The sequence below is a fragment of the Simochromis diagramma genome, unplaced genomic scaffold, assembly GCF_900408965.1.
Source record: "Simochromis diagramma unplaced genomic scaffold, fSimDia1.1 OVJJ01000822.1, whole genome shotgun sequence".
NCBI lineage: Eukaryota > Metazoa > Chordata > Actinopteri > Cichliformes > Cichlidae > Simochromis > Simochromis diagramma.
The window spans coordinates 8,993,724-9,137,902 of NW_024387520.1; the positions used below are offsets into that span (position 1 = coordinate 8,993,724).

Below are 144,179 nucleotides of genomic sequence, written 5' to 3' on the forward strand. Positions count from 1 at the left end.
ACACAAAAAAATATGGCAAGAAGTTTCTCAAGATGTTAGCTTGTTCTCCAAAGTTACAAAATCAACAACAATGCCTGAAGATAAATATGCAGACACATACACACACAAAAAATCCCCCCTTTCTAATAGCTGTGCTCTTTGTCATTAATATCAGACTATAGACTATCATCTGCACCACAATTAATAGTCTGGCTGTGTCTTGCTTCAAATAAAGCAGGTTCCGGTAAGAATACGAGCTCTTATTTATTATCTGGCTCTATAAACATTGTTGCAATGAAGTTCAATATCCACTGTGGTGGTGTGATAAAGTACTGTACACTCGCATTTGCATGGGTCGGTCCTCATCAAGAGTTTTAATGAGCGTTTTAATGATTCACGGCACAAAATGAGCTGAGAGGATGTGATAAGGTTATCGACTTATAGAGATGTCCTGTTGAATGTCACAGTGTTTATCCCACTGAAAAATCTTTGATCCTTCAACTTTTGCTAATATAGACTTGATAAATGATGCTCAAATTTTAATCTGAGCAAGAAGTTACATACTTTAGGACCCCAGGTACCTTTCAGCTTATAAGTATATGGAGTATTTTTTTTTTTACATTTTTAATTTCGGCTCCATACTACCACAGTGGAATTTAAATCAAACAATCAGGATGCGATTGACGTGCTGACTTTCAGCTTTAATTCAAGGAGTTTAGCATTCATTTTGCAACAACTGTTTAGGAATTAAAGACGTTTTTATACATCGTCCCCCAGTTTCAGAGGCTCGAAAGTAATCAGAAAAACTAACATTATTTTAAATGTAAGAATTGCTTTTAATACTCCGATGTAAATCCTTTACAGTCAGTGACTACCTGAAGTCGAGAATACATGGACATCACCAAATGCTGTGTTTCCTCCCTTGAGATCCTCTTCTAGGCCTTTACTCCAGCCATCATTTGCTGCTTGTCTGTGGATCTTTCTGCCTCCACTTTTGTATTTACTAAATGAAAAGCACGCTCTACTGGGCTGAGTTCAGGTGACTGACTTGGCCATTGAAGAATATCCTATTTTTTTTGCCTTAAGTAACTCTTGGGCTCTTTTGGCTCATTATCCATTTGGATGGTGAAGCACTGTCTGATTTTTCAGCATGTAGCTGAATCTGAGCAGAGAGTACGGCCACGTACACTTCACAGTTCATCCTCTTACATCAGTCCTCTGTCACATTAGCAGTCAATTGTCCAATTACTTTTGAGGCTCTGAAAATGGGAAATTACGTACAAAAATACCTGTATAATTCCTGTATAATGGTTCATTTTTGTGAAACCCCACTTAACTTATTTAAAGCCCACTTTAACTAGGCTTTAAATAACTGTATAACTGTAACAAGTGCCACTTATTAAATCTTCTTCCTAATCAACCACGCTATCTTATTTCATGTATCTGTATTACTGGAGCCACGCTCTTTCATAGAGGGTTAAACAGTCATGTGATATTCTATATTTTTCATCTGTCAATGCATCTGTTATAAAGACCAAAAATTAATCATTCAGGATGTTTTGAACCGGTGCCAGCTGTGTTTTTTTCTTTAACGATATCAGTGAGTCACACTGTTGCACTGGTTGGCATGTTCCTTCAGTGAAACATGGGTGCTGTGGTTTATTTTGAGTCAGTCATACATACACAATCTTCCTGGCACAGAGCTCTGAATCTGTAGCAAAAAATAGTTTCCAATAAGAAGTAACATTTAATAGAAAATTGACAGTGCCAAGCAGATTAAGGTAATTATTTGGCCTTTTTAGCTATGCTACAGGCATGGGTGTCTCTTGGTCAATTTGTCAGACAGCAAGTGAATAAATTACAGGAAATAGGGGATCAATGTTAACGAGTTTTGTGATTTTTCTTCTTGTACCTGGTTATTTCTGCTTTTGGGTAAAATGTCTTAACATGATTTGCCATAAAATTGAGTACAGATCTTTTCATCTGGTCCATCATCAGATGCAGATTGAATTTTGTCAGATATTTTGTTTACCTTCATGAAAAAAAAGAGTCAACTCTGCTAACCTCAGCTTTGCACACAACAAAAATGTAAAAAAAACCAAACAAAAAAAACCAACAAAAAATGTAAATATCACCAGCCAAAAAAACATCTATTAAACATCTTCTAATTATTAATAAGACACTTCTGTAAACATGCAGATTAGTTTGCTTGCAGTGGATTACTACATGAGCGTGTTTTAGGTGGTAGCATGTTGGTTTTGAAATTCAAATGCACACTGCACACGTCATATAGATGTTTCCACAATTCCACAAAACTCACAGACACCATAGCCTTCTTTTGGTGCCACTGACATGTGAAACACACATTTCCAGCTACAATCTCTAAGTGAGCTCAGTCTACTTCTCTTCCGGCATGCATGCATGCATTTTTCCAAGCACTGATTAAAATAAATAAATAAATAAAGTCTGTTTAAAATGTTAAAAATTTCCTCCTGGTCAACCAGGCAAAGCTATTTGCTATGACAACACCCGTTGTACATGGCTACATAAATTATCATAACATCACAGAGCTGACTGCACTGAGAATAGGGTGCATGAATATTACAGTCATGTATTTTATTAAAGATATTTACATATTTCATAAGATATTAAAATGGAAATCATGATAATTGCACCCTACCAAAAAAATAATAATTCTTTAACACTGAAGAAATATATTATTTCAAGAACAATCATGGCTCTGAGGCCAACAAAAATATATTCTCATCAGCTAGCCGCTAATGAATTGAAGCTGCAGTAATCACTACACGTGGCGATCTGCAGAGGTTCGCTTCTGTGACACAGGAATGTCACTCACAAGCTGTAGACTAGACTGCAGAAACGCAGAAGCATTACTTCCGATCATTATTGCTACCAGACTGGATGCAAATAAACTACTGAAGTGAAAAGAAGTCATTGTACTCTACGGATGACATACGGTGACATCTCTTTTTGTGCGTGTGACATTTTGAAACAGACCAGAACAAAATCTGTGTTGTCAACTGATGACTGGAGCTCTTTACATGTACCCGAACCAAAAAAGATCAATATTTGAAGCATGTTCTGCCCTTACCGAGAGAATCTAAAAACAGCAGCAGGTAATTTAAATCAGCTCCAAGAGGGTGGGTCTTTGACAACAATGCCTGTGATGCATGATGACTGGGAGTGTTTGATTGGACTGTCACGCCAACGGTTTCAATCGAGACTGCATTCGGAGGATGTATTAACATAGACTTGTGGGTAATGTGCTATGTAGATTCAGGTTGTGGACAAATGGTGAAAAAACAAACCAAAACAAAAAAACCCCATCATCTCATGTCTTCTGTGAAATGCTTTTCTCTGACCTTAATAGAAAACATCAGATCCCTGAGATAAGAGAAAAGATGCTAGGGAGAATTCAATGACCCGTGCTCTTTTACCATGTGGCTGGAATGTAAAATAAAATGGTTGCATTCATATTCATTCTTATTTTCTGCTCCTGCTGAGTTTAACTCTTGCTTTGATTACTGTTTGGCCTGAAGTAAAGTTAATTAGTGATGATCCTAAAGGGTTATAATATGTGAGAACATAACCAGTACAAACTGACTTAAGCTACAGTCCTGTTGACTTTGATCGTTTCAGGGTCACTTGTAGCTTTATAACTTGCACATTATGCAGCAGGATTTCCCAGTGTGATTGATTCATTGTTGAAAGTCCACAATGTATCAGCATATTAGCAAGTTATAGCGTAAGATGAGAAATGCAATCATTCATATCACATCCATGGCATCAATTTCAAAATCCTGTGTCACCTCGTTCTCACGTTATCACATTCACAAGATTATCAGAGAACTTGACCTCTTGACGTCAAGATCACCGGGATTTGAACTCATCTGAGATCTTTTGTAGATCCACCTTTGGTGTGAATTTGCCTCGTTCTCAACTTATTGCATTCACAAACCTTGGTGTCCCCGCCAACCGCGCACCTGCCCGGTGGGTTGACAACAATACCCCATCAGCCTTTTACAGCTGAGGAGTAAAAAAGTAAGAAATGACAAACTCAGGAACCTTTCCTTAGTGTTTAGAGGGGCCAGCCTGTTCTTATCATGGCTGCCACTTTGATGCGGGTCATTTCACATTCTCAGCTGTAGTGGCGTGGGGGTTTCATGCAGGAACAGCAGCACTAATGTGAACCGGGCTAAAGTAAAGACGACATTTTGAAGTTCAGGAAAAACTAATTGTAAAATCAGTGAGAAAGAGTTCACATCTCATCCTACAACGACAAATATGAAGGGGCCTATGTGGGAATATGTTGGCAAGTTCAGGTGTTTCTTAGCGGGCAGCATGGATTTAATTAGCCTCATTCTAAGTTAATGGTTAAGTTACAAGTTTCAGGCTATAAAAGATAAAAAAAATGGCAATCCATTTGTTTCTGGCATTTTGAAGCTTCAACTTTGGTGTTTTGGAAACTGCCATGCTGCTTTTCTTGGAGCCAGGAGTTACCATATTTGGGTCAGAGTGTTATTGTCATGGTCCTGCGGCCATGACTGAGTGACTTTGTGTTTGTGTCCCTTATTGTTATTATTCTCTTTATTATTCATGGGCTGTTTTGGGATGGTTTGTGTTTTGGGATTTTAGATACTGGGTTCTGGGTTTGTGCTCCCTCTGTTGGTCCCTGGTGTTAGTGTTCCCCTGTCTCGTCAGGTTAATCAGGTCCAGCTGTTTCCCCCACCTGTGTGTGATTTCCCAGTGTCTCTTTGTGTACTTATAGTGTGTGATTTCCTCTGCTCCTCGTCGCGTCGTCTGTGTTCATACCCGGTGAATCCCCTGCGTGCTCCTCACTTCGATGTTCAGGTTTGCTACTCCTTGGCTTAGTTTCTCCCAGTTTAGTTCATCCTTAGTTCTGTTTGCCATCTCCACTTTATGTTTGGTATTGTTAATAAATCACCCTCACGTCTGAATAAGTGCTGCATTTGAGTCCTCCTTTCCACCCTTCACACGGCCGCTGCCCCGGACCGTGACAGTTATCTAACAATGCTAGCAAGCTTGGTTAGCAGGATCCATCCACAGAATAAATCGGTGCAATTACCTGACACACATAGTTTGTCAGTAGATTGTCAGTTCTAAGTAAGTTTAAAAAAAAGAACTAGAATTTTACTCCAAGCTACAGCTGCCCAATCGCAACGTACTCCTAACTTTAAGCCATAACCCCAAAAAGTTGATTCTGTTCATCTGGACGAAGTGTTTTCAGTGGGAGAAATGTTTCATCACTGATCCAAGTGACTTCTTCAGTCTCAGCTGATTGAAGGTTTCCCCAACCTTATAGTACATTTGCACAATAACTGAAACCAGCCCACTGAATGAACAATGGGCTGTGAGGTCAGTTCCTTGATCTTTAATATGCAAATTCTCATGACCATTGATCAACAACCACTGATCAAAGCCCACTGATCAATGGCCATGAAGACCATTCACATAGAGTTGGGGAATGGCTGCAGTCACAGCATCGTAAGATGGCAAAAGATGTACTCTCCTTGATTCAGAGATGGTCTTTCCCTTTTCACATAAATGACCCCCTTGACTCAAACCAGCATTCCTCCCTGTCCAGGATGTGTACATCCTCATCATTGAAAGAGTGTCCACTGGCCTGTAAGTGTAAATAGACTGCAGAGTCCTGACGAGTTAGCTCTTCTGTGTTGTGCCATCCACTTTGCCAGAGGTTGTTTGGTTTCCCCGATGTAAAAATCATGGCAATCCTCCTGGCACTTAACAGCTTGCCTCCACCAGTGTGTGAATGTGAGAGTGAATGAATAGTGGAATTGTAAAGTGCTTTGAGGGCCTTGAAAAGCGCTATATAAATGCAATCCATTATTATTATTATTATTATTATTATTATTATTACACTATATTACTCTGTTTGTGTCAGCGGACCTGATGCTTGGGGTGGACCAATTTTTGGCACAGCGTGTTTTGGGGTTTAAAAGCCACAGAGACGCGGTATTTAGAAAAAAATGAGTCTCAACTGTTCCGATACTCCTGACACATACGGGATCACTACGGGTTTTCGCTTAGGCAGCAGTTGTCCTTCTCTCCTGGATCGGCTGGAGCTTTCTTTAGGTGCCTTCCCAGCTTTGACAAATGTCCAGCTGGGATAACCATATTTATTCGTGTCTTTACTTGTTTGTTGTGAAACTGGAAATTAGCTTTAGAAATGAAAACTGCATTTTTTTTGCTACCAGGTAGTTTGATCATTAATTGTGGATAATACGACATGGGAGTCTTTAGGGACTTTCTAATTTTGGCGCCGGCCTCAAGGGACAATTAAAGAAACTGCCGTTTTTTGCCCCAGAGGTTGGCTCCTAATTTAATCTTAAATAAAAAAATAAAAGCTTGATTTAAACAGACATACTCGTGTGCTACCTGGCTTATTATGTAAAACAAATCTCTACATTAGCCAAAACATATGCTGTCTACAAGTAAAGAGTACAAAAATTCTTATTGTTGTGTTCAGTCACAGTCGATTTTCATTCTGTGGAAGGCTGAGATGTATTTTTGGCCAAAATCAGCAATACCTTAACAGATGGATAATTGGAAGATGCTGTTTACAACCCAGAGGTTTGATTCATAAGCCAAAAAAATGTCACATAAAATGCAGGATTATGATGGTACTTCTTTCTATTGTACATATTGTAATACACATCCACTTCTGCTGATGGATCTTTGCTCTAATTAGTCAACAAGCTCTGCTGCAAATGTGGCTTTATTTTTTATGCCACAATGTGAGCTGTGCCAGGCCAATGCTGATGTTGTCACAGCTCTATGGCTGCCAAGAGAGGTCGATAGTTGCCACAGATTACTTAATGACACTTTATAAACAAGTGAAGAAGAATCTGCTGCAGTGAAAACAAGGAGGGACCTCTGAGTAAAGAACTCCAGTTGATTTAAAGCTGGGGTAGGCAACATATTTTTGTCTCATTGGACAAAAATCTATAATTGTAGCATCCTCAGCTAGAAAGATGGCCAACTTTTAAACTGATGCTCCATAAAGAAGTGCTCTATTCATAAATGCACCATAAGAGCTGAGAAATCAATGAAAGGCTGTCATGATACTGCCCATTTCCACTTTGACACGCACACAAAAATTAACTTTATTTGTAGACAATAAACACAGGTAGATTTATACGATAAGCATGAAACTATCTAACAGTATATACTACGAAGTTAATATCGTGAACATTTTATATCTACTAGATACCTTAAACAGGAAGATATGTTATTTAAGTTAGCATTTAATAACTGTTTATTTAATATATAGCTACAAAAGCAAGCAGGCAGCCTGAGACAAGTAGCCAAAGAATGCTATAACATGCCAGCTAACATTAGCATTATTCTAGCTTCAGTAAGAAAGACCTGGGCTAGGCTAATAACACAGTTTTATATTCAAACAAAACTGCATACTGAAACAAAAATATACTTTTTATACCCACCAAAAACAATCCTTTATTTGCAGCAAACAAACATTTTGTTCACTTTCCAGCACTCACGAGGATTTTCACCACAAAACACTTGAATTGTTTGCCCTTGTTTGCCTAGCAAATTAGCTCACTTTGAGGTCTTCAAATAGAATACACAATAAATAAATAAAAATCATCTAAGAAAAAAAAGACCCACATAGACAGCAAATAGGAAATGTTCAAACCTCATAGAAGATACGGAAGACACCATCCAGAGTCTTAAGAGCTGCTGTGCACATATTTCAAGGTATATAGCTTGTCAGCTTTGATCAATGACACAGATATCAAATATGAAATGGTTAAACTAGATCAAAAGTAAATGCTGTAATTTGAAAGTCATTTTGGATGATTGTAGCTTATGTATGTATTTATGTATCTCCTTCATAAGAAGTGGACCAATCCCAGTGCAACTTTCCATGAACATCCTGACACATATAGCAATTATTAACATCTCTATATTTAAAAACATCAACAACAAAAAAAAAAAACCCATTTATTATACATCCCAGTTCTTTAGATTTTAGTATATTATATTACCGGTCTATAATTGCAAAGGAATTTTGTTCAACTCACTACTAAATATAGAATGAAGAATCAGAACTACAGTCCTTAAATATCAGAGACATTGTAGCTTAACAATTAATTCTGGTGAAGCTGAAAGCTTAAGACGCTTTTTATCGACTGTTAGGACGCCCAAAACTTTTATATAAAAACTTTAGAAAAATTTTTCCAAATTAAATTAGTTTTTGAGTGTTGTTCGTCATTTCTATATTATATGCAGTGTATACAGATATATAGATCGAGCAATTACTTGAATTTATAGATATATTACTATTAAAGCTGTAATTTAAGGTTAAATGATCAGCCTGTAGGTAAATTTAGGCAATGAAGATGAGAATCTAGTAGGATACAATCTGTATTACAATTAAGATCTTAAATTAATGACCTTAGAAATCAGCGCATGTACTATGTCCCATTAATGTTGCTCTTAAAATAACAAGTTAAAGACACATATAAGTGTATATATTTAAGAATTTATAAACAAGGATGGTTTTTTGTTCTGGCTACACACAGTGGCAAAAAAAATCTTAAGAATGACAAGATAAATTAACCTTATATGTCTGTGCTACACATGAGTGAAGTGCAAAAGTGCTGCTGTTTTATAATAATAACCTTTCATAACATTTTATTAAGAGTGACCTGACCAGAAGAACTAGTTATCTCTGGGTTTGGTTTTCAGGCTTTAGCTCCTTTAAAACCTAATTAGTTGAGTGTATAAAGTAGTAAGGAAAGCACAAAACTCCACATAGGTTAGTGGCGGTTCAGTGGTTTAATAAGGGGACTGTATAGAAGCCTCAGCAGGTCTGGTGGGAGGGGCCTAGTACAAAAGGGGGAGGTGGGGGGAGTTATTTCTGCCTACTGCAGCTTTAAAGTTCAAGTTGTTAAAGGCAGTCAAACTTCATAAGGACAATCCGCTGCCCATTCGTTTCTATGTAACTTGTTTCTTTCCTCCCTTTAACAGCCTTCACTGTGAAGCCTCTGTAGAGATAAAGATGGGCTCGGTAGCTACTTTTTTATCTTTATTAGGATGTTTTAAAGTGTCATGGCACTGTAGTATGCCTCTGCTGCACTAATGCTGCCATCATTCATGCAGTAGCAGAGAAGCCCACGGCACTGAGCTTGAGGGTAAGAGCTAAATACGAACCTTTCCGTCAAACACACAGACTAATTTAGTCGACAGGTATATAGGTGTAGGCCGAAGGTCAGGCCTCACTTTTCCGTATCCCTGCGTCTGTATTAAGCATTCTGTGCTCTAGATTATCCTCATGAGACAATGTTTCCCACACTAAATTGCACTGTACTACAGCGCTGGGGTACAGCTTACACCGTACATATGCAGGAGGCCATAAAGCTCAGCCTAGTTCTGTCTGTAACATGCACAAACATGACTCTGATTATGTTTTTCCCCTAAAAGAGAAGACTGACGATACTGAGGTTGTGCCAACGATAAGGCAGTACTGTACGACTCTATACTGTGAGGACTTTATCATCCATCCATCCATCCATCCATCCATCCATCTATTGTCTTGTACTTATCCAGTTCAGGGTCTTGCAGGGCCTGGAGCCTATCTCAGCTGCCATAGGGTGAGGAGCAGGGTACCCCCTGGACAGGACTTTATCATTTAAAAAAAATATAATAAATAACGAGTTAGGTGCTGGCCTTTTTACATAGACCTGTCAGCTTAACTAGTCACTGCATTTGCTGAAAATGTGCATTTGGTATTTGGAATTCTTCAGGGACTTTGGCTAAAATTACTTCCTGCACAGAAAATATTTTTTATTAGAAGCAAAATTTTACAGCTGCCAGGCATTGTTTGCAGCCCTGCTGTCATACTCAGTATGCTGGATTCAGTGAACTTGGAAATTTGAATATGACCTGTTTTCACACAGTTTAATACCTAACCTGCTTCCACATAACCAGTCAGACTGCATTTACTTTCAGCTCCTCTCCTTTCCAGTAACAGTAGCAATGACAGTGAAGGGAAGATGGACAGGATGTGTACGTATGTCACATATTTTATTTATGATTGTCATTTTTTGTTTTTGTTTGAGTTTTGTTAAGTCAGCTTGTCTGTCAGTCACACAAGCAGCTGCCGTATCACCACGGTCTTGAAAAGGAGGGTTTGAATCCTACGTACGGTGTGCGCGTGTGTGTGCGCGTGTGTGTGCGCGTGTGTGTGCGCGTGTGTGTGTGTGTGTGTGTGTGTGTGTGTGTGTGTGCTCCCATGCAAGGCTACCTGAAAGTGAAAATTTCTTTCACAATTCTAAATGACATTTTTTTTAGCCCCAAAATGAATCCTCTGTGGCCACTGCTTCTTTATTAGAGTTTCCATGGTGATGTTGGATTTCTCAGGAAACAATAATATGACTAGGCCTGGCGCTTATAAATCTTATACATTTAATTGTTGTTGGCTTTTGGTTGATTTCCCCCGGTGTGGGAGGAAGAACTGGTGGAGAATCAGGGGAAATAAATCAGTGAAACAATGAGGTGACACCTCAAAAGAATGCACTATATTACTGTTACATCATACAGTCTGTATGTACAGCATGTTAGATACAAAATAATTGAATCTGAGTTCAAAGTATGTGGCAACAAGATGTATAAATACTGCTTCAGACTCTAAATGAAGCAGACGTGTTGTCAAAGGGAAGTGGAAATGCAGCTATAAAGGTCAGGCTGTTAATTGGGTTTCTGCCTGAAATGATTTCCTAATGTTATGTAAACTAAAGCTGCTCTGGGATCACTTTCCATGGATAAGAAAGTAACTCGTAAAACGTAATATACTATACTCCGTGCCTGGAACAACATTTTCACATCAAGCGTCTCTAATATCAAAACTCACTGCTGGAAAGATTTTACTGTACTGACTAACTGTTTAGTATACATGGGAATGATTAGGAGCACAGATCAGTACTCATATACAAGTACACTTACCAGTCACTTTATTAGGTATCCTTTGCTAGTACTGGGTTAATTCTTTATACTCCGGTCAGATGTAATGTTTAAACAATGCCCAGTTGGGTCAAAGAGGCTTCCAGGAAAAAATCCACCAGCAGCCCGAGCTGTTGATACGAGGCAGGATGGAACTATTTTTTCAGGTCGTTTACACCAAATTGTTAGCTCACAATCTGAATGTAACGTCAGAAATCAAGTCACCACCATCGCATCAGGGAACATTTTTCCAGTCTTCTTTCATCTGATTTTGTTGAGCTGCTTGCAGCGTGGTCTTCTGCTACTGCTTCTTTAGACCTGGTTGTAACAAATAGCGGTCTGACTTACTGTCGCCTTCCTATCAGCTTAAAGCAGTCTGCCCATTCTTCTCTGAACTCTAACATCAACAAGGTATTTTCCTCCAGAGAACTGCCACTGACTGGATATTTGCTCTTTTTTTAGACCATGCTAGAGATAGTTGTGTGAGGAAATCCTGTTAGATCAGCAGTTTGTGAATTACTCAGACCAGCCCATCTACCAACAAGAACCATCCCACATTTAATGTCACTTAAATCACCTTCCTTCTCCATTCAGATGCTCGGTTTGAACTTCAGCAGGTTGTACTGACCATGTCTACATGCCTAAATGAGTTGAGTTGCTTCCACGTGACTGACTGATGAGATATTTATAATCTGTACTTAATAAAGAGGCCGTTAGTCTACACTGTTCAGAGAAGATCACACAATGAATATATCTGTGTCTATATCTGCGAAGAAAGTTTCTACATCCTACTGCTTCAGGACAAACGGCAGAGAAAATCAAAATTTTGTGATTTTTTTCATTAAATTTCCAGTATATGTTTAAGTTTACACTGAGTGATGAAGCGGAAAGATGAAAGTGAGGGAATAGATTACGGCAAAAAGTCATTTTCTCTGAAGTTATCTTAAAATTCTTTGCAGCAATTCGCTCAGTAATGTCGTCTTGTTTGAACGAAAAACAGCGTGCTTTTACTGAACGCTGAAAGGTCTCTCTGACTATCACTGGGACATGTGACAAAAGCTGTTAGGCATTAGTATTGAAATGAATTTTACAGGTGACATACAGTGCACAAAAGGTGAAGTAACAAAGAAATCTAGTTGTGGCACACTAGAGACAGGGCAATTCTGTCTCCCCAGAGTGTGACAACTGCCTTTGAAGCCTTTCATACTTCAGTGACTCTATTTTTGACTGATTGTAATCATTTGAATATATTAGCGTAAAAGTCTCGACTTAAAGGTCCTGAGCCTTGGTCCTAAATTGCATGTAGGAGTGGATGTGATGCTCGCTGTTTTAAAGGAGAAAGAAAGAAAGGAAATTCCCTGTCTGCTGAGCACGTTTGTCCAATAAAAGACTTGGATGACTCAATCATCCTTGAAGAAATCCTTTCCACTGGATGGAAGCCTGGCACAAATGCAATAGAAAACACAATATTGAATGAAAGACCCTTTTGCAATGGGACCCTACAGCTGTGGCACCCATTGACATGTTAATATTCTAAACTGCGCGCACTCAACAGTCATTACTGCATTATCATATGAGTAGCCAATAGTTTCACCGCACTCATCCTCTGGACTTGACCTTGATTTTGAAGTCAAATACACACATTTGAAGCCTCACAACTGCATTCAGCTGACAAAATATGTCTGCAGAAATCCTAAATGCATTTGCAGTTGTTCCCATTAGACAGTCACCACGACACACACAAATACACAAGGTGAAAGCAGAAACAGCCATGCTATTAAAGCTGGTAAATATGCTTAAGGAAAAGAGAAAGAATTTATCAGTCATTTGCATATATAAATAACTTGTAGTTGTTTTTTCATGTCTTTGATTTAATTGAGAAATTCACTTGGTTGCCGAGAGGTGGATTAAAAGATGTCACTTTTTTTCTGCCTGTACCCTCAATATCAAGATCATGCCTGTTTTTAAATACTGGAATTTCCCACCTGCATCCATTTTTATGGTAGTGCTACTGCAATACTGTGGGCCCAACGTAAAAACCTCCCACTGCTTTGTCAAAAGGAAAACAAAGTCGACAAACCAGCACATATTATTATCAGTACTTTCAGACACTCCTTTACTTCCTATAAGAGGTTGCCACAGCAGATGATTCCACACCTTTGGTTTAGCACAGATTTTCAATTTCAGTTCATTTCAGTTTATATAGCACAACATAATCATGACCACAGCCATCATATGGTGCTTTGTATTGTAAGGTAAAGACCCTGCAGTAATACAGAGACGACCCCCTATGAGCAAGCCCTTGGCAACAGTGGGAAGGAAAAAATCCCTTTAACAAGAACAAACCTCTGGCAGAACCTGGCTCAGGAGGGCTGCACTGTAATTTTACACTGGATTCCCTTCCTGACACAACAACACCATTTATCTAGGCTTTGGACCAGCACTGGGAGTACACTAGCTTGTGACTTCTCTGAGACCGGGTTGGTATTTCCTTCTGGTCTCTAACCAGGGAGTTTTTATATGTTCGGCAACCTCTACACCATGTAGCTAACGGTACACAGGTTGATAATGTAGCCACGACCAGTAAAAACACACACCATGTATCTTAGATATGTACAAAACAACAACAATTAAAAAGAATGAGCTAAAGCCTTAACTATACGAGGTGTCAGCTAACCACCTGATCCTTCAGGAAGTTACATCAGCGATGTAACCCACTACATATGACAGTCTTAATCCTTTGGCTTGTTTAAGGATTAAACAAATGGGATGTTAACTACCGAGCTTTAGCGATGACGTTGGGTGGCGATTGTTACCTTTGGACAAACCAAGGCTAGTTTCCTCATTTTCATTCTTCATGCAAAGTTGAGCTAACTGGCTGCTGGCTGTTGCCTTATATTTACCAGACAAACACAGGAGTGTTATCAATTTTCTCATCAAACTCTTGGCACGAATGCTAATATGCTATTGCCCAAATTTTGAGTGATTACTTTAAATTACCTCCCTCAAAAATAGAAATCAGGCAGCCAGATAAAAAGAAAATTATGTGTTTGAGGGGATAAAATACCATCACTGCTGCGTTAGGATTAGTGTGCTTACCTTTCAAATAACCAGCATACACCTTGTACAAAGAGTTACATGCATTACCTTGGAAAAATCCCCAGTGACTGCTGTAAATCAAAACTTCATGACCACCAGGGAGGGGCGAGCAAGTGAGCATTTCTGGCCTTGTTGAGCTGAACTTCACAGAGGTATTAGATATTTAGTATGTAAAGGTTTAGCTTTTTACAGAGTTCACCAGTGAAATGTGATTCTACTTGTGCAATGTTGCTTGAAGCTGAAGCAGCGCATTCCTAGCATCTTTCATCCGCACAGATATCCTCCAATAGCGATCTGAAGGATGCAGGCCGCAGCTCTCTAATCAGTATTCCTTTCTTAGCCGCACAACACCAAAACATTTCAAAACACAAGGAATTGCTTTTCATCAATCACTACACGACAAATCAAACACTAATTACAATAGCTGCGGAAATTAGATCAACAAATCGTTTGTCCTGTTCATATTATGTATTTTTTCTTTGTACGGCCTCACATTTTTCCCACAGGCCCACAAGAAGAAATATGCAAGCTAGAAACCAGATTTATGGATATAAATTCTGTTGGCAGCGTGCCTCGACGCCTGCCTGGAGGATAAGGAAAGTGGATTTTGAGCGATCATAAATCCACATCTAAACAACCTTTGACCTGTCAGAAAGTTTCCACGTATAGCACACGACACATGCGAACGGGCTAATAGCAGATAATAAGAGGGATTCAAGCGTGCATTTACTTCAAAACACAACAGGTGGAGAGAAAAAAAGCAGACAGCAAAAAAAATGTGACAGCTGCGAGGGAGAGACTGTAGGATGCCATTTTTCAGCGGAATCTCTCGCGTTGGGACGAATACCCCTTTTTATTGCTCATATATGCTAACACTAGTACTGCCTGTGTGTCTTGCTCAACGTGTGAACATTTGCATGTCTCCTGGCACAGGTTCATTTTTCTGTCAACACAGTAAACAAACCACACACACACACACACACACACACACACACACACACACAAAGAGAATACGTAAGGGAGGAGATGGGGAAAAAAAGCAGACCAGTGCAGCTGATAGCTTCATAATAGCATAACTGCCTTGACCTGTAACACCCACTGTCCCTCAGTGGCCTGCCTCTATTCTGTCCTTCCTTTCACTGCACCAGAGCTGTATTTTCAAACTGACAGTGAATACATGGTTATATAAAGCAGAGATTCTTAATCTCTTTCTGGTTTCAGGGACCAAAAATGTCTCTTTGTCTCAAAGAATGGCATCGCCTACTTGGGCTCCACTTAAACCAAACCTTTCCGCAGTAAAACAGAGTATAATACTCCTCTCCTCTTTTTTTATTTTATTTTATTTTATTTTATTTTTTAAACAAGATCAGCTATATCCCAGGGACTGACACGGTCCCCCTACCCTCTGTTTGAGGTGTTAACCCAGATACAATCAATACTGTAGTGCCGGGAGAGGGTGTAAGAGAAAACAGCAGGAAAACGAGAGACGTGGAAATATGTCAGCTCCCCCTCGCGTGCAGCTGCAAATCCAATGAGATGTGAAACATCCACATCACAATGCATGGATTTCAAGAGATTTTTTTTTCGCCATGCACCGCGTCAGATGTCAGCGTTCTCATCACACACACATTTTCTTCTCTCTTTTTTTTCATCAGTTGTCAGTGTTTCTTTTAATTATACAGTCACATAGAATTCCTAGTATCCACATTATTACGTCTTTACACAAACAGTCCATACAATGACAGCGGTAATCAATACAAAATATGTTGAAAGTCAACATTGTTACTTCTTAACACACACACACACACACACACACAAGGCCTTCTGTTGGACCTGACAGATTTGTACAGCTTGGAAAACGTCAGTCCTGAGATTCAGACTCATGGGTATTTAAATACTGTTCATCTGTGTGGCTTTTCTCACAGAAAATCAAATTGCACACATATTTTTTCTCTTTTTTTCTGTAGTCAGGACGGATCCTTTTACAGGAGAAAGAAGCATCTAAAGTAAAGAGAACGGCCTCATGCATATGATCTCAGGACAAGATTGTTCTCTGTGATTGCCCCCCACCCTCGTCCATTTTTATGGTAGTGCTACTGCTATACTGTGGGGCCCAATGCAAAAATAATTTAACTGGACAAAAACTATCTGTGAGAATAAGGTGCAGTCCTATTAGTTCATCCCCATAGCACACTCATATACACACATACACTCAAAGGTACTGACATTTATCCAAAATGCTTTACAAGCTATATAATAGTAATAAATAAAATTTAAAAAACAAAACAGTTGCAAGTAAAAAGTGGCTTTGTTGGCTCGTATGTTCTATGGCAATATACTCTGACTAAGAATAAGGTCAGTCTCTCTGTGGAGCTGACTTTCGCGTTAGCAAAGATCCAGTCTTTTTGTAAGGTCAGACACAGCTAACCCGACTGACCCTGCCACTGTTCTTGTGTCAGTCAGGGCGATAATTAGCTCTCCAAATATATTTCTCCATTCCAATCTTCTTTTCTCTGCATATAATTATATTGTACTATGCCCCCCAGTATTTTATTCACTGCTGCAGAATCTATCATCTCATATTAGAGATAAAAACCACTTAATCTTTTTTTTTGGAGGGGAAACAAAGCCTATCTACCTCTGCTTAGCAATTGCACTTTATATCTCGTGTTTTAGTGGGCAGCTCAGACCTCGCATTCTATTGATCCTGATATAGTGCACGTGCACGGCCTTGGCTCGTTCACCAAGGAGTCCATTGTCTCAGAGTTTGAGTGGTAGCTCAGATAGTACTCTTGCAACTGAGAGTTAAGGTCCTGTTCCTGCTTGCGGGCCTTTTTTCTGCGCTTATGGTTGACTGAGTGCTGCTGCAGCTGCCTCATGGTGTTGGGGTAGCGCCTCCACGAGACATAAATAACCAGCAGAATCAATGACACTGACAAGAACAGGGCTACGCTGCCCGCAATGATTTTATGGAAAGCCATATGTTCAAACTGTAGCTCAGGGATAAATGATGTAGGGGTTTCGGGGGAGTTGTGGGCTGTAGAGCTCATAGTTATGGACTCTGTTGTCTCTCTGTCTGTCCTGCCAGGCTGGTCAGGTGAAGCAGTGGACGTCTGTGCAGCCCGGTCTGTAACATCAGAGGGAGACGGGGGAGCTGTGATGTTCACAATTTCAGCTGAATTTCTAATGATGAAAGTGGTCGAGAACACATTTAACATGTCTATGCATACTGAGTGGTTTCTCACTACGTCCACCACTCTTTCGCCCTGCACAGACTTGGGACTGCTGCATATCATGCTGATGTCTTTGGAGTCTTTGAAGGTTCTCAGCCATGTCATGAGAGGGCAGATGCTGGGGCTGCAGTCCCAGGCGTTACCTGCCAGGCTGATGGTGGTCAGCGAAGTCCATGCTGCCACAGCCTCCACAGGCACGCTACTCAGCTTGTTTGATTCGAGGTTCAGTATCTGTAAGTTTGGCATGCACTGGAAAACAGCGGGATCCAAGATTTGGATTTCATTCCCCGAGAGGTCCAGTTTCTGAAGTTTCTGCCAAGTCCACGGCACACCTTGATTGATGAATCGTATGCGGTTCCATTGCAAATAAAGAGCCTGGAGGTTGCTGAGGCGTGGGAAAATAAAGAAATTAATCCTGGTAAATTGATTGTGCTCTAAATGAAGTTCCCTCAACTTGAACAGCCCCAAAAACGCGGTGCGGGTGAGGCTCCGCAAGCGGTTATAACCCAGGTCGAGGAACTCCAGGCTGCGGCATTCCAAAAAAGTACGAACGAGGATCTGTTTCAGTCCATTGGACCTGAAGTGGAGATTCTGTAGCTTGCGCAGCCCGTAGAAATGTCCGGGATGGAGAGACTGCAGCTGATTATAGGATAAGTCCAGATTCCTCAGGTTTGGTATGGCACTAAATGTGTTGTTGTGCAGATGGGATATTTTGTTTGAGCTCAGGATCAGTTCTTTCAGCCTGCGCACCCCGTGGAAAGCTAAAGCATCTATGGCATTGATTGAGTTGTGGTCCAAGTAAAGCCACACAAGCTGACCAAGATGAGCGAAGTGGTACGGCAGCAGAACCTGCAGGTTGTTGTAACGCAGAGACAGACCTTGGCATCCCATGGTGATGTTTTCTGGAACGTCGTGGAAGATGCCCGACTCACAATAAACGATCTTTCCCTCGCAGCGACAACTCACGGGGCACATCCTCTCCCCCTTGCTGAGCAGCAGCAAAACAGCTGCCTGCAGAAGAAGACATGATAACCGCCAGTCCAACATCACAGAACCTGTTGGGGGTAGAGTGGAGCACAAGCAATCAAAGAGATGACATGGTTTAAGAAAATGCCTGCTCAAGGACGCTCAAATAAGTAAAGGCAAAGAATTCATCCTTCAAACAGGAGATCATGGAGAGAGGAGCAGCTTGAGGTCTGATGTCTCAGACTCCAGACCTGCTTCATGAAGAATTGATAACAGTCTGACGTCAGTTATTTTTAAGGTATGCATATGTGATCATATTCACATAAAGAGAAAAGCAAATAACAGTAATTATTATTAGCTTTTCAAGGACCAGACACGTAAAATTCTGCTGAAAATCCTCCTTGCTTATCATTAGGTAATAAATAATTAATTAAATAAATAAATATATAAAAGCAAAATTCAGTTTAGGAACTAAACAGAAATAATAATAATTAATAATAATGATCTGCCATTAAAAACTGATCACTGCCGTCGTCTTGGCTACGAGGAGCCTCAGGAGGGAGAAACTGTGTCACTAAATTGTGAGGAACATAATGACTTACCCATGGTTACCGAGGGAAGGAGTAATCCTCTAGGGGGGGTTAAAAAAAAAAAAAAAAAGAACGATAAGAGACGCGTTAAACTGCTCTCAGTCGCAGTTTATGCGGCTTCAGAGTTGCACATTGAGCATGACTTGAGCAGCAGAAGCAAGTTTTCCGCAGCGGTCCAAACCCCCTGATCCCTGCATGCCGCTCAGAAATAGGACGCCTTCACACCTGGGTCGTACTTGGAGTCGCCACGATAGTCCAGTCGGCTGTGTGCGCAATTACCCATTTGAGCGCCAACAGACTGATGCACAATCCTCCACTCTGTGCTCTCTCTCTCTCCCCCCCTCTCTCTCCCCTCAGAGGCGTAGGCGTCTCCAAACACACATACAGTATATAAGCTCACCTCCAGCCTCGCATGCCTAAACCAGCTATTAATTAATCAATTAATTAAAGCAAAGTATTAGTATTTTTTTTTTTTATCTATTAATTGCTCGTATTTTTTTTTTTTTTTTTTTTTTTTAAACCTGGGTTGAATTAAAAGCTACCTAAAATTAATTCTAAAAATTAGCTTTGAAACCAAGCTTTGCATTTTTTATTTTAGGTATTTTATTTGTATTTATTTATAGTAAGATTTCACCTCGTTTACTTGCACCGGTGTCCTGATGAGTGCCGAACATGATGATGACAGAGACAACAAACGGGGGCGGAGGTGCGGGTAATCAAAACACCAAACTCTGGGCTGGTGGTGGAGGTGGGGGGCTGTGATCCACATCCACCATTCATTCAGCACTTGCAATCATTCATTCAGGAAAACAAAAACCAAAAAAAAAAAAAAAAAACCCCAAATAGTGACAGAAAACGTGTGATGAGTAGCTTGTCAAAAATGCTAATTATTCTAACAGCTTAAGTGTGATGTTGACACTTTAACGCAGATAAACAGTCAGCACCTCTTGCTGGCTAGATATGTTCCAGACAGCGGGATTATAAATGGCCTTTATGAAGTGTGCACTCAACAGACGGCAGAGGAACAAAAGGGGAAACAAAACATACTGGAAGTGGGAGGGGATGAGGGTACCTCTAATTTTGTGGTTGTTTCACGCTCATCTTTCATACTCTGCTAAATCTGCTTAGAGCACGCACTCACCTCATTGGACACAACAGCGTGGAAAATGCACAGCAGTCAGAGAGTCTTCAGTTGTAAGGTGTGGTAACAGCAACCCCTTGTGCACGCGGAGGGAAGCGTATGTGTTACGGCCGAGACCGTTTTAGACGAGGGACAGGACTCAAATGCAGGACGCCGAACAGCACGTAAGTAGATTTTAAGAATAATGTTTAATGACTTCACAAATATTCATAAACAAAAGGTGAGTTAGACAAGTACGACGTTCCACCACTGAATCTAAGTAACAATCTGGTCCGGGTCAGAGGGGACAGCTATTCCGAGAACTGGACTGGAAAGCGAGTCACATTAGATCCAGGAAAAGGTCGGGGTCACTGTAACAGAGTGCAGATGTTCAGATACGGATAAGGAGACATATGAATATGTTGTTGGTTCAGAATCCTCCTTCGTACTGCGTACTTGCCACAGGTGGTCGGAGATGACGTAGAGGGGTGAGTAGTCCGGGTGTGTAATCCAAAAACTCCTGGCGTGGAGGCAGAGAGGCAGGTAGGTGATTCGGGTAATAGCCTGTGGGACTGCCAGATGGTCCAATATCCAAGTAGGAGCTCTTCGGCAGGGATTGGCAGTTAGGTGTAGTGACGTTAGCAGAGAATCTGGCGAAGAGAGATTGAGTACGCTGGCCTTATGAGTCCCCGGCTAAATTACCCACAGGTGTAAGCGATCAGCAAAAACACTGAAGCCCCTCCCAGGGGTGGAAACGCCAGCTCGGAGGGAGACACAGTGGCACACACCCGGACCATGACAGTATGGCTTGCAGAGACCTGGAAATTCACCAGTTCAGCAAAGACTGGAGAGAGATAGGTAACCAACCAGATCACTTGTGGGTAACAAGAGCAAGCTGATGAATTCATATTCATATTTGTAATATTACTGGGAAAGCAATATTTCCTGCCATCCCTGTGGAGCGCATTAAAGAGAAATGTATTTCTGCTCTTTAAAGAGAGGGTTGATTATGTCTATAGTGGCACACTTTGTAATTAAATGTCATTTAAATGCATTTATTCAATTCATAGATTACTTTTCATTTAGGGGGCAAAGTGCTTGCTTGACAATTTGTAACATTAAGGTGGAAGAAGTGCCAGTTTCTACATAAATACTATAGAGAAAATGAAACCTGCTCTCAGCTAAGGGTGTGAGCTGTGCTGTTTGTCAGTGATGGTGTCAGCTTCCACAAACAGGTTATCAACCGGAACTCACTTTGTATATGGTAAATGACTCCGTATGCACGCCGACTCCATCTTCTGTATTGACAGTATAATTGTGGATGTCATCAGATGTGACAACCGCTATCTCTTAACTGCCAGTGACAGCAGACAAATCCTCCTCTGGGCCATTTTCAAACCCGTTCTCAGAGATCAAAAATGCGAGCCCGCCTTTTCAAAACGATGCTAATAAACAGGATGTTACAGCGTGGAAGATGAAGAAAAGTTGGGCTTTACAGGCATAAGTTTGTGTCTGAACTGACTTGTTAAGAGCCTGCACTGTGCCACATGTGGACTGCACAGTGAGTTGCATGCAGTCACATATTGTTGTCAATATAACGCACATCTGGTGCTCACAGGTGGATGGATTTAATCACCCACTCAGTCAACTTTCTCTGACATTTTACTCTTCTCACTAGGCCACAAATTATCAACCATGTTTATATTCTCAAAATTGCCTCTCATGGTAATTTTGTGCCCTTCTGCAGATTGGCGACCTGTCCAGGGTGCGCCCCTCATAACTCGTCCTATGACAGATGGGAGGAATTCCCCCCCCCCAAGACCTGGAACTGGATAAGCAGAAGTAGATGGGTAGATGTTTGAATGTAGTTGCCTTCTGTTACAGCATCACATGCATCACAGAGATAACTTGATGGCTAATTTGCCTTTACGTGACTGCTGCTGCACATATTGAAATCCACAGGAGGGAAACTCTGCAGAAAGAAACTGAGTTTCTGTTGCACTTTTCAGGCCTTCTTTTAGTATTTGACAGCTTTTTACTGCTATATCTCAAACTGCATTGAAATGAATTTGATGCCCAGGTATTCAGCGGTTGCGCGAAGAGGTTGGCCACAACGTCTCATTGCTCATGCAAACAAATGACTCTCAGTCACTCTAAAGCAGCAGGTTCATTAAAATTTTATTTGCACGTAAGGTTTAAACAACTATATAGCACTTTTATCGCAATTGGGAACAAAATGAAAAAGGTAAACAGTACACAGTGGAAAAACAAACATCTAAGTGACTGAGATCCTCAACTGCTCATTATTTACAGACATTTTCTCATTTTATCTTTTTTATTTGTTTAGAGAATACATACTCGAAATAGAATCTGGTCCTGCCATCCCTGACAAATACAGATATTGAGCATATTGTCATTTGAGACATGCCTGAAAGTAAAGCTCAGCCGCAATCCCGCCAAATCAGCTAACCTCGATGCTTGGCCACATCTGGTGATGGCTCAGCTGATGCCCTTCAGCACATCCAGCCAGAAAATTTAAACTGCTTTAGCCTGTCCACGTATGCAAGCTTCTTTGCAACCCGTCTCCACCATTCATACCAGTCATATTGCCAAATATAGACCACATATTGAAATACCAAGCTTCTTTTACTGAAATATCTTGTTTTAAAATGGTCACCCTGGTTTTACTCTATTATTAAGTATATGAGGAAGAATTGCTGTTGTAGGGAGATCAGCTGTTCGGCTGGCCTCTACAGGTCCCTGATAAGATGATAAACAGGAACAGAGTCACTGTTTCTCCTCACTGACTGGATTTGCTTTGTCGCATCACCTACAATAACACAAATCATTTGTGAGCTAGAGCACAGCCCTTTGTTTTCTTTTATATTTACATCAATACTTTATAAAACAGCGAAGCCTGTTGCCTACTCAAGTTGTCTTCTCAGTCCCCAGTTGGAAGTAGGACCGTTACATTGTCGGCTTTTTTTGTTGTGGTTGTTGATGATAGGGAATCCTTGTTGCCCAGCTGTCTCGTGTGTGCAGAGCTTTTCTATGTACGCTGCATTATGTATGAGGAAATACACAAATGAAAGCAACATAAACCATTTTTAAAAGCAGCACCTTGATATTTGCGGTGCAAGGAAAGGCTCATTTGGAACATTATGGTTGTTTGACTCAGGATTCGAATGCACAAGCCCATTACCATCATCTCTATAATGCATTACCAACCGATCCTCACAGGCCTCCTCGCAGAAGGAGAAGTTTATCTTATGCATGAGAGCTGAGTTTGAAGAGGTAGACTTAGAATATAGAGAGATGCTTTAATGATCTTTTACTGGAGAAACGAAGCCGAAGAGTTTTGTTTTAAGCATTTTAACGACTGTTTAACACCCCCCCCCCCCCCCCCCCCCCCCGTTAAATGCATCAGTGTTACAGCTGCTGAGAAAGATGAGAAAGATGTAAAAGTGAGTATAAGCCCAGGTGAGATGAATGACTTTGCAACTTCAAATCAGCACGTAACTTCAAAACTGTTGAAAAGTGGCTGCACGATGGTGCGACCAGTGAGCTGTGTTAGGATGAGGATCGGTTTTGGAGGAATCAGCTTTCATATACAGCAATCAGTTGGCACACGCTCTCTCTAGTGTATTAAATGGCAGAAACAAGCATGCTGTTTGAGTCACAGGAGCAGCAGGGGGTAGAGTGGCAGATGTTTTGGGACCAGGCTTCTTTTTCAGAAATATTTACTTGCTGCTAGGATGTTTTTTTAATGTTCAGGAGGTAATTAAAACTTCAAATTTAGAAGTCAGGGTCAGCGCAAATTAAATCTGTTTGAATCTGCTTTGTGCTAATTATTTTACTATACATTTCTAAATCCCGTTTCAGTGGGATTCATTATGCTGCAAAAAAGCAGTTCCGCCCATGCTCTATTATTCAGGGTTCAGTCAGTCACAGACAGTCATTAAAGTTTCATAGTAAGCAGTTTGGTGGCTGAGGTATTTGCAAAGTGAGGTGAGTGCATATACCTTTTTGTTGTTTATGCCCCTGCTCTCTGTGCTGTTTAAAGTCAAAAGAAAGCCATTCTTCTGGTCTCTTATGGTGTTAACTTGTTCCCGATGACTCCTGAGGTGCCATTATCCAGCAGCAGAGAAACCCACGTGATTGTCTCAGTTTGGCAAGCAGATGGATTTCAGCTTGAAAGCAAGAATAAGCACAAAGCAAACATGCAAGTGAGAAAGGCTTAAAGGAGTTGAGGTAGACACGTTCCTTTCAGTGTAAAAGTTGCCTATAAATGTACTGTGAAACTCAATTATTCCTTGCATATGCCAGTTCTCGCAGATTCCAGAAAAAGCTGAATGAAATGTGAAAGTGGGTCATGTTAGATTTGTTCAACAACATAAATAAGAAGTGATGCACAGACCACAGGGGATTTAAAGGAACCCGGCTTGGGATGATTATACAGCAAGGAGGTGCTGTGATTTAAAAAAAAAAAAAAAAAAAAATAGGGATAGGAATACAGGATATAACAGCTTTTTCCACCATAAACATCAAAATTTCTTCCTATTCCATACATCCATATGTGGAAAAAACTTTTGAGATGTTTGTGTATGAGGACAAAAGAGACCCCAAGGGGATCGACCTCACAGACCAACTAGAACGGTGCGGTACATTTCACCTCAGACACGTGCAGTTTTACTCTGGATTTAAATTACTTGACACAAAAGTGGGCCACCAACAATGGGGAGAGATCTTGTGATATGATATTGCCAATATTACTCTTCTCCATTTTATTTCCATCCACCATAAAATAGATATTAAAAATCAATGTGTCTTTTAATTTTGTCTTTATAATGTATAGAAGTGAATAAATGGATGACAGGGAATCACTCTTTTCATGTCCTTACTGCTTCTTTTAGCAGACTTTCATGGCCAATCTCAAGGGATAGACGTAGTTCCACATTCTTATTCATGCACTGCAGTCTGCTAACAAAACAATGTTCCTAATCTTAAAGTTACTGTACACTCATTGGCCACTTTGTTAGCTAACAACTGCTTGTTAATACAAATATCTAATAAACCAGTTGCATGGCAACAACTTGATGCATTTAGGCATGCAGACATGAGGAAGATGACCTGCTAACTGAAAACTGAATGGGATGATGATGGTTGTTGGTGCCTGGCTGTTGGCTGGTTGGAGTTTTCCAGAAAGTGCTGATATGTTGGGATTTTCCCTCACAACCATCCCTAGAGTTTACAGAGGATGGTCTGAGAAGAGAAGATATCCAGTGAGTGGCAGTTCTCTGGGAAAAAATGTCTCGTTGATGACTGAGGTCAGAGGAGAATGACTGCTTCGAGCTGATAGGAAGGCAACAGTAACTCAAATAAACACTTGTTACAACCAACAGATGCAGAAGGACACACACAAAATGTCTCAATTTCTGCTGTGACATTTGGATGGTAGGGTCAGAATTATTAGGCATAAACAACATAAAAACATGTATCCATCCTGCCTTATATCAACTGTTCTGGCTGCTAGTGGTGGTGTAATACTGTTTGGGATATTTTTCTGGCATACTTTGGTGCCAAATATGCATTGTTAAAACATACAGCCTGTCTGAGTATTGTTGCCCATGTCCATCCCTTTATAACCACAGTCATCTCCAGCAGAGCAACATGTCACAAAGCTCAGATCATCTCAAACTGGTATTTTGAACACTGTACTCAAATGGCCTCCATAGTCACCAGATCTCAATCCAATAGAGAACATTTAAGATGTGGTGCAACAGGAGATTCACATTATGTATGTGCAGCTGACAAATCTGCAGCAACTGTGTGATGCTGTCATGTCAATATGGACTAAAATCTCAGAAGCAGCATCTTACTGAATCTATGCTATGAAGACTTAAAGCAGTTCTGAAGGTAAAAGATTGCAACTGTAAAAAAGATATAACTAATACAGTGACCAGTTAGAGTACGTCTAAAACCTCCAAGAAGCAGACTTCATATAAGCTGAAAGGATATATTTGCTCTTAATATGCACAATATATATTCAAGATAAATACATTTAAGTAAATCCAAGAGAATAAAAAGTAGATAACAGAAAAAGTTGGTAATCCATAATAAAAAAAGCACCAAGTCTGAACATTACTGGTGTGTAAAAAATGCATACACACAAAAGTTTTTGATTTAAGTTTATTTCCATCCTTTTAAATTCAAATTACTGCAAAACTGGGTCAGTGCTGCTGCACTAATCAAATAAATAGAACCACTGCTGTCACAAATCATTCCCCAGATAACAAACCCCACGTATAACCCTGCTTTACACGTGTACACGTTCGAGAGCTGTCTGCTTATATTACTGTTTTGCACCACACGGTGTCACACGTCTGCTTAAGAATACATAAACATTTCAGAAATGAAAGTTTGGAAGCACCATCAGATGGTTCTAAACACACAGATGATTGTGAGGTGACTGCACAGCACACTGAAGGGTAAAAGCTGTGCTACCATCACTGCCACTCCTTCAGTTACATATGTGCCCATGCCAGAGAAAGTGATTGTGTATGTGTGTGTGTGTGTGTGTCTTTAGATTAATGCCCTGCCCTTCACCTCCAGTTAGCTTATCGATCTAACACTGGAAATTAAATCAGTGACTGATGGCGAAGTGCTACATGCATCCGTTTTATTTTAGTTTAAGCAATTTCTTTGTCACAAACTATTTGTGATTTGAGCTCAAATATTCATTAATGTCCATTACTGGTAATTGCGCTGCTCATTAAGTGAAGGGGCAGAGGGACCCATTAGAAATGATGACTTTGACCCGGACTCAAAGTCCCATTATGAAGCCTTGAGAGCATCCTTTGTTTACGCATGATGTATTTCGGTATCACTACCAATAAAGAGTTCCTAGTGAGCTCTTACTTAATTTTTACACTTTTTCTTGCTCATAAATGTATCATAAGACCAAAAGAGAGCATGTGGAATGCTAATGTAGCAAATGTCAACAAAACCTTCATTGCAAAATACATTAATTCAGAAAATAAATAACAAAAGTGATATGGAGATTGAGAAATGTTTAACAGATATGATCTAAAACCTGCATCCTACCTGTACAAGCCAGACTGCAGGCTGCATGTGTGATTTATTTTACCACCAACTCCTTAACAACTTCTTAACAAGCTGACCTTTTTGTTACAGGCCCACCTGCCGAAGTCCTAATTAAAAACCCACATTAACAGATTTTGCCAATAGACCCTTCGATGCAGGCTCAGATAGAGTAAAACTCACTGCATAATTCCACTTAATTACCGGTGAGGAAAACAATCTGTGCGTGGACTTCGCCAAAATAATGAAGTTTGCGTTTGAGGTCCTCGCATTTTCCTTGGATATTTATCCCAGAACCCCTCCTGCTCCTCCGTCATCTGTTTCTTAATCATCTACTTGAAAGAAACACACGTGGCGAACCTCAAAATATGTGCAGACTTACAAAGAAAACTAAGTAGTATAAAGGCGCAAATTAACTACCTCCAGCGGCCAAATGGTTCTTAAATAGCAATAATATTCAAGCAAAAGATAATGGAATATTAAACAGGACTGTGCTGTATAATGACTGCCTCTGCCTATGACTCTTAAGATTCATATGTGCCCGAAAAAAAAGAGAAAGAAAATCAGGGCATTAAAGTTACATAATATTTCTTCGCTCAATATAATCTTAAATTTGGTGGGGTTTAATTCTAATGAACGCACATCTTGCGGCACATCTTCACAAATATCCACACAAAAAGCTAACAGGCTTCCCAATCCCTCGCCTATAATTGATATGCAGGCTGCGTTTGTGATAACAATGAAGTCTACTTTAGGTTTTTCCGGTTGCGGAGTGCCACTCTGCGACCAGAAGAGGGCATCTCAAGTCCTGAAACCGAGCAACGGCGAGCTCCGTAATAATCTAACACCAACATCATTCCTGTTGCTGTACAATTGATTTATTTTTAATGCGACGGTTAACGGCTCTAATCCACAGCAGCCTGCTTCTTTTCCCCCCACTCTCTCTCCACTGTCCACGCCTGAAGCGGGATATAACCAACTTATCGGCTTTGGACCACAGTTTATCCCTCTCAGATTTCTTCACTTGGTCGTTTTCCAGTGTTTTTTCTCCCCGTCTCTCTCGCTCTGCCACTTAACCTAGATTCAACAATTGGCGACTCGGTGTTTATACTGTTTTTTTAATAGCCTCCCACGACAGGCGCTAAACTGTCACTCTCATGAGGATACGAGCTTGAGCGCATCCATCCGAGGGCTTTCGGGAGAAAAAAAATACGCGTTATCGAGCTGATGTTGTGCGGTAATGTAGGAAACTACAGACAGGGAGGCTGATGCACACCTTTTGGAGCTGCTCTCATCTCCGACAGGTGTGCGATTGCGAGCAAAGCGGATCCGGCTTCGGCGCAAAGTGTCCGTTTTATCCGCGCAGACGGGCGTCCTGGTTAAGTGTCCAACTATTTGGGCAAAACGCCGAGTGCGTCTAAACATGTGCACCGGAGACGCATGCAACAGAGATCCCTGAGCAAGAGGAAGAGTCGACACCGAGCAAATATGGGTATGTATAGCCAAAATCTGTTCCGCAGGGTGCTTAAAGGGTTCATTCCTGCGCAGTCTTTTTTTGTCTTTTGCCTAACTACAATTCACTTAGAGCTGGTGTCGCTGGCGTCTGTGCCCCCCCTGCGGTTTATGACTGATGACTGCAGGCAGGGGAATCCGAAAGGAGGCTTTTCTCTCAGCAACTGTTTGTCACATTGTGCATCATGCGTGTGGTTTATCAATCACCTTTCCAAGAGCATGACTTTGGCTGAACATAAGTGTGTGTGTGTGTGTGTGTGTGTGCGCGCGCGCGCGCGCGCGCCGTGAATGCTCCAGTGCAAATTAAGTAGGCAGGAAAATCCCCCCTTGCAAATGTCTCAGGACATAGTGATAATATTCAGTTGCTCGACTCAAAAATTTTGCACATTCTATTTTCATCTCTTTTATTCCCTTCTAGTCCGTGTAGTCTACATGGTTCTGTGTGATACATGTTCTGTACTCATAAACCTCTCACTTTCCTGTGTGTCTGCAGGACTTTTTGTGCTTTTCAGATGGCTTGTGTTCACTGTGGTGGTGCCCTCCTGGCTGCTTGCTGTTCCTAGCGGCATCCGTGAGCGTCCCTGCCCCCAGAGCTGTCGATGTGATGGGAAAATAATATACTGCGAGTCCAATGCCTTCCGTGACGTGCCAAACAATGTGTCTGTCGGCACACAGGGCCTGTCTTTGCGTTATAACAGCCTGGTGAGCCTTAGAGCCCACCAGTTTGCGGGCCTCAGTCAACTAGTTTGGCTCTATCTTGACCACAACTACATCAATGCCGTGGATGGCCAGGCTTTCCACGGGATAAGGAGGCTCAAAGAACTGATTCTCAGCTCCAATAAGATCACGCAGCTGAAAAACAACACTTTCCACGACGTCCCGAATTTGCGTAACCTAGACCTTTCCTACAACAAACTGCAGGTCCTCCAGCCTAATCAGTTCTGGGGTTTACGGAAGCTACTCAGTTTACACTTGAGATCAAACTCCCTAAAAACAGTCCCGATGCGCGTTTTCCTCGACTGCCGTAACCTGGAGTTCCTCGATATTGGCTACAACAGGTTGAGAAGCCTCACACGTAATGCCTTTGCGGGACTCCTGAAGCTCATCGAGCTCCATTTGGAGCACAACCAGTTTTCTAAGATAAATTTCGCTCATTTCCCTCGCCTGACTAACCTGCGGGCTCTCTATCTGCAGTGGAACCGCATCAAACTGCTAACGCAGGGCCTGCCATGGATGTGGACTTCCTTGCAGAAGTTGGACCTCTCAGGAAATGAGCTCCAAGTGTTGGATCCGAGCACATTTCAATGCCTGCCTAACCTTCAGACTCTCAACCTGGACTCCAACAAGCTCACTAATGTCTCTCAGCAGACAGTGGATGCTTGGATCTCCCTTACAACCATCAGTTTGGCTGGTAATTTGTGGTACTGTAACCCCAACATTTGCCCTCTGGTGTCCTGGCTCAAAGCCTTCAAGGGTAACAAGGAGTTTACAATGATATGTACCAGCCCTAAGGAGGCACAAGGAGAGAAAGTTACAGATGTGGTGGAGACCTACAACATCTGTACTGTAACTCCGACCCCTATCCCCTCAACGACATTGCCCCTCACAACGGTGTTTCAGCCTGAGCTGAAACCTCTCCCCACGCAGTCTGCAGTGGATAAAAAGCTAACCTGGAACAGGACAGCCTCTCCAACTCCTTCCGAGGCCTCCCCCACTATCCCATTACCAGACACCGAGTATGTGTCCTTCCACAAGATCATAGCCGGTAGCGTGGCCCTCTTCTTATCTGTGGCTATAATTCTGCTGGTTATCTATGTGTCGTGGAAGCGCTATCCCAGCAGCATTAAACAGCTTCAGCAGCGCTCGGCGGTTAAGAAGCGCCAGAAAAAGGCACGGGAGACCGAGCGCTCCTTTAATTCACCACTGCAAGAGTACTATGTGGACTACAAGCCTTCACACTCAGAGACTATGGATGTGCTGGTTAATGGGACAGGACCTTACACATACACCATCTCAGGCTCCAGGGAATGTGAGGTATGACCGTTGCCCTCCAAAAATCCATTTCCACTGCGAGGCATAAGAGGTAAATTTTCTAATGATCTGCAGGGTGAAAAAAAATTGTTTTCTCCTCTGCTTCTGTCTGTAATAGGATAAGGACGCAAAGGGCAGTGCATGGTGACTTGTTTTGCATTATGCTGGGTTTGTTCAGTTCCATTTGATTACCCAGCTGTTGTTTTGAGTCATGCAATATTATTGCTAAAATATGATACCCATTAGCTGCGAGTGCAGCGGCAGCTCCTCCTTATGGGTAACTTACAGTAAGATGCATTACACACAAAGTGGCTCCATCTTTCACTCCTGACACAAAACATCTCATTGATGAATCTGTGTATTCTCAGACTTTTTATTTTTCCAAAACGGCTTGCCGTCCTGAACGGACCGGTGTAAACCGATTGGATCAAGTCACTGTGCAGATGGTCCTCTCCTATCCTGTGTGCTTGCTGCCACAGCTGTAGCGGCAAACGTGCAAATCGTGTGAGTCTTGATGTTTGTTTGCGACTGTCTGAAGTGTGCCAATATTTACAATCACACCAGCTGATTGTAAATCTCATTTTCTTTGCTTTTTCCCCCCTAGCCTTTAGCAATTGTGTGCTTAGGTTTTTTTCCTCATTAGTTTAACTTACAAAGTTCAAACAGTCACCACAGGCTGGGGAACACTATGAAGGCCTGCAGCCAAATAAAAGATAAATTATGCATTTGGGCTTGCATTTTTCCCGGTTTTTGTGTAACGCTGCAGGAGGGGACTGCATTATGCTACTTTTGTTTAATCTCAGCACTATAAAGAAACTGTTTACTCCTGTGAAACTTTTACTCATGGAATTGGCTTTAAAATCCTTGCACTAAAACCAGACTTCCTCCACGTGACAGATTGTGAGCCCCCTGCGTGGCACTAAGGGATCGAGACAGAAAGGCTAATCAATTTGCTCGTGTTTAATTAGGCACTTTTTTGCCCATGTATTCTTTGTTTTCTCTCCGAATGCTCTGTATCTGTCTTCTTTTGTCCAGCAGCTTTTCTTTTTTCTTCTTTTTCATTTGGCAGTGTGGTTAAGTGTGATTAACAGAACATGTTGTGCTGGGAAAGATGTGGAGTCGCTGGAATCTTTGCGAGCACCTTTTTGTCAGAATAACCAGACATGCTGTTTAATACGGGAGACATCTTTCTTCTCCGTTGTCTGTGTCAGCGCAGCTCAGAGACAAAGTTTTATCTCGCTGCAGCACAGCTCATTTTCTATACTCTACATGCAATATGTAAAGCATTTTATAAGATGTTTCATGTCAGTGGATTGTGCTGTAGCACCAGTTAGGTTCTTGCTGTGCCCTTTACTCAAGTCACTGTAAAAAGGCCCGCACACATATGTTTCATTGTTTTCAGAAATGTCACTTGGTACAAGGTGCGCGGGTAGCTAAATCAGCTCTTTGTCAGATTATCTGTGGCAGAGCATTTCTCAAGCGCAAGGGAAGCTGGAGGTGAGATGGTCGGCTTATCAATCTTGTAGCTTTCATGTGCGAATGTGGCGTGGGAGCATTAAATGGCAGACCTAATGGGGCTTCTGCTAGCTGGAATAACTAATAGCCCATCAGAGGTAAGGAGCCGAGACTTCCCTCAGCTTTGTTATTCCTTGCCCTCTACAGCTCAAGGGAGCAGCATGAGTTGTTAAAAATGTAATGGGATTTTTTTTTCTTTTCCATTTTTTTGTTACCTCTGTGCGTGTTACATTTCATGCCAAACACTGCAATGCAATGTAAGCACACATGCTAGAGCCGGACACCTGTGAAACCACCTGCAGGTTTGTCGTGCTTGTTTAAGTTGCTGTAAAAATGTGCCCACTAGATCGTCGTGTGCGTTAGCTATGAACGTTGCTGCCATCGTGCTCATCAATAGTGTGTTGGGCTATTTGCATCACAATGCAGGCAAAGTCTCTTCTGACACACGAGAATTCATTTTTCAGTTTTTATTAAGAGCCACAGAGTGCAAAGTGGCAAGCGAGATGAAGGTGGGAGAGATGCTGTAAAAGGCTCAAACCTTCTTCTCAGGAGTGTATTGTAAACGCCAGAATCCGCTGCACTCCCCGCACATTATTTTAGCTATTCCAGATAGCAAGCACTTAAGCTATTAGCTGCATTTTCAATTAGGAGAAAGAGCTTTGTAATTGAAGCCTGTTATCTTCTGCACATGCCCAGACCAACAGACGTGGAGTTAATTTGTTTCTATAGATTTACTCCAGCACAGCTCAGCAGGTTGGCTTCGACACTGCGAACTGAACTCGCAGGCTGTGAATTTTGATGAACACTTTGAACCGTGCGATTCTGTGGTCTTCCTGTGGCACACTATTTAAAAATTAAAAAAATAAATAAAAACCCTCTCTCTTCCTTGTATGCTATCCACTTCTGAGCTCATAGAGCAGCTGCAGTGGTAGCTGTCCACCCACAGATAATCCCCTGCAAAGTTATTTCAGAAAATATTATGGTGAGAATCCCACCGTCTCAGCCAAAGGCAATTCTTGTACTGGGGTGGAATCTGCAAGCATTAATAAGGTGAGGAGATCCTGCTCAGAGATAATTAATGTGGCCTGTGAAAAAGGCGAGTGAAGTGAGGAGAAAGAACTTGCCGGTGCGACGGACTGACACCACTGTTGTCCAAAAGACAAGCCTAAATAATTACTTTTAAAAATCAACTAATTTTCCAGCTGGCAGGGTTGTCAACATTCTGATGCGTTCGAGGCCAGCACAAGCTTCATTCATGCATGAAGTTGTTCTTTTTTCCTTTCCTCGCATTTGCAGTTAGTGTCCCCCTCCTGGTTATATTAAAAACTAATGGCTCCTGTGGACCTAATCAGTGTTTTCCTGGGACGAACTCTGTATCTGGGGGCGCATTTTGTTCAGCAAACATTTGTTTAATTTGTGGGCACCATAATACGAGCCTGGCCTTCGAAATGTCAGAAATAAGTATCAAGCATGATGGATGATAAACATACACTGTCTCTACTTGCCAAGATGGCAGCTTGCACTTCATCTCTGCGTAAATGCACAGAAGGCTGGCTGCCGTCAAGTGAAGAGAGTTTTGACAGTCTTTGGTATTTGTTTCCAAATAAAGGCTACAGACATCAGTAAAATGGACCAGTAAAAAGAAAAAGTGTGTGTCATTTTTTTTAACACATCACTTAGCAAACTACAGGTGCAAGAAATCCTTTGGATTCCTGCATTGATTAGTCATGAAATAAGGTGTTCACTTCATCTAAGTCACAGTTACAGACAAATGAAATTTGACTACTTAACTAATATGACTGTAACGCTTTTCCTGTCTTTATTGAACACACAGAAAAATCCTCTACAGTGTTGGGTGAAAAAGTGAGTGTGCAGAGGTTCATTTAGCAATAACAAGTTCCATCAGACCTTTGTGATTGATGCTGATGAGAGTTGCTCCACAGTGAGGATGACGTTGGGTGATTCCACCTGTTTTAAAAACTGTTTCAGTTCATCTGATTACACGGCCCTATTCAAGTCATGCGTACTTGGGGACACAGTGTCTTAATTTTACTGAGTCTTCTTTAAAAATCCTTAATTTTGTTGATCCATACAATCACACATGCAGCCAAAAAAAGTTTCAACTTTTGTGTTATTTGTCCAGACAACAAAAAGTGTGTAACAAACTACAGCTTTGTAGATCAGTGGTTTCATTCTGTGGTGTGTTTCATTCTTATTCAGTGTTTTTCCTATAGTAGACACATGAATAAAGACCTTGCCACTTGTAAACAATTCTGCAGGTGCTTTGCTTTTAACCTTAGATCTCTTTTCACATCTTTCAGGATTGCATGTTGTGCTCTTGCTGTGATCTTTGCAGGACCCTTAGCGAGAGCCAAAAAAGTCCTGACTTTCCTCCATTATCTAGACAATTTGTCTGTCTGTGGATTGATGACCACCCAGGTCTTTAGAATTGGTTTTGTAACCTTTTAACGGCTTCGTGCATCTTTATAATGCTTCTTCTAAGATCCGCTGAAAGTTGTTGTGATCGAGGAACAGCTCACACCAACCAGTCTGTCTTCAGTGCAGACTTTGTCAGTAAGCAGTCTTAGAATGGCCATATTTTTAGAGATAGGAACCTCCACAACCCACACTTCAAATCCAATCTCCTTAATGGAAGTGGAGGAGTCATTAATAACGAGGTTACTTATTGTTTCCAGTGAATTATTCCCGAATGTGTTCCTTAAAGACTTTGATTTTGTGCGTTATTAGTTTAGTCAAATTGTGTTTGTTTATAATTGTGATTTAGATGAAGATCAGGCCATATTTAGTGAGTAATCAATGCATACATTATTATAATCCTAAGGGATAAAGAACTTTGAGGGTTTACATCAGTGAGTGCACACCCGACTGTGCACACTGATCTAAACCTCTCACACAATAGACAACACAATACAACACTATGAAAAATAAGGCACGTGCAGTATAGCAAATGAAATGTGTTTTGGGGGGGGGGGTCTTTTCCTTAAAAAAAAAAAGTCTCTTTATGCCATTAATTTTTATTTTGCTCAGTTGTCTTCTTGTTTGATAGAATTGAAAATTACTGTACCTGCAAGACTGGGTGGCAATGATCCACGGACACACAGAAGTACACTACTTCGCTTTTATCATACCTGATGATTTTGTGAAAAATGGACTCCAGTCAGCTCCATTAAAACTCAACTGCAGCAAAATGCAGGAAGAAACAGACTATTAAGTGAATTGGCTGTAATGGCTATTATACAACATCATTTTTCAGTGGCCTGTGGTGATATTAAAAAAAGAAAGAAAGACTTCTGTGTATGATCAAGAATATTAAGCAGATTTCAGGTGTTACATTTTAATACTGTATACATATACACATTGCATGTTTATCTCGTGTGCATATAAGGAATATAATTACATATAATTCTATAAAAATACATAGGGTTTTTAAATTTTTAAATATTTTTATTGCTAAGATAAGACAAATTAATTGCATTGAAACACAACAGAATACAAATATTTTCATGTTTAAAGGATGCTTAACATCAGGGAGCTTCATAATATGGATGGTACCGCTGCATACGCTTTCATTTTCATATTTCAGAATGATCTCCGAACATTGTTTCTGTCATAGTCTGAGTCACTTGTAGTTTGCTGTGCTTAAAGCAATAAGGTTAGCAAGCAGATGTAGACTTTCTCTATCATGCTTCTACCCTTTCAGGCTGCGTACAGGCAGCCCTACTTTATTATTGAAGGCTGTTAGGACTGTGCAGTGTGAGCTCAGGATGAAAAAGGGTACAGTGGCTTTTAATCTTTGTTACATTTAATAGTCTCCTAAAATCAAGCTGGAACTGAACACCAGTGTTTTTTCTTAAAAAGTAATGCTTTACCTTACTTAATTACTCCCCGGCGAAAAAAAATGTGTTACACTTCTCATTACTTTACTTTCATGTTACTCCATAAGATGGTCTGAAATACACTGTCACATAATCACTAGTTAACAATATAACCCTTAGGCTACAGTCCCACACACTGACACAAATCTCTTTCCTAATGAGGACATACATACGACCTTTCTTTCAATGTTTCAGCATTTGAACACAAAGCCGACAACACAAAGAAAAGTTGAAAACCAGCTCAAAGAGAGACTTTAAAGAAAGCTCCACTGACATTCTACTATAGGAACGCGCACAGGTAGAAACGGAGGCTTCAATCCTACAAGCTTGACTGCCCCTCACTGCCTTTGTTACCTGCTGAAGGTCAGGCTCTGGCTGCTATGCAATGCATGACATTACTGTGTTACGAAAAATATAATGTGATTACAGTAACAGTAATCAGTAAACAATAAAAGTTACAGTAATATAAAGTACTAGTCAGAGCTATTCCAGATCAACCAAACCTTCTCATTTAATGTTTTTTCTTTATTTTCGTGACTATTTACATTGTAGATTCTCACTGAAGGCATCACAACTATGAATGAGCACATATGGAATTATATTGGAAACAAAAAAGTGTGAACTAATTGAAAACACGTTTCGTATTTTTATTCTTTAAAATAGCCACCCTTTGCTTTGATTACGGTTTGCTCATACTTGCCATTCTCTCTCTGAGCTTCATGAGGTAGTCACTTGAAATGGTTTTCCAACAGTGTTGAAGGAGTTCTCAGAGATGCTGAGCACTTGTTGGCCCTTTTGCCTTCACTCTGCGGTCCATCTCATCCCAAACCATCTCGATTGGGTGTTTCTTGGCCCAAACAAATCTCTTCTGCTTGTTGCTTTTCCTTAGTTGTGGTTTCTTAGCAGCTATTTGATTTGCGCAGTCTCCTCTGAACAGTAAATTCAAATTCAAATTTTATTTTTATTTGTCACGTACACAGTCATACACAGTACGATATGCAGTGAAATGCTTAGACAACTGCTCGTGACCTAAAGAAAAAAAGAAAAGGCTATGAATAAGATAGGAAATAAATATAAAAATTAAAAAGGGTAAATTTAACTAGGAAGGAATAAAATGAAATATAAAAATTAAAGTTAAAAAATAAAATAACTGTACAACAAAATACACAATACACAGTATAGAACTATATATGAATGTATGAAGAAATATAAATATATATATACACAATAACAGCAGCTGTACAAGTATTAACTGGAAATGAAGAAATATAATGTCCAGTGTTGTGCAATCCACATTTGTAAGTGTCTTGTGCAGTGCAAATATGCTTAAAGTGATTAAGTGATGAAGTGAAAACAATGTCCAGAATGTCCAGTGTGTGTATAAGAACTATATGTGTGGGTCAGTACTGTGTGGTGGTGTGATTGAGAGACCGTATCGCCTGCGGGAAGAAGCTCCTCCTCAGTCTCTCTGTGTTGGTCTTCAGGGAGCGGAATCGCTTTCCTGACCTCAACAGAGAGAACAGTCCGTTGTTGGGATGGCTGAGGTCCTTCACGATCTTCCTGGCCTTGGTCCAGCACCGCCTGCTGTAGATTGAGTGCAGGTCAGGGAGCTCGGAGCGGATGGTGCGCTCAGCTGACCGCACAACCCTCTGTAGAGCTCGTCTGTCCTGCATGGTGCTGTTCCCGAACCAGGTTAAGATGTTTCCCGTCAGGATGCTCTCTATGGTGCACGATTAAAAGTTCCTGAGCACCTTGGAGGGCAGTTGGAAGTCTCTCAAGCGTCCGAGGTGGTAGAGACGCTGACAGGCCTTTTTCACCACGGTGTTGATGTGACAGGACCATGACAGGTCCTGCGTGATGTGAACTCCGAGGTACTTGAAGCTGTCCACTCTCTCCACTGGGCACTCGTTGATGACAGGGGTCTGGTAGTTCCTCTCCTGCTTAGTGCTGAAGTCCACTATCAGCTCCTTTGTCTTACTGACGTTTAGAAGGAGGTTGTTCCTCTGGCACCAGTTCTCCAGATTCCTAATCTCCTTCAGGTAGGCCGTCTCGTTGTTATCAGAGATCAGGCCCACCACGACGGTGTCGTCAGCAAACTTGATGATGGTGGTGGAGCTGGTAGTGGCCACACAGTCATATGTGTACAGAGAGTACAGCAGGGGGTTCAGAACACACCCCTGGGGGCTCCAGTGCTGAGAGTGGTGGAGGCTGAGATATGTCCGCCCATCCTTACTGCCTGTGGTCTGCCAGTTAGGAAGTTGGAGATCCACTGACACATAGATGAGCTGAGTCCCAGATGCTCCAGCTTGGTGGTGAGTGTGGAGGGAATTATGGTATTAAATGCAGAGCTGTAGTCTATGAAGAGCATTTTAACATAATTCCCCCTTCTAGTGTCCAAGTGAGTAAGTGATGTGTGGAGGAGATGAGAGATGGCATCGTCTGTGGAACGATTTGGACGGTAAGCGAACTGTAGTGGGTCCAGTGTGTCTGGTAGTGAAGAAATGATGAAGTCTCTGACCAGGCGTTCAAAACACTTCATCACTACTGAGGTGAGGGCTACAGGGCGATAGTCATTGAGAGAAGCAGGGTGGGGTTTCTTCGGGACAGGAACAATGATGGACTCACTCTTTAAAGCATGTGGGGATGACCGACTGAGATAAAGAGATGTTGAATATCTCAGTGAACACAGGAGCTAGCTGGTATGTGCAGTCTCTGAGGATACAACCTGGGATGCCATCGGGTCCTGCTGCGAGATGTGTCTGCTACTGGAATTCTGTGTGGCATTTATCTGGCCTCTAATCTGAGGTGCTGTTAACTTTCTGAGGCTGGTGACTCGGATGAATTTATCCTCGGCAGCAGAGGTGACTCTTGGTCTTCCTTTCCTGGGGCGGTTCTCATGTGAGACAGTTTCGTCGTAGTGCTTGATGGTTTTTGCAACTGCACTTGGGAACACATTCAAAGTTTTAGACTGACTGACCTTCAGTCCTTAAAGTAATGATGGACTATCGTTTCTCTTTACTTAGCTGATTGGTTCTTGCCATAATAGGAAATCTAACAGTTGTCAAATAGGGCTGTCAGCTGTGTACCAGCCTGACTTCTGCACAACTCAACTAATGGTCCCAACCATTAAGAAGGTAAGAAAATCCACAAATGAACCCTGACAAGGCACAGCTGTGAATCTACAATATAAAAATATTTAGAGTTATTTATCAATTTTTTCTTTGTGACATAATTCCATATATCTTGCTTCATATATTTGATGTTTTCTGTTTGTTTCTACAATGTAGATATAAAAAAAAACCCAAGAATTTATAATATAGATGAAAATATAGATGTTAATAATGGTAAATAATCTATGTATGGCAATGTTTGTGCAAACTTTTGTTCAGATTGGCCCACCTGTTAAGGAGAGAGTACATACAGACTTATATAGATACACTACAATCATTATAGCAAAGAAGGTAAGGTGTCAGATATCTATAAATGAAACAAAGTAAATACAGATCATTTTTAATTTTTCTTTTGCTAAAAAGACTATACCAGACTACATATTTACATATATATATATATATATTTCCAAACTCTGGATGCTTGACAAACGTAGAGTCCCAACAAATAATACTCAGTGTTTATGCTAAACCAAGCCATCATCAAAACAAATGTCTGCCTAAAACGTTAAAAGCATTTCTCAAACGAACCCGTTCTTACTTCACTGTTAGCTGCAGATGTACCTCATTCTGCATTTACTTAGAGACTTCATACCAGCCTCAAATATGCAGCGTATCCCACCTCGTTCCAGTCAAGGTTGTGATTTCAAGCCGAGTTACAATGTTGCAGTGGGATTCATTAGCAAAAATGCACATAATCAGACCTCAGACTTATCTTTAGAAAAGCACCTCTCAGGCTGCTGTGTGTGTGGGGTGAGATCTCCTCCAAATAAACATACTCTGCGATATGTATGATTCAGACTTTTGACAGATGTTCCTCTTGGAGGTGTGATGTCTGCTCGGGTGAGGAGGTGGAATACATTACAAAAAAAAAAAAAGAAGAATACTTAGCAGCAAGTCGAGGCAACGTGAGATCTGTGTAATAATAGCTTGCAGTATAACATGGACTGTTAAAATGAATTTGTGTTGTTTCATAATTAATCTTAGCATCTCTTCTTTCATCCGATTGATGTTTTCGTGATTTTATTACTCTCATTATGATGTGCTAATAGCACATGTCTCAGCCAGCTAATAGCTTAATCTGGCACAAGCGGAAAATATGATGTTCCTCCTCCACGCTCCAACACAGACAATATTGAATTTCACTCTGGGTTAGATGTACTTATTTACAGAACACATGCGACGAACTGCTGTTTGTGTCTCTGGCTAATCATTAAAGATCCCTGCAAAAGCTTTAAAGCCAGAGAAGTGGGAGTCTCCTCTGAGCCCGCATCGTTCTGCCGAGGAAAACTAAATGAAAGCCATCATTTTGTTGACCTTCACACCTTCATTTTTAATCGAGGCCAGCGCTGATTGACAACATCATTAATTGTGATATGCACTTGATATTACATGATAACCTAGTCCTTCATTTAACCCTAAGATCAAATGTCTTGTGTGAGCAAATCGGATGATTTGGTACTACTTTGGCATGACTGAGCCGTATGTTGTAATGAAACAAAGAATGGGAAGTTTTGAAATGGAATTAGAAGCCCCCCTTTTTTTGCACAAACTAATTTGGGAGTAAATGAAAAGACCACAGAGATAAGTCAGACTAATTCATCCCTCCCGATCACACAATCTCCAGTGGTCCTCCCCTCCTGGAGCCACACACAAACCATGATGAATATTTAATGTGATATTAAACTTCTTCTTTTTTTTTTTTTTTTGTTCAAGACCATTTTTTCCATTCAGTAGTGATTAATTAGAAGTATGTTTTGATCAGAGGAGTCTCTTTCCATGGAGGCAGAGGATCTTGCGCCGCCTCCTCTGCTTTTGAGATTCATGGGGGAGCCCAAAATATAAACGAGTAATTGTTTGGAAAAAGAATATTACTAAATCTTAACATCATTTCTAACATATTTCCCCTCTCTTCTCTGGAAAGAAAAAATCCATTATTGCAACTCTGATTAAAATTCTTCAACAGCAAAACCTGCAGGGCAGGAAAAAGGTGAAAGATCAGTCTGTGTGAAGAGTTGGTGGGTGGCGGAGGAGGAAAAACAGGCTCCTGTTGATGCTCCCTAAGGCCGCGCCTCTTATATCAATTTAATGTACTTTGTCTTTTTTTTAATGCTCACGCTGTTGTTGACCAAATGAATGTTTCAAATAAACAATTTCACATTCTTTTTTTAAATTATTCACGATTTTTGTGTTAAATTCATGCTGTTACATAGTGGATTCTGCTATACATGTTCTAATATACAGCCTACTGTGTGTTTTTGTGTGTGTTTCTCTAAGATACAGTATCTTGTACGCCACTGTGTTGCTACCTCACCCACCCAAAATAACAAATTCCTGTAATAAAATAACAGCAGAGTCAATTTCTTGTGAGCAAAGCTCTTTCTCAGCTAAAGTCTTACTGACAGAATAACATAATTTGTCATTTCTTTTTTTTGTTGTTGTTGCTTTCTTTGTACTTCACTTGTACCCCACGCATAAGCCCGAGCTGTGTCCTTCTGTCGTTGAGTGTTGTGTGTTGGGTTATTCTTTACGCTTCCTTGCTGGCTACAGCTGAGGCATTGCATTTGTGGCTCATCCGTCTGTGTCATTCTCTTGAACACCTTGAGGGTTTCTTTAAATTTGGAACAAACGTCCTGTTGGACTCGAGGGTGATCTGTTTAGAATTGGGTGGTGAAAGGTAACTGTGACCCAACAAAACAATGTTTTTGTCTACAAAATATGCTAATTGTGAACTCATTTTTCATCAAATATCTAACAGAATTTAAAAAAAAGGCATTTCCTGTCCACAAGATCAAAGGTCACCTTTGCCGTGATATTATGATGTTGAATAAAATGGCACAGCTCTGGATTAGACGACTTGCCTCACTGTACAGCCAACACCCATTCCAGACTTTCATCCTGGGGAGGCTGTGGCTCAGGAGGTAGAGCCGGTCACCTACTAATTGGGCAAGACACTAACCTCAAGTTGCTCTCTCCAATGGTGTGAATGTTACATAGAAAGCACTTACATAGAAAAAAAAGTGCTAGTATGAATGGGTGAATGAGGCAAGTTGTAGAAAAGCACTTTGAGTGCTCAGTTGGAGTAAAAAAAGCGCTTTATAACAACCAGTCCATTTACCAAGAAGGATTCACACTGTGCAGTTCTGTCATTGTAAGAGTGCTAACTGGCTGCTGTCTGTTGATTCATATTCAGTACAGGTGTGGCAGATAAATCCTCCTCAAAAACATCTCTGTGTCTGAAAAATTACTTAATCAGGCACTCTGTCCGAGTGTTTTTGTTCTGACACGGTCAATTTCATCTGAATGTGATCAACATAGTTCAGCTAGCTGGGTTTATTATGAGGTGTAGCATTAGCTGCTTTAGTTAAAATTGATTTCTTAGTCAATTTGAGTCTAACTGTGCGTGAAAGTGTTTACTATGCTCGTCATCTTAGCTTAGCTTGTTAGCTGTCAGCTTTTGCTAGCAAAACGAAGCTAAAGCATTTCTGTAATTTACCTAGTATTCGTTTCTTCCAGTGTTATCAGTCCCATCAACTAGCTGCTTACATGCTTCATGATCCAGCAAACCTCTTCGCACACCATTTACACATTTGCTCTCAGTGTAAACCAGTTGTAATCCTGTGTCTATTAACAGCACCGATCAGTAGCACAATGTTGTTTTGGTGCCTCGGCTGTAGTGTTTCATCAGAGGACAATCATTTTTCTTGCAAGGCCAGCCTAATAAACCGAAGGCTGTGTCTCTTTTCAGTCTTATCTGAGCAATTAATACAAACGCCTTGAAGGATTTACTTCCTAAAGTAGGTGTAATACTCTGGTATTGAGGAATGTACTTTTCTTTTCAGTTTTCAGGACTCATTTTGTTTGAACTCTTTCATGTGCTTCAACGTTTCCACATTGCTATAACTCCAGGGGGGTACATCTAGTTTTGGTGTCAGACACTGTGAAAGATTGGCCCACAATTTTACACAGGCATTCAACAATCCATCATAAAAGAGAAATTCATTTTAGAAGAAGCAGAGAAACCAATTTCTCCAGTTGACAGCCGCCTCAATAGACCACAATGCAATGCAGCGTCATGACAAGTCATGTCTTGTTTTTTATTATTTTATTTTTACTCTCCACCTACCTACTGCAGCTGAATCAAGCAACCTGACCCTCAACTCCCTGGCGCTCGTCAAAAGGCATACAGGGAAATGCAGGAAATCACTAGCTGATGTCAAAGCAGATGTGGCAATTTGAGGGAAGTTCAGTACCCGAAAGACAATTTACATCAGATCTGCGCTTCTGGCATCCACAAAACATTACAGATTGATGATACATATCAGTGTAAGTCTATCCAAGGGTGGATTTTTCCATCAAGTCTTCAGTCTGAGTCAGAGTTGAGGAACAAAAGAACTACTTGAATTCCCAAGGAGTCCAGATCAATGTCTCTTTTCAAAGAAAAAAAAAGTATTTGCACATATCAGTAAACTTCTAATAACTTCTCAAAAAATCTGAATCCCATATCGAGTGTCCTATTATCATGGCGTATCTATCAATCAGCAATCACACGCCCTGAATTCCCTCAGTTTAAGCTTCTCCTCACTCAGTCAGCGACACTTCTGCTTTAATAGGATTTGACAGCTTATCTAGCACTTTATGAAAAGTCGGGCACCGCAGAGAGAATGAATAATATAACATGAAAATATTAGACGTAACATTTTATGCCGTTTTATGGTCACAGCAGCCACGTTAATTTTTCATCGCAGCTTGAAGCAGTTACTGCGTGTTTAGCCCTTCATTTTATTATGATTCATTTAATTAGAGCTATTAAGACAGTTTGATGGAGACGCTGTAGTTCTGCCTTCTGTGTCACTTTGATTCCCTTGAAAAGAATTTGAAAGTGATATTTAAAAGAGAATGAAATGATGAAATGTTGACTAGGCACATTAGTGCTTGCCCTTGTAAGTTGTTGGACTGCAATTTGTATATCCACGCTTCCCTGTAGAGTGACACTACAGTTTCTTTCATCATTTCTGCTCAGAAGAATTTTGATGTAACGTTCACGTCTACCTCAAAAATAGTGTTTTCCCAGAAACTAAAACCTCTTCATCGTGTAGCTACAGCATACCAGTATGTTTTCACTCTGTCTGATGGGACACGGTGTGTCAGTCAGCACAAACTGAAAATGATGCCACACTTCTGCCATCTTCCTCACTTATAGTGAAATATAAATATCAGAACACTCACAGTGGCTGTGCTGATGTTCAGCAGGTAGGTTTGTCGTGTTTACCGCCTGAGTTACTGTTGCGTTTAATGCATATATGTACGCAGTTTTTAGCCAAAGCTAGTTAGTGAAAACAAAAAAAAGAACAAGATCCAAGAGTCATTAAAATTAATTAGCAGGGTTAAGGTATGAAGACACGCTCCCTAGCAAGCAAGTCAAACTTTATTCATACAACACATTTCAGTGTGCTGTGCAAAGCATGAGCTGCCACACACTACATACTAAGTAATATCTAAGTACAAATAAGTAAGATAGATTCTATTAGATAGAAATTGTTAAATAATTAGGACTACAATAAGATCATACAACCTGTAGGTCCAAAAGATAAACAAAGTAATTCAAATAAATTTATGCTGAAGCGCTAAATCACAACAGCAGTTGCCTCAAAGTGCTTTATATTGTAAATTAAAGAACCCAGTTTGAGCAAGCACTTGGTAACAGTGGGAAGGAAAAATGTCCTTTTAACAGGAAGAAACCTCTGGCAAAACCAGGCTCAGGGTGGAGTAGCTATCTGCTGCCACTGGCTGTGGATGAGGGAAGGACAGCAGGGTAAAAGACACACTGTGGAGGTGAACCAGAGATTAATAATATGTATTGATTAAATGCAGAGTGGTGTTCAAACATAAGAAAAGTTATGGTATCTGGACTTAATGCAAGCCATCATGAGGAGGGATATCTGCATTTTATTTACATTTTAATTGCAACCCAACATAAAAGTTTCACTAAAAAAACAGGAATGTCATTTGACCTATTACGGGCCCTTCTAAAGATGGAAATTAAGCACTTTTAACCATTGGTTGTTTTGGTTCTTTGAAATGTGACTTCCCAAGCAAGGGGTGGACCTACCCAAGGATAAAAAGACAGAGCAAGCTAACTTGTTAATCACAGGTTAGCCACAGACTAAAGAACAGTCTCATTTATTATCTATTTCTGTCCAAATGGAAGAAACAAAAGTAACATCACACTAGATTCAGTAAGACTTTAAAACCCATTGAAAAAGTGTTTACTGAGGTCATGAATGAAATGGAACGATTTTCTCATAGACTGCTACCTCCTGCTGGCCATGGGAAAGAATGCTAGTTTAAAGCACCTCTGCTTTGCTTCACTTTTCAGACCCACGCGTATATAAACACACACAGATACATCTCTTACATAAGGTGTATCAGCACACTGCTAGAGTGGGCGTAGCATGTCTGTATAGAGCAGGGGAGCAAGAACCAGCCTTATTAAACAAATCAAACTTTTGATCAAACTCATGTGAAATTTTGCCGAAGCGCACAGCTGTTGGAGCACATGGAACAAATTGACTCAAGGAATGAAATGTGTCAGATTTCATTTCGGTGTAATATTGATGTTAAATGCTATGGAGATGTTTAAATATTTGCTGCCGTATAATCTGCTTTGACATGTATTGTGAACAGGTGGAGGGAGCGGAGGGATTCATCTCTCCGTTTTCACTCTGGCTGCCAATGCTTCTTTTCAAATCAAACAAATGGGTCAGCCCTTTGTTCCGGCAGAATATTTTTACTTGCCTTATCTAAAAGGGATATAATACACTCTGATCAGCGGGCTGTTTCAGCACTCTAAATTTAAAACGCTTTCTGGATTTGTGTAGGCAGACAGCAGTCAAACATTAACCAAAAAATAAAAATTTACTCCATGCTGGGCAAAATTATAGTTAATTTTGGTCATTCACAGAAACGAAAAACAACGCTGTCTACACAATGCAGGATGTGGGGCAGATATTCCTGTTGGGATTACGTGTGCTCCGAATGAACAGAATTTAAACATACCTCAGCTGATTTCTGGATTTCTTTTCTTTCAATTCGACATTCCCCAGGTACCTTACTCCATGTTTTTGTACCGTGTTTTTTTTTTTTTTTACCAACATCCTTTCCCAGCTATGTTTCTCCATACAGTGAAAAGTAAACAAGCCAAACTTAAAGTAGGAAGACAAACTGACAGAAAGAACTTATACTTTTATAAAATTATATAGGGTGAAACTGCATGGCCATGTGCTGGAAAACAAAATAAAGGCAATAAACTGGGAAAAAGCGTAATTAGCCAGTTTCCTTGGAGATGAGCCAGTTTTTCCATGCCAATAAATTCAGCAATCAAATTAACTTGTGAACGACACATTGACATAAAAATTCAATTCTGTTGTAACGTAGGTAGATGGGAGAGATTATGAGAAGAATATTTAGAGCCAGTGGAACTTGGTTTCTAAAGTGAAGCCATCATTTATGCCAATCAGCCAACGAACTGAATGCAATTAATGGAACTAATTCAGTTTTGTCAAATGAGCCAATTTAAAGAAGGAGAGCTGAACAATGTTATCTCCTTGTCCACTTTCTGAAAATGTTGAGCTGATTTTGTACAGCCAGTTTGTGTCCATGCACAGAAAACCTATTTGCTAGTTCATTTAAACTCATCTACTTTGGTAGACGGCTAAAAATGTTGTATTATGACAAAAAAGGTTGAAAGATCGCCAGATGTCCATTGTTTGTGCCTTTGACGGAGTGTGTTTTAAGCCCAAACCACAATCCTTTCCTAAATACAAGTTTAAAGTGACAAGAATGGAAAATAGTTGAGGCCATCATGTAGCATTCCCTACATGTTGTCTGATGTAGGACTTTAGGTACTCAACAGTCCTGGATGCTGCTTGCTGTTTTTCTTATTTCATCATGTGCTAAATGTTTACAGTTGGTGAAATGTCTGGACTGCAGGTAGGTGAGTTCCTGGACTCTTCTCCTACAAAGCCATGCTGCTGTAATAGCTGCAGTATGAGCTTTAGCATTGTCTTGGTGAAATATGCAAGGTCTTCCCTGAAAAAAGACACCATCTGGTTTGTAAATCTGTTGCTCTAAAGCTCCATAGGGACTAGTGCACTTTCATACCTTTAGCAATGCAGGCATTTGTAGTGAGGGCTGATAAAAAGTCGGATGCTCCCTCTCCTCTTTAATGCAGGAGAAGTGGTGTTCATCTTATGCAAAAAAAAAAAAGAAAGAAAGAAAAAAGAGTCAAATTTCTATTTGTCTGACCACAGGACACGTTTCCACTTTACCTCAGTCCACTTTAAATGAGCTTTGGCCCAGAGAAGACATTTCTGGATCATGTTCACACACGACTTCTTTGCACGAAAGAGCTTTAACCTGCCGCCTTGTAGATGACACGGTGAACTATGTTCACAGACTGTGATCTCTGGAAGTGTTCCTGAGCCCATGCAGTGATTTCCATGCCAGGATCATGCTGTTTTTAATGCAGTGCCCCCGAGGGCTCGAAGATCACAGGCATCCAATATTGAATTTTAGCCTTGTCTCTTGCACAGAGTTTTCTCCAGATTCCCTGGATTTTTCATGATATTATGCACTGTAAATGATGAGATATTCAAAATCTTCACAATTTTGTAGACACAATTTTGGGGGAATTGATGAACATCTGCTCATCTTTATTTTTGACTCTAACTCTCTAAATTCTCTAATCACATTACTGACCTGTTGCCAATTATCCTAATTAGTTCAAAACGTCCCTCCAGCTGATTCTTTTTAGTACTACTTACTCTTTTTGCACTGGCCCATTTCTTTTTAGAGATCTGTTGCTTCCATCAAATTCAAACTAAGCTACTATTTTCCTTGAAACAGTACATGTTCCCATTTGATGTGTTTTCAATGCTTGATTGTGAATAAAGTCATTGCATGTAATTGGCTATACATTCTAGCAAAAGAATGAATAATAACAGAAGTAAACAGCAACATAAGACACAGCTATGTCTAAAATTGTGATCTAAATGTGTGAAAGTCCTGTCCTACTGAGGTTTGTTTCTGATCCGATATCACGCAGGACATCGACATGATTTTATGCGGCATTACCATAAATTCAATAGCTGCTGATTATAAACTGCTCAGGAAGTGTCCTTAACCTCTTTTATAAATGATACATATATTAATACAAATCATTCAGTGACCATGGTAACACATATGGCTGTCAGCATGTGAGCACGTGGATTCACTCAGATCAATCAAGACAGTCAAAGGTTGTTAAAACGGTCGTGAGCGTGCATCCTGCTCTGTTCACTTTGATAACTTCATCGGCTCCAGTCAGCAAAGCAGCCGCATGGAGATCCTCTGTGCATGGAAATCCTCTATGTGCTCACCTCATTTTCTTCTAATTATTTAGTTTTATCAGTTCAATTGTTGCTCACAATGAGTTACTCATGAGCTCCTAGTGTCACCATGGAACACAAATTAGAGCCTTCCAGTGCTGCATGATCCGCTTTCAAACCATTTTATTACCGGTCAGCATTACAGCAGCTGTTATAATGTTATGATGGTTATAATGTGATTTTGAAATGTTTCTGAATGCCTTGGAAATATTTTGCTGGCCTCTCTCCCCTGCTGGAACCAGCGTTCTTTGTTCTCTGGAAAATACCAGCACTGGAAAGCACTCCGATTTCTAGGCTATTGTACCAGAGTGAACCCCAAACATGTTTGTGGCTACACTTTGTTTGGATTCTCCATTCAGTAGCAGCTGCTGTCTCGTGTCCAGCATTGTACATGTCCTCCAGTTAGAATCAGAATCAGAATCAGAATGGGGTTTATTGCCAAATGTTGAGCAGGTTTACAACATTAGGAAATTGCTGCGGTGCTTCAGTGCAAACATGGTGTCATAAATAACACTTAAATAGACATGGAAAAAATAAAAGTAGGGATAAGAATTAAAAGTGCTACGTGGAAAGATATGTGCATGAGATATACATGAGATATATACATGAGAGTAAGAATTAAGAGTGCTACGTTGAAAGATATATACATGAGTGCAGGTGGTGATCAGTGCCAAACATGGAATGATACAGTGAACACAGCGTAGGGTCATGTGTTAGTGGTGGGGATAGTCATATGGTTATTGTTCATGTGTCCAACAGCAGAGGGGAAGAAACTGTTCTTATGGCGAGAGGTTCTGGTGCGAATGGACCGGAGCCTCCTGCCTGAGGGGAGCAGGTCAAACAGACTGTGACCAGGGTGAGAAGGGTCAGCTGAGATCCGAGCTGCAGAGAAAGATCGTTGTTTGGGTTCACCATAAGAAAACAGAAGCTTCTCCATCAAGGCTAAAATGAGGCCCACTGTAGTTAAAGGGCGATCGTGGCTCAAGAGTTGGGAGTTCGCCTTGTAATTGGAAGGTTGCCGGTTCGAGCCCCGGCTTGGACAGTCTCGGTCATTGTGTCCTTGGGCAAGACACTTCACCCGTTGCCTACTGGTGGTGGTCAGAGGGCCTGGTGGCGCCAGTGTCTGGCAGCCTCACCTCTGTCAGTGCACCCCAGGGTGGCTGTGGCTACAATGTAGCTTGCCATCACCAGTGTGTGAATGGGTGGATGACTGGATATGTAAAGCGCTTTGGGGTCCTTAGGGACTAGTAAGGCGCTATATAAATACAGGCCATTTACCATTTAAAAGTAGATTTTGGGCAGTCGTTGCTTCCGACAGATTTACTCCTCCTCATGTAGCAAATAGATTCAAACTCCAGAGTAAAGAACAAAGCGCAGGGCTATGTGTTCTGCAGAGCATCCTTAGTACAGGTAGATCTGTAGAGTTTAACCCTGGAGGAGGGGCGTTTTTATCAATTTGAGATCAGTACTTATTGATCCTGCATGCCCGTACATGCTTGACATTACTGAAGACTCCCTGTTTTTGGTGACTCTCGTATCTTCGTCAATCCCTATTTCCATAAAGCACAGAGGTGCGAGCTCACAGCTGTGGCAGAATGGAGAGGTCATGCGCTTCTCTTGCTCCTGAGGCTTTTCGTCCCCCCCCCCCTTTCTTTCCACCCACCTGTCAAACAGCTTTTCTCCTCTGTAATAGTCTGACTGTATTGCACAGACACTGCCTTCAGTTGCAGTGGATTTCCAGCATTTTTCATTTTTCCCTTTTTGCCCAAGCCTGATTTGACGGTGTACGGCCAAAATGTAATGAAACAAAAATGACCACATTTAAATGACAAGTGTAGCCCTCCATATTAAAGCGGCTTAATTCAATCTCAAATGTTTTGCTAAGGATATCGTGGAGTGATGGAAACTATTTTCCTGCATAGCATTTTTCTTAGTACAATTTAGTGGTAATGTTTTTTTTTCTTTTCTCCAGTTTGCCCATACAGCACTACGTTTTGTAAAATAGCTCTTTATGTTCTAACTTGACATTTCAGTGCCACAACATGCTTGAAAAAGTTGAGAAATAGACTCCATGAATTTAGATGTCTCGAGTGAGCCGAAAACAAGGCTGCTGATATGAATCGTTATGAGCGGCAGCATTTAGTCCAATCTGCTTCACGTCGACCCACATGTCAGAGAGATGCACAATTCGCATTCATGCTGCCTTCATCTCTCTCCAGAGCACAGTCACACACACACCCACTGACAATGTATAACTCATCAAGAGCTGCGGAGATGGCAGCAGTCACATCTGACTGCAAAGTCAAGAAACGTTTTTATTTTTTCATTTCAATGTGGAAATTCTGAACAAACCCTATATTATGTGCTGTCTGTCAGCAGTTTCCGAGTCAGGCGACTGGTGTGTTTTTTTTAAAGAACAAAAACATTTAGTGCAAACCCAAGGTCTGTGGAGCAGCCCCTAAAGCTTGTTTGTTGGCAGAAGGGCAAAATGACAACCCATCAAGTTAGGTTTGTTTGCTAAATGGAAAGATTTTTCCTGGCCCTTGAATTTCTCTCTTGTTTAAGAATGTATTTCATTTTTATAACTGGCTGCACTCAAGGAAAGGCTTCATCAACCAGTTATGAATTACCTGGTAACATTAAAATGCTGAGCAAAAGTCTTGAGCTACTCCTCATTTCTTCATATTTTGCTTCCAAGCACCCAGATTTTCTTCTTATTCTTTAAAATAGCCTTGAGCAACAGTTTTCCAGGCTTTTTGAAGGTCTTTCAAAGTTTTACTTTGGATATTTTCTCCTTTTTCAATCATTTTCAGTCAATTTCTTGCACCTGAACATTTTCACATGAATGTTTACTTTGTTTTCTACTGTTTGTTAATGCCACTCTCCTATTAGTTATTTAGGCATACTAAAGACACCAAACGCAAGCAGATAACTTTAAGAGCCAAGTTTAAATCAAATCTTTAAGCATTTTGTTACTTTCCAGTGAGTGTCTAAAGCCATCTGTAAAACACGGTGGAGGCTCTGTCATGGTTTGGGTCTGCATTTCAACTGGTGGTGTGGGAGATCTTGTCAAAGCTAATGGAATATTACCCAGAAAAGTACCATCAGATTTTGATCCACCATGCAATACCATTTGGAAAGCATCTAATTGGCAACAGCTTCATTTGTCAGCATGACAATTATTTCAAACACTGCCAATGCAGTAAAATCAAATCTGGATAGAAAGACATACAGTGGAATACTGTCAGTGATTGATCAGCCTCTTCAGATCCTGGATCTCAGCATTATTGAAGCAGTGTGGGATCATCTTGATGGAGAACGGAACAAAAAGAAGTCGACATCCAAAGAAGAGCTTTGTAATGTCCTGAAGATGTGTCATTTTTTAGGCACAAGCTGCCAAAGAGAATTCAGGCTGTGTTAAAGAATACACGCGGTCATACCAAATACTGACTTCCAAGCTCTTTAAAATTGTACAAACTCGGATTTTATATATTGCAGTGTGTGCAATATTTCATTAAATTGCTATATCTGCTTCCCATTTTTCTGGTAAAATGTAAAGAAGTGAGGGCTGGCTCAAGACTTTTGTATAGTACTGTACAGCTGCAGCAAGGGCCACTTTAAAACCCATACATACAAATTATCTTTCAGCCGTTCTGCTGTCTCAGGACTTGGCTTAGTGTACATTTTTTGGTGATGGTTCTAATATTACATTATTTAAAGTGGACTACTTAATAGCGTCCTGAATTTTTGAGCAATTGTACAGACAAGAACACTCTGACTGTAGTGGTTTGAGTGAGAAACTGCAGAAAAGAATATTCTGAAGTTGAACTTCCTGATATTTCAAAATTACTTCCATTAATCATAAGCCAACAACCATGGGCTCTATTTACAAGAATCAATGGTGCAGTTTATAAGGTCTTTAAAAAACCTCAGCTGGTCCATGCAACATGGTGGAGCAGGAGCAGAACACTGAGCTCTGCTCACATCATTGAACTTCTCACCCTATTATGCAAAGCAGGCTGAGCCGTTCTGCAAAGGAATGCCATTGGTAATGGCAAGGTTTAAGTCCCTGATAGCTGAGAGTGAGGCTTGAGCTTTATTTGTAGCTCTGCAATTTCTTTAAGTCAGCGGTGACTCAACAGTTTTTGACCACAGTCATTAACCTAACCAGCTGCTCTTAATGATGATAATATTACCAGACATTTAGAGGACTCGTTTCAAAGAGGAACTAAAATGTGGATTTATTTTATTTATTTTTTTGGCTTTTTATACTCTTGGTGAATGAGCTCCAGTTCTTCGTGGATCAATAAGTTATTAGCAATAAATAGAACATAAGATACAAAAAAAGACAAGACGCATTTTTCACTCTCATGCCTCGATCCTCCTCCAGAAACATTTCTGCTGGTGAGGTGAAGTGTGTTGTTTCTTTTGTAAAACAAAAAAAAAAAACAAGGCGCTCTTCGAGGTCAGCTGGGCTCACCATGCTGGTTTATGCAATTACACATCTTTAATTTGCTTAGCGTAGCAACTTGTTTGCATTTAATTTGCTGTTTCATATTACAGCACAGTTGTTGTGCCTAAACACATGCCTACTCACACATTTAGCAGAAATGAGGCTGCATGAGAATCCAATTAGGGCACCTTTTCCCCTCGTCCAGTTGTGCTTTTGCTTGAGTGTGTAGTGACAGAATTACTGAACCTTCTAGGCACATTGTTGGATAGATTTTTAATAGGGCTCTATGAAGGGGGTAGAAAACACTGTGTATCTTTGTGGTTTTGGTAAAACTAACCCAGTGTCACAATTTGGTGCTGGATGAGGAGCTGGATGAGGAATAAAAAGCAGGACTCTTAAACATGGAGAAGACGGATTCAAAAAGGCAGCATTATTGCGCTGTTGACACTTGAAACATAAACTCATGAACTAGAAACTAAGAACTTAAACACTAGGGAAACTAGAAAACTAGGCGCCAAGTAATTTGGAAACACACAGCACATGGAGTGGTACGACACAACAAAGGGCAAAGGAAAACACAGGGCTTAAATGCACAGGCAAGACAACGAGAGGATGGGGAACAGGTGGGAACACCGCTGGGACAAATCTGACATAACAAGACAAAGGAAGCAAAGCAGAATACACTGACATAAGTCAACGACTATCAAAATAAAACAGGAGGCATGACATCATGTAGATGCAGACTTGACACGGAAACACGACAGACTCTGGGACAGAGGAAATACAAAAGCAAACGAAAACATGGGAACAGACTAAACATAGGCTAAACTAAAGCACTTCTGGATGGATGCAAACTGCATTTCGTTGCCCTGTACCTGTGCATGTGCAATGACAATAAAGTTGAATTCTAATTCTAATTCTATTCTATTCTAAACACTAAGGGAGAGAGGACTAAGATTACAGAGAACTAAAGAAACCCAAACACATGAAAAAATATTCAAAGAATCTAATTCCAGAAGCTGAAACACAAATAGTGGGTCGCAGACCAAGTACCGTGACACCCATCTTCTACTTAATGCAATCTGTTTGGAATGTTATCATATGTGTCCATCAATGACCTCAGTGGACATACCCTATCAGAGCAGAGAATAAACTACTGCAAATGTTCACATTTTGTAAAGTTAATGTATGTTTATCCAGCTGTCAGCTCTCACAGGCCAAACCCTGGAGAGATCACCAGTCAATCGCAGGGCTAACACAGAGAGATAGACCTGTGTTAGCACTGGTTCACACCAGTGAACCAGTTAGATTTTTTTTAGATTCACCTGCTATCTTAACATTCATGTCTTTGGAGTGAATAAAGAAGCTCGAGTACCCTGCGATACTGCACGCAAGGCACAGGGAGAACATGCAGCCTTCACACGGAAAAGCCCCAGCGGGTTCCTACTGTGAGGTGATGGTGCTAATTACTTAACCACTGTGCCTGTATAGATGGATGGATAGATTCTAGTACATTTTGTCTATATAGTGATAAAATCAGAACACACTAGAGCTTTACACAGACTCTTATTCCTTTTATTCATTTACTTCACCAGGCAACTCTAACTATATAATTAGTCTGGAGAGACATGGAAGCACACTACAACTTGACCAGGTGGCTGACACATCGTCACAACTGTTAGGTGATAACTGTCATTTCCAATAACTGAATGAAGATTTTAATAGCTTGTAATGATGCTGTAATAGGTGTAATAAGATGGAACAAGAAGGTAGTAATATGCAAATAGCAATTTATTATCACCTGATTAGCAAAGTAATTTCTAAAAATAGATGATGACTGAGAACTTTCACAGACGAATGTCAAAATAATGATCTTCTGAGTAATATTACATTGAAATATATGTAATTACGTGATAACAGGGGATAATAATGCAGAAACAAATATATGTCTGTGAGGTAAAACAATTACTAATAGTATCAAAATATTATAGTAATAATATTAACCTCCTGACCATTAAATTGTAATATCTGTGCATTTGTATATACAAACTTGTGGTACTAACCTCATAATTATAAGTTAATGTTGTTTGCTTTAACCGTGGCTCCATAGTAGAGTGGTTTACGCTGTTGCCTTACACATGAAAGCTCCCCAGTTTGATGCTGGAAGGAGACTTAGATCCCATTGGGGGCTGCGTCAGGAAAGGCATCTGGTGTAAAACTCTGACAAATCACATATAATGAGCCATCTGCTGTGGTGACCCCATGTGAATAAGGGAGCAGCCAAAAGAAGCTTCATTGATTGATGCTTTGACATATTAGGATACTGTTATCATATTATAATACTGGAGTGATTCCTGCATTATGTCCTTAGCATTCGTCTTTGTTTGAAGGTAACTGGGTAAACATTATATGTAATGTGTGACTTATTTCCTGGAACCACCTGAACATGTGGTAGTTTCATACCAGGAATCAGGGCTGCAACATACAAAAATCCCTGTTTCTGTCTAATTTCATATCATTGACATATTAAAGCAAACTCAATTATAAGACGTGTAATTAAGAGATGATAACTTGCTATTTCCATACAGAAATAGTTGGAATATTCACAGAGTAACATGGAGCACTGTCTTTTGTCCCGTCTTCCTCCCCTAACCTTGAACTGGTCATGGCAGATGGCCGCCCCTCACTGAGCCTTGTTCTGCTTGAGGTTTCTTCCTGGTAAAAGGGAGTTTTTCATTCCCACTGTCACCAAGTGCTTGTCATATGCCGTGGGAGTGTCTGGTTGGGTGTGGTCCAGGTTCCTGTTGTCCATTCCCTGGGGTGGAGTTGGCCAGCTCATCACCTGCTTCCAATTTCCAGGCCTCCATCTAGAGGGTTTTTAAGCCAGGGCTGCCTGCCACTCCTCGCCAGTTTGTCCTGCTACCACCCGTGGTAAACTTGGCCTCCTCTGTGCTCGGACTCTGTGTGCCTGGATCGTGGGTTAATATGTTCTCCGTCTCCTGTGTTCTCCAGATTCATCACCCGTCGTGCTCATCAGCAGCGCTGGTTCTGTTTCCATCCCGTTCTCCAGTCTGCCTAGAACCCTAGGACTACACACTCACCTTCTCCTCAGCCTGCCCTCCAGCCCGTACTTCAACTCCCCTGACACCTTGGAACCTGGACCAGCTTTCCCACACTCTCAACCATCCCTGGGACACTCCCACGGCAACCCCTTTCCCGCCTAATAGCCGGTGTTTTCAAGTAAGCACAAGACTCTCCACTAGTACCACTCACCTCTGTCCTTTAATTGTTTCCCATTCAGTAAAACCTTTCCCCTGTGTTTGCAGAAGTTCCCGCCCGTGTTCTCTTTGTGTTCAACGTCCGTTTCGCCGCCCTCGGGCCTCTCTCAGTTCCTGCGAATACTTTCTGTTAGACCCAGTCTTGTTTAAGTTCCTTTTCCTTTCAATAAATTGTATATAGTTCGAGCAATTGAGTCTGCTCTTGAGTCCACTGCATCCTTGTTTGTGACAGTGCTTGCTCATAGGGGGTTGTCTGATTGTTGGGGTTTTTCTCTGTGTTACTGTAGGGTCTTTAGCTTACAATATAGTCCATTGAGGTGACTGCTGTTGTGATTTGGTGCCATATAAATAAGATTTAATTGAAATTATTGTCATCTCCTTGTTTCCATATTATTACTACATTATTCCTAGGCTGTAATAGTAAGTGCTGCCAACATTTTAAATATATTCATACCAATATGTATTTTGTTGAAATATATATTTTTATATTCGATTATTAATAACATAATTATAGCACAATGAAGGAACATTGGGAATTTAATGTCTTGCTAACCACTGTACGCATCATAATTGACATTAACAGGGTTTGTGTGGGTACAGTATTAATCATCTGCACCTACATTTGCCTCAGTGTCTGATCTTTAAGAGCATTGTATGGAATAAACAACACATCTACAGTACATTCACATTGCTAGCACTATTCTTTTTGCCTTTAACCTCTGACATCGTGCTGTTTAACAGCACAACATGTGGCATGCCCCATTATGTAAATTGTTTCCACGGTCACTAATAGTGTCTTTTCTTTGCAACAATAAACTTAGTGCACGTACACATACATGTAAATGCTTGGCTGAAATTATACGCTTCCTACGTTACACACATGAATGTCATTGCATACACATCTTTGTCACACATACACAGAACCCAGGTTAGACACATTGATGACTCTCACACTGTAGGTGTGAGCGAGCATGACTAAGTGTGTGTCTGCAGTGGGCTACTGTTTGTCCACACTTTTTTTCAGCCTTCCGCCCAAAGCACACTGGGACAGGCTCCAGCCACTGGACACGGATGAGACTTACAATGCAGCACAATGAAAACAGATGTTTACTGTCGCTGTGAAATGGTAGTGATGTCCAAGCTGTACAATGCAATGTTGAGGAGTAAAACATAGACAGGGGAGAGCAGTGTGGCACAGATATAAATTAATGTTGATAAATCACTGAGTATAACCTTGATTGATGCACAGTGGAATGCAGCTAAAAAGGTAACTGGGCAGATTCACTAAATGGTTGAAATACGTAAAAAGAGATTTTGGTGTGCACCACTGTGTGCTGCTCAGTGCTTTGTACATGAAATTGGCTTTATAAGGTTGGTGGTGATCGATCTGAAGATGAATAGAAACCGAAATGGTAGCCAAATGTCTGCTCTGTCTGAGAAAGCGAAGATGAAAACATTTGTGTACTGTGTCCATCATCTCCTGCCGTGCCCACGCTTCTTCACACAGCTCAGTCATGAAAGTGAAGCGCGGCCAGCAGAAAAAAAGAAACTGTACCTCTTTGTTAATGGGGCTTTTCTTTGAACTGAGCTAGCAGAATTTACTTATTGCAAGCAAGCGTGAGATCGTCGGAATGGTGTATCTGAGGATATAGCCTTAAGTTCCATTTGAATAATATATAAGCCACATAAAAGGTTGATGACAATGTCAGGTGTAAATGGGGTACTTCTGTCTGCACAGCTGAGGAGAAAGGAATCTGTTGCTGACACCAAAATATTCATCAGAGATTCAACTGATGGTGATAAAGCTTTAGGCTTGGCTTTTATACAACAGGACTCGAGAAAAGATGAGTCAGTCCACTTCTTTTGTATTTTTCACCTTTGCTAAACATACTGGAGCTCATGAAGAGCCAAGAGCGCTGGGCTAATTAGTCTTTTTGAAATGATTGATATGAAGGTTGTGGATACATGCCAAATGAGTAAAGCCTCGGATGACTCATGAGCTTGGATTTTGCCTTTAAGTTTTATGCATTGTTGCACAGTACAAAGATGTGAGATACTCAAACAAACTGTTTTTGACTTCACAGAGTCCTTGATGGCATGCAGGGCTTACTTTATTATGATGGCTCATGCAGAGATAAACAGAGTGTGGAATTTTATATATATGTGTATATAGTGATTCTCCCTTAAGACAGTCTGGGGGAGTTTGTTAAATAAAAATGTCTATGCATTTATCATATTAAGGCAAGTTAGCCCAGAAATAAAGCCAGTTGCGTTCTGTTATTTTTCCACATATAAATGAATAAATTCATTTTGCAGACCTGTGTGCCCTCTGCAAGATGGCACTAAATACAAAATCGACCTTGAAAAATTAAAATCTCAAACTTTGTAATGACATTTTTTACAGTACTGTGTGAAAAATTTCATACAAAAAAGGAAATAGGTGCAGTGATTTACTGAAATATGCAAACATACATGGAAAAACTGTATAAGGTTACTTGTAATTTCTTTAAGCAGTCTTCAGGAATAGTTCTGCTGGCTACTTGAAGGACATTCAAAGCTTTTCTTTAGATTTTTGACTGCCTTCTGTTTCATTCTCTGCCAACATTATCCCACACTGCCTCAATAATGTTGAGGACTGGGCTCCGGGGAGACCAATCCATGACCGCATTCAGAATTCCATCAGTTTTGACAATGCAGCCCCAAACCATGATACCTGTCCTGACCACCTCTGTACACACTGATGACAATTTCAACTACATCCGACCTGTTGATATTTAATTTTAGTCCAGTTCTTGTGTGATGCAGCGTACCTCAGCTTGACCATTTCTGGTCTCAAGTGAACTGTAGATCAGCCAGATGCATCTCTCAGATCCCGTATAAGGTTTCTTCTGGATTTTTTCCAATTTCTAAGGACTGGACTGTCAAATATTTTCATCTGCTCTAGATAGTTTTCAGCCCTGTCACTTTTACTTTTATCTACCAAGTGTCCAGTTTCCTCAACATTTTTTAAAGGGCACACTCCACACCATGCTGATATATTCCAAGCTTTTGATTAATTTTCAAATATAACTTTGAGAGACATTCAGAAAACCTGGAGAACTACTCCTCAGGACCACTTTAAAAAAATTATAAGTCTGACTCCTCGGAAGCCAAATATAAAGAAATGAAGGGGGGATGAACTTTTGCACAGTACTGTGGATTATATAACAGTTTTCTGTGCAGTCTGGTATTAAATATAACAAATGATTTTAAGATGAAATTTAGTTTAATAAGCCTTCATTGACCATTGAGTGTTATTGGTTTAATGAGCTGGTCAGTGGTAAAGTGACTGCTGTAGACATATGAACAGATATTGTGAAATTATCTTGGTTTAGATGAAGTCTAACATAGCAATTTACATAGCATGTAGTGACATACAGTAGCAAAAACATCCGGGACTCAGACCTTTTTGAGTTAAATTTGGCCACTGTCATCTTCGACCAGTAGCTGCTCTGCTACAAACACTCCTGCTACTAGGAATTTCTGTTGTAACCACCTGGACATGCACATTTGCACTTGATTACTGGAAGTCTCAAATGTGTCATGTCTCCACTAGGGGTGGGGGAAAAAATCGATACTGTGTAGTATCGTGATATTTTGTTTGCTAATAATGTATCGATACAGGGACAGCAGAAATCGATATTTTGTTACAAAAAAGTTTTTGTGCTCTGACTTCAGAGCATGTTGATCCTTTTTCTGAGCAAGAATCCTGACACTGTCCAAATGTGTTTAACTTTTTTTTTTGGCAGCAATAAACATGACAGTTTACTTATTTTCATTTAAGACATGTTTTATTTTAATTACGTTTAAAACTTTTTTATTTAATGTAAAATTATATTTTGTTTTAATTTACTTTCAAATTCTTCAGTTGCTGAAGGGGCTGCATAGTTTTCATAAATTGCATAGTTCAGAATAGCTATAATTGTACCAGATGGTTGCATTCAGTTAAGTTGGACTAGACTGTAATACAAACCGTTCAGTTTGTCAACAATAAAACTGACTGAAATGAGAGAAAGACTGAGTGCGAGACTTTGATATTAGATAAAATGAATATTGATAAAGTTTACCTTTATGTACAGAATCTGAATATCGCAAAATATTTTTAAAAATTGCAATAATATCGTATCGTGCGTTAAGTATTGTGATAATATCGTATCGTGGGATGTATGGTGATTCCCACCTCTAGTCTCCACCATAATTTGTGTTTCAGCAAAAAAGAAAAAAAACTGCTAGGAGACAAATTTGGCAAGTGGGGTGTGAAGTGATCGACAGTCATGCTCCTGCTGGTGCTGCTGACCTGGTCCTTCTCCTTCAGGCTTAGGCATGGTAAACTCTTAACTAAAGCCTGCTGTTTAGTCCGTGGTTTGTATCCAGAGATCCAGCTTTCATTAGCAGTGGCCGTGGCAACAAGAAAGTTGGGTTGGTCTGATACAGAAGTACATGTTTAATGTCTGGACTAGTTTGGGAGCCATTTGTGACATCTTAAATGCACATACAGATGATATTGTGGAGAAATTATTCAAAGATACATCTGGTGAGGTTTTTGTCTCTGAGGTCCGAGAATTTCTCCAGTGCAACTTGTGGTCTAAAGCAACATCTCCCTCTCCTCATATTCAACCGCTTGTGGCAGATGGCTGCCCTTCCCTGGTTCTGCCAGATGTTTCTTCCTATTAAAAGGGAGTTTTTCCTTGTCACTGTTGCCAAGTGCTAGCTCACAGGGGGTCATCTGATTGTTGGGTCTTTATCTTAAGATATAAAGCACCTTAGAGCAACTGCTGCTGTGATTTGATGCTAGATAAATAAAACGTGAAATTACACCTAACAATGTTTTAGGTTGTAACCTGGAGAAGCTGGGGTATGAACTTTTTTACACATATTGTATTTCCTTGTCAGTGAGGCAGTTTGACACTTAAAGTGAATAATTCCAATGCAAAAGCAAAGTTTGGCCAAGGTAGTTAGAGTGCTGTGCTGGGAATTCTCTAGAAGCTGTCTCCTTCAGTTGTCATTGTTCCGTTGCTATATTTATTCCAGCACTGAGTCTGAATGGAGCCAGTTATAGGGTTTGCCACCTCTGTGTGATTACTTAAACACAACATTCAGCTTAGTCCGCTCTCCATTCTGCAGTTTTCCTCAGTGCTGTAGAGCATTTTATCGTCTTTACGCTCTGTTCTTTTGGGGAATTTGAAGCTTGCAGCTAGCTTTAATTTTTTCGGTCCATGCTCTGCCTCTTGCATGAACCTGATTTGCTTCTCTGTACATATATAATACTCCAAAAGTTACAGCTGGAAATATTTTAAAAGGAAAGTATTTCCTTACATGTAGTAAAATACTCCCTTGCTTTAGATACTAGCTTTTCGTGTGCGACTTACTATAAGCACTTGTACTACTACTCGTGTAACATCTGGGCAGCTTGTTTCTCAAACCAGTAATCTCTTCTTAGTGCTTCTTGAGCATCTTTACATGTGCTCTGCTCCGTGTTAATCACTGTGCACATATCATTTGTTTACACCAACATACATACATACACGCAGACTGTATTGAGCTGGCTCGATGACCAAACAAGTGTACTGTATGGTCAATATAAGCTTCACAGTCGACACTGTGCAGAGGAGATGACAGGATAATTACAGGTATGTACGGTTTGCTGACAGCACAGTGGGAAAGGTCAAGGGGTCAGCAGATCAATAGATTTCTTTCTGTCAGCCATGTGAATATTCATAACAAGGTCAGAGGTGATCATTTGTTCACACAGTGAAAGCAGTAAATCAGTGGATCAAAGATTCATCTTTAATTCATTGTTTCGTTATCTGATTCACAATTCCCTTCATTTCCCTCGCGGATAATGCATCAGATAAACATGCAAATGATCACTAGTTTGCATGCACATATTTAGATAATTTTTTTGTCCAGTATCGGACATCCTAAAATCTTTTATTTCAATAAAACATTTAACCTTATCCCATTAGGCTGTACTCCTTCCTTTTCTTAGCTATTTACTGTATACTCTCCGATTCTCTGATTTTATTTGGTGTATCTGGTTAGCCTTTCTAAGGTACACAGGGAAAAGAAAACATTTCAGAGAGGCCTTTTTGCCCAGGGTAAGGACTAACAATCTCACTGCCCTATAAAATGAGATCTGTGCCCTTATTTGCACCAAGGCCCCACAGCACAATCTCACCACGAGGAGGGAAAACGCCACAAGGCTGGCAGATCGCATCCATGGGCAAGAGGTTCAATTACTTCAGTTGTCATGGAGCAATAAATGACAAATTAAGTGGCTGGCACTGAACACTGCTTGAAGGAGGCTGTGTCAGAATTCTAATGTCAGCTGTGTCTGACAGTGGGTAAAGAGATAGACAGCGAGAAAGAAAAAAACCTTAAAGTTTGGCAAAGGAGAAAAACAGACAACTGTTTTTCAGCAGGATAGATTCTCCTTGACCTTGATTCACGATATTAGGCGTGTTGGCTGCTTGAAAGATGGTTCATGGATGTTTTAATTGCTTTTTAAAAGACCTTCGTGTTATTTATAGGTCCAGTAAACAGCAGGGTGTATTGTTTGGCTGTGTTCATTTAGTCTAACATCTTTATCTGATTATATCCTTTTCAGATGCCCGTGATCTTTGCTACGACAGACTGGAACAGGCATTGTAATCCTGTAATTAATAGAGTCTGCATAGAGAATTTAGACACCGGCCTAATGCAAGTTCTCTGTAGTGCCAGTTTTCATCACGCTGCAAATCTCAATAACTCTAAAGCCACACTAGCAGCATTGTGAAGCTTTAATGAACGTACACACTGAGAAACAAAATCTGTGGATATTAAATGGAGACATTGTGCCACTCTCCGTGTGTTACTACTGTTAGGTGATACATGTAAAGATTGGCCTGATGGCTGTGTTGCATGAAGCAGACATGAAAGCAGCCCACATTACTTCATTAGATGTCAATGCAAAACAGAAGACGTTGTCTTCATAGTGTATTAATGGATGACAGAGAGTATATATATATATATGGAGATGTAGGTGACCCACACCTACCCCACATTTGCCTTATTGGTTCAAGAGAAGGAAAAGAAACACCCCCCTTTGTGATATTCTACTGCTAGCTATGAACTACAAGCCAAGTACGTGTTTATATGAGTTATTGCAAATTACCTTCAACTACGCTACACTTAGCGGCAAGCACCTGACCAAACAGCAAATGTGAGATCATGATTTACTTTCTTTGAAACTGCTGAACCCTCAACCTTTGGCAACCACTTTTGATCACAAGGCGACTGCACAGGTCAACATGGGTTGATTGGAATCGCTCTCAGATTAGCAAAGGCTTGCCATCCAATTTATAAATGCAGATAGACTGCCAACTCACTGCAATGAGTCTGTCATTTTGCTGCAATGGGGGAAACTTGTCTGTTTGCAGTACAGGAACTGACTCAACTCGTAGCCAACTGGTTGCATTCTGGTTATTTTCCTTTGTAAAAGCAAGGCTGCCTGCAAAGCGCTTGTGTCAACAGCTATGTGATGAGGTTGTATCTGAAGGTGAATTTCCATTTAATGTGATGTAGATGGCAATGGCTTTGCAATGGATTTTCAACAGATGGCAGCAGATTTGCAAGTTAACTGAACTGTATCATAAACAGATTACATGCAAACCAATGTGACCTAATTCAGTCAGAAACTGGTGGCAACCTGACTCTGTTTTATCGGGATTTAATTGGTGTTTTATCACACCAAAGTTGCGCAGACCTGGTGCCCATTTTTGAAGCAACCATTTCAAAGCCAACAAGCCGGCCGGTTCAGTGCACACAGCTGCAATAAATTTTGTTTGCACTGCAGCCTCCAATCACCTTTTCTCCAGTGTGTAGCATTAGCTGTTAAATGCTAAAGACTTAACATTTCTATTGCCTTCCATCAGGTAACATTGGGTTAAATTTGGTTAGTCAGTGTTCTACTTCAGTAGAACTTGATTGTTCTACTTGAAATGTCATTTGCATTTAGACAAACAGAAACGGCTAAAATCTGGTTTATAAATATTGGCTGAAGGATTTAACTGAAGTGGCCATCTAAACAGTTCATTCAATAATACAATGAAGTGAATGTAATAATTTAATAGATTAGTCTAAATATAGGCTTTAGTCAGACAGACTGGACAGATTATTTTAGGACAATATCTTCAGAGGTGTGAAAAAATGTTTGCCCCCTTTCAGAATTCCTATTTTTTTCTTTGTATGTTTGTCAATATTAGACAAAGATAACACAAGTAAACAAAATACAGTTTCTAAATGAAGGTGTTTATGATTAAGGGAAAAGAAATCCAAACCTATATGGCCCTGTCTAAAAAAAGTGATTGCCCCCTAAACCTAATAACTGGTCGGGCCACCCTTAGCAGCAAAAACTGCAAACAAGTGTTTGTGATAACTGGCAATGAGTCTTTTACTGTGCAGGAATTTTGGCCCACTCATCTTTGCAGAATTGTTTTAATTCAGCCACATTGGAGGGTTTTCAAGCATGAACCGCCTTTTTGTTTTGGTAGACAGCAGAATTCATGGTTCCATTTACCACACAGAATTTCTTTTTTCAGTTTACAGACTTACTTGAATCACCTTCAATATAAGACATTGTTCACAGCGGCTTTAATACTCGGCCGAACCGACAGGTCTGCCATCCACACTGCCGAGCCACTGGCTTGCCCGAATATAAGGTTTTTTATACTAAAGTACCATCGGAAGTTTTGAAATTAATTTGATTGCTAAACACAGCGGATTAATGGTCAACCTTTAATCTGCTTAGTTTTTATTCCCCATTTTGAGCAGAGGTAAATAATCAAATGACTGAGACCAAACTGAACCACTAGGTCTTGTAATCAATTACATTTTCTGTTTTCAACCAGCTGGGCTTAAAGGAGGGGGGTGGGGCAAAACGAAAAAGCATAAAATCATTTTATATCACTGCAGGATACAGACAGACCCCGCTGGCATCCTTTACACCCACCTTTCCTTCATCTTATCGCTGAATTTAAATGTATGTTGTTCGGAAAACATTGAGGTTGCTGACCTCTACTCCCTCGCTCCCTTCATTCTCTCCCCTCGCTCTTCTTATGTGATTTATTACTGGCCGTCCTGCTGGGTACATTGCATCCTGCTCAGCAGATAGACAGTGTAACTGAGTCATGCTGCAGCAGTTTTGTCAGGGTAACAAAACATTTGCACTGGGACTGTGAACTTACATCCCCAAGGTGACCTCCAGGGACATCCTGTTGGGCTACTCAAGGTGACAGCTGAGCACTTGAAGCACACTGAGCAGAAAGGGAATGCGCTGCAGTAAAATGAAGGAGGGCATCACGCGGATGAGATTCATTCATCTTAATAAAGAGGACCATCAAAGTGATGTGGCTGCAGAGCTCCTAGTTAGACAAGGGAAGAAAGGCAGGGAGACAGAGAGAGGAGGGAAGAGAAGCAGACAGGGCTATGGGTAAGGCTTTCCAGCTGTAAACACAATGTTCTTTCCCCGGCATCATTCCCCTGAATAGAACAGTACCTACCTGTTGGCAGCATACTGGCAGAAAAGCTCGTTTTTGCTGAAGTGCTGCAAAGCACATTTTAATTTGACACCCCAAATGCTTGGTAGCACAATTATTCTTTTAAGTGAAAATCTGTCACACTTTCATAAAAATAAACGTGTTTTGCTACTCCACATCAGTGGCTGACATACAGTAGCACAGCAGCGATTCAAAGAAGAGTCGAATCACAAAGGCTGTTACATTCCTGTTTTAAACACCCACGTCTGTGGGGTCTTTCCCATAAGATATCTTCTGGCATACAGGGAATGATGCATTTTATGCTGCCAGCAGTGTCTCTGTAATAAATACCGGGTATTTATCTCAAGCAGGGAACAAACTGGGAAAATTGCATCGCCTACAGATGCTACGGCTACACTCAAGTTCATCATAAAATAGAAAGGCAAAGACGTCACTTATTGATTGACAAGTAATCTCCTGTAAAAACAAAAGCAGAGTGACAGCTTGAGTGGTTTTCCTTACAAGAGTGATAGCATGCAGAGAAAAGTGTACCGCATCACCTCCTACCTCTTCATGCAACCAGCTGCTTCCCCCTCCTGCAATATTTAAGACTGATCTGCTGACAAAAAAGCTCCAAATATCTCTATATTTTCATGCAGACGGGCTCTTTTTTCGTAGGCTTGTTTGTGTTTTGACAGAAATCTGGTCGTTTAGCCCCGTAGAGGAATATGCCTAATATTCCAAAAGCTGTCTTGTGTGTCTACATGACCAATTTAAAACCAAATTAATTTCGGTTGATGGTCCTTTTTTAGGGGCTTTTATTTGATGGGGCAATGTAGAGTAGACGGGAAAGTGGGGAGAGGGGGTGATTTACATTTGAGCCCAGACTACTGCAGTAAGGACCACAGCGTTCAGTGCAGCAGAAAAGAGTGTGAAGTAGATTAAAAAATTTAATTTGACATCTTTCATTTTGAATGTGCTCTATTTACACTGTAATAATAGCATTTGGGTCTGGCTTGGAAATGGGTGATCTACAACATTCATATTGTGCATATTACTTTGTGCACGTGGGGTTGTGTTAAAATCATTGTGCATGCATGTCACGGTAAGTAGAGTTAGTACAGTTGGTCTTACGCTGGGATTTTTTACACAGGTTTTATTGCATTTTCTAATACACACTTAAAGGTCACTAATGAGGTTACACTGTCTTTACAAGAGAAGCCCACCGACTGTGACTAACATTTTCAGAACCACTTTACTGTACACAATAAAAACAAAAACTTGGTGGCAGCAGGATATTATCTTTTTTATTTCATGCAGCCTTCATGATAAAATCTGGTGCTTCTGCTGTCATGGTTAAAAACAAAGTACACAGGACTTAAGTATGCAGGCATTTATAAAAATTTAAAAAAAAGTACGTAAATCCTACAAGGTCCTAAAATGAATACAACTTCAGATGAACAACAATGCATGACACATTACAGTGTGTCATTATTTAATATCATTTATCAAATACACCCTATGCATCATCTGGCAGAACTACGTTTTGCAGCAATATCTTGATCATTTTCTGTATGACTTTATCAGTAGCTCACATTGGTGTGAAGAAATCCAGGTGCATTCTTCTTTACTGTATTAGTTCAGTTCATTGAGGTTTGCAGGGATTCACTTATACTATCTCTGTTTCATGGACATTGTTCCAGAAGCCTTGTGGTTTTGTTCAGTTTCAACTTTGCAAATCTAAGTACTCTCTCATGTTCTTTTTAGAGGGAAAGGCTTGTTCCAAGTAAGCCGTACTTTTTTAGTCTTTTTATAATTGTCTAACTGTCATTAGCTTTAATGTTTAACATGCTAACTGAGGCCTATAGAGTCTGAGATGTAGCTCTTGGGTTACACGTCTTGGGTTTTCTCTTTACATCTTTACAATACAAAGTGTCTTGTACAGCGTGACTTACATTGTGATTTGGTGATATATAAAAAACAAATGTAAATGAACAGGATGCTATTTGAACCTTAAGCCTCAGGCTGCATAGTCAGATGGCTGATTGCATGTTTCCTGCTGTTGATTGATCTCCCTTTATAGGACAAACCATTTATAATCATTCAATACAGTTTGTAGCTGGGGAAGTGAAAGAATGGATAGATATTTTTGGTAGACCCTAAATTTTACCATTTTTTCTGAGTCATGATTCATTTGCGTAAACATATGCATAAATTCTTTAGCTGGCACATGGGGAAAAATATCAAATGTTTATAGCTGTATAACAATAGTCGCTCCTGTTTCTGTTGTAATTTGGACAAAACAGGCACAAAGTTCTCTGAAGTGGATGAATCATGATACCAAAAAAGAAAATCATAATAAATCCAGATTTCAGAAGAGCTGTAGAGAAACCTTACTCAAATGACACCCACATTCCAGATGTGCCAGTTCGTGTTGTTTACTATCTTGCATGATACATGCAGTATGCCAACAAAAAGAAATATTGAAAAAGGAGAGAAAAGATGGTTCAGGGGGGTTGAAGTTATGTGAAGAAGCTTGCCTGATCATTTTATGAAACCTTTATTCTTATAAAAAGAGACAGCAAACAAACAGAAACCTGTTTAGAAACAAACTGTCTTGTTTATATGTGGAATAAAAGCAACTCTGTTACAGAGGACTGATCATTTTGAAATCCGAAACAGATAATAGTCAGCCCATCGGCCGGCTAAGATGAGATGCAGGTTTCAGAGGTCACACTTCTGTCTTGCTCTGCACTTACAGATTTATTTTTATTTATTTATTTTTTATTTTTCAAACTCTTCAGTCTTCACCATTAAGTGACAGCAGTGCTCCCTCTGGAGCCACAAAGGGCTTTCGAAAGTTTTTATTTCCACATAATGCAGTAGTGCTTTCAAAGACCTGTAACCAGACTTTGATGTGTAAAATCAGCGGCTATCTCCTCCAAGCTTACGGTACTTTCATCTGCCGTACAGAAATAGAAGAGTTAAATAAAACAAACTACAAACACCATGCGTCACTAGAGCCATAAAGACTGATGCTCATCACAGGGAGCGCTATATATTATGTTATTTTATCTCTACTGCAGTCAACAATCACATGTTTATCAGGTGAAGACAGTTTAATGAGAGTGCAGTTATCGCTGCTGTGTGCAGCTGCATGCATGGACAGCATTTGTAATATCCCGGGCTTTTAGGGGAGTGGCATGAGCAGCACCAGAGACACGGCATTAAAACAAAAACCAATCTTTGGGATCATTGCCGTGGAAAAGACAGTTTGAGACTTCTGAAAGTGGGGCAGAACAGTCCGTTTGTTTGACAGGAAGAAGAAAGACGCTGTAATGCGATTCCATGCAACAGCTATTCTATCACAGAGCTGGCCTCGTGCTTCTTTGCTTCACTTGTATCCTTTAGCAATTTTCACTTCTCATCGACGCAGATGAATCTCTGCTGGGCCTTCAACCCGATCGTCGTAGTGCAGATTGTTCCTCTGTGGAAATATCACAGGAGGCCAACAGCTGGCTGTAGTTCATTTTTTGTCACTTCACTTTTTCAGCCACATCATTATTGAACAAGTCTGTTCAAGTTCAGAGGAGATTTCAGACTGTAGCACTTAAACAGATGGCAGTCCTCTAGGCCTTTTCTGCAGAAACAAAAGACTGACAGAGATAAACCTAAATGTAATATCTTTTTCCTTCAGTTTTCTTTTTGCAATCAGTTGTTTCCCTGTGCACAAGTTGGTTCTCCAGCCAAGAATGAGGCGTATTTAGAGCAGTGGAAATCTGTGTGTTTTTGTGTGTCTCCTTCGGTGTATCCTTCCTTAAAGATTTGATATTAGTGTGAAACTTAAGCGGATATTCACACAATGACCCAGCACATAAACTATCACGTGTGGCATACAGAGACCCGCATGCAATGGCACATAATCTTCCACAGAGTTAGACATACAGCCTATCCTGTAGAGTTATCACCATGGAAACTGGACAGAAGTGAAAAGCCTATACTACGGTGGATGGAGCAATGGCATGACAACATCCTAGGCCCTACTCTGTGACATACACAATATGGAAAAGCTTTATCTGCCAGCCTCTCAGAAATGCAAATCACTGGCCATCTTTCCACTTTAGCATCCTTTATTTTACTTCAACCTCAGCACTACAGAGTCTATGCAGATCAACCTGAGCTCTCAGAAGGGGTCAGTCAGGTATTTAAAAAGGGTGAGAGCGGTAAGAGTAATAAAAATTCATAAAAGATTCTTCAGAAATCCTGTTAAGCTCTATATATCAAAAGCTAATGATTATTACCTTGTTCAGACTTTGAGCTCTCATGGTTGAATGCTTCAAGAAAGTCAGCTTTCAAAGTATATGCTTAAATCGCCGCAGCAACATTTTCTTGGTAACCACTGACTAACAAAAAAATCCATGTCTTATCAAACCAGCTGTCTATTTTGTGCTACTGCACTGGCTGCCCAAAATCTAGGAGCTTCTTTTCCTCTGCCTTTCTGTACTTTCGAAAAAAAATATATACTAAAGCCACTACAGGGATTTAGATTGGCAATGGATGAAATGACTGTGGAGGCCCATTGTTTTGGTTACAGCCCTCAACTTGACTTTGCCACCTTTGGTAGTGTATGTGTGCAGCAAACATTTTGTCAAACATCCAAATAACAGTTTAGGCTCTAAGTGAAGCTAAAGCATTTTGACAGCGTGCCACCAGTAATATAGTGGAATGTGCATAATTTAGAAACCTATGAGTAATAACGCTATGTTTACAAGAGCCTCCGTCACAGAGGCTTAGACACAGGTAGGAGACAGCCAGGCAAGCATCTGTTACTAGGGAAAAATGAGCATTCCCCACCTGGTTGCGACTAGTTACTGGAAGTTAGCTGTGCAATCAATTGCTAAAGCAGGCCTAAAGACTGGTCAGTGACATCTCTCCACCCATCCACCCCGCTAATACCAGTCGCTGGTGAAAAACGATTTCCACTTCTCGTTTGCGATGCACTTTTTCAAGTTTCAGTGTGGTTAGTTAGCAAGTTTTTGCAGAAAGGCCTTTGTCTTCCATGCAAAATTCAAGCATCCAGGGGAACTTGCTAGCGATCAAAGCAATCACAAGCAGGTGTTTGGTGCAGTACCCTTTTTGCTACTGATTGCACACACAGCCAGTAACCTCCGGGAGCCTGACTGATGTTCTTCCGAGCTCCTTAGACCATGACCTGGATGCCTAAGAACCTACACAGACTGTTTTGAGAATACATATTTTTCTCTAGAGACTGGAGGTAGCAGCCATTGTGATTGAGGCCTTTTAAAGTGTGCCACCTGTAATATAGTAAAATGTGGATTATTTAGAAGACTATCCTGTTGATGCTAGCTAACATAAATATACAATTTTATATAACATTTTAGCTAGCTAGAGGCATCTTGTTAAAATTTAGGACCTCGGTTTCATGTTGTGATAAGTTCGGCTGACAGTTTTTGCATGCAGTTAATGGGGTTTTCATAGCATTTCTTTCCTTTTTTGCTGTTTCCACTGACTCCTGGCCAGGAAATGTCATGTAATTGAATTTGGCAGCATGTTTCCTTGATTGACAGGTGTTCATGCCTCCTGCTTAGCCATGGTGGTTGCTAGCTGTATTCCTCACATATCCCACAATAATTTTCCAAATTCTGGCAATCTGAAAACCAGCCTGAAAAAGGATCCCTCTATCATATAGTGATTTCTGGCAAATATAAAATGTGCCTATGGTCATTTGTTTAAACAATCAGAATCTTCAAATGCTGAACTTCCAGCGTGCGGCTCATTTTCTAAATATAGTCCAGGAGAAAAATGTAACAGGAACAGTTTGCTCGAGACTAATTACTTGCCTTATGGTATTTGTCAGTATTTTCCATAATTAGCGGATAGCTTGTTAGCTCGTCTGCTTCATGCTGTTGTGTCTCCCTGACGATTCCAACATAAACTGGAAAGAACAGAGTACCATTGCAGAGGGAAAAAAGCCACCAGGAGGATTATAGAAGTGATGATTTTTTTGCTTTTAGTTAGTCTGATGTAGGCCCCAAACCAAGGCTGAGTTTAGGTCTATACGATCCCTCTTTTAATCCTTAACCCCAACCCCTATCTTCTCTGTATGCGTTTAACTCTAATCCCCAAATTAACCTCAAGCCCAAACCTTCACTTATCCTTTTTACAGAAGTTACGGCTGAGCTCTGTGGCTTGTTACTAAATGCAGTTGCTTAATTGGACTATCGGTATAAGATGTGAGCAAATTACCATATCTCTTATGTCCTGCAGTTCTTGCATATCAGCAGATTCCCATGGAGTTAAGATGTTTTAAATAAGTGGAAGGCAGGACTTAACTGTACACACTGTATCTGTGCAATCTTTCAATCAAACAAAATTTGGCCCAGCTTCTCTTCAGCAGCCATCCGCACAGTCAGTGAGCATTCAGTCTGAACCAAGGTGACTGTAATATTGCCATTGAATACACTAGTCTTTTATATCTTTCTTTAACTTACTAAATTATCTGTGCTTTGCAGCATTAACTCTGCTTTTCACCCGGCCAAGGCAAGGCTGATAAACTATAGATCCATCAGACAATGAAATAGCTCGGCCGTGCAGCACTGAATCCTCTTTCTTTAAGAATTACTGACTGTATGCATTTCCTGACAAACTTCTTTTTCTTTTGTTGATATGGAGCTTTTTCTAATTTTAGTTACCTCCCTTGCTTGTTTTGTTATTTCTCCAAGATATATCTTATATATGAAAATGGACTTTCTTTAGAAAACTGCCATCACGTTTTAAGCGGATATTTGCAAATGTTATTTTTTGATACAGAGTAACGCTAGCAGTGTCCACCATGCACTCTTGATTGCACTAACTGATGGAAAAGCAGCTCCTATAAATCAGGGGTTCTGTTTTCACCCAGTCTGGACATGACCACAGCGTCCTGATGCTTTACTTTGTTAACCAGCTATGCTGCTACAGTAGGTGCTAAATTCCTCTGTCTGCACTTTGATGTCGGGAAGAACTTATAGAGATTTATGACAAAAACATATGAAAGTAGACCAAATCAATCAAATTTCCACCATCAAGACCAACTTCCCCATGCATCCATTCTCCAGAAAAAAAAGAAAAAATAATTATTGAAAGTAATCATAGATGTTTTACGTTCATTTTAATTGATGAGAAAGCCTATTGCATTTGCTTTAATTATCACCAGACTGCATTAAAATTTTAGAGACCTGTCTTGCTGAATTAAGTCCAAAGCAATTAAAAGAAATTTGTATAAATACCCCAGCAAATCCAACGTGGTCTCTATTTTTTGAATTTAAATAATACCAGCTCTGACTTGTGGCAATTATACATACAAAAAAAAAAAAAAAAACAGCAGTTGGAGTTTCTTGTTGCAAATGATATCCATTAGAGGGTCTGGCATGCTAACAAGAAGGTTTACTTTAGGCCTTTGTTCAAATGGCGAGAAAGCCCTCTGCTGTGATTTTTCTTTCCCTCTCACAGCAGTGTATAGCCTTTAATACATGTTACAGGATAAAAGCAGAGTTTATCCTTACTGCATGTGTGATATCGGCTACATAAATTAAATACGAATCTTTAACAATATCTTATTACACTATATGATGCATCGCAGTTTCAAGTAAAGAAGTATGACCTTAGAAGTGAAATGATTATTTTTTTTATTATTATCATTTTAGAACTGGGTTTTTTTTAATGGCTGTTTTGACAAGCAGCATCAGTACATACTGAATCTGTGTGCTTGAAACAGTGTGTGTGTGTGTGTGTGTGTGTGTGTGTGTGTGTGTGTGTGTGTGTGTGTGTGTGTGTGTGTGTGTGTGTGTGTGTGCAAATGTGCACTTAGGAAAGTGTGTGGGAGTGTAAAGAGAGAGAAAAACAGTCAACGGGGGAGAATGAACCAAACAGTGTAGCACACATCCCTGTTTAGTGCATGCCTCTTGATGAATATGGATTCATCTATGCATCTACATTTTCTTGGCTTCCATATTCAGGTTACTTATATCTACATATATCAGAAAAGACTACGTAGTGACTCATAAATTGTCCCTCCAGTAAATAACAGTAAATCTCAGCAGGCATTGCCAACATTGATGAGCAGAAAATGGGATGAGCAGCATTAGGAGGAGATAAATCCCCACATCTGAAGGATTATGGTTATTTTGACAAATGCAAAATGCTTTTCAAATAGAAATGTAATTACATGGTCAATATTAAAGTCAGCAGAAGATGATCTTTCTGGAATTCTAGCACACGCAGTATCAAATTGTAAAACTATTAGTTGCCTTTCAGATGGAGGTCAACGTCTGGTCTCCTTATTGCTACTAAACCCCTATATGGAGGATGCTAACCGCCTGCTATCTTGTTCAATATATGTTGCATGATTTATGAAATGAAACGTTCTCCAAGGACAATTTAGCTTCTGTCTCTTGTATGCACATTTCTGACCTTCATAACAATGCATTTCCTCTGCTGTACCGTATGTCCCGCTTAATTAAGCTTACTGACTACTTGTTATCAGCTTCATGTCGGCAATGCTCATCCTGAAATTATTTTTCAGTTCATCCACGGTAAGCAACAATCAGGGAAGGGGGGTCTTATGGCCATTAGGATGCCATTCAGCAGCCTTGGGTGTGCAGTCTAATAGACAGCAATGATAATAGAGGCTTGTCTGTGCTCTCTCACCGCAGCGTTGACCACTGAGTGAATTATCCAGCTGACAGAGAGCAGCAGCACAGCTCGGGCGGCGGATGTTGTTAATATGCCAATGAGAGCTCATGCCTCCCGTGCCAGTCTGAGGCATGCTGGCATGGTGCAGCTGCCTATCACGCAAATGGGAATTATTTAGCTGCAGCTTGACCTACATTCAGAGCAGTGCAAAAGGGGGACCACCTATGCGAATGTTTTCATTAGCATCACAAAGCTAATCGCTCGGGAATTAGAATTAATTGCTGTGTACTGTTCAGATCACTGGCCTCTTTAGCATCTGCTGCAAAGTGTTTTCGAGTGGGTCAGCGGAGCGCTCTACTGGAGAACTGTGACATTTGTAATGCAGCACCAAAATCACGAGAAAGTCTGAAGTTACACTGAAAGTTTATGATGCTAGGAGGCTGCTTAGAGTCAGGACAATGCTTTGAGAAATTGAAGCTCCTGGCTACAGCTAGCTTAGATGAGCATGAAGACTTGTATAAGGGGGAAGTCTTTAAAGCCCACTGTTATAGCTTGTTTCATCCATACAAAAATCAAATGTTACACACTGTTTCCAGTCTTGGGATTAACTTTAATCAGAAATTTAGTAGACAAAATCCTCTGAATCTTCTTAAATAGTTTTTTTTTTGCATTTACTAGTTTGAATTTTTTTTACTAGCTATTATTATTCTTATTATCATTATTATTATTTTTACTATCTTGTGGCACTTGTTCGCTTCACCTGTATAAAGCTCAGACATGTATGTTAATTTTGTTTTGTTCATTTTTCCTGTTTTCACTTCCTCGAGGCATTGTAAAACCTACACAGGTTTTTGTGTTTTTATTTTCTCTTTTGAGCACATTGAGTTGACTTATAATGAAATGCGCTATACAGGGAGTGCAGAATTATTAGGCAAATGAGTATTTTGTCCACATCATCCTCTTCATGCATGTTGTCTTACTCCAAGCTATATAGGCTCGAAAGCCTACTACCAATTAAGCATATTAGGTGATGTGCATCTCTGTAATGAGAAGGGGTGTGGTCTAATGACATCAACACCCTATATCAGGTGTGCATAATTATTAGGCAACTTCCTTTCCTTTGGCAAAATGGGTCAAAAGAAGGACTTGACAGGCTCAGAAAAGTCGAAAATAGTGAGATATCTTGCAGAGGGATGCAGCAGTCTCAAAATTGCAAAGCTTCTGAAGCGTGATCATCGAACAATCAAGCGTTTCATTCAAAATAGTCAACAGGGTCGCAAGAAGCGTGTGGAAAAACCAAGGCGCAAAATAACTTCCCATGAACTGAGAAAAGTCAAGCGTGCAGCTGCCAAGATGCCACTTGCCACCAGTTTGGCCATATTTCAGAGCTGCAACATCACTGGAGTGCCCAAAAGCACAAGGTGTGCAATACTCAGAGACATGGCCAAGGTAAGAAAGGCTGAAAGACGACCACCACTGAACAAGATACACAAGCTGAAACGTCAAGACTGGGCCAAGAAATATCTCAAGACTGGTTTTTCTAAGGTTTTATGGACTGATGAAATGAGAGTGAGTCTTGATGGGCCAGATGGATGGGCCCGTGGCTGGATTGGTAAAGGGCAGAGAGCTCCAGTCCGACTCAGACGCCAGCAAGGTGGAGGTGGAGTACTGGGGCAGCTGTGGCTACAACTGTAGCTTGCCTCCACCAGTGTATGAATGTGAGAGTGAATGAATAGTGGTATTGTAAAGCGCTTTGGGTGCCTTGAAAAGCGCTATATAAATCCAATCCATTATTATTATTATTATTATTATTATTACTGGTTTGGGCTGGTATCATCAAAGATGAGCTTATGGGGCCTTTTCGGGTTGAGGATGGAGTCAAGTTCAACTCCCAGTCCTACTGCCAGTTTCTGGAAGACACCTTCTTCAAGCAGTGGTACAGGAAGAAGTCTGCATCCTTCAAGAAAAACATGATTTTCATGCAGGACAATGCTCCATCACACGCATCCAAGTACTCCACAGCGTGGCTGGCAAGAAAGGGTATAAAAGAAGAAAAACTAATGACATGGCCTCCTTGTTCACCTGATCTGAACCCCATTGAGAACCTGTGGTCCATCATCAAATGTGAGATTTACAAGGAGGGAAAACAGTACACCTCTCTGAACAGTGTCTGGGAGGCTGTGGTTGCTGCTGCACGCTATGTTGATGGTGAACAGATCAAAACACTGACAGAATCCATGGATGGCAGGCTTTTGAGTGTCCTTGCAAAGAAAGGTGGCTATATTGGTCGCTGATTTGTTTTTGTTTTGTTTTTGAATGTCAGAAATGTATATTTGTGAATGTGGAGATGTTATATTGGTTTCACTGGTAAAAATAAATAATTGAAATGGGTATATATTTGTTTTTTGTTAAGTTGCCTAATAATTATGCACAGTAATAGTCACCTGCACACACTAAAATAGCTAAAACAAAACAAACTAAAAACTACTTCCAAAAACATTCAGCTTTGATATTAATGAGTTTTTTGGGTTCATTGAGAACATGGTTGTTGTTCAATAATAAAATTATTCCTCAAAAATACAACTTGCCTAATAATTCTGCACTCCCTGTATAGATAAAGTTTTCATTACCATTATCAATTTATTATATTTATTTTCATCATATCACGAAAGTAGTCAGAGGGCAAAAATAACCAAAGAAATGAATATTAGATAAATATATTTTTTCTTCTTTGCAAGACACATATTCATTGCACGAGACAAAATAAGCAGTTACAGGCATTATTGGTCTCACTGTTTGAGCACAGATTTACAGGAGTGTAAGTATCACGGCATAAAACAAGCAATCAGCACAATTTAGTTACAAACAATAACATCCATATGCAGAGATGGGTAACGCGTTACTGTAATCTGATTACTTTTTTCAAGTAACGAGTAAAGTAAGGGATTACTATTGCAAAAATGGTAATTAGATTACCGTTACTTTCCCGTAGGAACGCTGCGTTACTGCGTTACTAAAACCGTGATTTTTTGCGAGAATGTCTCATGACAGTGACATAAGCGAGTGCGCCGTTAGTGACAACAGCTGTGTGCAGATCAACAATGGATCACATATCGATTGTGGGAGAGAGTATGAGCGTGCAGCGTTTAAAGCGTGGAAGCACTGACCTTACTTTGAGTTTGATTCCATAAAAAGTGACAAAAACATTAGCGTCCATCGTGCGTGGGAAGAAAACTTCTTTTTACAGCGAGAAAAACCCCTAAACTTCCAGGCAAGCACCGAGTGCGCAACGACGTAATGGGAAATTCACAGAGAAACTCGCGGATTCTTCAACTGACCGCGGCACACCTGCACCAGGGTAAACCTCCGCCTACCGCAGTCCTGCTTTACAGGTGAAAATAGAGCAACAGGACCGCTGAGTCTTTGACTTTATTTATTTTCTGCTGTGTTTTACTTGCATCTATTTGAAAGAGTGAGTGTAAACACAAAAAATATTTTATTTTATGTGCTGGAATGTGTAGAAAATAGGTTTAAATGTTAAACTAATTTATTCAAGTCAGAGAATGTTGCATATAATTAAATTTTTGCTTGATGCATAAAGTTAAAAGATTAAAACTGATAAAACAAGTTAAAAAAAAGAGACTTTTCCATTTGATTACATTTTGTATGATGGATTATGTAGAAAAAGTAGAATTGGGCTGAAAGATCTGTCACTTTATCACCTCTTCAGGTTGTAAATCGTGTTTTAAAAAAGTAACTAAGTAACTAAGTAATTAATTACTTTTGAAAATAAGTAATCAGTAAAGTAACGGGATTACTTTTTTGGGGAAGTAATCAGTAATTAGTTACTGATTACTTTTTTCAAGTAACTTGACCAACACTGTCCATATGACATAACAATAGACATGTAATGGCAACAATGTACGTGTAACGCAAGTTCAGTGTTCATTCTGAGAGCAATTACTACACAAAACTTATATAATTAGTAAGAAGACAATTCACAGACACATGCAAATGTACTGATAATGTTTGAGATCAGCTGCTATACATAATACATTTAATTTGTAAGGACTAGAGTGCCAAAAAAATTCTAAAAGCTTTTTAGATTTTGACAATTCTGGTACTCTAGATTAAACCGACCATGTAGGAGGAGTTGTGGAACAGACATACACACACTCTGATTATCATAGTAATATTATTATTATCATTGTATATTTTGCTGTCCAACATATAGTAGATTTGACCTTAAACACTATGGATTATAGCAAGGAACAGACAGTCTTCTATCTGAATTGAAGCAGGAAAGAAAAAAGGGCTTTTTTAAATCAACTACATTCATAATACTGTATTTCCAAGAACCATATTCCTGATGTTTCTTTGAAAACTGTAGCTATTCCAAATATTGTGGCATCTGTGTAATCCACTCTACATTTCATTAGCCAGACAGTGCTAACTGTACAAAAGCACTAGATGTCACAGAGACAACTTAATACCACACACAGAGCAGTCTTGGGAGAAAACGGCCCAGGTAGTGAATAATTTTTCATATTGCTTGAGGTGAGGATTTTAGTACTCATGTTTTGCACACACAGACTGTGGAAAAACCACACCCTGTAGTCATTTATTTTCCCCAACTTTTCGTTTAGGTAATTTCTCCGTGTTTTGTTACTTTGTCGTTTAGGTTTTTTGTCGTCTCCGTCTCATCCAACAATTTCATTTTCTCTCTTATCTGAAGTGTTAACCACTGCTCTTTTTTGTGTTATCAACACTCAATACCCAGTACACAACGCCACACAACTAAACAGAAAGAAAAGAAAATAACCTAAGAAAAAAAGGCATTATTGTTTATTCTAATAGCTGTCACCACTTCAAGCTCAGAGCAATTCCCACAACAGTTGAGAAGATAATTTCTTAACACTTTAAACTCTAGAGGTTTTCAGTGATAAACAATGAATCATAGCTGAGAGGAAGATGTGGGGGGAAAAAATTGAAAATAAATATGGGATGTAATAACCCGAGGTATAAATGTACCTCCGTACAATATAAACAGCAAAAAGTACCTGAATTAAAGGTGTAGTTGAGGTAGCGGCCTCTGCGGAGGACACTTGTCGTGTTCGCTTTTCCTGAAATTCACTTCGGGGTAAATAGGTCAAGCTGCAGTTTAAACAGTTAACATAAAGTGAAGACAAGATCAGGCTGATGCCAGATGTCCGCTCTATTACCTTGGCCGGTAGCCAGTGACTCACTGAATAACGGCGTACACTTGTCAGGAGGAAACAGAGCTATTCTTAGATGGCTATTGTAATCAAGAGATTTGAATTCATTTTATATTTTTCTGCTTTTGTAGCGCACAGCTAGATTGGAAGGGACTTTAGGACCCATTAAAGTTAGGAAAGGTGACGATCATTCCTCAGGCGAAATCCAGCTATATGCAGCTCTGTTGGCAAATATCCAAGCAGAGGTAGCCAATGACTCACCTCTCTAAGAGCTCCAATTGTAACAGCCAGCGTTTCCCCAATATTCCTGATTAAACCTGAATGCTAAGTCAGCTTAGATCGCCAAAAAGGGTTTTACTCTTTTCCTCTGTGTAAAGACATGAAACTGATCCTGTTTTAGATCAGCGCTTCGTAGATGCAGATATTAAAGATCGCCAGTGAAGAGCAGGGAGAGGGCTCTGTGCTCTGTGGAAATGGAGCCCGATGTTCCGCTGACCTCAGAAATATTCTGTTTAAACACAAAACAGCATTTATCCCAATCTTAATGACCGCCAGCTGCAGCAGCTTCATCAGACCTATGAAGGGAGATGACATTAAGTTAAGTGACTTTGTTTTGACATTTTGTATTTTAGTTATTATTGGACGCTATTATCCACAGAAGCTGACAATGGGTGAAAGAAAAGCTGTTGTCTTTAACAAAAACAGCGGAAGAGAAAAAAAATCAGCTGGTTAATTTAAAGTGGCGTTAGACAACTTCCCCCGCACTGCTCCCCCACGCGCCACTGTCATAAAGTGACTGAAAACAGAGGCAGGTTTTTTTGTTTTTTCCTTTGATGTAGTAGAAGTTATATCAACTGAATATCAAGTCTTCTAGCTTCCTCTATTGAATGAATAGCTGTATGAGATTCACATTTTCAGGTTTTGCCACTTTCCCTCTCTGTCTTATTTGCCTTCCTTTTTTCGTTGCATGTTAAATTCAAATGTTACTGCAGTTGGTCTGATGCCTACCATTTTAGCAACATGGAGAAAGCTATTGTTAGCTACTGGGGAACAAAGCAGTACCTCTTCTGCTTAGGCAATTAAACCTTCTTGTTTCTGGGAGACTTTTTACCAAGCAGCAGAGACAATTCCTCAGTGAAAATTCTGTTTAGCCTAGAGCCTGGTTGACGTCCCCCTGGAACCATGATTGCCACAGTCACCCATAGTTTGCATGACTTTGTCTTGACTGCAAGCATTTGCTAATTAACCATGGAGCAGTAGTAAAACTTAAAAGTGCAACAAAAATCAAAAAAGGAAAATATTTTCTTCCAAAGTAAAACTCTTACTGCTGAAACCAACAGGCTTTTCAGTTTCACTATAGTTTTGTAAGCAGGTAAGTATTTGCAGACAGGCTTTTTTTCTTTTAGTGTTGCATGGTATAACTCTTTGGGACTACAGTAAGCAACTTAATGCAACCGCTTGCCAATCAGTTGGGGAATACATATTTCACCAGCTGATGAAGGTTTCACTGCACCACTGTGGCTTTAACAGCTGATTTCACAGTGCCTGCCAGTAGCCTCCAACAACCACTCACAGTCAGGGAAAACTAACATTTTCCTAGCAAATGGTGGTTTCTGAAGCAGTTGCCAAATGGTCTCCAGGCTTGTGTGACTGAAGCCTTCTGTAGCCTGTTAAAACCCAGATTGCATTACGCTGTAGCCATTCACTCTGCAGTCAACATTTATTTCATAACGACAAGTTAAAGCCAAACTGCCCATTTAGACGCCAGTACATTGTACACAGATAGTGACCTTTGAGTTAGAGGACAGCTGTTTGCGTGGCTCACAGCATGGTTAGTCATTTCACCTGTTTTGTTCAGACTGAAATATCTCAGGAGCATTTCCTGATTTCTTTCTGGTTTTGAACAGTCTGTACGATACTGGATAGTTTGTCATGATATGTGGTGTAGACATTAATTTTCTCAAAATACAGATTGGAAAATCTTTGTTGACCGCTCTAAACTTTAATTGCACCATTAGGTCAGATTACCAGTTTGCCATTTCGTTGCTTTATGGCCAGATACATGTAATAGTACTCCAATAACCTCTGTGTTTACTGCCAAGTAATACATGTTAACTAACATGATAAACTAAACAGATAAACAGTGAGTTTTAATCCTGCAAAAGCCCAGAGAGGGTAATCAAATACATATATGCCGAGCAGGTTTGTAGCATTAGTGTAGCATTTTTTCATTTTAGCTCACAACCATGAGCACAAATGATTAGATATTTTTCACTTTGATCACTAACAATGGTTAGTGATAAGCTTTCAGTGTCACAGATTTTATTCAAAGTGGACATCCTGCATTGAATTTCTCTTGCTTCACCGCTGCCTGAGAGAATATATGCCCTAATGTTTTGCATTGTTTTAACACATGGCGCTTTATGGGCTCGTGCAGCCGCTTAGTCTTGTTGAAGAGTTCATATGAGAGGGTGCCAAAATATAGGGTAGAGTGAAAGATATTCAGTAAAAATCATTAGGGTGATTCATACTGTAAGTGCAAAATCCAAGCCTCCACTACTTGACGTGTCACATCTCACTACTTCACTCACTGTTTCAGTGAAAACTATTCTCAATGATGAGTGTTTAACAGTTACAAACGGTTCTGCTGAGCTTAACTGTGCAGTGTCTGTAGAACGCCCACTATAAGGATTCATAGATGAACTGTATAGCATGTTAATGTGTGGCTTTATTTCTACTTTTTACAAGACAAAAGCTGTAGCTATTCCTGATGGTCATTGAAAAAATACTGTGGAGGGCTTTAATAGAAAAAAATGGAGCCCGTGAAATGGAAATCATAGCCGGATTTCTTGGCATTTCATCCCACGAATAGAAACTTAGTGAGTGCTCTTTATATAAGCTATAGTAGGTGACAGTGTGAGTGAAGTGCTGGAAAAGGCTGCAAATGATTAAAGTGTTTGAGGAGGTGGCAATAAATAACAGGGGAAAGGTTCAAATGCAGCGTGGTTGTTTTGAAATTGTTGTGGGTTTGTTGTAATGTATGTGTTTATTGTAATATGCCTATGTGTTGGGTGGCATATAATTACCTATGTCTATGGTTTTCACTGAGGCATCTCCACACTTGCTGTACCACGCTGCACCCTCTGGTCAAGCAGAAAAATGAATCTGACTTTGGCACCATTTGAATAATCAGTACATTTTATATCCAGCCCACAAAGATGCAACTTTAAAACTCTGTATAAAGATTGACTTGCAAACACATACCAAAAATTAGACTGTAGACAGTGAATAAATAATTCTATCTGCATGACAAAAGAGGAGTCTCTCTCAATGATTAGGTTTGCATTTTTCTTTTAACTATTTGCATTTCCCATTGAATGTCACAAATCCTTCACAAGCCCCAAACTGTTTTAGAGGTCATAAGAAGCTTTTGGGGTGGCTGTGGCATCTTGAAGGAGATAGAGCGGGCCCTCCGCTAATCGAAAGATCCCGAGGTCCTCAGTGTGTATGTCGAAGTGTCATTGGGCAAGATACTCAGCAGCCCTCAGAGTCTCATAGGTGTCTGTGAGAGAGCAGTGCATGAATGTGCGTGGAAATGGCTGAGTGTGGCTTGTAGTGTAAAGCACCGCGTAGTGAGAAAGACTGAAGAAGCACTGTGTAAATGGTGCCCATTTACCATTTCTGTTTCAGGTCTTTTTGTGATGTCTGAACTACTGATGCTGTTAACAATGATGAGACCTATATGATTATAGCACTATTCCTTTCTAAAGGTGTATTTATTTTGTAATTACAGATCTGTACAGGTCCCTGGTGGATAGGCGCAAAGGCCAAGAAAGCCTTTTATAGTCTCTGCAACTGCAGCTCAGTTTGTTTTATGGTACCTTTGGATTTCATGTGGAATTAACTGGTGAAGTTAAACACAGGAGGCAAGAAAGTGTTGTAGAGGCAAAGGTTGTGGGTGCTCTGCCAATTACTTCTGCAAAGAAGGAAAGGGCTATTGGTTTGACCAGCTAACCAGGAAAAATTTATATCCACTTCACTGCTTACGTGTTTGACTTTTACTATTGTAATAATTGGAGAAACAAGTTCACGGTGTAGCCTTTCCCCTTTGGCAGTCTGTACCGAGAACTCACAGATCCGGTTCCCCCGCATTTACCTCATTTTGCATTCAGAGCATTGTTGTTCATGAATTTTTTATCGAGTCCTCCATGTAGTGTGCAAAGTTCAGCTGTTGAATTAGACAATGGAGTGTTTTCAACTAATCTTCCCATTAGAGTGGAGAACAAACCGAGTCGTATCGTTTCCGAAAAGGAAAACATAACCTTTAGAAAGCCGTTATTTGAAATTTAAGGGTCTGAATGGTGACGGCACTATGAATCTTGACCCAACGAGATAAAGAGGAACCTATCTGAAAGCCATTTCTGCATCAAATCAGCTTTCAGCAAATCCTTTTGTGATCCAATAAAATAATCCAAGACAGCATATTTTACAATAGATGTACTGCCCACAACTAAGATTACAGCGAATTGGGATTTTTCTCACAAGCACTTTGAATATATTCTCCATTCTTTATCCTACACATGAGGAAAGATTACATTGTAATGATTGATAATGTGATTTTATTCCTGAGGATATTGTGAAAGTAAATGAAAAAAAAAAGGTGTTACCGGGTATGTATGTTTAGAGGAAGTATTAAAGCTGAAAAGTTGTTCTGCACGTGTTCTTTCTGTTGTTATGTGAATGTTTCTGTAGACTGTACAATCACATACAGTGGGGGAAATAATTATTGATTATTATAAATACATACTGAATTATAATAGCACCAAACAGTTGTCACCTTCTTAAGAAACTTCTTGCTGATGGTGTTGTGCAGGTCTATAATCTATAATCCTTGACAGCTCTTTGGTTTTACCCATAATGGTGGAGCTGTTGGTGATGCTGTGTACAGCCATGCTGTATATAAATGATGTAAATATAATGAGTTGAGATCAAGAGTATCTGTAATTGATTGATTGTAATTGAAGTGTCATATGGGCCAATCTGTCAGAGAGTTTTGGTTGGATTGTTGGGAATCAAATACTTATTTCACTCATTGACGTGATCGTTAAAATAAAAGTACCATAAAAATTATTTCTTTTGATCATTTTTACAATTACAAATTCAGCAGAGGATCAAATAATTATTCCTCCCCACTGTGTGTGTGTGTGTATATATATATATATGAATATACATTAGGATATTAATATCAATATTGCACAGGCTGTGATGCAGCTTTATCTCGTTTAATTGACAGAATTCAGACCGCGGTAGCATGTAAAACGAAGAGGGGTCTTTGAATCAGCAAAGTGCTTGTAATGTAATAAGCACTCTCTTCTAAATGGAGCCTTGACTCCATTTAAAAGAGGGCAGAAAATATGTGTGCACTCTTGCTTAAGGCTTTCATCTTGCATATAAATCACTCCTGAAAGTGGGTGTTTGAGCGCCACAGATTTCAGGTCTTGGGGCGCATGCTGTATTACCGGCCAAGGCTGCATTAATGACAGAGCTGTGCCATGGCACCATGAAGTAAATTAAGCCAATTCTAAATATTCTAAGGATTTTTTTTCTTGCTGTTTTAAAAGCCTTACCCTTACGTGTGCTTCTTCTTTCCCTCTACTTTCTGTTTCTGTCTAGGTACCGCGGCAGCTGAGTGCTCTGACATTGTACAGGTGTGAGCAGTCTGTTCTGGATTACTGCCATACCCACCTGTCGCTGCACCTCAATGTGGGCATGGAGCCCTTCACTCAGGCGCAGGGAGGTCCAGGGCCAGCATTGTACCAACCCAGCCTAATGGCTGCCCTCCCCTCAAAGCCTGTGCTGCCTTGCCCCCAGACCCACTCCCACCACCACTGAGCTGTGCACACCACGAGGCTCTGTCTCCAAACTACTGTACGTCAGCTGCACATAATCACAGAACTGCTCATACGAAATGAAAGGCTGTGTGGGAGGAAGCTGGGACTGGTAAAGAAGCAAAGGAGACAATTAATTTACTGCAGAGCATCCTGGAACCAGGGTAATGAAAATGAAAATATTTCTCAGTGGAAATAAAGGGGAGCAGCAGTTTTGATTAATGAGCTTCTGACCTACCTGACCCTCAATGTCCTCAATTAGCAAAGGAGGCTGAACTTCAGCATGACTTTCTGCATTCTGCTTTGCCTCTTGAGGAGTATTAAAGATAATAATTTCATGATTTGTTAATCTTATTAAACATATTTCCTTGACTTCTCATAACGTGGACACCCCTCTGCTGTGCAGGTAAAGTAATCAAAATGCAAAACGTTGTAAACAGAGCAGGGGGAAACAGCATGATAAGCAACTGAGTAGCTGAACAAACGAAAGCTCGACCAAGCTGAAAGGGTTTCTACTGTTTTGTTTTGTTTTTTTCTTTTTTTCTGATCATGCTGTCAGCCAGAGGTCTCTCTCAAACTCAAGTCCCTGTAGCTTTTTTCATTTCGAGAAATGAGCCTCTCCAATGAAATTACCCAAGACAAGAGAAACAAGTCCGAAAATAGCGGACAGTAATTGTTTTATAAAATGTACAGCCCACACATCTTGCTGGCAGTCAGTATAGTTTACATGGTGACTTTTGAATTGCTTAATGATTTGTGATGTTGATCACGTTCTTATTCATTTGAGAAATAAACAGAGGAAAAATAAACACCAAGTACAGAGCTCGGTGCACTGGGACGTTCAGATGTTTACTTTTCATCCTTCATTTAAATCACTTATGTGGCTAATGGTTTTTGGTTTTTATAATGTGTTATTCAGCCAATTATCTGATTGTACACTTGCATATCTACACGTGTGCTTTTTACAAAATGCTACAATATAATATATGGCAAATAAACTGTGCTAAATGACCGGAAACAGTGTCATTCATCAAGTTCAGCAGTATCAACCCAAACAACTATCTGCTGTACTTTGCCAGCTGTGTAGGTGGTTTAAACTGCAGAGCACAGTGCACAGCACAGGCAGGACTGTCTGATAATGATGTGTGTTTGGTTTTTGCCTTATTGATCAAGACCCTGATGGTAACTTCTCTTGCTTTTCTTCTTCTGTGACTGTGTGGTATCTGATGTGATACAGTAAGCTCGACTCGCTGAACTCATACACTTCTAGGCTATATTACTTTCAGGGAAGGAAAACGTGTACAGATCACCCAATTAATATCCTGAATATTGTTCAACGCAGCAGTTCTATGTTCTTAACATAGACACAGTTTACGATGAAATTGGTAAAAGGTTATTGTGATATAAAAGTATACATTTGTTTTCTGCTGGGAATTGACCGTTAGCTAAACCTGTCCAGTAAACAACAATTGTCAAATAATAGTTTATCTACACTAACTATGTGCAGCAGACCTGCTGAGCTTTGGTTTTCTGCACATTTTGAACTGCTAACCAGCAAAATCAACACTCACCATTTAAGGAGATTATTAAGTATATGATGTGAATGATAGCATGCCCAGCTTACGGCAATAAGCAGTTATGATACAGTTGTAATAGTAACACAGTTTTACCTTTGAGGCCAATGAAAATTAGTTAACTAAACTGTTTGGGGTTTAGCGTCCCACAACTAGGCAAGCTCACTACACAAGTCCCCAGAAGTTGGTCCTGAATACTGATTCAGCATATTGTAGAGTAATATTAGGAGCTCAGTCCTGCTACACGTCTGATTGATTTAATTAAATCTACGTAAATAGCTAGCTATGCCAACAGGCAAAAGAAGTAAGACTAAAGAGTTAAATAAACATATTATAATATTATAACAGTATATGGACAAAGGTTTTGGGGAGACATGCTTCAATTTATTAATTCGGGTTCCAGAATTTTATACAGGTGTATAAAATCAAGCGCCTAGCTATGCAAATCATAGCTAGGTGCAAATCATTTGTGAAACAATAGATTTTTTTTAAAATCCTCACTGATCTCAAGCATGGAGCTGTAATTGGATGCTGCCATTGTAAAAGTCAGTGTCCAAATATTTCTGGCGCAACTTCACCTGCTTCCAAGGTGCATTGAGAAGGACAAAGATCTGGTGGCATGAACACTCCAGCGACACTTGAAGCACTATGGAACAACTTTATTAGCTGACCAACGCGTTTCGGCTTGTGGCCTTCATCAGGGTCATTACAAAATACCAAACAGTTTGTGTTTAAATAAATAAAGAAATCCAAGTGAACCAATCACACAGAAACAAGCTGACCAATCAACATTTAAGGGGGTGGTACCAAGGCATTCTTATTACTGACACATAACATACTGACGATTTGTCACGTCCCTATGATACGCGGCGGATTGCGGATGAAATCCCATAGAATGAAGCTTCCAGCCGTGTATTCCAGCCCTAAACCTAACCTTAATCCTAACCATAACCATAATTGTGTTAAATGGTAAATATGGTAAATGACCTGTATTTGTATAGCGCTTTTATTAGTCCCGCCTAGAGACCCCAAAACGCTTTACACATCCACCCATTCACACACACTGGAGACAAGCTGGTGGAGGCAAGCTACAATAGCCAAAGCTGCCCTGGGGCAGACTGACAGAAGCGGACAGTCTTCTGCCATCGGCCCTTCTGGCCAATGGCGCGATATGTGTCTTGCCCAAGGACACAACGACCGAGACTGTCCGAGCCGGGGCCGATTACAAGGCGAACTCCCAACTCTTGAGCCACGATCGCCCCGTGTTAGATAGTGTTTTCCAAAGCGATTCATGATGAGAAAGTAAAATAAATGTACATGTGTAGATTGAGTCCAAACGATTCTCATGTTTCCTCCTGTTTCCTAACGCATAACATAGGAATATGTTGGGTGACCAAACGGGTAATATACCGATGATTTGTCACATAGCGTAATATGTTACACTTTGGGAACAAGAACGTGTTGTACTGGCTGACTGGTTGGCCCTGGTTCAATTTTTAAAAAATGATTTTAAAAAAATTATTAACTCCATAATAAAAAATTTGAACTAGTTAACAGCAATTATCATTACAATAAAAGGTTTTTGGTTTTTTGGTTTTTCAGTGGGGATAGGTTAATTGAAAAATCTAAATTGCCCATAGGTGTAAATGCTGGAGTGAATGTGAGTGCGAATGGTTGTCTGTCCTTGTGTGTTAGCCCTGCGACAGACTGGCGACCTGTCCAGGGTGTACCCCCGCCTCATGACAGCTGGGATAGGCTCCAGCCCCCCCCCCCCCCCGCTACCCTGGAAAGGATAAGCGGAAGCGGATGGATGGATTTTTTTTTTAAAGGTCTTTGAAAATCTAATTAAGAACATAAAGCAAAATAGTGTAACTCGCAGAAACTCATTAATAGACCTGCATTCATACCTGTAGGAAATAAACTCTTTAAACAAAATATCCAGAATGCTTCATGGTGAGCTTTATTTTTTATTGGCATTGACGCCATGAAGCCAATCAAAGAGGTGATAAAATTAACTTCATCAGGAAAAAGAGAGATCTAGTTAGGACCTTTGAGAATGAACTACTTTTGGATATGTGGGGTGATTTTCAGTCCAGAGTCAGCCAGTACCACCCCCTAAAATGCTGGTTGGTCAGCTTGTTTATGTGTGATTGGTTCACTTGGATTTCTTTATTTATTTAAACACAAACTGTATTTTGTAATGACCCTGACAAAGGCCACAAGCTGAAACACGTTGGTCAGCTAATAAAGTTGTTCCATGGTGCTTCAAGTTTCGCTGGAGCCTCCAAAAAGTCACTTGTGTGAAATTCTTTCCCTCCTACAGATTTCACAAGTGGTATTATTGCAGAGTTACAAAGTGGGGTTGCCAAGTGCTGAGCTGCATACTGTGTAAAGGTCTCCAACACTATGCTTACTCCAGAGTTACAACCCTCCTCTGACATTAACATCAGCATAAAAGCTGTGTACCAGGAGCTTCGTGATATGGCTGTTCATGTTTATGTGTACAAGGTAGCTCTGTGCATTTGTCCACATAGTGTATATGTACATTTTGGTTTCCTTTATTTGAGTTAAAGAAAAATTCTTAAGTTTAAAGTATAATGTTGACTATGTTTGAACTGCATCTAAATTATCTTTTAAGAAACTCATCAAAATAATATATAGCTATTAAATTTTTACTAAAGTAGTTAGCTAGCAGCAGCTATGAAGATCTGTTTATTTTAGCTGCCCAAGCCATTGCTTGCAGGGGCATCTTGTGTGCATCCATGTGAAATTAAGAACCCAGTGATTGAAAAATAACAGCGATGATTTAACAGTAGATTAGCCCCTAAACTCTAATGCAACAGTAATGGGTGGGGATAGGGCTTAGCAAACGGTCAATTGTTGAGAGGCTTTTTGCAATATTGATTTTAAAAAAAAAATGTTTTTGATCATGTGACATCACAGATTAAATTGTACTGAGAAAATTATATTTATTATACATTTTGTTTTCGATGTGTTTGAATAGAAATGTCCAGGGATGTACAATATTCTGTCATTATCAATACTGTATCCATCTCCAGTCATGCATTAGCTGTACTCTGAATATTTTAACGCTGATTGTATAAAACAAGTCATCTGGCATCATGAAGAACAAATGAATGACGCATTGATTGTGTACAGCGGCACATGTGTATGTCCGATTTTCAACAGTTCCTCAATAACAGACATTTTGATCATGCTCTGCCTGGTGTTCCTCTGTTTAAAGACAGAAAGAAAGAAAGAAAGAAAGAAAAATAAAACAGGCAGTGCAGAAGATATATCTGCTTATGACAACACGCTCTGACACACGACAGATTCATGCTGCTTGAGGATTTATTGCTCTGTAGCCGTGCACACGGAACAGTTTAATGACGCTGATAGACTGCATATACTGCACTCGCTTCAAGTGTTCAGAAAAGCGTTGAGAGAATCAGGACATTGAGGAGCAGTAGATGCAACACAATAGCATCAAACCTAAGCGTTTGCATGGATTTACACTAACAGGCTGATGACTCATCATACTTCAACCACCACTGACAAACACCTCTGGAGCAGCTCTGTCTCTACGACTTTACCCGCAAACTAGGAAGATAATTATCACACACATCACATCTTAAATCAACTGAAAGGAAAAAGAGCAATACACAATATTTTAAAGTTTGGAGTGTTTAGAACTAGGAGGGTTGATAGATGATTTTTACAGGTCACAAGAAGATTAAGGCATGTGGAAAAAGAACCAAAACAAAAATCTTTTTCTAATATAGAAATGTTGTCATCTGAAACCTTGAAATGATTAAACTTATAATAAAGTATTGACTGAAATAGGCTGAAAACAGAAACACTCAACTGTTCCCAATTTTGTGCATGCACACCGAAGCCAGAAGGCCACTAGACAAAATCATTCTTTTTTAAACGGACAATGCCAATGCTTTCACTGTACAGGAACAACAACCACGCGCTCCTTGCAGATGCTGACTGGCTTAATTTCTCGGAAATGAAAAGTGCCAAGGCGATCATAACATTTTTGTTTTTGTTACTTACTTTTATCGGATTGGACAACACGTGCGTCCTTCTGACAATCTGTTGGCACTTTCTTGAAAAGCAGGTACAAGCTATCTTCTCACCCCTTCTGAGCTGTCAGAGTGAGGTAGACAATGCAACACTTTATAGTATATGGGCTTAAAATCCCTTCATCCCTCATCCCGTTCCATTGATTTCATCCAGCGATCATATTTCCGGGGGATCAGGATGGCGTCGAGGGAGATTTCCACATTTACAATTCTCATAAAAGCACACTAAAGTAAAGGGTAGAGAGAGTGTAAAAAGTTACGATAGCTTCTTCATTCAATCTATTTTTTATACTGGTTTTTAAAATCGCCCCAAATAGCTCTGTCGACTTGTTTACTCAGATGTTCTGAAATCAAATAAAATTGGGCCAGATGTTTTTGCTTTTGGCATATTCTAACCTAAATTCTTCTTGTGGATTCCAAGTGGTTGCTGCAACACAACAGATTAGAGAAAAATTTACCTTTTCAAACTGTAACAGATGCACAGATCATCTCAAAATTGCACAGTCAAAAGGTGTACATGCTTTTGTTTGTGGCTGTTCTCCAGGTGTATTTCTCCTCCAAAAGGGCTTCGTCTCACCCACCAGTTTAGGATATGTTTGAAGTGTTGAAGGATTTGGGGTCAAACTGAAGTTTCTGTCTGTCTTCAGCCGCTTGCACGTTGCCCCGTCATTTAAGAATTGTGTTGCAACTGCTGGCGGGCAATGCAGCTGTGAAAGCTCTTGATTTCCCCGGGGAGTTACATTGCTGCTACGCTCAGTTTGAGGTTACCTTTACCATTTCAGAAGCTCAATATGACACTGGTATTTTTTTTTTAACAAAATGCCAAACCACAAGGCAATTGACTACGTTCCTGATACATTTTATGGTCAAAAGGCATAGCCACTAATGCTTCCAAGAACTAACAGCATTGTTTGTCACATTGTTTGTTTAAGTTGCCTAAATACTAATTAAAAATCTTTGAGTTGGACATAATTATGCCTTGTAAAGGTAGCTGCCTTTTACCTTAGCCTCTCCTGAACTCATTTTATCCACTGCACAAATATAAGGTGTTAAACTAGTACAGCATATTTGTTTTAGTTTAAGTCTTGCTAAATCATGACTCTGGATTCAATTTGGATGCAAAGTTTTTATTAGCTTTTAGCATCTGGACAGTTCAATTGGACACCTGCGACCTAAGTATTTGTTTGTTGTTGTCAGTGAATGCACCAGTGTTAAACGGGAGTTGAAAACAGCAACAGCTGAGCCTCAGCTAAAGAGCTTGGAGGTATCAGGTTATGCGTATAAACAACAAGAGCCAGAAGATGGGATAAATAGCTTATGAGTGAGAACACTGCAGATGTCATTTTAAATATGAATCGTCTTTGAATGAATAGGAAAAAACAGACAAAATAGACTTTAGTGATAGGCTGGTGGCCTGAGTGTGGAGGATCAATGCAAGTCAGCAGAGGAAAACCACAATATAATGCAGCTAAAGCTGCCCAGAATGCAAAATGTAAAAGTGAGAGAAAGATGAAGACAGAGGCAGCTTGTGGGAATATGAAAGTGATGTATGTATGTATCAAAATAGTAAAACTTCTGATCCAGCACTTCTGTTAGCTAAATGTAATGTACAAATACTATTATTATGTATAAATAGGAAAACTATACCAAAATTAGATGTGCAAATTAACATATTTTAATTTATATGCACATAACATATGATATTTTCTTGGTGAGTGGCCATGGTACAAACCACACTTAACAGAACTTCTAATAAACCTACACTGTATGGACAAAGGTATTGGGCTACCTACACAATGTAGGTACCTGTACATGCATCTAAACCCATGCCACGAAGCTCCCGGTGTACAATGTTAATGTCAGAGGAGGTTTCAAACAGTAGAGCGTTGGAGATATAACAGGCCTTGATACTTCAGTGGCTGATTTGCTGGGTTCCTAAATGCTTCCACTTTGCACAGTCCAATTACTTGTTGCAATGGCAGTATCCTATGAAAGCAGCACAGTCAAATTCAGTGAACTCTTTAGAATGAGTTATTTTTCCAAAAATGTTTGTAAAGACAGACCGTGGGGATACATACTTGATTTTATACATCTGTAGAATGGTCCAGAAAATTTAAAGATTAAGAGATGTGACCCAATACTTTTGTCCATCTAGTATGCTTGTAATGTGCACAACTATTGGCTATGATAATAAAACAGATATTGTGTGAGCAGCAGTAATTTTTCACAGTGTCTTTCAACCCTCTGCTACTTTTGATGAAACTACAACTCCTTCCTCCTGTTCTCCCCAGCCTAAATCCTCCACCCACTCAAATCTTTTCTGCATTGTCCCTTACCCACTCTGGCCTTGTTATGCAGAGAGAAGAGACCAAATCCTAATAAAAAATGCATTTTCATCACTCGAAATAATGCTACGCAATTCACATGAGGATGTCGGCATTATTGGTCGAGGCTTTAATATCTAAATCCAATATGCAACATAGGCTTTTCCTTGATTCAACAGATTTCCTGCACAGAACAGGGCTTCAGCCGAAGCCCAAGTGGGAAAAAGACACACTGATGCACTAAAGACGGGGTTAATGCAGGAGGACGCCTGAGTGGAAGCGCATTTGGTGACACTGGTGATTGAAATGCACGACGTCCTTAAAAAATGTCAGTAAACAATGAAATTAAATTTAAAAATCTCAAGCTGTAGCCACAGCTGTTCTAGTCACTGAAAGCCAGGATAATACATAGTCAATTGCTCCTATTTAAATAGTTTCAGACTAGTTTCAGGTCTCCCTCAATGCCACATTCAGCAGTGAAATACGAATCAATTATGGTAAATAGACCCATAGTTAAGCTGGTATTGTGCTGTCTGCTTTGTATTAAAGGCTGACTGCCACTCACTTTACCAGACACATGCTCTCCTTAGGATTATACTGGCAGTATGTGAATGTGAGAAATCTCCATCAAGTTCATAAATGTGTGTAATCTAGTTTCACATTTAGCTGTAGTTCAGATGAAAGACAATTAGGCCAGCTTTTTCTCTACATTCTGCATACTAGTGAAATCTACACTCGCTCAAAATTACCGGTTCAATGCAGGCAAGTGACTACTGGGACAAAGTTATACTCTTATTCCTAAACTTGCACTTACCCTTTTTGCTGATCGGGGCTTTTAAAGAATTGGCAGCGTGCTACAAGCCTGCCTCATTTTGCTAGAGAGGTACTAAATAATGTGGGAACACAGCCTGCCTTAGCAGGTTAATGTCATTGCATGCTGCTGCCTTTTACCTACTGGAAGGACTGATGAAGTGGCTTGTAGAAGTACTTGAAAATCCAACTTGACCGCACAAATCAAACATAAACCAAGTTAGTTTTGCTTGTAATCTTAACCTTGAACTACTTCTGTGAGGCAGCTTCTTTGTTCTCAATCTACATTTTTGTAAATGGCTACAATATCTTTAAGTGTGGCAGATTGTGTCACCAGAAAATAAAATGATTCTGTCAACGTATAATATTCCTGTTAGTGAAATGGTGGTTTGTGACCAGAGTATGGACCGCTCAATCTGCCACAACCAGGCAGTGGCCAGGCTCACTGTCTCCTTCACTCTCTCATTCACCAACTCCCATTCACTCCTTGTCGGTGGCGCGTCTCAGCTCCCAGTCCAACTGCCGTGTCACGCAGTCAGGCACAGAGAGACCAGCAGGCTACCAAACTAATCTTTGCAGGGAGCAGAGTGAACCTGACTGAACAGTTCGTGTAAGGGAACAAAACGTTCATGAAGGAAGACGTCAGTTTAGTGGAAGGAATTCCCAAGAGTACTGGATGGAAGCTGGAGGCATTCGTTTAGCTACAGTAAATGGAAAGAAACCATTATGAAGCATTTTGTATTAATTATTTAGAGCTTTAATGGTGCATCTTTGTGACCATATTGTGTCTTAATATGTTGCATTTCTGATTAGTCTCCCTTGCATAATAATTACACTGGTCACCATGCTCTGCTTGGTGCACAGATTGGTATTTGTACAGAGGAAAAAGGTTGCTAGGCAATCCACTGAGATCTAAGAAAAGGTCTGTATGAGATGTGGCGAAGACAGAGAGCTGGCAGTTGCTGGGTAAATTGCAAGTAGACAATCAAAGTCATATCACACTGAGCTCAGGAGCAGAATGAGAGGAGCAAGCCGCTGAATGAAGCTGTTTACCTCCTGTCCTCGCGCACAGCAGCAACTGGTTGACATAATCAGGTAGCCTGAGCAATTAAGTACACTCCATAAGACTATCAGTGACCGTCTTCTTTATTTAGGAAAAAAAATAGAGTTTTTACCGCTTCCAGGATATGGTCTGATTACTTCCATGACGGACATAGTTAGAAAGGGCTTAGGATGTGGCTTTGAGCAAACAGCTTTGATTTTTGAGTGAGACAAGAGAAGGAAGTGGCATAATTGGGTTCACACTCTGTGGAGACTGGCTGACTCCCAGACCCCCCACCCCACCCCATCTCCCGAGCATCTGAAAAACACCCAGAATAAATAATGGCCTGTTGATGAAACAGTGCAAAAGTCTTACTCCTGACCAAGTTCGCCCCACTGACATGGCACAAAAAGGGCCAGATTGAATTCAGCCTGTCTTTCAACTTAATACACAGGTGTAGCTGGGTGCCCTGTGGGGGACGGTGGGATTTATGGCTGGGAAGACTGTAGCTGTCATGTCCCTGCAGCAGCACCACCACCACCACCACTGCTCAGCATCTCTGCCAAGGCGCAGTTTACTCTGCCAGCACTAGCCTTGCATCCCAATGAGCTGCATGCAGGAAATGGCTAATGTTACAGCCTCTCATCATGTATCCTGGGATATGAGCTCAATTAACTCAACATAAGCACTGTCAATGGGGATCAAAACAGATACAGGCCTCGTATTCAGCCGCATCCATAATTACAGTTTATGTAACAAACTGGGAGCCAAAAGAAAGAAAGAAAGCGGCACAGGACCTGTGTGATTGATAGCTTTGATGTACAATTTCTTTGTTTCACACCTCTCCTTTTTGCCTGTAATCCATCTTTAAGTGACTATACATAGGGGCCGGGGCATTCAGGGTGATCTCGAGTAGCCGGGAATAAAACCAGAGGAAGCTCCATCAATTTTAGCTTGCTACACTGATTTACATCTCACTGGCAGAAGGCAATTCATGACTTGTGGAAAATCCGGTGTTTTCTTCCCATTTTTCCACATGACTGGGAATCTATCATGGCAGATCTAATCAGGAACTTCAAGAACGGTTATGGAAGGTTCTCTTCTGATCACGTTCAATCGAAAATTTGTGCATTTAATCACAATTAGGGAGGGAAGACGAAGAAGAAGTAAAAGGGAATATCTGTTGCTGCAAAAGCTGTATTGACAATTTTAGGTCATATGAGATTTGGCACTGGAAGGCCTTTGTAACCAGGCAGGATTTCACTCATGACTTATCTCTTCCACCTGACAGGAGGGAAATCCATCAGAAAGTGTCTGCGATCAGCATTGTTTTAAGCTGTTCTGTATTTAAGCTTTTGTCCCTTTGAAACCAGAACCATGTCTTTGTGTATTCAACAAGCTAACAACACATTTTCCAACTCATTTAGAAATGAATGATGAATTTTTAACAATTGAATATGAACTTCCTTCTACTTTAATATGGCTTTATTGCCACGTGCTGAAATTATCTAACTGGCTCTGTAACACAGTTCAGAATAAAAGCTTTTGGAAGAGAGAAGTTGCAGATGTATAGAGCAAATTAAATGCAACACATTTACAATATTGTTTTTGGAGTACAAAGAGTAACCGAAGCTGCTACTCAGTACTATTATCCATTTATAAATGTGTCATTAGACTCGAACGAATAAGAGACACGCTTTATTTGTAGCCAGAATTCCAGTGTAAAGCATTTATTTATTTCAGGATATGAGGCCGTTGCCTGCCATTCTCCTGTTCTTATTACATTTACTCATTAAATTAATCTACAGCTTATCTCCTGTTTATTATGTTGAAGAGAGCTGCACAATTAATCTAAAACCGCCTGGATATATAAAAAAGAACTGCCAACGAGCCAGCGCAGCTGGAGATTATTCTTTTAATTGCTGTTAAGTCCGGCCGTTCCAGCTATTGGTTTGTCTTCAGCGCCGTCCCGAGAACACGAATGTTGCATCGCTGAGTAGAAATTAGCTCTCCTTAAAGAGAGACTGTTTAAACGTTGTTTTCTCATCCGTCTTTAGATGCCGGAGCATGTTGTTTGCTTGTAAAGCCCAGGGGCATTGTGTGTACTGCAATGAACTGATTTATTAAATTGTTTGCCTCGGAGCAGCCACAAATATCCCCCATATTACAGGGGAGCTGGAGACTGTTGACTGGTGCATCGGTGCCACAAAATGATAAATTGCATCAAGAGCAGCCAAGAAAGATCCCTCACATATACACACTAGCTGCCCCACCCCCCTCCACGACACAGGAGCCCAGACACTTTTGATTCTGCATGACCGTACATAGAGGGCTTAAAGAGTTTCTTGTCAGTTGAAAGAGATAAAAAAAAAAGGATAAAGGGACAGGAAGTGTCATGAGAATGGTTCTTTTTAACCGTCATTCCTGTCACATGTGCTTACTGTAGACTATATAGGAGATTCTTTGTCTCTCTCTCTCTCTCTCTCTCTCTCTCTTTCTCTCTCAGACACTCACACAAACAAACAGAAGATGTAAATTATCTGACAAATGTCTGGGAAAATTTCACATTTTCACAAAGACAGCCTATTAAATCTTACATGTCGTCTGTTTTCTGTAAGTAATCGTTTCGTATAACACAGGTTCTCCTGATGCTACCAGAAGAAATCTGCAGCTGTCCTGGGGTGTCTGCTATTGAGCAGTTGTTTTTATTTATTTTTATTTTTTTGCAGTATAGTGGGCCGTATTGTCCTGCCGGCAGAGGCAACTGCCTTGGGAGAGTATTGTTGCCACAGGGGAGGGACATGAGGGGGCGTCAGTGTGCATCAATCTTTAGGCAGGTGGTACATGTCATAATGAGATGATCATTATTATTGATATTGTCTAATTCTTTTTAGGTGTTGCAATCAGTGTATGTGTAAGTAAAGTGTAAGGTTCTTTTTTTCTATTTCACTACAACACAGAGGGAAATGCTGCATTTGTGCACTCCACTATTCACTTGCACTATTATAGCACCAGTATGCACTGGTAGAGAAAAACTACATAATACATATTGTAGTATATCCACCACACATGCAGATTATTGTACAATTAGTACATTTTACTAACAATACACACTTTTACTTGGGAACAATTTTTTTTAAAGCAGGACATGAAACAGTGTTTGTATTTCAGCTGTTAAATTACAGAGGATGTCAATGCATCAGCTAACACTTTTAATTTGACTTTTTAATTGCAAGATATTGATTTAGTTAACAAAAGCAAATTTAATGATCTATTTTTTAATAAAGCGACTGTATCATTTAATTGAAAAAAAAAAGTGCTTTATAACAACGTGGTGAGAAGAATTATGGTGGAGCCATATGTTGGTCTTCTCTAGTGAGAAGGAGGGAGAGAACATGTTCGTTTTACTTGACAGGTTTCTGTGCTGCTGTGTGTAAAATGCAGAAAATATGGATGCTGTCAGTGTGTCCTAGTTCTATAGTGCATGGTTTTTGTGTACAGTGTACACAGCACAGCTACCACATTGCGGCTAGTCGACTGTTTATGTAGCTGGCTTACAAAAAATATCAACGTGCTCATTTCACATGAACAGAAAATGGTGCATTGCATGCATTGATTGATGTCAAACTGGAACTTTAGAAAGCCAGCATAAATTTATAGGATTTTTATTCACTGTGCTTTATAATTATTTCCTTAACAAAAGTGGGTGAAGTAACTTCGAGTCTGGCATTTTGGCCGTCGCCATCGTGTTTACTTGGTGCCAGAAGGGATCATCTAGGAGGAGGTGGTGGATTGCAAAGTTATCGGCTAACTTGGTGAGCAAGATGTATTCATAGATGACACATACCTGCTAATTAGTGTCTCTTCTTCTTGTTTCAACTGCTCCCTTTAGGGGTCGCCACAGTGGATCATCTGCCACTATCTAATTAATCTCCAGCTTTCTCCTCTGTCAAACCAACTACTCCTACTCTCCCTCACTACATTCAATCAGTCTTCTCTGTAGTCTTCCATCTTCAGCATCCTTTGCCCAATACATGCACTATCCCTCCACTATCTTTACTATGTAAAGAATCCCTTTCACTCTTGCTGCTGCCCTACACTAGTCTCCACCTTACCTGCACTCTCTTTTTCACCTCTCTTGTGCACTGTCTGTTGATTTGGATGGTTGACCCCAGGTATTTAAACTCATCCACTTTCATAACCCTTACTACTTGCAGCATCACAGTTATGCCTGCCCCCTTCTCATTCACACACTTGTATTCTGTCTGGCTTCTACTGACCTCATTCCTCTTCTCTCCTGAGCAAACCTCCACCTCTCCAGGCTCACTCCACCTGCTCCCTACTCTCACTACAGAACCTGCTAATTAGTGTCTACATATAAGAACTATTTTATAGAATTTCACTAAAATAAAAAAAGTATAGACTTCTTGGACGGCCTGGATGGATACAATTACCACATAGCAAGTAATCTTGTGTGTCTGAGTTCCAAGTTAGTGACTCAAATTAGCTGAGGTGACAGGTAACAGACAGCTGGCAGCTACAGCCACCTTCATCAGCACCGGCCTGACACTCAAAGTGGCCACACCCTTAATAAGTCATAACTTTAAGCTGTGATGCAGTTTAAACAGATCAGGTCTCCCTGATATAAGGCAGTAAACATGTTTATATCTGCTCTAAAGTTGAGCATTTGAACACTGGACTTTATAGTGAATAACTACAAATAAGATTTCTTGTTTCCAGCTACTTTGTGAAGCTCCTTTATTGCTTCCATTTATTTCAATTTTGGGACAATGTCCCAAATTCTGGCACTTTTTACTTATTTACAGATTAGGGCAAAATTTTTAGCCCCGTGTGAAATGATTTGTTAACAGAGCAAGGGACATAGCATTCAACATAGCATTTCCAAATATACTAGTTTGGATATATTATTTCTATTCATACAATAACAGAATTATAATGATTATTTTTATTATTATTATTTTTTACCAGGATCAGTATTATCAGCCCCCTAAAAACAGACTTTTTATTGAGACATAACACAAACCAGTGCTGTGCAAGGATGCACTTTAACTTTATAATGCTCAAAGCTTGTATAATCAAGTTAAACTGAGGGTTACCGTCCAATTTACACACCATATAAACGCTTCAGCAAAGGTTTGAACTGTCACTTGAGAAAGCATCATGCCCAAAACAAAAGAAATCAGTTTAGACTGATTGAATTGTTTAGACTGAAGAAGAATTGTTGATGCTCACAAAGCAAGAAATGGACTGTGATAACAAACAAAGTAACAAAGTTATCCCAGCATTTCCAAGTGTCATGATGGGAGGGAGACATATCATCAAGAAAGAGAGCCACACAGAACAGAACAAGTGTGGCAGAGGTAGGAAGCATTTCAAGCATTTCTGTGAAGAAAATTAGTTAGAGATGTGTCTAAAGACCCAGAGCAACTTGCCAAGACTCTGGTGATTCACTTAGCAAAGCTGGGAATTGTAGTCTCAAAGAAGACGATCACTAGAATTCTGCACAGGAATGGACTGCAAGGGTGCAGACCAAGAAAAACACCACTTCTGCAGAAGAGACGCCTGCAAGTCAGACTGAAGTATGTTAAGGACGAGCTGGCCACACAGGTGCTGCTTGTGTTTGGAGAAAGACTGGGAGAGGCGTACAACCCAAAGAACACAGTCCCCACTGTTAAACATGGTGGTGGGAGTATTATGCAGAGATGTGATGATGCTTCAGTGTATCGGAAACTGGGAATCTTGTCAAGGAGGAAGGAACCATGAAGAAAAAAAGATATGTGAAGACCAAAAGAAAAACCAGCCAGCAGAAACACTGAGTCTGGTTCATCGTGTTGTCATTACATTATAACATTACTGATTGGCCTCCACAAAGCTTCCATTGAAGACTTTCATTGAAAATATGTGGGGTGAACTGAAGAACTAGATCCATGCCTGAAGACCTTCAGAGAGTGTCCAGCAAAAAGAAAACACAACATTAAGGGTGCTAATAATTTGCTGTGTTAACGTTTTTTATACAAAAATTTATTTTTCTGTGCAAGTAAAATAATGTAAGCATCCAAAACAAAGCTAGGATTTTTGGGAAAGCTGTGTTAACAATTCGTTGCTCTTTTTAGCAGCACTTGAGAAACATTTTTTTATGAGGTGGGCTAATAATTCTGTTTGTTTTCTACGCTGGACAGTTTATAAATTTAAAGTTGCGACTTCTCAATTATTCAAAACCTGTTTAGACTCAGCACATGGTTCGGATTTGGTTTTGAAAACAGCTTGTTCCTGGGTTTTGGGTTAGACTTGCGATCAATTAAAAATAACACAGAATTAAATCAAAATTATGTGTGCATGTATATGTATTGTCAGCATGAGCCTTTTGTAGTGCCTGAAGAAGAGATCTGTGGATGTGCAGTTCATAAACACTGCACGAATCAGCATCAAAGATGTCAGAAAATCTCAAGGATTACCAATGTGTGTCCATAACAAACCCAGTAACTGTGAAATGCTATGTTTGCTCAGGTGGCTGTTAAACCAATGTGTTCCTCTCACAAGCATACACTTAAAAAAAACGTATACTGGGTAACACTACATATTTTCTTATTTGAAATATGAAATGAACTCTTTTTAAACAATGGAAACCTGCATTCTTTGCTATCAGAGGAAGAAAATCAAGGCTGTCAGTCCTTCTCAAGTCCTGTTACATTGTATCATCTATTAAAATGTTCCTACACACCACAGAACCTCTCACACCTGTCAGCTCCAGAGATCACCCACACATTCTCTGCGCTTGTCGGTCTACCCTGAGTAACAGCTCATCAGCTACCAGGATACACGGACAACTACTACTCCTCAAACACGCACAGATTCACTGCCTCCGCCTCCACCGCCAACCAGACCTATGCACATCCATCATAATTATGCACAGCAGGAATTCAAATAGCTTGCCTTACTTCAGAGCAGAGGAACACTGGACCAATTTCCCTCTACTTTATGCGGCACAAATAAGACATGGAAATCTATTTTGGTTATGTTTGTTTATTGGAAATGCTTTAGTTAATTTGAAAAATATGAAAGAAAATGTATTTGTGCTTCCCGCGGTTCCTTTATCCATTTTCTCAAGCATCAAATGTAAAAATAAAATGAAATTTGAATTACTTGGAGCCTATATTCAGATACCATGCAAACCCATCTCCACTATGTTTCTGTCATAACCTGTGTGCAATAAGTCACCTTTTCTGTGACATTTTTCACTCATCTAAAGAACGGCTTCAAGCTGTGCCTCCCTGCCAGCATCATATCCACTTTCTCAATTGCATCCGAGACTCAGTTGACCTATGGGCAATATACATTAATCTCCAACTGGTGCCACGCAGGCTTGTGTGGCCTCTCCCTGGGTGTACGTTATAGGGGTTGGAAGTAAGGAAAGCAGAATAAAGAGAAAGACGGATGCAGAGTAAAGGAAGAATCAGCATTGCTGTGCAGAAAATAGGCCACGCTCTCTGCTCCGGTCTGTGTTTGCTGAACAGTTTCATTTCTTTTAGAATCCATTTACTTAATTACAGCCCATTTGGACTGAAAATGAACAAATGATTTGATTTACAGGCTTCATAGGCCACCCTCTTCAGCTGGTTAAAGGGCCCTATGTTTTCCCAGTCGGGCTGAGTGTGTTTATGTTTCATGTGTTTTGCACATGGCCTTGAATATACAGCTCTGTTTTACTGCAGGGGATAACAGGATCAGCCTAGTGTAGACTAAACGTAGCTCTGTAAAATTAAATCCGTTTGGACTGTGCAGTTTATGCGTTTGGCTACTGTGACTACAGTTCTGCGTTCAAGCCTTAGGGTGACAAATTTGACCACAGTGCATCACAGAAGTGCATCACAGCCAGTAATGAAAAAACAGCTTATTGCGTTTTTCTTCAAGATGGGATTATTCTCAATCTAAATTACTGCTAATCCACTTTGATGACGTGATGCACGAGATGCAAATTTCAGTAAATGAGAATGCTTTAGATAAGGTCATGCACTTCTACGCCACAACAGACATAAATAAAATAAAGGAAAATGCACACTTGATGTAACCTTAGGGACAAGGAGGGAACAGAGAAGGAAGGAAAGTGGGGAATCGTAAACGTGAATCACAAATCATAAAGTTTTAACTCCTTGAAAGTGGAAGGTTGGATGAAACTCGGGGGAGATTAAGTGAGATTAAAAATGCTTAATACCTGGCAGCTCATCATCGGGCAGCTTTCCATGAAGCTGTGACACGAAAGGTGACATTGACACAAAGAGCAGAGCTGTGGATGACACTCATGGAGTGTCATGGAGGAGCAGGGCTTTTTTTTTTTCTTTTAAGTCGCTGCAAAAAATGGCTATTAAAGAGCAAATATGTTGATTATTCGACTGCTTTCCTTCAAAAATACACTTCTAAGTCTTAGCTGATGTATTTAGTTCGAGCTAGTGTTTTTAGACAATTGTGGAGTGTTCTCACTTAAAACTTAGTTGCTTTATGAATGCTTGGTGAAACCTGTAATACCAGCTATACTTCAAATGTGTCAGTGATCTCAGTGGGTTGCACAGTACCTTCACACAGTGTAAATGCAGCCTCTATATCTTACGGTTTCATTGAATTGGCCCGCAGCAAGCCCATGTTCAATTTCCTCTCGCAGTAATGTTCCCTTGAATTAAATGGGTTGGTGAAATTGCGAATATAGGAAACCATTTTGGAGAGATAAAATTATTTTGGTACAGTGAGAGCAAAGTGAGTATCCTCTTCTAAGTGATTTCAGGGGTACAAAAATCAATAGCTCTCTAGTTGCATTTCTGCCAAGTTGATGGAGGTGGTTGAGTGCAGGTGCAAAGATAGATCAAGTTGGAAATCAATCAAATCCGAAACATTCCATTTGAAAGGTGAGAAATGTAGGGCACTGAAGTGAGCAAGAGTCAATTTTTGAAACTCTAAAGGTTGAGTCGTGTTGGAAAAGCGTGTGCCACCTTGTCTAGCAGGGTAGGGAGGTTACATTTTAAGTCACAGGTTAAGTTCAGTATCATTTGTTGTATCCAGGAGAATTCTTCAACAAAATTAAATATTTGTTTGTGTGTTAATGTGATACCGAGGCATTTTTAGGACTATGATGGGTTTTGGAGATGTGTTTAAGTGTAAATCAACCAGTCGCTAAACTGCCACACATAGAAATGTAATTTTTTTTTTCTCCCAGAAGTTGCAAAACAGATTGCTTTTTCTCCTCTTCTTTTTTTCTGTTTGTTTTGATGTATTTCATCCCAGAATATTGCCTTACACTGTGCTGATTTCCTTTATCACTAGACGTGACCTTTCAGTGGGTTGAGAAAAACACCAGCACTTACTTGTGAAATGTCACAGTACTATCCTGGATGTCTTTGTAATTGTATTTTGGGGAGGAAAACAAACAAAAAAAAGTAAAAGTATGGTAAGCTCAGAAGTGAAGTAACTTGCAGGGTAGCAGTAAGTTTTGTTATGCGTGTTCACACGTACCACACTGTTCAAAAGACTTGAGCGACCCCTAATTTCTTTGTTTTGTTTTTTTGCTTCAACGAGCCAGACTTTTCAGTATTTTTTTTCTAAATGGTCTTTAAAAACTAATTCTGGAAATCGGCTGCTTTTTCCGAGGAATGTTTTTTCTTTGTTAAACCACTTAAAATTGAATCTTACTTCAAGCATAAAAAAGGCACAGTACCTGACTCAAAGCATGAACCGATATTGTGCCTACACATAACAGCAACGAACCAATTTTAAACTGTATCTTTAGGTACGTTGATTCTAGCAGCTGGTCATCAAAAACATGGATAGAAAAATAGTCTGACAGGTGGAGAAGTGGATGACAAAAGAAGAAGTGACAGGCCTAAAAATTATGTACAGCAGGTGAACACTATCTGAAAATCATGTTCTTAAGAAATAGGAGGGAAGAAAACCAGCTAAGACCTGACACAGGACCTGGGAGACTCTGAACCCTAAGTTAGCCCATTTACTGTTTGCCAAAGCCTCATCAGAAATGGTCTCAGTGTAAGTGTGGCTGAGGGGAAACAAGGAGAAAATGCCGAGATATGCTAAATTACACATAATTACACAATTGCACTGAATCAGTGGAAACAGGAGTTATGGGGGGATTAATCCAATTTAGAAATTTCTGGCTTAAATAATTGTAAATATATTTAAGGAGTAGGTCTCGTGCAGTTTGGGGGAAACAATGATAAGTAATATAATAACTCGCTTTTGGAGCTCCAGTAGATTTTTCTTTGTGTACAGGCTGTGATCAGCTGACCTGTGATGCTACTTCAATATACACTGCTATTTATGGATTTAGCAAGCTGAATTCAACAAGATCTAAGCAGGTGTCTAAAAGTCTAAAAGGTGAGTGAATCTAATCAGCATCACTACCTTAAATATAAACTACTGTGTGGAAAAAAACCTCTCCCTCTTCTGTAAGTGCTAGCTAGATGCTTAAGTACTATGACTGCAGCTTTATTTAGATCTGCACCATGAACACATCACAAAGAGGAGAAGGGAGAAAAGGATGTGCTGAAGGTGTAAGTGGGCTGTGAGATGTCAGTGACGGCATGAAAGCTGCAACACACAAAAATCGTACTCCTTTGACAAGAGACTATCAGATTTAATTGCTCAATAACTGAAAGTGCTGGATCATGCCAACTTTAACACCTGTTTGTAGCCATTTTTGTCCATGTGGGATACACAAAATATGAAAATTGTGTCCATTTAAATAAATCAATAGAAAAAATGGGCTTTGAAAAAAAATCAGAAGAACAAAATATAAATTCACTTTGACATGTTGCTCTTCTTGTCAAATCTACATGTTAAACATTTCCTAACATTTAAAAACCATCAAAAATGCACTTTTAGTTCTGGTACTGCGGGCCTGTACCTGTCTGTTTACGTCCCTCTGTGAAAGTACACCAGCAGTTTCTAAAATACTCAGACTAGCCCATCTGGCACCATTAACCATGCCACATTCAGAGTCACTTAAATCACCTTCCTTCCCCATTCTGATGCTCAGTTTGAACCTCAGCAGGTTGTCTTCAATGCCTAAATGGGCAGAGTTGCTTCCATGTGATTGGCTGATTAGATATTAGGACTAATGAGCAGCTGAACAGGTGTACCTAATAAGGTGGCCAATGGGATATAAATGAGACTCTTGTTGTCATAATGAGATACTTTGACACTGAACAGAGGGGAATTTACACTAACGAATAAAAACATAATTACATTTATGGATTTTGTAACATCACAAACCGACCTATTATAATGTTCCGAAATCAGAAATACAGAAATACAGAAGTTGTAACATTTAAAAAGTGAGAGTTATGAGAAACAGTAAACAGAGCAGGACACGATGTGTCTATAAGTGCTGTTTAAATACATGTTTGAATCAATCAGTTTAAATGACATGATTCAATGTTATGTGGCCAGTTTGTTTTTAGTCCTAACAAAGGTCTGTGCCTGATGTCGGGCATCACCACTTACTTCCTGAGGTCAGAGATACTGAACCGTTATGTACATGACAGCAACGAATAGCTGTTTGTGGGGGTAGCTATAATTGCACTGATAGGAATCATTACCTGTCCTTCCCAGGTGAGATTATCAAGTCAATGGTCTTGAACTAATGACCAGAACATTGAGCACAGACCTCTGCGAGCTGCTCGTTGCCTGTGCGGCACAGAGAATATCAGTCTCGGAGCACCAATGAGCCTTTTCTGCAGCTTACGGCGGCAAAGGTATGGTCACATTAACAGCATCTCTAACAACAGAAAGTGAAAAATAATGACTCAGTTAAATTTTTAATCATCAAGACGCATTCTTTTTTATCTTTTTTTTTAATAAAAGGTTAGGCATGTATATGGATTAGAAATTTTTAGAGAAAGAAATAAAGTGAAATGTTTCCTTTACTCATAGGAGAATAAAGACTCTGCAGTCCCACTCAGCTCTGCAAAACACTTTAACATGTGACCTAATGGGCAAAGTTAGGAAACAGGTGGTGAAACATATTGAGAATTTTCTACCTAAGAGCCGCACACTGACTTAAGGACTAAAGTGACAAAGTGAATATTAGACCTATATTTGCCGTATGTGGAAGCCTGTAGGCGCCATTTAAAAAAATGAAGTATATGTCATAATAACTGGATTCTTATAATTCTGACCTGGCGTCTCATCAGTGTTACTATTGCATAGTTAACAACATAAATAACATTAAGCATACACTAAATCTCAAAATTATAGTTCTCTGTCTTCCAACAATTAAGTGTGCATCTTATAATAATGACTTACTGCCTCATAATTACAAATTAGACTCTATTTTGAGATACTATATCATATTAATGAGAAGCTTTTTAATAAGTCTGGCACAATATCTCATAATTAAGATTTAATTACAATTTACAATTTTTAAATGCAGATTTCGACTAGATGACAAGTGGACAAACAATTAAAAGCACATTAGCTAATCTATAATAATCTAATCTATAATCTATCAATATATCTATCAGGTGCATGGATGGATGGATGGATGGATAGGTAAAACAGTTCAATTCAATTCAGTTTTATTTAAACAGCCCCAAATCCCAACAATAGGCGCCTCATGGCATTTTATATTCTAAGGTTGACCCTACAATAATACATACAGAGAAAAACCCCAAATCATATGACCCCCTATGAGCAAGCACTTGGGCAACAGTGGGAAGGAAAAACTCCTTAACAGGAAGAAACCCTCTGGCAGAACCAGGCTCAGGGAGGGGCGGCCATCTGCTGTGACCAGTTGGTGTGAGAGAAGGAAGATAGAATAAAAGATTAAAAACAATATGATTCAGTACAGAGAGGTCTATTAACACATAGTGAGTGAGAAAGGTGACTGAAGAAGAGATACTCAATGTATCATGGGGGGGGGGGGGGGTACTCCCCAGCAGCCTACACCTATTGCAGCATAACTTAGGAGGATTCAGCCCTAACTATATGCTTTAGCAGAAAAGAAAGTTTTAAGCCTAATCTTAAAAGCAGAGATAGTGTCTGTCTTCCAAATCCAAACTGGAAGCTGGTTCCATAGAAGAGGGGCCTGAAAACTGAAGCACTCTCCCTCCCATTGTACTTTTAAATGTTCTACGAACAACAAGTAAGTACCAGAGCGAAGTGCTCTAATGGGGTGATATGGTACTATAAGGTCATTAAGATAAGATGGGGCCTGATTATTCAAGATCTTCTGGGTGAAAAGCAGGATTTTGAATTCAATTCTGGATTTAACAGGAAGCCAATGAAGGGAAGCCAATATAGGAAAAATCTGCTCTCTCTTTCTAGTCCCTGTCAGCACTCTTGCTGCAGCATTTTGAATTAACTGAAGGTTGTTCAGGGAGTTTTTAGGACATCCTGATATTAATGAATTACAGCCTAGAAGTAATAAATGCATGAACTAGTTTTTCAGCGTCACTCTGAGACAGGATATTTCTAAATTTAGAGATACTGCACAAAGAAAGCAGAAAGTTTTTTTGCCTGCTAAAAGTTGTTAACCGATTTTTAAAAGTTTTTCTTTCCCACTGTGGCTTACTCATAATGAGGCGACTGAGGAAAATCTGATTTGGCGCCATCTAATTTGAATTGAAATAAATATGTAAAACAGGCTCTGGTAGGTAGAGGCTCTGTCATGGTTTGGGAGTGCATTTCAGCGAACAGTGTTGGGGATCTTGTCAACATTGGTGGAATTATGAACTAGATTTTTCATCATGACAGTGATCCCCAAAACACCGTCATTGCTGTAAAAGCATACCTATACAGAAAAACACACAGTGAAACACTATCAATCAAGAATCGACAGTGTGGGATCATCTTGACAGAGAACAGAACAAAAGGCAGCCAACATCCAAAGAAGAGCTTTGAAATGTCCTCGAAAAAACCTGGAGAACTACTCCTCAAGACTACTCAAAGAAATGACAAGAACTCCTGCCTAAGAGAGTTCAGGCTGTCCTGAAGAATAAAGGTGGTCATACCAAATATTGACTTGCAAGCTCTGTAAAACTGTGTACACTCTGTTTTCACCTCCAATACTGTAATTACATGTATATTTGCACATGTTTCAATAAATCTCTGCAATTAATTCCTAGCAGGGTGCAACTGGAGATCTTTGCAGAGTGCTTTATATATCACTTCACATTTTAAACCTTGAGTTTTATTGTGATGCTATATAAAAGCTTGCTGTACAGGGGGAAAAATCCCAAAGTAAGTAAATTCATAATACAAAATTCCCAGTGGATAGTTCTCTCCCTTTTAGACATCAGAAAATCTAATAAAAACTGTCAGTGTTAGTACTGCACCTAAACAACTTTTGTACTTACTTTGAAGGCACTGAAAGCACTGCATTAGCTTTAAAAAGAAAAAATGGAGGATTCAAGTTTATTCAGTCTTGCACATCTATGTGCTGTCTACCAGTGACTTAATGCTTTTAAGCACATTTGCTAATGGACTGTTGTTTAAATTAGACATTGCTCTTTCCTTTAGATATGCTTTAAGATGCTTTATAAAAAAAATCCTTAAATATCATCTTACATGTTAGACTATCCAAAGCCCTCACCCATGGTGCCTGGTTTCATGAAGGAGTCCGATGTATGATGGATGATATGAAAGATACAGAAGAGCAGCTTTTGTATCTGGTAAGGCTTTAATAGCGCCTCATCTGCTCACCTCAAAATAAGAGCAAACCATAATCTCACACCTGCTGTTTGCCTTTGCTCAACTGCACTGGCAGATAAGTCTCATGGACTGGCGCACAAAATCCACACATCTAGGCATTCACGCATACACACAAACTGTCAGTGAATCCAGACAAACATCTGGAACTAACGCTGAAGGAGAGTTTCTCTGATTTGATTGAATTATTTCTGTTTCCGAGAAGAACTCGGTAGACATGTTAGAGAGGGGTGGAGAGAAGGGAGTCAACTCGGCATCTGCAATACATCACCCTGAAGCAGGAGTACATGAAGTGTAGCTGTCCTGCTTTTGAGGGCTAAAATAAATATCGTGTTTCCAAAGCAATCCTGTTAGCACTGCCGAACTCCACTCAAGATTGGCAGACGTGCAGACTGGTCTCAAAAGCAGTTTGAGGATTACCCAGCTCGAGCCTTATAGGGACCGCACTTGCCTGCCTGCTGCGTTTTGGCCAAGGCCGAGGATTTCATATTCAGAGAGGGAAAACATGTCAGTCTGTTCACAACAGCGAAACAACTGTGGCCTGTGACATTCTCAAACTAAAATCTTTGTGGCGCTTGCCACACACATTAAACGCCGATATGATGAAAGACCGAAGAATAGCAGCAACCATACAGCACGAGCAACATGTGCCATCCAATTGTAGTTAACACTCTGGGGGCTCGCAGTCTCACATGGCTTCTGAAGGCTGTCAGTGTTTGATATTTACCAGTATGTTTACATCTGTTCCTCTTGTCTGTGTGGGTATTAGAAGTTTGTGTGTGTGTGAGCAGCTTGAGTCCCACTTTTCATTTAACCGCCTTTGCCCACATGTTGTTCAATCTAGCTTGGTGTTGCCCAGAGAGGGGCAATAAGTGGTTCAGAAAGCAGTCAATATCGCGTCCAAGGCTTAGGTTGACTCATAATTCTCTCCCTCTCTTTTTTTTAAAGTTCTTCCAGCACTGCTGAACATCGCAACTTTAAGTCATTAAAGGTAAAATGCGGCTGATGAATTATTTCCATCTCATCGGCTTGCACGGCATTCATCAGAAAGCAGAATGCATTAAAGCTAATTGAGCATTTTTGCCATTTGGGCTGTATTAATTGAAAAGCCATCACTGCCAGCCATGCACCAAATGACCACATTAACTGTCAACATTATGTTTGACATCCTCCTAGATGAAGTAGTGCTTGGGAGCTCTCAGTGGGCTCTTAGAAACACCACGCGAGGGAGAGGAGCCACGCTTAGCCTGTGTGTAGGTGTTCAGGTCCAAAGTCCAAGAACAAATTGCAGCTTCTTTGCGTCACTGGCGCTAATCGCCGGTGGATTGATTTGCCGTGTCATCCAGGATCTGTCTCTGTGCTTGCGATGAAGCAGCACAAACCTTCATGATGGGTTGTTTGTTCAAATGGCATCAAAACAGAAAATAGAAAACAAGCCCTCTAGTCTATTTAAAGACGAGCGCTTACAAGCTGGTATTCTCTGTTTGCACCTCATTTCTGTTTGCGTTCTATCTATCGTGTCATATCTCGTGCCCGCAGGATGTTTTCACCTTTGTTGTTCCTCGGGTCTTACCCTGCTCGAGCATTTGAGCTTGTGTTTCAGATACGGTAGCCTGGGGAATAAAATGCAGATCCCTGTCTCCTCTGGAACTCTGGGCACTCAGTCATGCACAGCTTGTGCAGTGTGACACATGACGACAGGAGTACTTAATTTTAACATAAAGGTATATGCCAGATCCTTCCAGATACTCTTTGACTTGAGTATTTGTTCAAGGATTCTTTGGCATTCTGCTTTGCTGTGTGCACTGGAGGCAGAATAGCTGAAACGCTCTATTTAGAATTGCTTACTTTCTTTTCTTTCTTTCTTTTTTTAATGCTTGAAAATGAAATCAAGATGAATAAGCATCCAGACAAGAATTTCTTGACAAACAGCAAAAAGCAAGTAAATCTTTAAGAACAAAATGCAATTGTTATTATAAGTCATAGCACATTAAACATCAGTCTTACCCCAGTGATGCAGTCAGAGCAGTACAATACTAAATAAATACAGTACAAAATAAATAAATAAATCAAATGTTCCACATAAATCTTACAGAGTTAGGGGGAGTGAGGGCTGTATAAAATTAGAATATGCCACACTCTGCTTTTTATCCTGGCAGCAATACACTATGCACAATATACTAAAATCCAGTGTCTGAAACAGTTGAATGCATTTGAACATGATATATTTAGCGACCGAGGCTTATAGTAATTCTGTAGTGTGTGATGTCTTGTGTAGGTGTGTCTCTGGTGTTCACTTAATCTCACCTCCTGGAGCTGCCAAATATCCCCAGAGAACCCTTCATCTGAATAGGTCTAAGAGACCCGAGTTCGTGCCTCTGATTAGGCTTTCTCTGCTGAACCTAATTTCAAGTTGGCTTCGCTGGTAATGGTGAACAGTAACAAGAAGAAATGGTGCTAATATTGTACATCGAGGTAGAGAACGTGAAGGAGGAAACATTGCCCTAAATTATCAGCAAGTGAAAGGCTTTAAAAATTAAACAAACAATTGCCACTCCTTGCATTCCTTTTAAAAGCAGCAGTTCAATTCAGTTTTATTTATAAGACATCAAATCACAACAGTCGCCTGAAGGCACTTTATATTGTAAAATAAAGACCCTAGAGTAATACAAACAAAAACACCAACAATCAGATGACAGTCAGGCGCTCAGTGACAAGGGGAAGGAAAAACTCCCTTATTACAGGAAGAAACTTACAGCAGAACAACCTGATCTGAAGAAGACCTGACTATAAGCTTGATCAAAAAGGAAAGTTTTAAGCCTAATCTTAATATTAGAGATGGTGTCTGACTCCTGACTCCTGAATCCAAACTGAAGGCTGGTTCCACAGGAGAGGGCCTGAAAGCTGAAGGCTCTGTCCCCTCATCTACTTTTAAGTAACCTACCTACCGCAGGTAAGCCAGTGGTCTGAGACTGAAGTGGTCTATTGGGGTGATATGATACTATGAGGTCTTTAAATCAAGATGGGGCATACACTTGGAACACTTGGTATTCCCAGATGGTCTCCAGTGCAAGTACTAACCAAGCCTGACCCTTCTTAGCTTCAGAGAAAGGATTAATATCTCCTTCATAACTCTCTGTTTTTATTTATGCTAAAGATCCAGCATGTTTTGTGCTTGCAGGCATAAGTTACACTAGAGTTCAACTGATTTAAAAAGGAAAAAATTGTGAATGTAGTCTTTACTTTCTTACACATCCAGTATTTAGTATTTGATATTGATTACGTGTCAGTTGACTGTGCAGAATGTGAATGAGGCTGTGTATAATAAGAAAAGTTTTTAAGGTCGCCACTTGGGCTTATGGTCCTGCAAATGTACTGTTTTCAGTTTTATTAGCTTCATTAGTCTAATTTCCTGACACAGCAGTCAGCTGCTTTTTTCTGACCTATGCCAACTGGCCAGCTCCAAACAGCAGGCGCTGATCAGGATCATCCCTGACCTTACACTCGCCCATGACTCATACTAATAGCTTAACTTGCATGATTTATTGTGTTCTTTAATGCCAGATAAAGCTGATGAATAAATAAAAAAAAAAAAAACAGGAGGATGCCATCGTGGGCTAATAGACTTGCTTAAAACTTCAGAAACATAGAGGTCCACAGACAATTTTCCAACAGCCAGATTGTAATCCTATTATATCAGGCACTCTGCTCAGACAAATGAAATCATCTGCTGCAACTGGAGGGAGGCCAAGTTTACATAAATAAATTAGGAAACAGATTCACTTCCACCCCCTTCAGTGATTGCACCTGGATTCCCTAAACAGAAAACAGCATAATTTAACTGATAAGCCTCTAAATAAATTGCACCCAAATTATATTTGAATCAGAAGGGTCTTTATGTTTTGTCCCTTTAAACTTTGCAACGTTCTATTTATTGTATGCAGAAAGTAATTCAGAGAAAGATGTTCTTTAAAATTAATCATGCAAATTTATACATTTTGAGCTGCAATTACTCCAAGTAGCCTCGGGATTTGCTGCAACATTACTTGAACATACACAAGCGACAGACAGCTCTGAGCAGAGCACTTAACTTTGTTTGAAGCACTAATTATTGAAAAGGGGTATTTTGCTCCAGAACAAATACCCTTGAGGCCAAAATCCACAGACTGTACATGAAACATCACTCAGTGGGTTGTGAAGTCCTGTTCTAAAGCTTCGACAGTTTGTCTGTTGCTGTCTTAGTTTATTGAAACCAGATGTGATGTATAGTGTGAGGCTGGAACTGACTGAGAAACAGATGGACACTGCACACTCATACTGTAGTGGCTATATGTTGCCAGTCACAGTTTAAAAAAACCAAAAGAAACCTTCTTTTATTCTTGATTTTATTCTAAATGGAAGCAAATTTTACCAAATGAACACAACACAGTATTTGATATGTATGAAACGAGTAGACCATAAACTCTTTAGGAAACTATTTATTCAGTCATAAATCAAATGAGCTGTGGAGTTATTTTCTTCTGCACAATCTGACTTCCTTTTGTCATCAGTGGAGTTAAGAACCCCACTGGCATGTCTGCATTTTCAGATTTAGAGGCTATGCATCACTTAAATCTAACCTATACTGAGCAAGTTCTTCTAATCTAACTAGAAAAATTTTAAAACTCACCAGACGGTACATAAAACATGTATGCTCCCACAGCACTATCACCCATTGGTTTGTGACTTTACCTCTTTGGCTGTTGCCATCTAGATTTTCAGTAGCCAGAAGCGACCAGATTTAAACTTAAAGGTAGCCTTCTAAACTACCAGCTGCTTACCAAGCTGCATTTGTAACCTTTCTGGCTGAAATGCACAGACGCAGAAACCTGCTACTGTCACAGTCTGGCTGAAGCAGACTGTGTGGAGTGAGGAGGTGGACCCAAGTGCAGACAAACAAAGCGTGGAAGCAAACTTCATATTAACTGAAAGCGAGCAGTTTATTAAAGGCTCGTTTTAAACATGCCAAACAAGGGCCAAAGGCAAAACTAATCTAAACTGGGTGAACTAAGGATAAACATAAGAAACTCTGAACACGAACATAAAGATCTGGCATGAAAAACATTAAACGTGACAAGTTGGCACGAACACCTGAGAACATGACATGGCAGGACAGCAGATGATCAGATGAGGAATGAATGAAAACGCACAGACTAAATGGACACAGGAGGTGATCAGGGCAAGTGGAAACACATGGGGAAACAGCTGACTGGAATGAACATTGGACACCAGACCTTTTCAAAATAAAACAGGACACATAATGAGACGCAGAAACACCACAAGCTTGATAACATAGGACATGCAGACTTGAAACACATGAAGGGTGAGAGAGACTTAAACACAGGGGTTGAAGACAGAAGAGAATCTAACAAACAATGAACTATAACGGCAACCTAGGCATAATAAAAATGAACTTAGATCACCTAATGAACTTCAACATAAACCATAAACATCAAAATATATTAAAATTTAAAATGCTTGGTGGGTCAAATGACCCAGGATTGTGACAACTACTTAGCATCAAGAAACTGACTAAGAAAATACTAGAACTTTGCTCAACAAAACTGTAACACAGACTTCTCGGACAGTCTGTGCACATTATTTGTCAGAAGCATATCAACAAAAACACCTCATACCAACTGTCAAGCACGGTGATGGAGGGGTGACGACTTGGGACCTGAGCACCTTGCAGTCACTGGATTGACCATGAACTGCTCTGCATGCAAAAGATATTTGAGTCAAATATGAAATGTGATTTGTCTGTCAGCCAGTCATGTGACAAGCCAATGATCCCAAGCACAGCAGCAAATCTACAGCAGAATAGCTAAAAAAAGAAAAGAATCGAGGTGTTTCAATTAGGCCTGCAGAGTCCATCGTGCAATGTTGTTCATAAACAAATGTCAGCAAATCTCAATCCAGTTAAGTAACATCGTAAAAGTAAAGAAGAGTGGGCCAAAATTCCTCCACAATGATGTGAGAGTCTTGTAGAAACTTTATTTTTAACATAACTGTTTGTACCAGCACATCTGTTAATCTAAGGGGCCACACAGCGCTAAACCTTACAAAATACAGACGAGTATCCCCCACCCCCAAAATAAAATGTGCTAATGTTGAAACACTAAGCTTTAAAGAACAAATATTTAGCTCTAGATGATTTAGTAAAAAAACAAAGCAAAAAAATCCCAGCAAAGATAATGGATAAATTAGTGAAATAGTCAAATTAATAGAATCCCTAGATAAATAGTTGAAACAAATATATAAAGATTTAGACAACTAAAAAAGTATTGAAAAACTGATAATGAATAAATTGCTGAATGCTCAAGATAGCTGAGCTAAGCTCTGTTAAAAATCTGTAATTCTATCCACTTTAAATCCAAAATGTTAGAAAACCTCACCTCACAGTAACATTACGTATGTGAATGGGGTTCCAATCTCACAAAATAGATCCACGTTGATGCACGGCATTAATCAGCACACACACTCTTGCAAAGTGTCAAAGAGGGAGTACATAACAATGTCTGAAAGAGTTAATTAGTTTGAGCTTTAAGGTAGCTGCCTGTTTCAACGGCGAGCTGTCGCAGCTGAGGCCCTTTAAGTGAGGATGGAGGGCTCGGGTTGTTTGATCACTTGTTATCCAGGTGCACTGCTCCAAGGTTGGTGCGTTATTGCATCTCGCCTAATTATGTAAAGTCAAAACCAAAGTCTTTTCACTTCTGAATTCATTAGGGTTGACAAGGACCCTTCCCCGTTGCTATTGTCGGTAAAGTGACACTATAAAAATTCCGGGACTGTATAACAACTACAATCCCTGTAGTCTTGTCTTGCTGAGCTTTGTTCAAAGACCTTGGAAGTCAGTGAATGCCCTTGATGGCAGGGTATCTGGCCAGCTTTGGAAAGAAAATAAAGTTTGCTCAGTTACTTTGCTGAGTTCCTCTTTTATTTTTCAACTTTTACAGAATAGCTACCAGTTAGCCACATTAACACATTTACATGTCTCTAGCTGTATAAGTGTAAGTCCTTGGAGAGATGAGTAGGTGTGCAATGATAGGCTCTGCTAGCCAAAATAGCCAGTTATATATACAGAACAAGCTAAATCGATAAGTGCAAATTTAAATTAAGATAAAAAGGGAAACATTTCATTATTCTGGGCCTGAACAGATGAAATGTTGAATCAAAAAACAGGAATTAAAAAGAGGGCTTCACTGACACTGAGAATTCCCATTAGAAGACAAGAAAATTAAAGATCTTTCATCAAAGCCTGAGATGACAGCGCTGTATCATTCACTTCTGGGTGTGCCTTTTTTCCCTGCAGGAACCCCAGACTAATGCTTATCTGCAGGTCTACACTGAAATGCTTGAGTTTTCTCCATTTATTTAATCTCATTATTTAGAGCGCCCATGGAGAACAATTTTTAACAATGAAGGAAGAAAAACGCAGCTCCCTTTATAGTCCCTCGTAGCACTGGCAGTTTTCCTAAATTCAGAAGTGGATTTCATCTGCAGCGTAAACACTGTTGTAACTGAAGCACTTGTTTTGTTCCATTGTCCTGCAACAGCCAACTATATCAAATGTGAAGTAATGATCCCAAGTGTATTACATTTTAATGGTGTTATTACAGAATAAGAGTACAATTAGTTCATCAGCAGAAGGAGGAGATAATTTCCAGCAGCTCAGCTCCATTTAATGGCAGTCTCAGGGATGCTGGCACAGCAGAAAACGACCTTGCACCGGAGGACTGCAACCGTGGATGGCATTTCGAAGTATAAACAGCTGCTTTACATATATGTTGTGACTGAGTAGGCAATTTACCTAAGGAATCGCAGAAAAAACTGATGTGGGAAAAAACTGAACAATAGTGATTATCTAAAATGACAATGTATCTACTTCCTAATTCATAAAAAGTGTGGTATATGCCATTTAAAAATGACTCCTAATCTTTAAGTGTATTTAAGAACATCGATTACAAATACAGTAAGCATTTCTGCAGACAGTCTTAATTCGTGTGCTGCTGCTTAACAGCCCATTATGCACTGTAATAAAAAAGGGAAGTTGGTTGAGATCAGATGATATATAGCTTCAGTAACCCCCATCCCATGACATCAATTATTCGTTGACACTTTCACGGTTGTTGGACAATCCTTAATGAAATCCAGTGGGTCATCCTGGAGACTGGACAGGTGAGACAGTATGTTATCTTGACATAAGTCATTTCACAGATGAACACAATGATGTCGGAAGACTCAAGCTGGGAAATATTCCAAAGTTTTTATCTGTAGCACACGACACTTTTCACCGCTGGAAATAATCTGTTTGGTTTAGTGTGCCGCCTGGGTAGAGTGTGCAGGTGGCAGCGCAAATAATGCCCGTTCGCGCGCTGTGAATTCACTGAAAAATTACCTACGCTATTCATACATGGGTGCTGTTGAGCACAACAAAAACTTGCATTCGGAAGCTGGCAGTTTGAAGAGTTTGAAGATCATTTAATGTTTGATTCAGCTGCGTGGACATCTGCATTCTTACAAAATCAGACAGTGTTAGTCTAGGATGGCAGTAATGTGTGAAAATGTGTATAAAGACGAGATAAACATTGTTGATAGCTACAGTTTTTCCATCATGGTTTTTTTCACCAGCAAGGAGATCATCCTTATGAAATTTCATAGAGCATTACTCAGTGTTTTTATTTATTTATTTTTCTTCTGACAGCCTGACCTTACATAAACTACTGTCTTGCCAGTCACACATACAGACAAACACACAGATAGATAAACAGCTTTTTATGTTTTTTATTACCCTTTATATAACCCTGCCTTACCTTTTATGATTTTCTTATTGACAGAAAAACTTTTTATCAAAGATGTGTTGTACCCAGAGGAGCCACTTGCCACCAGGCAATTGCTTGGGGGCCCAGACCAGTGGGTAGCCCCAGAGGGTTGACAGACTTCAAAAAGCAGCAGTGGAAATGGGCAAGGTTTGCAGTGACAGTAGAGGAGGCCTGATCTCCCTAAAGGGGCCCAACCTGACTCCACTTGCTCCCATTGCATGTGGTGTACACAATCCTGTTTAAGTAAACCTAATGGAAACAAGGAAAGACACTTTGAAATAATGAGGCTTTATCCTTTTGGGAGTGAAAAAGAAAGAAGAAGAATTTTTTTCCATTAAACATTTTGCAATTTTTATCATATTTTTATAACATAATGGTGATGAACTGGTTAGAGAGGCCCCCTTGTGAATTGAATTGAACCATGAATTGAACAAGATGTGGTGCTGCTCTTTTTTAGAGCATTTTATTAAAGGTATCTTGCAAATAATAAAAGTCGCTTTGCATTTAACTGTATTAAAAGCCCACTCAAGATCATAATTTTGTATATGTTTCTTATGATTTGCTAATTTGCTGTTTTTTATTTGCCTGTTTCTGTTTTTTAGATGCTTCAGTGGAGTACAGTGTTTATCTGGTTAAATGCTTGTTTAGGAAGAAAAGCTTCAATTTTAAATGTAAAGCAAAGTACATGAATGCTATGAGTGTCATTCTGTCATTTCAAATCAAAATAAAGACTGAGCTGAAGTCCAGCTGTGAGAATCTTGACAAAGCTTGAATTGCTTGACTTTCACATTCCTGAAAGAGATTAGCATCAGTGCCTGAGCTGCTATGGTTGCATATAAGAATGCCTCGTGTTTACTTCTCCTACTGCTTTTAAAATTGTAAGACAGGAGATACTAATCTGACTCAAAGTTCTTTTATTACCACGAAGCATCTTGTAGCCCTTTGATGTTACTGCCTAGTTCCTGTCTCCTCTTAAAAATGATAAATGGTTTTGCAATGTATTATATAAATTACCTTAAGTATTGTGAGACAGGGAGAGAGCAGATCTGTGGGTGGGAGCTGGATAAAGGTGTCCTTGAGGTATTTCATGCAAGAAAGATTCACAGTGAATTAAAACAAAGTAGACTACTCCAAATAGCAGTTATGCTTCCAATGATTTTCCCGCACTTTGTCTCATGACTCATTTCCAGAAACTTCTACGAATACTTGAAATGTAGAAATAGGCTGTTTTGTAGGCTTTTATCCTTTGAAAGAGCAGATAAATATGAAAAAGGTCTTGCCTTGGTCTTTAACCATCATTAGAAGCTAAGAACAATCAAAACTCAACATCTTCGTACTTTATGAACTTTATGAACTTTATGAACTTTATGAAAGAAAGTCCCTGGAAAATATTTGGCTTTGCGCTATGATAAAAATGTGTTATCATAGGGGGTTAAAGAGGGCCAGAATCCTCCTGGAGCAGCGATCTGGCACTTTCAGTTCATGTGTAATTAAATTTGATAAGCACGTTAAGGCATTACTGCTGAATGAGTTAATTTTTCCTGTGCTGAGCCTGGTATTGCTTCCAGTGTCTCCACACTGAGATACTTGTTCAAAAATAAGAAAATAAGACACCCCGCAGCCTGCTTACGCCATCATTACATACTTTTTTTCCTCACACCTGTGATGTGTTCATGGTGCAGATGTAAATTTCAAATGCAATTTAAATAAGAATTTAACAAATGTCTGGAAATGTGTACAATTTGTCACAAAATGTGTATGTCAGCTAAATGTACAGTCGTTATATTTACCAGGAAAAAAATTTTAATGTGTGACACAGATAAATGGTGGAAAATGTAAGAAAGAGAGGACAGGAGATTAAGGAGAAAGGTTATTTTTAGAGGCAAGGAGCGCTCAGCAAGTGAAATTTTATAGACAGGAAATTTAACTTTCATGTGCAACATCCTCATTTATTTTAAAGTTTTAAAATCAGATATTGGATCTCTTCATGATGTTTTGCTGGATTATATTTTAGTGACAAGTCTTGAAAACAAATTCTAGTTTTCTTTAGTTTGCAGTAGTGTGGCAAAGTTTACAGTGACGCACTGTGCTTGACTGAATACATCTAGGGACTGTTACTATGTTACATCAAGGGTAGAAGACGTCGATTTATTTATAAGGTGATGCTGATTAGATTCACTCACAGATGAACGTGTTTGGCAGTAATCAGGCCTGGGCGAAATTGAACATACAACACAGTTGTGATACAACACAGTTCATTTATGCTACAACTTTTTTTCCCCTTAATAATAAACACCTTTATTTAGAAACTGAATTTTTGTTTACTTGTGTAATCTTTGTCTAATATTTAAAATTTGTTTAATAATCTGAAACATTTAAGTGTGACAAACATACAAAAGAATAAAAAAAAAATCAGGAAGGGGCAAACACTTCTTCACACCACTGTATTTCTAATTTCCACACCCTGGATTATATAAAGCTCGTATAAAAGGTAGACTTATATGAGTGAATCTAATCAGCATGAATGAAGCCCTGAATATAAATTGATGTCTTCTACCCTTGATGTAACCTAGTAACAGTACCGTAGTACACAAACACTTTTTCACACCAATGTATATCTCGCCTAACATCTGCTCAATCTTTTTAATTATTCTTTTCCCCACACTACCAGTATGCCCAGTCTTTACCCACCTACCCAGTCCCCACTCTGGTCATTAGTCCATTTATCTAAATCCAGTTACTTGGTAACCTTCAGAAAACACACACACACACACACACACACACACACACACACACACACACACACACACACACGTATATATAGTAGGCAACTGTGACAAGTCATGAATTTCAACTCAAACTGGTTTAAACTGTGGTTTTGACTATTTTTAATGGGTAGGGATAACTCTCTCGTTTCTACATACTACATATCAACCAGCTACCACACTTTTTAACTTGTCCTTGATAAACTTTTTTTTTCTTTGTAACTTCTTAAATGGTAAATGGTGAAAGAAAGTAAAACAAATGATATAGGCTGTAAATTTATAGAAAGTCGTTAAAAGGCTATTTTAAATGTCTATTTCTTTACCCTACCTGATGTATTATGATTTACCATAATATGCTCATGTTTATCATTAATACCCTCTTGGTCTTGTTTACCTTTGTTGTGTCTGTTCTACCTTTATTATAAACTAACTACGTGATTCTGCCAAGAACTAGATGTTACAATCCCTGATAATGCATTGCTTCAAATGTCTGTGAAGGTTCTCAGTCATCAAAGTCATCGTAGTCTAAGGAGCCTGGTCTTTGAGCTACTTAAAGAAGTCCAGACGCTTTTCTTTCCAAGCTCCTTAGACCATTGCTTCAAATTTAGAAAGTCTTGAGGGATGGCTGTAATGAGGAAAGGCAGCCCAGACTTTCGGTCTTTTCCCCAAGCTAATGCGCCATTTTTTTCCTTCCTTGGTCAGGTTTAGGGATTAGAGATCTGATCTAGATTATCATATTAAAATTTGGGACACATCGTCAGTAGTTGACCTTGGATTCATCGGGTGTTTCGGCCATTATCACTAGACACCCTCAACCAAGGAGGCCCTGCCAGGGTTGATCAGGCCCCGGAGTGTGTCTCTGGGTGAGATTTCCTTTTCATTTATTTTTGTTTTGCACTTACAGAACTTTAATTAGTATATTTTATGCTATGTGAAAAGACAGTATTTGCAGTTCATATTCCTTGTGTTATATTTTTGTCAATCAGAGTTTCTAGTATTGCGTTGAAAACAGGAAAAACCTCATCAACTGTCATTTTCCCAGTATAATCGGTGCCAAATTGCATATGCTGTGGTTTACACGTTTGCCTAACAAGTGAAACATCCCCAGTTCGATGCTAGGAGGAGACACAAATCCCTTTGGGGTGTCACCCTGTGTAAAAATCTGCCAAATCAGACATACAGAGCTACCTGCTGTGGCAACCCCATGTGAATAAAGGAGGAGCCAAAAATCACTTTTTTGTTCTTTCAAAGTAACTGTGAGAAACTGATAGAATTTATAAAGATTTAGCGAACACCAGTGACAAACAAAATGACATCATGTCATCAGGCATCTGTCATAGTCCCCCGTGTCCTTTCCAGTGTGAATCCACTATCTCTGTTTCTCTCCTCTACTTGCTCAATTTTCCTCTCTCTATCATGAGTGTGGTTGACTGCGCTCCCAGAAGTGGGCGTAGCTGTCCAGGATGCCTGCTGCCACACCTGTGTCTCATTTGTCATTCACCTGCAGTATTTAAACCTCGCTCTCCTCTCCACTCATTGCTAGACTGTTGAACTACACAGTGCAGTAGTATTGCACAAGCCTCTTAGCTCATAAATGGTTTGCAGCACGTCTGCTAACCTTACCTGCCTACTTACCTCCTCTGTCCTCATTTGATGCAAATTCCCTCTCAGTGTGTCAGCTTGCTAAAGAAAGCTCACTTGTGCTCAAGCCTGTGGAAGTCGCATTCAAACATACAGGAAGGTGGATTTGAAGAAATCTTGACTTCACTTTATTGGAATTTTTGAATTTAACATTCCCTAAACTGAATATATGAACTAACTGCAAATACTTACCTGTTGTGTAATCATGCAGATCTTCACTGAAATCGTTTTTTGAACTTTTCTCCAGCTCATCCAACTGAGTCTTCTAAGTAAACCACAACAGAATCCCTGTAAAAATGAGAGCATCCCAGCTGTAAATAGGTTTATATATTTATGCTTCAAAAGCCAATACTCAGAACCCCGCTGTCCTGATCAAATAGGGTTTAACGATGTGTGGATGTTTAATCTTGATTCACAACTAACTGGTCAATGCAAAGCAATTAGTTTTTTTTTTCCTGCTTAAAAATGTCTGAACTTTCAGTAGATTTCAGTCAGCCATCTAAGTTTATAGCTCAGTCACGAACAGTGGCAACTGTTACAAGATATTTTCGTGGTATGAAAGCACCCACTCACACACACTCACACACACACACACACACACACACACACACACACACACACAAACACACAAACACACACAGATACACAAACGAGGACAAACAAAACAGGCTCAGAAAACCAAACACATTTTCCGGAGAAGGAAATCCACAAACACACACAAACAACTGACATGTCTCTCCCTGTGGATACCTGACGTGATGAAACAGGACCAAATGCACTGCTGCAGACTTCACGCTGCCTTTCAAGCCTATATTTCAGCACTATGGACAGTACTTTAGTACCACGGACAAAGGAAGTCAAGGAAGCGCTCAAGGTCCATTCAAAGAAAGTAAATCCCTGCAAAGAGGCTGAAATAGGTGGTTACTGCATACATGGAGAGCTGGGTGTCACTTACGGTCCAGTGAGCCGAGTGCCCTCTCACTGTAGGTCAGTAAGATTCAGGTAAGTTTTGTGTCTCTTCCCAGATCCATTAAACCATCAAGTTTCTCCCATATTTTTTCTTTCATTCATATCAGATTTTTTTTGTGTGGAAATGACACAATCTAAAGGAAATCTGCAAAGGTGTAAAAATGTGGAAAGAAAGTAATAGATACACCAATGGTTTTAATTTCTGAGCTTCCCATATGCTATAAGTAGAAGTGATAAAACCTAATATTCACTGAGTGTTCGTGGAATATATTTTTATTCAGTCTCCTCAGTGTGTTATTAATGTACAAGTCAAACACCCTCAAGAAATCATAGAGGGCATGACCACGTCTTAGATGAGAAAAGGGAGAGAGAGAAACTTGCAATAAAATCGAAGTAAATCCCTCTGATGCCATTTGGCAGACGGTTGCTTGATATACCTTAGGCTGGATATTAAAAATCTCAGATGGGCTGTCCAACTGACAACTTAATCCATTTAGAGACACTGAGTAAGCAGCAGGAAGCTGAGTCAGGGTCAGTGTACACAGAAGTCTGTCATTTCTCACACAAGGCACAATAAGTTTAGCTTGCTAATCTATTCCACACGCTTACCAATTGCACAAAAGCAGCGGCTTGTTTTGATAGCAAAGCGATTTAAAGGTGTTATGGCATGAAAGCCTGGTAAGGCTCGAGGTTACACAGGTTCTTACAAGGAGGAAAAGCCACAGCATGCCATCAAAAAAAAACAAAAAAACAGAGACAACGAGCAACTTCATGTGAGAATATGTCATGCAAAATCCTTGAATGGTGAAGAGCAGACACGATATGACCTTTTGAAAACAGAGCAGTTCAATATGTTAATTAAGGCCATGTTCAAAGCTAGCACCAGATTGCCCGTGGGGCACGGCAGTCTTGGTGACTTTCTTTTTAGCATCCTGAGGAAAATGGAGGAAGGTGAAAATGGAATACAGTGCAGTGGCTCTGTTATAGATGACATGTCATCAGAAATGACTTGCATTAATGAAGAGGGGGGAAAAATGACAGCCAAAGTAACATCCTGCTCTGTGTTGTAGTGATTTAAATGATGTTTTTCAGCCACGAGAGATAGCATAAAACTAACTTTATACTCAAAGCTTCTCAGTATAGCTTCTGCCATAGAATTTCTACATAAAGGCAACAAACGGCTCAGAGCATAGCTGCATGTAACATTAAAGAGATCTTTTGTCTGATAGTATTTGCGAGCTAATATCAAGTTTTTCATCAGATTAGCTTTGCATGCTGCCGAGCTTGTCTATAATACTGACGGCGGGCTGTCGATTAATGGCTTTCTTTCATGAGGTTAAATAAAGATTTTGGTGGTATAGTTTGACATTCTGGGAAGATTGTTTACTGTGAAACCTTAATACCACTCTCACAGCAGACTGAAGAAACACAGCTGCAATCACCAGCATCCCACCCTTCTGATAAGGGTTTGTACAATGAAACGAAACGAACAGTTATCTGATCATCAAGATTCTTCTATAAATTACATTTGCATACCAGTTTAGTGACATAAACCAGATTCTAATGAAAAAGTGTAATGTAATCTGTCTGAGTTCCAGGATTTTTTGTTAATAAAGCCACGCCATGTTGATTCCACCCCAATTGAATCTCTGTCTAGTATTGCTACATTTTAATCACTTGCTGTTATGTAAGGCTTTTAAATGTAGTCAGCATGCCATAAAGATTTGAGGAACTCTATAACAACGCTGAATGTGCTCCGGCTGAATAAATCCAGCCTAATGCAAGCATTTAAGTTCAGTACCCAACATGGAAAAGGTAAGAGCTGTTTTTAAAGCTGGGGAGAAGGAATCATTTCGTCGCAATAAAAAGGAAGCTCTGTCAGAAAAAAAAAAACAAACCCTTTTAGTAAAGCTAAAAGAACTGCAGGAAATTCTTAGAATTTTATTCCTGGAAAACATCTGAAGCAACATGTGCTTAGTGTCTGCTTAATGGCCTAACAAGGAAACTACAACTCTCATGACCCATGGACTAGTGAGTCTCGAAAATGGACTAACTCCACAGGTATCTTGGATTCTTTGACTATTTTGGCTATTTTGAAAAAGAAATTCAAGGTTAGTTATCTTTGATTTTTCTAGTGAGGCATCCCAAGCTTATGGACCAGTGAGCCAAACCTTGGCTCAGGAGTTATGCCTGTAATTTTCTGGATTGGTGTTGTTTACATCGTAATATCTCACAAACTAGTAAGAAACTGGCTGCGAAGACACCAGTTGCTCTGCTGTAATGTGTACTCAGCACATGTAGCTGCGTATGCCACTTGATGAGAGAACATGATGTTCTTGAAAATGAATAAAATTTCTACCTTATTAAACTTTCTCTCAAAGCTTGAGTTTTAGTCAAATGACTCATGTGTGTTGTGTGCAGAGACAGTAGCCAGTTAGCAAAGCCTGTTTATGCTAACTAAGCCTATGGATACCACTAAAACTAAATTTGTAAGCATTTACTCTTTTTTCATGTACTAAAGCAATGAGATGAGTAGGTTAATTTGTGAGTCTTGAAGACAGAATTTTATTTACTTGTTTTTCTTTGTATTTGCGCTAACTGGCTACTTAGCTTTAGATTTATCATATGAAGAAAGTTTTGCCACTTTAAAACGTGTTTTAATTAGATCTGTTGGTTTCCTAAGGTTAGTACAACAAACTTTATAGATAAACTTTCAAATGAACTACCATGAATTCAGATCAATAATACTCACTGACAGGAGGTGTGTTTTGCTCCAGGTAATTGTTCTGACTGTATTGCTCTTTTAATATGAGCTTTTCCAATACCTCACAGATTTTTCAGCTATTGCTCAGAAAACCCAAAAGTTAATGGCGGATTCTCCAGCCCAGAAGAGAGAAGACACGACACAAGTTTGTTTGCGCTCTTCCTGAATATCAAATCCCACAAAATGTGCAGTCATGCAGTTGGTGAGGTTTGCTTACAATGACTCATGTATTGACACAGGCATTCAGAGCCAATTTATTTAAGCTTTTCAATAATATAAACTCTGACAGGTGTTATTGTCTTTCTACTGACTTCGTCTCAACGGGATCGTGACACTGAGACATGGGAGGGGGGGGTGGAGTGTAAAAAAAGGGGGCACATTCCCTCTACTGTCTTTCTCCCCTTCTCATGGTAGTTCCTGATGAAAAGAATTTTTGAACCAGTCTGCATAAACTGGTAGACCATTAGTGCCCTCTTCTGGAAGAGGTAGCCCAATATATAGATATGTGTCGTTTTTTTTCTCTTGTATTTTCATTATTCATGTTAATCTTCTTTCCCTCCCAGTGTTCTTTTCTCACACAGCCTGTTCACAGCTCTACCAAATGTGCTTCCTTTGCCCTAAATTAAACGAATAAAACAGATTTAACAGCAGTGTTTCTGCTGCAGGTCTGGATTTGTACAGCTTCCATTCAGTCAGCGCTGCTTGTCATATTAATCTTTCATTAGCTAGACAGTGACAAAGATGCTATTTCTTTTACTGCTGATCAATGTAAATTATAAATGCTTAAATCTCTCGACTAAAATACGCAGTTAGTAAAAGAATAGGATTTTCATAGCCAGTAAGAACTCCAGAGTTTGATGCATAATGTTAAAAACAGCAAAGTTAAATGGCACTTTGGGATTTACTGACGTAAACGTGGCCCAGTAACAAAATCAGGAAAGTCATTTTTTAAACTTTCACTCACCAGTTAGCTGAAAAACTGATTATATTCGAGCTAAGGTTCACTCCAACACCAGATGACCAACATATTGCTGGAGGATGTGTGAAGAAACAGACAAAGCCCTCTTTAGCACAGCTCTGGGGCCAAGAGCCTGCTCCAGTGTTCCCAGGACTGTCATAGCCATCTGCCAAATAAGACATGTAATGTAATCATTTGAGAACAGGTTACTCTGCTGCATTTTAAATCCGCTTACATTAGGCGCTGTAATAGTTATAGTGAATTTTAGATACACATATGCTACTTATCTGCAAATAATGACATTGTACCACCACCAACACCAAATGGTTAAATGTGCTGACAAGTGCCACCTGCTGCTTCTCAGCTAATCAGGACCAAATTGTGCTGCATTTTGCGTACATATCAGGACAGCTGTGTTATCTGATTTCATCCTATTTCATAAATGCATAGAATTATAAATCTGACATATAGTAAGTACTATGTAAAAGACAGTCCTCATTGTTTTTATATTTTGGAAGGAAAATGGTAAATACAATTTATTTGCAACATGTAAATACAAATACAGTATACGAGGCAAACACAAAGTTTCATTCTTACAAGATTGAAAGTCAGTATCACCTTTATTCTTTACGGAGCCCCCCAGGGGACATGGGAGAAAAAAAGAATTACGGAGGAAAAAAAAATTAGGGAGGAAAAAAAAAAATTAGGGAGAAAAAAAAATTTAAGACGATTTGCGAGATCTCTAGTATTGCGAGATCTCGCAAAAGTATTGCGAGATCTCGCAAAAGTCCAACAATGGCGGCAGCTACTTAGTTGTAATATTACTCTTTCTGGGGTCACAAAATACACTTTTAAGATATTTTGAGGCGTGAATGTAGTTGTGTAAACGTCAGATACCTGCTCGGTTTACAAGACATCACATATTTGCAAAAGTGCTCCGACGTTTTTGGAGATCTGACACCCACTAGCTCGAAGCTAACGGGAGGTCGAGACCTACTACAGCCGGGAGGGAACACCGCTTTCCCGGCACATCGTGCCTCGACCTCCCGGTCGGCTTCGAGCTGGCGGCCACTAGCTCGAAGCTAACGGGAAGTCGAGACCTACTACAGCCGGGAGGAACACCGCTTTCCCGGCACATCGTGCCTCGACCTCCCGGTCGGCTTCGAGCTGGCGGCCACTAGCTCGAAGCTAACGGGAAGTCGAGACCTACTACAGCCGGGAGGAACACCGCTTTCCCGGCACATCGTGCCTCGACCTCCCGGTCGGCGTCGAGCTGGCGGCCACTAGCTCGAAGCTAACGGGAAGTCGAGACCTACTACAGCCGGGAGGAACACCGCTTTCCCTTTTTTTTTTTTTGTTTTTGTGCATTTCTTCTGTGTCTGGGCACTCCTCTGGATACTCTTACACCAGAGAAGAGCTCCTTAACTACAGGACCACAACGCCTGTGGATTTATTTCCAATATTTGTCGCATCTGCGGCAGATTTACTGCAGACTCTGACCAGGAAAGCGAGACGCCGAAAGAGAGGAAAGCGAGCCGGCGCACTCGTGCGTTTGAGGAGACGCGGACTGCGAACGGCTCTTCCTGGGATCTTCCTTTCTAATGTACGCTCACTCGGGAATAAGGTCGACGAACTTGCCCTGATGAGAAGCATGAACAGAGACCTTGCCTCCTCCTGTGTCTTATGTTTTACGGAGACGTGGCTCTGTGAGGACATCCCGGACAGCGCGCTAAAGCTGGAGGGCTTCCATCTGCTGCGCGCGGACCGGCAGGCCGCTCTATCCGGTAAGTCCAAAGGTGGAGGGGTCTGCTTCTACATCAATAGTGGCTGGTGCACAGATGTGACAGTGATTGCTCAGCACTGCTCTCCCTCTCTGGAATACCTTTTTATTCACTGCAAACCGTTTTATTCTCCGCGGGAGTTTGCTTCATTCATCCTGGCCGCTGTTTACATCCCGCCAGACGCGGATGCGCAGGCAGCTCAGGGCGCACTCGCGGAGCAGATTCTCCACATGGAGCGGACATACCCGGACTCTCTCATCATTGCTCTTGGGGACTTTAACAAAGCCAATCTGAGCCATGAGCTTCCCAAATACAAGCAGTATATTAAATGCCCGACCAGAGAGGAGAGGACATTAGACCACTGTTACAGCACGATCAGCGGGGCCTATCGCGCGGTGCCGCACGCTTCACTCGGACTTTCTGACCACGCCATGATCCACCTAATCCCCGCGTACAGACAGAAGCTCTCCAAACCTGTCGTGAGGACAAAAAAACTGTGGAGCAACGAGGCTGTGGAGGAGCTTCGCACGTGTTTGGAGACCACAGACTGGGACACAATGAAGGCTGCTTCTAACAGCTTGGACGAGTTTACGGACACTGTCACCTCCTATATCCACTTCTGTGAGGACAGCATTGTGTCATCACGCACCAGGGTGAGTTATAACAATGACAAACCCTGGTTTACTCCTAAACTCAAAAAGCTGTGGCTGGAAAAGAGAAAGGCGTCCAGAAGCGGAGACAGGGACTGCTACAGAGAGGCCAAGTACAGGTTCACTAAAGAAGTGGACATTGCTAAACATCAGTACTCTGAGAAGATGCAGCAGCAGATCTCAGAGAATGACTCGGCCTCTGTGTGGAAAGGTTTTAGGAATATCGCCAACTACAAGCCTAAAACCCCCCACTCCACTGACGACTTGCTCTTAGCCAACACTCAAAACGTGCGGCTATCCTAAATGGGCGTTTTTAAAGTCAGCAAAGAGGCACAGAAAAGAAGACCAGACACCAGCGAAGGAGGATAAGAAGGACAGACGCAACAACATTGTCATCCCCTATGTAGCCGGTGTATCAGAAAAACTCAGGAGAGTTTTCTCCAAGCATGACATCCCAGTGTATTTCAGACCCAGCAACACACTCAGACAGAAACTGGTTCACCCAAAAGACAAAACGCCAAAACACAAACTTAACAACGTGGTGTATGCTGTACAGTGCTGTGAGGAATGCCCAGACCTCTACATTGGAGAGACCAAACAGCCACTTCACAAGCGCATGGCACAACACAGAAGAGCCACCTCCACAGGACAAGACTCAGCAGTCCATCTGCATCTTAAGGATAAAGGACACTCTTTCGAGGATGCCAATGTTCACATTTTGGACAGAGAGGACAGATGGTTTGAAAGAGGAGTGAAAGAAGCCATCTATGTCCACTGTGAGCGACCATCTTTGAACAGAGGCGGGGGTTTACGACACCAACTCTCTGCCATCTATAATCCAGTTTTGAGATCCCTTCCCAGACGCCTTAACGCCCACTCACATCCTGGGCCATCTGACCTCAGGAATTCGCATGACAAGGTGGGGCCAGGTTTCACAATGAACACACCCGAAACTCTGGCTGATTGGGTCCCACACCCAATTTCACACCTTGGCTCAGGTGATTAGAGGATCATCAGGGGGTCCTTTTGTCCCTCTGTGGGGGGATACTCCCACTAGGTTTATATCTGGGACTCTCCACCATTTGACCTTAGAACTGAAGAAGCTTCTCGGATGAGAGGTGAAACGTCTTCAAGCAACTTAAAGAAGTCCAGACGCTTTTCTTTGCAAGCTCCTTTGACTACGATGACCTGGATGACTGAGAACCTTCACAGACATACCGACTTCTACTGCCGTTTTGACGAGCCATCAGGCAGCCTTCACACCTCCAACGGCCCCAACAATAGAGACACTTTGGACACTAATTCCCCCACCTCTCCCCCCTCCATAGAGCCATCACCACCTTCAAACCGTTCACCTACAACACCCCCCTCCTCACCCCACACAAAAGAGGATTTCACACCACCTCCTCCCACCACAACTCTTCATATTCATGAAGCAGATGTGAGGAAGCAGTTTAAGAACCTGAATGCTCGGAAAGCTCCCGGCCCAGACGGCATGTCTCCTGCCACCCTCAGACACTGTGCAAACGAGCTGGCCCCAGTGTTTTCTGGCATTTTCAACTCTTCACTGCAGGCATGTCATGTGCCTGCCTGCTTCAAGTCCTCTACCATAATCCCTGTCCCCAAGAAACCTAGGATCACTGGACTAAATGACTACAGACCCGTGGCTCTGACATCTGTGGTCATGAAGTCATTTGAGCGCCTAGTTCTCTCCCATCTCAAGACCCTCACGGCCCCCCTCCTGGATCCCCTACAGTTTGCATATAGAGCCAACAGGTCTGTAGACGACGCCATCAACATGGCCCTACACTTCATCCTTCAGCATCTGGACTCCCCAGGAACCTACGCCAGGATCCTGTTTGTGGACTTCAGCTCTGCCTTCAACACCATCCTTCCAGACCATCTCCGAGGCAAGCTTTCCCAGATGAATGTGCCTGATCCCATCTGCCGGTGGATCACTGACTTCCTGACGGACAGGAAGCAGCATGTGAGGCTGGGAAAGAATGTCTCGGACTCCCGGACCATCAGCACCGGCTCCCCTCAGGGCTGTGTTCTTTCTCCTCTGCTCTTCTCCCTGTACACCAACTGCTGCACCTCCACCCACCAGTCTGTCAAGCTAATCAAGTTTGCAGATGACACCACCGTTATTGGGCTCATCTCGGACGGGGATGAGTCTGCCTACAGGAGGGAGGTTGAACGTCTGGTGTCCTGGTGCAGCCACAACAACCTGGTGCTGAATGCCCAGAAGACAGTGGAGATTATTGTGGACTTCAGGAAGCACACAGCCCCACTCCCCCCCATCATCCTGACTGACACCCCCATCACCTCTGTTGACTCATTCCGCTTCCTGGGTACCACCATCACCCAGGACCTGAAGTGGGAGCCCACCATCACCTCCGTCATCAAGAAAGCCCAGCAGAGGATGTACTTCCTGAGGCAGCTGAAGAAATTCAACCTGCCAACACGGACGATGATGCAGTTCTACACTGCTATCATCGAGTCCATCCTCACCTCCTCCATCACCGTGTGGTACGCTGGAGCCACTATCAGGGACAAACAGAGACTACAGCGTGTTGTGCGCTCTGCTGAGAAGGTGATTGGCTGCAGACTCCCATCTTTGCAGGACCTGTACACCTCCAGGACATTGCGGCGTGCAGCTCGGATCTCAGCTGACCCTTCTCACCCTGGACACAGTCTGTTTGACCTGCTCCCCTCAGGCAGGAGGCTCCGGTCCATTCGCACCAGAACCTCTCGCCATAAGAACAGTTTCTTCCCCTCTGCTGTTGGACACATGAACAATAACCATATGACTGTCCCCGCCACTATCACATGACCCTACGCTGTGTCACTGCATCATTCCATGTTTGGCACTGATCACCACCTGCACTAATGTATATATCTTTCTACGTAGCACTCTTAATTCTTATTCTCATGTATATATCTCATGTATATCTCATGCACATATCTTTCTGCGTAGCACTTTTAATTCTTATTCTTATTTTTATATCTTTATGACACTATGTTTGCACTGAAGCACCGCAGCAATTTCCTAATGTTGTAAACCTGCTCAACATTTGGCAATAAACCCCTTTCTGATTCTGATTCTGATTCTGACATCGTGCCTCGACCTCCCGGTCGGCTTCGAGCTGGCGGCCTCCGAAGAATGAGGCTAAAACTTTTGCGAGATCTCGCAATACTTTTGCGAGCGCTCGCAATACTTTTGCGAGATCTCGCAAAAGTCCGTCTTAATTTTTTTTTCTCCCTAATTTTTTTTTTTTCCTCCCTAAGTTTTTTTTTCTCCTATTTTTTTCTCCCATGTCCCCTGGGGGGCTCCGTAATTCTTCAACACAGTCTGGACTCTCTAAGGAAAGCTTTCTTACCATTTCTTTAAGTAGTCTTCAAGAATAGTTCTCCAGGCTTCTTAAAGGACATTCAAAGCTCCTCTTTGAATGTTGGCTGCCCTTCTGTTCGGTTCCCTGTCAAGACGATCTCACATAGCTTTAGTTGAGCTTTGGTCTCTGGGGAGGCCAATCCATGACTGACAGCATTTCATTCTGTGTTTTTCTATATAAACCTTTTTTACTGTGCTTGCAGTGTGTCCAGCTTTTGTAAAGCTTGGTTCTTGTGTCGGGTCTTTGCTGGATTTTTTCCTATTTCTTAAGGACATGACTTTAAAATATTGTTTTTCTGTTGTATAGGTATTTAAGCCTGCCACTTTTTTCCTCCACTTACAAGAACACACTGCAAAGCACGCTGAGATATGCCTAGTTTTCAGCTAATAGAACATTGGAAATCACCTAGTTGGTGCAAAAATTCTCTTTTGTGCAAACTTTGGCATTTTTCATAAACTAAAGAAATGGAAACAATGATGTGTTTTTGCGACAGGCTGCGAGTAACAAAGTGCTTAAAGATACAATTTAAAATTTGTTATTTGCTAAGATGTCCGTTAAGTGTAGACTAGGGCAACCAAACTGTCCTCTTTTTATGCACTTGTTGACTTATAAAAGCCTATATGACATTTTTTATTTCACCATTCATTACCCGCACAAAGAAGGCATTGTTTAAATATGTGTTATATATATATTATATATGTTTAAATATAAGTATTATTAAAGTTCTTCATGACTGGGCCAAGTGTCCTCTTTTTTGGAACTCAAATATCGTCACCCCAGTGTAGACACAACACAGGTTCATCCCATAACTTAAATGCCATTTTTATGCTTGAATGCTTTATAGTTCAGTGGCTTACCAAGCAAACAAAACAAACATAGAAAAACAAACACATACTCCTCTGAAAATGGTCACTGAACTGAACTGAAAATGAGTGAAAAACCAACCAATGTCCAAAGAAAAAGCTTTAAAGAATTATTCCTTGCTCTGGCTCCTTGCTAGCCAAATATAAACAAATGAGGGCTGACTCATTTTTGTTCAGTACTATAGTCAGACTGGAAATCTGTGACTAAATTTAATATGTTTTTTTTAATGTACAGAGAAAGTATCTGACATAATGTATCCTCTTTAACGGTAAAGCAGTATATGTCACACACCTCCCCTATTTGAATTTGACTTCTTTGTGTTTTTGTGTGTAGTCACTCCTGTCGCCTTTGGCAGAATTCCCAAGACTTATTAAAATTTAAAATACTATAATATTCCATATTTCACTTTGAAAATATTTTCTTAGCCCCGGGGATCCGAATTCAACTACCAAGACCCTATAACATATGAAAAAAGATGCATATTGTTACCACAGGGGGCAGTGTAGAGTCATAATGATCCCTTCAGGTGACGACTGTGAAAGCGAAGATGTCCTTCAGGCTACAGTTACGAGAATAGCTACAAAAATCAAACGGCACCACGTATGCGCGTATGTGTATTGTTGTCTGTGCTCAGAGTTGTTCCTTTAACGCCATTATTTCCAGTTTTGTCACTGCCGCCATAGCCTTCCTTGAAACATGAAAATAAAGTTTTATGTAAAAAAAAAAAAATGCAGTTTCTATGACGTATTTTTAAGGCGACAGGAGGAGGGCGGTTTGAAAGCAGAGAGGGAAAATATTTTTAACACGTTTAAAATACGCCAAATTTACTCATAAGATAAAACATCTGCAGGCTAGCCGTGCATAGGCTCTGATGTATTTTTACTTTTCAAACGACTTAGCTAGCGTTACATTAACTCAGTACGCCCGGTTGCTGGCTAACTAGCTAGTCACCGCCGCTGTGATGTGCAGCTGCCGACTGTCGTTAAAATTCCTCTCTGTTAAATGCTGACCGAGCACACGTCAGAATCGATGTGAACGCTTTGAAGATGGCGAGTGTGCACGAAAGTTTGTATTTTAATCCCATGATGACGAACGGGGTCGTCCATGCTAACGTGTTTGGCATTAAAGACTGGGTGACTCCGTATAAAATCTCCGTGTTAGCGTTGCTGAATGAAATGACTGCTTCCAAGATAACACTGCCAGAGAGAAGGCGACTTAACAAGCTGATCCTCCCTCTACAGCAGGTTGGTTTTTTATGAATGTCGGAAACTAAAACTACCCTTGAACCTATCCACCTTGTTGTTGAAGCATTGTTTACCTTGGCTCACTGTGATCTACCAGGGTCCAGACCTGACTCTCGGCCAGTTCCTCAAGACTGTGGAGGAGTGTTGTCCACAGACTGCATATGCTGTCAAACTGAGGTAGAAATCGATTTTATCCCATTTGATTTCATTCTACCATTTGTGAAAGAAAAAAGACGATGCTTTAAGTTCACATGGAAAAATCTACACGCCAGTGTCCAACTCAATTTGTAGTGTTGGCCATATATTAGCTAATTTTGATCTAAGTGGACAGTGTAAAGAAGTTTAACGGAATTTTTATCCCCGATATATCTCACTATAAGGAAAGAAGAGCAATTTTAGCAGTAGCGCTCAATTTTTCAACACGATTTAGGAATGTTCTATTAAATTTAAAGAAATCTGTAAGCATTCTGTTCGCTTTAATTGCAAGAAATAAATGTGTAAAGTGGAAGAATAAGGCCTGGTAGCTCATTGACCAGATGGTCTTGTAAATATACAAAAGAGAGGATTTGTTAAGCCATAGAAAAAATCATTTTTATTGTGGCTCATTGTAGGAAATACAAAAGAAAGAAAGAAAATATTCAAAAGTGGATAATGAAATAAACAGGATTTTTTTTCTCTTTATCTGTTATATCATTACTTTTGGTTTAATATGAAAGGCCATTGCTGAGGTTTTTTATCAGTAGGAAAAGCTATAAAACTTAGAAAAATACAGTTAAAAGTCCCAAATTTGTGCCCTCTTTCACATATTCCAAAGCCATCCATTGGGCTGGACTGGAGTCTTTGCCATTTAAATTCTGGTCCATAGGCCTTAGATTTCACTTCACTTGGTGTAATATTAAAACACAATAACGTTTAAATGTTGATGTTGTAGTCAATCACGGTGTTGTTTCTCCTTTAAAGGCTCCACGAAATGGCAGATGGAGAGCTGAAAGACATGGAGTACTTCTTTTCTACTCTTCCCACTCCATTCACAGCTTTTGATAACGAAGCTTACAAAACCAGTGTAGTAGGTGAGTAATTTGCACCTTATTGCAGTCCGATTATAACTCAGTGGAAGTCTGATTTGAGAATTGTTAAAATTGAAAAGTATTGTATTAAACAATATTTTCACCCCTTTTCAGGTCTTTTTATGCGACACATGCTTCTGGCCTACAACAAGCTTTCTTTCAGTCAGGTTTACAAGCTGTACAAATCCCTGCAGCACTACTACCACAGTCACTATGCCAAGCCTATGGACGGCCAGGTGCCGGCCTTGGTCGCAGACGACTCGGAGATGGACCTGACCAGCATTGAGGATACTGTAGGTGACAGAGTGGACAAGGAGGAGCTGGACACTCCACTGCACGAGTCAGAGCTTCGGTGAGTGAAATATGCACCCGTGTTTCAGCTGACCTGAAATATTTTGGCATTGTTTTTTTTGATTGGCGTCACCTCCTAATTTGTGCTGCAGAAGTGACAATACTCCAAGCAGAGGTCCCCTCTCACAAAAACAAGCAGAGTACTTTCTTGCTAGACAGGTGAGTGTTGATTATAAGTGGACATGAAACACTACATGTATTAACGCTAAATTAAGCCCTACTCTAAAAACTGCATTAGATTGAGCTCTGTCTGTGAAGCCAAATTTGAGAAATAACTGTTGAAAGTTACTTTTTTTGTTTGGCTGAAACAGGAAAATCCACCTGTTAGTCATGCTCGGATGTGTTGATTTGCTGATTTATGTTTGTAGCTAGCATAAACTAATCTAAATCTCTTAGCAGCAATCAACCAAGCCAGTGATGTCATGTTCTAAGCTGGCACTAGATGGCACTAAGCATGCTCTTAAAAACAAAGTTAAAGCTATGATAGTTTTTTAGAGCAGGGCTCCATGGTGCAAATTAGTTAAGACATGCAGTGTTTCATGTCCACTTTAAGGTGGGACTCTAAACCTGTGTACATACTGGAAGCTATTTGCACATTTCCTTGAAGGTTACTTGTTACTTGCACACAGTCCAAGTTCCAGTTGCATAGGTGACGCTTTAATGTATTTGCTAGCAGGTCATAGACTACCAATGACAGTATTCTTCACTGTCATTGGTAGTCGTCTGGTAGGTGAGAAGAGTTTATTGTGGGCCCCACCCACTTCACGTTACCAGCATATTTTTCAACCACGATTACTTTAAGTCGTCAAGCATCGTTCACTTTCTGTGGTCTCATCATCGCTGCAATCTGCTACCAATGTGTATACAGCTTTAGAGTCTTCATATCAACAAATTTAATGAAATAAATACATTTTAAAAATTCAGTTATACTATTTACAGACACCATGTTTAAACTTCTTTCTGCAGGCATACCTACTCAAGAATGATGAGAATAAAGCTCTAAAGCCTGCTGCTCTGCAGGAAGAGCTCAACAACATGCTGAAGTTTAATCCTGACTTTGCTGAAGCGGTAAAGTTCATCTCCTTAACTTTTCCTTACTATATAAACAGATCAGTCAGCGGGTCGGTGTCTCCTTCATTAGCTCTCTTTTCTCTCTCTCTTGCTCCTCAGCATTATCTGAACTACTTGAACAGCATGAGAGTCCAGGACATCTTCCTGTCAGCCCACAGTCTCTTGCATTATTTTGATCGACTCATCTTGTCTGGAAATGACGGAAAGAGCAATGGGGACGAGGGCTATGGTCGAAGTCTCCGCTACGCTGCTCTTAACTTGGCAAGCTTGCACTGTCGCTTTGGCCATTAGTGAGTACTAATGGAGGAGTTGGAGGAGTCAAAGTACGTGGACAAGTTCCATAGAAAAGAATTTTAAAAAAAAGATGTTTTCCCTTTTCTCTCCTGTTAGTCAACAGGCTGATCTGGCTCTACAGGAGGCTATCCGGATTGCCCAGGAGTCCAATGATCATGTGTGCTTGCAGCACTGTCTGGTACAACAGTTCCCACTTCATTATCTTCACTTCAGTGGTTGTGCCATGATGGATTGTTAATTACGTCTGAATCTAACACGCTCTCCTCCATCAGAGTTGGCTCTACACACTGGAACAGATGAAGGGTTCTGACAGCACTGTGCTAACCGAGGATTCAGTAAAAATGGCTGCCCATTTCTGCCTGCCAGTGAGTGCAACATGAGGTGTCACATATGAATTCCTCTATTAAAGGGATTTGGATCTTTATTATTTGTAAATTTCTTTGGCCCAATTTTCATAAGCATGTACATTTCTCATAGAATGCTATGCAGAAAATAATTGGATAACATACGAGCAGCAAAATATTATATTTGCTCACTGAAATTGACTTATTATTAGATTTTAAAATGTTATTAATCCTCTCCATTTACAGTATTTGGCATCTCTGGGCATTCAGTCATTGGTCCAGCAGGGGGCGATACAGGGTAAAACGGCACACAAGCTGATGGATGCCCTGAAGGACACAGACATTCTTCACTGGAAGCACAGTCTGTCGGAGCTGATCGAGATCAGCCTGGCTCAGACGACTTCCATATGGAGGATGTATGGAAAGAGGTCAGGCTCTTCACTCTGCCACCGTAACACACAGTTGCCACTTCTGCTCACTTTTAACTGCATACTAACACTGCAGCTTCTTAACCATTCATATCAAATCAAATCAGTGAAGTGACTGAAATGCCTGATGTTGTACGCATGGATTAATATTTTGGACAGCCAGACATCTCCCACACAAGTTCGACTTTTCAAGTGCAGAAAAACGTGGGGTTTTTTTGTAAGTAATTAACGTGGCCTCCTGTGTCTCCTGCAGCACGATGTCTCTGCAGCAGGCCCAGCTGCTTCTCAACATGAGCAGTCTTGAGCCAGTTAACTTCGGGGTCCAGCAGAACAACACAGAGGGCTTCGCTGTGGTCCTCTGTCACCTGGCCGAGCTGCACGCTGAGCAGGTAACGCGTTTGATTTCATCTAGTCTGCCTGCTGTCTGCCCTGCTGTTGCGTATCTTAGACATTAAAGAAAAATTGACCAGGTCTGCTTTCGTGTTCTTGGCTGTAGTTCAAAACGTAACTCACGATCCCATCTACCTCTGCTTGTGTTGCAGGGCCTGTACGGTGTCGTTTCAGAGATTATTCAGCATCTGAAAGAACAGTTTCCTCCTCACACACAGCATGCCAAGGTACATTTTCTGAAACACACTGTGCTTCTCAGCGTATCAGTGCAGTAACTACAAAGAGGACAAAGTCGAAAAATAAGAGTTTTAAGTTTTCAGACCCAGAAAAACTTGTTCCAAAGCCTTGTTAGATATTTTTATATTCTCGAAAATAACTGACACGTATCACAGAGTTTACTCGCTACTTTGTACATAAAAGGTTGTACGTGAAAGGTGGACATGGGCAGAAAAATGCCTGTATTCTTTCAAATGAGCCCACAGGAGGTGGCGACTTCTGTGGGGGGGGTGCTTGTATTTATATCTGTGGGGAAAATATCTCTTTGGCTCACTTGATCTGTGACTTCATTAAACACTATCATGGTTTGTTTATAGAATGCATTTGCCAGTTTCAAGTCTTTCTCAATATAATGAGATTTCCTTGCAGTTTATCCCCTTTAGTGTAAGAGAGGGTGATAAAGCTGAGTATGCTTTAGGGTGGGCTTCCTCGTGTTAGGTGCCTGCAGTGTTCTTTGATTTCTCAGTCACTTGTCACGTCTGGTTTATGATGGTGTTATGGTGGCTACCTCCATCTTTTTTTATGTAGTCTGTGCTTTGGAAACAAAAAAGGGAAATGATTATGTTCTTTCAGTTTCTCAGCTTTACCATTAAATATGAGATTTAAAGTTGGATGAACTTCACCAACCCGCATTAATAATTTGAGTCTAGCCTAAAGCGGAGAGGCAGATGTAGTTACTCTGATTTTTAGCAGTAGTTCATGTGGAGGATTGTTTTCCCCGTGATAATTATATTTTGCTTCCTTGTGTCAAATAGCAAACTAATTACCATGTGTGTCACTTTCAGAATTGTTAATTAAAACAGTTGGGAAATAAGCTCTGGTCATGTTTACTGATGTAGTTCTCCTGCTTCTACGTAGCACTCTTAATTCTTATTCTCATGTATATATCTCATGTATATCTCATGCACATATCTTTCTACGTAGCACTTTAATTCTTATTCCTACTTTTATTTTTTTCATGTCTATTTAAGTGCTATTTATGACACTATGTTTGCACTGAAGCACCGCAGCAATTTCCTAATGTTGTAAACCTGCTCAACATTTGGCAATAAACCCCTTTCTGATTCTGATTCTGATTCTGTAACAACAGTTGGCTGTCTTTCTGTGGAAAACAGAATATGCTGTAGATATAATTGTAAACGTTGTTTTGATTTAAATGTAATACACTACCAAAATATTAAAGTAACACCTAATAATCATCAGTATAACACAAAATTATTTATACGTCAGGGGTTTCAGTGTGGGCAGCACGGTGGCACGGTGGTTAGCACTGTTGCCTCACAGCAAGAAGGTCCTGAGTTCAATTCCACCATCAGGCTGGGGTCTTTCTGTGTGGAGTTTGCATGTGCTCCCCGTGTTTGCGTGGGTTCTCTCGGGGTACTCCGGCTTCCTCCCACACGTCCAAAGACATGCAGCTTGTGGGGGATAGGTTTTGGATAATCCAAATTGTCACTAGTGTGAATGTGCGAGTGAGTGTGAATGGTTGTCTGTCCTTGTGTGTTAGCCCTGCAACAGACTGGCGACCTGTCCAGGTGTACCTGCCTCTCGCCCTATGACAGCTGGGATAGGCTCCAGCGCCCCTAGTGTGTCCAGTTAAGAAGAATAAAGCAGTGCAAACCCGCTTTAGTAAAAATGAAAGTGGCAACAGGTGCAGTGGAAAGGCAAGAATTCCCAAAAAGGGAACGGTTTAGCTGGTTGTGGCCCCAGGCCATTGCTTTCTCTTTCTCCCTCTTGTGTGATTTTTTTTTTTTTTTTTTTTTTTTTTTTTTTCCCCCCCTCCATAGTTTTGCTTTGTTTTTCTTGTCACTGTTAGTAGCATGGCACAATACCCGCAGTCCATTCAGGTTGCAAAAGTAGTCTAGCTCCTCCAGGATGGTACAACCCAATTTGCAGAGTTTAGGAGTGCAGTGTAGATCAGGGCGGTAGAAAGGCATGAGCCCAGCAGCAGGACCAATGTTTCACACATGTTTCTGACCAGACACAAATGGACTTCATGAGGGTGGATTGAGGGCCTGACGTCCTTTGTGCTCACAGCCCAGAACGATGCAGCTCAGTTGGTATTCGCCGGAGTAAACAGGAACTGACTTGTCTGTTACTGTTATCCTGTTATCTTCTCAGATTATGTTGTAGGCATCGAAACATTTACCACAGTGTTTCAGACTTTTCCATGTCTGACACATTGCTCGGTGTGAACCTCATCTCATCTGTGAACAGAACTGGGTGCCAGTAGCAGACCTGCCAGTTCCCATTCATTGGTGTTTGCCCAGCATTCACTTTTTGGAGGTTGTCTTATTGTTTCCTCTCTAGTCCTCTTTCATTTGCACCAAAGCAGGTGAAATGAATTCACAAAGGTGTGTGCTTCCTAACTGGACAGATTGATCCCCAAAGCTTAACTATATGTTGTAGTCTAATGATCAAGTGTTTTACTTAATCTTTCTTGAGCTGTGTAGAATTAGTAAAACAAACATTACAGAGTTCATTTATTCTGTAATTCATGGTATAATTTCACTGTAATGAAATTACTTTTCTGTGTCCCAAATGCAGCTCTGGATGCTGTGTGATCTGAAAATCCAGTTTGAGAGACATATGAACGAAGGGAAATATCACTTGGCAGAGCCTCTAGTCACAGCTATCGCTGCGTTAAATCAGACAGAGGGTCTTTACAGGTAACTCAAATAAGTGAATCTACAGGCCTTTTTATAACATATGCTGCCCTATACACTTTTTATTTGAGCTGCACAATAACTGTGTGCTCTGTGACAGGAAAGCTCAAGTTCTGAAGGCTCTCAACCGCAGCACTGAAGCATACCACATCTTACAGCAGCTGCAGGCTCGCTGTGAGAAGACTAAGTGTACAGAGATGGTTATCAGGTAGGACCCGGTTTTCTCATACCGTTACGGCTCCATTCAATTTGAGTAAATGCACTTATTCTACTATCATTTATTTTTATTTGTCCAATCAAACTTGTTTAAAAGGAATTAAGTTCAAACTATACATCACCATTGCAAGTCTTAACTGTTCTCCTGTAAGATATAAAGATCCCAACATAAATGTATTTTGGCCTTTATGCTTCAGAGATCACACAAAGTCATTTTATGTCTCTTTCAGAGTGATGCTGTCCACTGCTGAGCTCCACTGGGAGTCGTCTGGCTTCTCCACAGCTCTTCCTGTCCTCCTGCAGGCCTTGGCTCTGGCTAGACAGCACCACCTCCAGTCACTGGCCTCGGAAACCATCCTTCACCTGGCCTTCACTCAGGTCAGCTGCAGCGTTAAAAGAGACTTCACTTAGCTGTGCAAATACCAGCTTGCATTTATGCAAAAATCCCCCACATGGTTTATTTATTGCATTTGTTGTCTCTCGTTTCTGCAGCTGATGTTGGGGGTTCCTGAGCAAGCTCTGAATGTGCTGCATGAAGCCATCGAGCCTATTCTGGCCCACAGAGCAGTCATGGACAAAGGTCGTGCCATGCTGCTGGCAGCCCGCTGTCAGATGGCAGTGGCTGGGTTCAAGCCAAACAGACAAGGGCAAGCAGGTAACAGTTTGCTCCCCTGACACACCACCTCACCACATATATTGGTCCTCTGCTCATAATGCTGCATGGTTTTCATCTACATTTGCATACTGCTGTTTATGTCCCAGCAGATTTGCGTTTAGCAGCTTCGGCTCTCGACACGCTAAACGAGGCCGCCGCCTATTTCTCCCAGCTGAACTGTAAGGAGCGGCTGCGGGACGTGCACTATCTGCAGGCTCAACT

At 40.3% G+C, this 144,179-nt stretch overlaps 4 protein-coding genes and 1 long non-coding RNA gene across 11 annotated transcripts in view; 2 read left to right on the forward strand and 3 right to left on the reverse strand.

The window, feature by feature from the left end:
- Positions 1-14,521: 14,521 nt before the first annotated feature.
- On the reverse strand, positions 14,522-19,238 carry lrrtm4l2 (leucine rich repeat transmembrane neuronal 4 like 2). The gene is made up of 2 exons (XM_040019407.1): positions 18,905-19,238; positions 14,522-18,391 (listed from the first exon to the last, which is right to left on the reverse strand). The coding sequence occupies exons 1-2, from the start codon at positions 18,906-18,908 to the stop codon at positions 16,788-16,790; spliced, it is 1,608 nt and encodes a 535-aa protein (XP_039875341.1). The 5' UTR covers positions 18,909-19,238; the 3' UTR covers positions 14,522-16,787.
- Positions 19,239-27,693: 8,455 nt separating this feature from the next.
- On the forward strand, positions 27,694-86,245 carry LOC120726095 (leucine-rich repeat transmembrane neuronal protein 4). 4 transcript variants are annotated; one of them, XR_005694276.1, is made up of 4 exons: positions 27,698-28,605; positions 29,119-30,708; positions 56,128-56,355; positions 85,531-85,633. XR_005694276.1 is itself a non-coding variant. In XM_040019404.1 (3 exons), exons 1-3 carry the CDS (start codon positions 28,554-28,556, stop codon positions 85,747-85,749), a joined length of 1,812 nt encoding a protein of 603 aa, XP_039875338.1. In that variant the 5' UTR covers positions 27,694-28,553; the 3' UTR covers positions 85,750-86,245. The 4 variants fall into 4 exon arrangements, 3 of the variants coding, with proteins under 3 accessions (XP_039875338.1, XP_039875340.1, XP_039875339.1); XM_040019404.1 differs by lacking the exon at positions 56,128-56,355 and having other exon boundaries at positions 27,694-28,605; positions 29,119-30,659; positions 85,531-86,245; XM_040019406.1 differs by lacking the exon at positions 56,128-56,355 and having other exon boundaries at positions 85,531-85,640.
- Positions 86,246-118,298: 32,053 nt separating this feature from the next.
- Positions 118,299-128,909, reverse strand: LOC120726229. Of its 2 annotated transcripts, XR_005694301.1 has the most exons (3): positions 128,278-128,909; positions 123,773-123,868; positions 118,299-123,649 (listed from the first exon to the last, which is right to left on the reverse strand). It is a non-coding gene; the product is annotated as an uncharacterized LOC120726229 (long non-coding RNA). The 2 variants fall into 2 exon arrangements; XR_005694300.1 differs by having other exon boundaries at positions 123,773-128,909.
- A 6,596-nt stretch (positions 128,910-135,505) lies between these two features.
- Positions 135,506-144,179, forward strand: part of anapc5 (anaphase promoting complex subunit 5) — a 9,006-nt gene continuing 332 nt past the window's right edge. The window contains exons 1-17 of one of the 2 annotated variants that reach the window (XM_040019491.1): positions 135,506-136,202; positions 136,300-136,379; positions 137,163-137,272; positions 137,384-137,621; positions 137,713-137,779; positions 138,587-138,688; positions 138,791-138,981; positions 139,082-139,163; positions 139,258-139,350; positions 139,576-139,757; positions 140,011-140,146; positions 140,300-140,374; positions 142,968-143,089; positions 143,187-143,294; positions 143,533-143,680; positions 143,795-143,957; positions 144,065-144,179. The exon at positions 144,065-144,179 is cut by the window's right edge and continues 332 nt beyond it. In XM_040019491.1, coding sequence (XP_039875425.1) covers positions 136,005-136,202; positions 136,300-136,379; positions 137,163-137,272; positions 137,384-137,621; positions 137,713-137,779; positions 138,587-138,688; positions 138,791-138,981; positions 139,082-139,163; positions 139,258-139,350; positions 139,576-139,757; positions 140,011-140,146; positions 140,300-140,374; positions 142,968-143,089; positions 143,187-143,294; positions 143,533-143,680; positions 143,795-143,957; positions 144,065-144,179 — 2,210 coding nt within the window. In that variant the 5' untranslated portion in view covers positions 135,506-136,004. The remainder of the gene's footprint in view (positions 136,203-136,299; positions 136,380-137,162; positions 137,273-137,383; positions 137,622-137,712; positions 137,780-138,586; positions 138,689-138,790; positions 138,982-139,081; positions 139,164-139,257; positions 139,351-139,575; positions 139,758-140,010; positions 140,147-140,299; positions 140,375-142,967; positions 143,090-143,186; positions 143,295-143,532; positions 143,681-143,794; positions 143,958-144,064) is intronic. The other variant, XM_040019492.1, reaches the window with a different exon arrangement.
- Positions 143,577-144,179, reverse strand: part of ggt1a (gamma-glutamyltransferase 1a) — a 15,931-nt gene continuing 15,328 nt past the window's right edge. The window contains exon 14 of one of the 2 annotated variants that reach the window (XM_040019495.1): positions 143,577-143,685. Coding sequence is in view for 1 of the 2 variants with exons in the window: in XM_040019496.1 (XP_039875430.1) it covers positions 143,677-143,685 (9 nt within the window). In the remaining variant the exon portion in view is untranslated. The remainder of the gene's footprint in view (positions 143,686-144,179) is intronic. The other variant, XM_040019496.1, reaches the window with a different exon arrangement.

Excerpts from the sequence above, each read along its gene's own strand:
- LOC120726095 (XM_040019404.1), top strand. The coding sequence starts at position 28,554 with ATGCAACAGAGATCCCTGAGCAAGAGGAAGAGTCGACACCGAGCAAAT. Across the intron at positions 28,606-29,118 it reads TCGACACCGAGCAAATATGG|GACTTTTTGTGCTTTTCAGA; the intron begins GTATGTATAGCC and ends GTGTGTCTGCAG. Across the intron at positions 30,660-85,530 it reads CAGGCTCCAGGGAATGTGAG|GTACCGCGGCAGCTGAGTGC; the intron begins GTATGACCGTTG and ends GTTTCTGTCTAG.